Source organism: Panthera uncia, unplaced genomic scaffold, assembly GCF_023721935.1.
Source record: "Panthera uncia isolate 11264 unplaced genomic scaffold, Puncia_PCG_1.0 HiC_scaffold_1273, whole genome shotgun sequence".
In the NCBI taxonomy this organism is placed as follows: domain Eukaryota; kingdom Metazoa; phylum Chordata; class Mammalia; order Carnivora; family Felidae; genus Panthera; species Panthera uncia.
In genome coordinates, this window is record NW_026057891.1 from 8225 (window position 1) to 152403 (window position 144179).

General features: G+C 41.5%; 1 protein-coding gene across 1 annotated transcript; it reads left to right on the plus strand.

Moving 5' to 3' along the window:
* The first annotated feature begins 26734 nt into the window (after positions 1-26734).
* Positions 26735-109541, plus strand: LOC125916866 (chromodomain Y-like protein). Its single transcript, XM_049623124.1, is given in 8 exon segments — positions 26735-27055; positions 31006-31302; positions 31304-31673; positions 91381-91637; positions 92851-93023; positions 99122-99332; positions 106541-106684; positions 107885-109541. Coding segments are annotated over 8 exon segments (1623 nt in total). The 5' UTR covers positions 26735-27043; the 3' UTR covers positions 108044-109541.
* Positions 109542-144179: the final 34638 nt, after the last annotated feature.

The window sequence follows — 144179 nt, forward strand, 5'->3', positions numbered from 1 at the left end:
GGTAAGAAGGAACATCTTGCTTTTAGTTCCTAGGATATTTAAGGGAATGTCTCTAGCCTTACACTTTAAGTGTGGTATTAGCTGTAGGGTTTTTGTAGACTGCCTTAGCAAGTTGAGAAAGTTCCTTTCTACTTCTTCTTTGTTGAGAGTTTAGTCATAAATTTGGTCATAAATTTGTATTTTGTCAAATGCTTTACCTGTGGCCATTGAGACGATCATGTGTTCTTTTGTTCTATATTCCATTAGTTCTGTATTCCATTAGTATGGTGTATCACATTAGTTCATCTTCAGATTAGAACTGACCTACCTTGCATTTTGGGGGTAAAGTCTACATGGACATGGTGTATAATCCTATTTATATGTTGGTGAGTTTGGTGTGGGATTTTTGTGTCTGTTCTTATAAGAAATACTGTTCTGTACGGGGTGTTTTTAGTTTGTTTAGATTTGTTTTCATAACATCTTTGTTTGGCTTTACTGTTGGGTAGTACTGGCCTCACAGAATGAGGTGGGAAGTGGTCTTTCCTATTTTTGGGCAGTGTTTTTATAGGATTTTTTTTCTTTTTTTAAACATTTTATGCAATTCATAAGTCAAGCCATGTGAGCCTATACTTTTCTTTGTGGGAAGACCCTAAATTACTAAATATTTATTTAATTGTAAATCCATACAGATTTTCTCTTTCTTCTGGAGTCAGTTGTGATAATATATATTTTCCTGGAATTTCTCTATTTCATCTAAGTTGACTAATTTGTTGGCAGAGTTGTTCGTAACACCTAGTATCTCTTTTGTATTCCTTTATTTAATTTTTGCCAGGTAGTAGTGATGCCCCCTTTTTCGTTTCTGATACTAGTTTTGTTTTCACTCTTTTGGTTAGTCTAGTTAAAGGTTTATCAGTTTTTTTGATCCGTTTGAAGAACCAACTTTTGGGTTCATTGATTTTTCTGGCTTGTTCTTGTTTTTGCTGTTGCATTGATTTCTACTCAGATCTTTATTATTTACTACCTTGTGCTTGCCTTGGGCTTAATTTTCTTTTCTGTTCTTGTTTCCCAAGGTGGAAATCTTAGATTATTGATTTTTTTTTTAACTTTGTTAACTTCTTTTCTGAATAGGTGTTTAAAGCTATAAAATTTCCTCTGAGCACTACATCAGTTGTATCCCATAAGTTTTTATATGTTTCTCATGTTCTTTCAATTCCAAATACTTTCTGATTTCCTCTGTACTTTTTTCTTTGGCCAATTTTTAGAAGTGTGTTGTTTGATGTCAAGTTTTGGGAAATTTCCAAAATTGTTGACTTCTAATTTAATGTGGTCCATGAACAAGATTTTTTCTGTCTTTAGCTTTCAGTTAGTTTGACTATTATATGTCTTAGGTAAGGATATCTTTGTCCTGAATTGTTTCAAATCTATTAAAATTTGTTATGTGGCCTCAAACGTGTGTTGTGGTAAATGTTTTGTGTGCACTTGAAAAGGATATGTATCCCATTGTTCAAGGATGGAGTGTTCTGTAAATATCAGATAGTGTGAGTTGGTTGATAGTGTTAGGTTTCCTAGATCACTGCTGACTTTGTTTCATTCTATCAGTTATTGATAGTAGGATATTAAAATCTCCAACTATAAATGTCTTTCTCCATTTATATCCTTTTTGTTTCATATATTTCAAGACTTTTAGGTATATGCATACATTCATAGTTACTATATCTTCCTGAAATACTGACCCTTTTATAATTATGAAATATTCCTTTAAGTCTCTAGTAATATTTCTTGGCTAAAAGTCTGTTTTATCTACTATAAATACAGTCACTCTCATATGGTTACTGTAGTCTCTTTTTCTGCCCTTTCACTCGTGAGCTATTTTTTCTTTGAATCTAAAGTGAGTCTCTTCTAGATAACATATAGTTGCTTTTTAAAAAAACCTGATCTGACAATCTCTGTTCTTTGTTGGTAGTGTCTAATTCTTTCATATTTCATGTAATTATTAATATGGCTTGATTTAGTTTTATCAGTCTGCTAGTTGTTTTCTGTTTATCTCATTGTTTTCTTGTTGTTTCTGCTTTCCTGTTTTCTCTTATGTTAAACTCTTTTTTTTTTTTGCCTGTACCCACATTAATCTCTGTGATTTTTGTAAATTAATTTTTTGAGAGAGAGAGAGAGCACAAGCGAGCAAGGAGCAGAGAGAGAGGAAGAGTGAGTGCAGAGCCCAGAGCAGGGCTTGATTTCTCCCAAAGCAGGACTCGCGCTCACAAACCACGAGATTATGACGTGAGCTGAAGTCAGATGCTTTAACCGGCTGAGCCACCCAGGCACCCCTAATCTCTGTGATTTTTAAAACTTTGTCTTTGATTTATTTTCTTGGTGATTGTTCTAAGGATTGTAATGTGTATTTCAACTTATCACAATCCACTTCAGTTTAATGCGATCTTAGTTCCAATCTGTATATCAGCTGTATTCCAATATATCTCCATTTCCTCCCCCCCTTCCTTTGTGCTATTATAGTCATATATATTATATCTAATATATTTTAGGCTGATACAGTGTTACACTTTTTGTTTTATACAATCTTATTTAAAGAGATTAAGTAGAGAAAAGCAATTTTTTAAGTGATATATTTTTTTAAATATTTATTTGTTTTGAGAGAGAGCAAGAGAGCATGAATGGCATAGGGGCAGAGAGAGAATCCTAAGTAGGCTCCATGCTGTCAGTGCAGAGCCTGACACAAGGCTCAATCCCATGAACCATGAAATTGTGACCTGAGCTGAAATCAAGGATTGGATGCTCAATTAACTGAGCCACCCAGGCACCCCAAGAAAAGAAACAAGTTTTGACCAGTCTTTTATATTTACCCACGTATTTTCTATTTCCAGTATTCTTCCTTTCTTTTCTTGGTTTTGCATTTCTGTCTGGAGTCTTCTTTCTTTTAACATGTGGGACTTTTTGTAGTGTTTTTTTGTTTTGTTTTGTTTTCAGGCAGCTCTGCCAGCAGTGGATTTTCTCAGTATCATTTATTTGGAAACATCTTTATTTTGCTTTCTTTTTTGGAAGATAATTTAGCTGGATATAGAATTCTTGGTTTCCTTATGATGCTTTCAATGTGTCATTCCCCTGTTTTCTGCTTTCCATTGTTTCTGATGAAAAGCCAGCCATTAATTGTGTTGTTGTACCCCTATACATGTTAACTTGTTATTTTCTTTGTTATTTTTCCAACTGGTTTCAAGATTTTTTCTGTCTTTAGTGTCCACTGTTTTATTATATCTCTAAAGAGCTCTGATATTAATTGGACTTTGTTGAGCTTGAATCTGTAAATAATTGCTTTTCATCATATTTGGAACGTTTTCAGCCATTGTTTTTAAAAAAAAAAATTCTGCACCATCTCTTTTTCCTTAATATTTTTTTTTCTCTCCCTTCTTCAGTTTGGATAAAGTCTGTTTGATCTCTTATTCTTCCCCCATCTCAAATCTGCTGTTGAACCCATCTAGTGAATTTTTCGTTTCAATTATTATGTTTTTCAGCTCTAGAATTTTTGTTTTATTTGATAGACTTTTTTCCTTATTTCCTACTTAAATCATTGTCATCATGTGTTCTTTAAAGATGGGTTTTTTTTTTTCCAACTTTCTAAATGTATTTATAGTACTTAAAGTATTTTTCTGCTAAATCCAAATTATGGGTAAACTGAGAGATAGTTTCTATTGGCAGTTTTTACATGAGTGTGACTACTATTTTCCTGGTGTTTTATGTTTGTTCCAGGTTTTAATTTTTTTCTGGGAAATTTTGTTTTCATTTTTGCTGTGTGTGTGTGCGCGTGTGCACACACGTGCTTTAAGCCATTTGCCTCAATGTAATCTGAGCAGTCTTGTCAATTCTACATTGTGTGGCCACTGATTTCTCTGCTCAGCCATCTCCATCCCAGTTCTTTATTTTTTTAGACTTTCTAGGGATCACTCCTGTCTGCGTAGTTTAACTATGAACCAAGTTTTGGTCAGATGTTGTGGTCAGACACCTTGAGCCCATAAGGCTTTCACCCTCTGCAGTAGATTTATGTTTGGTTTGGGAGTACATTCAAAGTTCAGACAGCTTTAAGGACTGCCCTAGGTTTTACTCTGTGCCAGCCCTCTTGAGTGTCCAGTGTCTGTGGGGAGTGTGGAATGTTCATCAAACCCCTCAGTGGAGGTATCTCGTTTCCAGAATTTCCCTTTAAATTTCCATCAATTCCTCCATTCTGTCTATCATCATAGCCAGGACCTCAGCCTCTGATGGTGAGAGCTACAGTCTTTTCCAGGCATGAGTTTTCTGCCCTTTGCTTCAAATCAAGTCAGCCCCCTTGACAGTCAAGCTGCAGGCTTTCAAGGCCGGCCCCACAGTGGTAGGACTACAACACTGTTGGAACTGGCCAGGAGCAGCCCCAGCAGCAAGGCCACCAACTTCCACTATTCTTCCCCCAAATTCAGTTCTTTGTGGGTGTATGCTTCTCAATCTGTTGTTTGCTTTGGTTGAATTTCCAGAGGCCTTAATGTTTTGTTTTGTTTTGTTTTGTTTTGTTTTGTTTTGTTTTGTTTTGTTTTGACACCTTTCAAGTTTAATAGTTGGGGTTTTTTTTCAGTGGAAAGGGTTTGTCAACCTTTTCTTTCCTCTAGAGCTAGAAGTGCCACTCTTCCAGGTCTAATTTGATTTACTAAGATCATTGGATGTGCTCAGTTGACTCCTCTTTAAAATACTTGGCTTCTGGGCACCACTTTATGAGTCCTTCTCCAATACCAATCCTTTGCTCTTTCTTTGTAATCTCTGCTGGATTCTCTTTGTTCTGTCTTCTGAATGTCTGAGTGTCTCAGGGCCCACTCCTCAAACTCCTTCCTTTTTTATTTATCCATTCTTTATTTCCTTCTTGATCTCTTAGATTTAATGACTTTTAATGCCTACAGATGCCAAATTTATGTCTTTAGTGTGCATTCCAGATTTGTAAATCAAATGGCCTATTCTGCATCTCCTCTGAATGTCTTTAAAATGAACTCTTCTGTCCTCTCACATCCCAGTGAATGTGAACTCTACCTTTTCATTCACTCAGGCCAGATATCTTGGTTAGCCTTCATTCTTTGTTTTCTTTCATATCTTGCATGCAGTTCATCAGGAAATCTTATAGCACTCCTTTAAAATAGACCCCAGGGGCACCTACCTGGATGGCTCAGTCAGTTAAGCATTTGACTCAATTTTGGCACAGGCCATGATCTCACAGGTTTGTAAGTTCAAGCCCCGCATCAAGCTCTGTGCTGACACTGTAGAGCCTGCTTGGGATCTTCTCTCTCCTTCTCTCTCTGCCCCTCCCCTGCTCACATGGTCACTCACTCTCTTGTAATACATACATAAATATTTTTAAAAAATAAAATAGACTCCAAATCCAACTGCTTCTCACCAGCTCTACTGTATCACTACTCCAGTCCAAGTGACACCTTCTCTCACTAAGATTATTATAGTTAGCCTACCAGTTGTTCTTCCTAATTCCACAGAGTTACTTGAGTCGTAATTCTGAAATGTAAAACAGATAACCATTTTTCTGCTCAAAACCCTGCCATGGCTTCCATCTTACTAAGCGTAAACCCCAAATATACGATGGCTGCAAGACCCCAAATAGTCCACTCCTCACCCTGCACCCACCTCTAGCCTTCCTGATCTAGTCTTTTCCATTCATCCCTTGTTGACTCCATTCGAGCCTCACTGGCCGTCTTGCTGCTCCTCACTCACACTGCAATGGCTCACCTCCTTCTGAGCAACCTCTCTGCCATCACCCTGTCCTCTAACTGTGGCTTTTCTCTTCTTAGTACTTACATACATTTAGTATATTGGATATCTATTTATTTAGTCTGACTTCTTCTCTTGAATGTAACTTCCAGGATAATAGGGAGAAATAATGCTTTTGTTTCCTCCTGTATCCTCAGCAAAAGAAGCAGCCAGTTGTGTTGTTGGGTCTCCATATGTATCCAAGGCATTGGTTGGATTGACTATGAGTAGCAAAACTGGATTTTAGAATCCATTTGGTTCAGGGGCCTCTAGCCAGAATGTCAGGGTCTCAAGATCAGAACCTTTTACTTGGCAGATCTCAAAGCTAGTTTGTCAGACTTGGAATCTATAAATATTGACTGCTGCTTCTATGAGAGTGTAGCTTGTTAAAGATTTTGTGTAAAAATTATATTTGGCATTGTTGCCTCTACCCTTAAATAGTCTACCTAGATGGACTTTGGATGAAATATAAAGAGGTACTTTCTCACAAAAAAGCACTCGACAACCAGTCTAGTTCATGCTGTCTCATGCTAATGGAAAAACTAAAGTTCCCATTACCCTTCAGCACTGACCCTGAGTATTCCTCATTGGCATTATGACAGAAGCTGTTCAGAGCCTGCATCGTGGCATTGGAATATGACTTCCATAACAGCACCTGGGATCTCTGTGCAGGAGTTAAGTTAAGGGTTTTGGCCAACACAGTTATATTCTGGTTCCTGAATGCTTTTATTCATTTTTCATTGGTCTGAGTATATGTGTGCAACTGTATTTGTGTGTAGTTTTAATAGTCTTTTGTGGGCTGTAGGACAATTTTGCTGCATTTCATCCCAACAGAGTGGGCTTTATTCCTGTGGTGGATGTACTCATTCTTGTTAGCAGAGGACTCAGAAGGTTTTCAGTATACAGGTGCCCTCTTTATGAGTCAGCCTGTAATTATTGAGAAAGATTTTCATCAAACTGCATCAGTGAAGTCTGTCACAAATGTTACTTTTACTCAGTACTTACTGTGTGCCTGGTATATTCCAAACGTATTTAACTTAATTTTGGCATGTCTTGGCACTTAAGTTTGGTGGAGATTTTTTGTTTGTTTGTTTGTTTGTTTTGTTTTGTAGAACATTTAGGTTTAAAAGTGCATACTTTGGCGAGGTTTTCATAATTTAAAATATGTGGAGGCTTGCCTTGTAGCAGTAGTTTCTAACTTGGCTGTTTTGTCATGAAAATAGGAACAGATAGAAAATTCCCAACCTCAGAATCCTGGCTTATCTATTTTCTGTTCCTGAACAGTTTCATCTTTGTCTCTGTTCATATTTAATAAAGCCAGACAGTAAAGCACAGCAGCAAACATTCTGACTCAGAACAGAAATTTCTTTATTATTTCTTCAAGCTCCCTCTTTTAGCATTTTTGGTTTGTGTTGTCAGTGAAAAACAACAAATGCTTTATTCTATTTTGAGGTATCTGAAGAATAATACAGTTGTTATGAATATGTTGTTATAGTTTTCCAGTTGTAGCAGCTGTGCAGGAGAAGTTCTGATTCACCCTTGTTTATACAATGCACACATATAGATTTGATTCAGTCTGTGATTTGTTTGTCAAATATGCAACAGGCAAGAAGCAAGTGGTTTTATTTGTACCAGATACCATCCTACTCTTATTCAGAACAAACACTAGGAATGTGACTTATTGGTATGATTTCTAAATGGCTTAACCTTCACAAAAATTTTTATGTATTTTTACTTGGGGAAGTCACGTAAGAAAAAATAGGTAGATATGGTGAGTGTTATGACTTTTAGCAAAGGAATCTCGTTAATCTGTATGCAGAAAGAATTCTGAATTGTGCATTGGGGAGGGAGAGGATAACAATATTCAGTATCCGGACTCCACATACCTTGTTATGTATATACTGAGGGGCATTACGTTGCTCGAGGATCTAGTGGGATACTAGATATGGGAGGGGGAAATGTGGATGATGATGATACAGTTCTGTGCATTTTTCATGGGGCAGGTGGAAATCCACATTTGCTAATAACGTAAATCACAGCATTTCTCCTTTGTTCTGGGTCAGAAAACTAACTTACCATTTAACCCTTTGGAAAACATGGCCACTGGAAATTCCTGTACCTTAATTCTACCAACCTACTTCAAGAATCAATTGATGACCTAATAAGACAGGATTCTGTCAGTCATTACTGAAAGAATTCAGAGCTAAAGTTCAGTGTGCCTGTGGGTACCCGTCTTCCTGTGAGCAGGGCTATGAGAGCCTGGTTTGAAGCAGGGGGCGCGGTCACAGGCTCCACAGCCTGCAGATTTCACTTTATCCGCTCTCCTGTGTGTGCCCGGGAGCATCTTTGAGCATTTGTTAGTTATTTCCTTGAGTTTTTTCCTAGCTAAATTCTCATGTATAGTCTACAGTTGTTTTAAACCCTTCTTGATGTTCACTGTTAAATTGCCCTCCATAAAATAAGGTGCACACACCTTCAGCAGTTAAGAAGGTAGTTTCTTCACACCCTCATAAGCCTTACAGACAGAAGTGACATCTCACTTTGGTGAGGTTAAACGTTGTCATAGGCTTATTACCATTTGTATTTTCTTTTATGAATTGCTTACTCACATTTCTTCACCTGCTCTATCATGGTGTTGACCTTACCGATTTGAAAGGGCTTTTTCTGCAATAAGATTAATAGCCTCTTAATCAATGCTTTCTGTTGCTTGTCAGTTTTATTTTATGGTGGTTCTTGAATATCCAGTCACATGTTTTCAGTGCTCTGTTCAAACCTGCCACTGCCAGCTTTGGGATTATGGGCGGCAAGCCTTACCAACGCTTTTGCTGTAGGAACCAGCAGGCTCTGCACAGGGCAGGAAATCTGCCTGCAAGGAGCTGCAGGTCTCTGAAAGCCCAGCAGCAGTTTTAGATGCTATCTGCCAGAAGCATCTCTTCATTCCTTGAGTCATTCCAGTCTGAGAGCTGCCTAGGTTTGTTCAATGATGTATGACTCCCATACAGTAAGTGCATAAATGTAGAGTTAGATGAGTTTTAACAAATGTGTACATCTGTGGAACCACTGTCTTGCTAGACATAGAACATTTTGACCCTGTAGTTTCCTTGTGCTCATCCGCCTTCTCCCACCCTCACTTAGCACTGCCCCCCGCCCCCACCCCAGACACAAATCACCCCTGATCCAATCTCTCTCGCTACAGCTTGGTTTTGCTTCTCCTAGGACCTCATACAAGTGGAATCATACAGGACAGATTCCATTGTATCTCGTGTCCTTTGCTCAGCTTGATGGTTTTTGGATTCATCCATGTTGTTGCACGAATCAGTAGTAGTACTTTTTTATTGGGAGCAGCAGCCTGTGGTGTGAATGTACCTCCTTTTGTTAATCCCCACTTTCCTGTGGATGGATACCTGGGCTGATACATTTCCTGGATGTGACGGTGAAGCTGCTGTGAACATCCTTGTGTAAGCCATTTTGTGGACATACATTCTCGTTTCTCTTGGGTAAATACCTAAGAAGACCATTGCTGAGGTAGGAATTGCCAAACGGGTTTCCAGAGTGGATGTGACATTTTCCACACTCACCAGCGGAGTATGAGAGTTCCAGGTGTCCTGTATCCTCATCTGCCTTTACTCCTGTTTTAACGTTAGCCATCAGAGTCAGTCTTGAATTTAGATGATGTAAGCCGTCCAACGTTGTGCTTCTCTTTCAAGATGGTTCTGGCTATTCCAGATGTAAAATTTTAGAGTCAGCTTTTCAATTTCTATTAAAAAAAAGCTTTGGGGATTTTTTTTTTTTATTGGGATTGTGTTGCATCTCTGTCAGTTTTGGAAAAATTGGCAATAACATTGAGTCTGCCAAATTATAAACATGATATGTGTCTCAGTTTATAGGTATTCTTTAATTTTCTCTCGGCCATGTTTTATCATTTTCAGTGTAAACGTTTTAGACATTTTTATGAAATTTATTCCTAATATTTTGCTTTTTGGTTGTATTATAAATGTAGATGTAAATTGTTTTCATTTTCTAATTGTTTACTACTACTATGTAAAAATTCATCTGATTTTTTTAAAAGTTTCTGACATACACTTGATTTTTTTTAAGTTTAATCCTGTGACTATTAAATTCACTTATTTTCTAGTAGTTGTTTGTAGATTCCTTTATTTCTAAGTTTTTAAAATCAAGAATAAACAGTGACTTTTCCTTACCCTTTTTTGATTATGAAAAATTTTAAACCTTCAAGTTGATGGGGCATCTGGGTGGCTCAGTCAGTGTCCGACTCTTGATGTCAGGTCATGATCTCACAGTTTGTGAGTTTGAGGCCCACATCAGGCTCTGCGCTGATAGTGCGGAACCTGCCTTGGATTCTCTTTCTCTCTCTCTCTCTCTCTCTCTCTCTCTGCCACTCCCACTCACGTGCACTCTCTCTCAAAATAAATAAATAAACATTTTTTAAAAAGTAAACAAATCTCTAAGTTGAAAGAATTTCAGTGAACGTTCATATGCCCAGTACATGTTCTTCAGTGAACATTTAACTTTTCATCCCAGTCTCCATCAATTGTCTCAACTGTTGACACATTTTTATCTATGCACTTCTCCATAAAAAAAAACTTCTTTTAGCGTGCATTTCGTTTACTAGAATTCTTCATTTGTTGATAGCTTTTTTCTTTTGATATAAAAATTTCTAACAACATGATGCGTAGGTCTTAACGAGGATACCAGTTGCTGAGCTTAACAAAGGCATACACCTGTGCACTCCAGAATTGTTTATTAACCTAGAAAACTGTCACCCTAGAAAGTTCACTGATGCTCTTCCCATTAAGTTCCCTATAATCTTTGGTTTTGTTCTCATTTTTTTGTTTAACAGGGTGTGGCGTTTTTTGGCTTGTTCAAGAATTTCCATTTAAGTGGAATCATACAATGAGTATTCTTTTGAGTAAGATTTTGTCATTGACCATGTTTTTGAGACTCAGCCATGTTCTTGCATGTATCACTAGTTAATTGCTTTCTGTCCTTAGGTGATATTGTATGTACTTACCACATTGTATCCAGTCATTTGTTGGAATTTTGGACTGTCTCTGGTTTGGGGCCATTATGAACAAAACTGCTATAAATAGCTTTGTGCAATCTTTCTTGTAGACCTGTTTTCATTCCTTTTGAATTAGGATTGGAATTGCTGGATCATAGGGTAGGTATTTGTTTAGTTTTATAAAATGCTTTCAGACCTTTTATCAAAACGGCTGTACCATTTCAAAATCCTACCAACAACGTGTGAATATCTCACTTGTTCATCTATGGTGTGTGTTTTCATTTTAGCCATTCTAATGGGTGTGTAGTAGTATCTCGTTGTATTTTTAATTTGTATTTTCCTCAAGAATGATTTTCATCACTTCTTAATGTGCTTAATGGCCATTCATACTTTTGGGAATGTGTGCCCAAGTATTTTGCCTACTTTTTCATTCTATTTTGGCCTTGTCATTAGTGAATTCTAGGACTTCTTTTTCTATTTTTACTTATTTTTTGATGTTTTTATGTTTATTTTTGAGACAGAGAAACGAGCTGTGGAGGGGCAGAGAGAGAGGGAGACAGAAACCTAAGTGGGCTCCAAACTGATAGCAGAGAGCCCAATGCAGGGCTTGAACTCCCAAGTCATGAGATCATGATCTGAGCTGAAGTCGGACACTTTAGCCGACTGAACCACCCAGGCTCCTATATTCTAGGAATTCTTTATTAGACATAGGGACCAGCCCTTGAATATATCTTTATGGATGTTATCTCCCAATATATGGCTTGTTTTATACATTTTGTCAACATTGTGTTTTGAAGTCTGGTTTATCAGTTTTCTTTCTTTAATGTTAGTGCTTTTTTGTGACCTAAGGAAACTTTGCCCACCCCCTAAGTCGTAAAGTTGGCGTCCTATATAGCTTTTATAATTAAGCCTCTAATACATCTTGAATTAATTTCTGTGTATAAAGTTTGTGACAATGGTTGTGATTCACTTTCTTTTACATATGGATAGCCAGTATTCCAGCACAGATTTTTGAAACGACTCAACCAAATGGATGTCTTTGGAAGCCTTTGTCACTAAAAGTAAATGAATGAATGAATCAGATGACAGTTTCAGTCAGAGTCTACTTTGGACTCCATTGCTGTCTCTTTTCATTGATCTGTCTGTGGACCCAATATCAGGACCATGCTGTTTGAAATCTGTTGCTTTATGGTAGTAGGTCTTGAAGTAAGTCTATACAGCTACCTGGGTTTTTTTCCCCAAGATTTCTTAAGGTTTCATTTCGGTTTGTTGCCTTTCCATGTGAATGTTACAATCTTCTTGGCAGTTTACACTCAAAAGTTTGCTGGGGTTAATTTTGGGATTGTTTGAATATGTAGATAGATGCATTTGAGAAAATTTTTTAACAATATTCTTTTAATTCATGAACATTTTTTTCCATTTCTATTGAGATATAAATGACATACTGCACTGTATAAGTTTAAAGCACACAGCATAATGATGTGACTTACATATTTTGTTAAACGATTGCCACAGTAAGTTTAGTTTAACACCCACCATCTCATATAGACACAAAAAAAGAGAAGAAAATTATTTTCCTTGTGATGAGAACTTTTAGGATCTACTCTCCTAGCAGTGTTAACTATAGTCCTCATGCTCTACATTACTTTACCAGTACTTATAATGGGAAGTTTATACCTTCCTTCTTCCAGTTCCTGCACCTCCCTCGCCCCTGTCTTGCCTATCATTTAAGGACGTTTATGTAAAGGACAGCAGTCGTTCCTCCCTCCAGAGGTTGGGGAGCACAGTCACTGTCTGTCATAAAAAATTCAGCTTCCGGAGCTCAGTATTCCTCTCCTGTAACATAACCCATTATGTGGCCCTCGTGTGTCATCGTGGGAACTGGGGCTCAGGGAAGTGTAAAAGAAGACGCTGGTACTCTGTTTCGCTGCTATGAGGAGCACAAGTCCTTTTGTCTATGACTGGAGTCTCGTGCCTTCTGCCACATCCATGAAACTGTCAGGCTCTCCTGTTAGCTTGCAAATAGGATAAAATCACACACTGGTCAGAGTGCTTAATGGTTTCAGTTATGATGACAGGAAGCTGACAAGGGTATGCTTTTCTCAGAGGGGAAGATGAAAGCCTCATGGAGTGATTGATGGGATTTGAGGAAAATCCATGCAGATCAGTAGCTTGACATCTTGACCAAATCTTCAACCTGGCAATAAATGGTCGCCTTTCTATCGTGTGCTAATGAGGAGAAACTGGGAGATGACTAGACTGGCTCCTAACTATGTGTTTGTGTTTGAACACCGCTGCCAGACCCTGCTCTGGTGGTTCTGACTCCTCCCTGGGCAGGAGGACGTGCTCACTGGTTTGGTGGGCGTGTGGTTCTGGCACTTCTCAAACAGTTAAAAGGATGGAAAGTCACAACCACGATGGGCAGAAAGCAGGCAGATTATTAGGACTTTGGCTGGTTCTCTTGGGAGATGAGGGGTTGGGACTCGTTAAAGCAGAAACAGCTGGGCAACCTTACTTCTCAGTTTCTCCCAACACTGTGTCACACAACCTCAGGTCCGTCGGGAGATGCCAGTAAAAGACTCAGGGTTTTTGCAGTGGGGCCTGGCTGCCATGAGGGAGGTCTGGCTCTCTCAGGGAGATTTCCCAGAGGCAGACAAACACCAGTGGGAAGACATTGGTGACACATTGACTAGTACTCGGACCTTTACTGCCCCAGAGTGGATTTCCAATGCTGATGAAGGTGACCCACCAGAGAATAAGAAACCCTAAAAGTCTGAGATAAATTGATGCCATTAGCCCCACTGCCTGGAAAATTCTCCCCTGGTCTTTCTGTTAAAACCACGTGAGATGTCATGACAGTGGAGCATCGAATACCCATAGTTAAGTCACACGCCGTGAAGTTGCTGCTGAGCAAGTCAGGCCTGAATCAGCCAGAATCTGCTAACGCCACGGTCCCAGCTGGAAAACAGTGTGGCTGAGACTGCTGAAATCAGTGATGTCAGTAACGGCCTTGCCACCTGATAAAGGGCTTCGTTACAGTGGACTGAAAACACTGGAAATGTAGTTAAGCCAGGAGCAGCCCCTGTGCCATTTGAATGGAAGGTGAATGTGCTTGTTTACTGGTGCAACACCTCTCCCTCTCTCTCTCTGCCCTTGACCCTCTCTCCTCTACTTTGACCCCAGTTGCTTTATGGAAAAATGTTTAGGGGTCTGTCTGTGCCCTCCCTGACTGCAGGCCATACACAGCCATCCCAGCATTCTGAGGAACTTTGGACAGGGGAGGACCTCAAACATTTTTGGTTCTCTTGGGTACAGCCAACTGAAGTCACCATCCTGTTCAGTCTTGCAGGAGTAGATGGTATCTGAGTTCAGCTGATAGGCTTTAGCCAAGCTTTGTGTAGTGGGGAAAGAAGTTAATGTGACTTCGTGAGTGGACCCCATTGGGTCAGTTCCGTGTACTCTTACTATATATCTGGATGTGTAGTAGGAATCCATGTGTTATCACATGCCTCAAACTTCCCTATCTGTAAGTTTCAAGGAGGATTCTCCCAATCAGAAAGAACTGTGTGTAGATTGTAGTACATCTTTGGGGGTATGTAAGCTCCTCTGTAATTTGCCAGTAGTGGATGACTTAGTATTTAGAGTACCCCTGCCCTCTGAAATCACAGCTTTCACTCCCTAGGTGGCATCCTGTTGGTAGGCATGTCAGAAGCCTCAGTCTCATGAGCCCTGTCTGTAATACCATCACCAGCAGGAGTGGTTGATTTACCCCCAACAAAATTGAGAGGTCTCCTTGCTGTGTAAAGGTTTTTAAGACTGTACACACAGATTCATGGTCCAGAATCCCTTATGCATTCAATAGTAACTTTTATCTCTTTAGCCCCCACATGAAAAAGGAAGTCCAGGACTTTATTGGGCTTTGGTTGTTGGAGACTATGTGCCTCCCTTGGGCATTATTCTACTTGGCCCTTTATATAGGCCAGCTTGCAAATCAGCATCCTCAGAGGCCAGGTCTAACAGGTTGTGTTGGAAGCTGCCCAGCCGTCTGCAGCTGTCTTGGCTGCAGGTGCACCCCTTTGGAAAAGCAGCTAGCTATTATTAGCTTGTTCTTACCTTGCTACCAAGCTCTTGTCGAAATTGAATGCCTGTCCCATGGAGGTCTTGTGACTCCCAGACCTGATACTCTCATTTTGGAGTGGTGAATTTAGAATCAGAGACTAACCTGACGGGAAGGGCCCAACAGGCCTCAGCTGTTAAATGGAAATGCCGTATTGAAGAACTAGACGCCTGCCCAGTGGTGTGTTAGCTTTATGTGAAAAGTGGGTGGAATCTGTATCCCCACTCCTTTACCTTAAGCAGACCCCCTGGCTCAATGGGACCCTTGATTCAGAGTTGCTGAGATGCCAGGCCTGGTTCACTACTGGTTCAGTTGAGCTGAAAACTGGTGGTGTGTACTAAGGCCCTGCTGCTGTAGATCACCCTCGTCACCAGCTGTTCAGATCAGAAAGTGGCTGCTCTGCTCATGAGGCGTAATTCAAGGCAGTGCGCAGGCTCTGCTCAGTACTTTCTTGGTGAACCTCTTGAGATTTGGACTGACTTCTGGGCTGTGGCTTGGCTTCCAGTCTGCCACTTGGGAAACTATGGGCTCTTGTGAGTCACTCATGTAGACAGACCCCCGCCCTGGTAAGTGCCTGCTCTCTGATGAGACCAACTGGAATCAAGCTGCTGGTTGAACCTGCACGATCCAGGTGTCATTGTACCAGACGAGACACATATCCGCCATCACAGACTGGACTCACAGTAAAGGCTTTCATGTTTCTGGCTCACATGTGACCACTGCATGCCCAACTTATGATCCCTGCCAAAAGTTTACCTAGTTGCCTGACAGAGGGAAGCCCCATCACATGGGCCTTTGTCCCACCAACCCCCCTGGCAGGCTGATTATATGGGACCTTTGGGCCTTACTCAGAGCCAATGGGTGCCTCCCCACTGTTGACACTTTCAGGTTACGGTGTTGCTATTCTAGTCTGACCAGGTAACTCTGGCCATACCATAGTGACCTCTGAAATTAATCTGTGCATTCGTGTTCTCAGCTTCCCAGGCCGTTTGCAGTCTGACAGTGGTGCACTTTTATCACAGATGCTGTTTAGTAACAGACCTACAGTTAAGGTATTCAGTGGGCCTTCCATGCTCCCTGCCTTCCACAGATGGCATATGGCACCATGGAGCATTAGAGTAGCCTCCTCAGAAATCCATGCAAAAAGGTTTCTGACTCTGCCTCCTTCATCTCATCACCTCCTAGTCTACACATAGTGAAACAGTTTGGTCACTGAACCCAGCTTTCCCTGGGAAGGGATCATTTCCTCTTAGCTGCTTCCTGGGCTGTGAATAGGACAAAAGTTGTGAGACATTTTATATACACCTATTTTGAAAATTCTGGACTCTGCCCTGATCATTCCTGGGTATCTTTTTTCCCATAACAGCACCCCCAGACTTCTCTGGGTGACAGCCCAGCCAATGGGGACTTAGGAAATTTGAAATTCATTCTGCTCTAGCCACTGAATGGTCTTGCTGGACTGATAGGAGGAGCCTAAATTATTAGGATAATGACCACTTAGTTTAGTCCTCCTGCTTACTGAGTTCCCAATAGGGCCCACATTGGCCAACATGGAAGACGTAAAGAATCTGTGTAAGCTGCATAAAAATGCTCTCACTTCTCTTGCACCTGCCCCTTCCTTGCAAAGGTCTAGGTGTGGGTAAGGTATGATTGGCAAACAGGTGAAAATAGCTGCTGTAGTGGGAACATGTGGTGGTGGAGAGAAGGCACCATGCCAGCCCCTGAGAAGAGAACGCTTTGCATGTCTGGAGGTACTGGGAAGGGAGGGACATTAATGATCCTTGTCTTTCAGAACCACCCCTGCAGTCTTCCTTAATAATGGAAAAGCCTTGGTGTGGTTCTCCTAAATTTTTGTAAGGGACTTAAGTGTAACTTTTGGATCTGCCATCCCTGCCCAAAACATTCCAATGATGAATTGGTGTATTCCTTGTAACTGTACTAAGTCCCATCAGAAGCAGCGTAGGATGGCTCCAGGTCCTGCACCTGCTACATAAAACACCTGTTAACACCTCCACTCTTAATAGCCATCACTGCGGTTCCATGGGGCAGATGAATGTCACCTGGCTGGTTCATTAGACTGGATAAAGTTGGAGTGACTGCTCTTAGGCAGTCCCTCCAAAAACAAGGACAAGTCAATTATTTGAACTAAGCTGTATGGCTTAACCAGCTGGAAAGCTATGTTGTAGGCACTTTCAACCTATGCCCCCATGATAGAAGGGCTACTTGGGAGACCCTTATCATCGTAAACAGCACTTTCCAGACCAACATGCACACCATTGGGACTGTATTTGTATGAAATCTAGAAGCATGTTTCCATCCCACAACTTGGCGACTTGCACCCTTGAGGGTGGTCCTTGAAGACCTTGAGGTATTTAAGGAAAATCAACCAGTAGGTTGTAGAGCCCTCTTAAGGCTGTGGAGATGTCCAGAATGAGGCTACTCTTTTTTATAATATTATTATTATTTTAGAGTGAGCACGGGCAGGGGAGAGGGGTGGAGGGGACAGAGAGAATCTTAAGCAGGCTCCATGCTCAGCACAGAGCCCGATACGAGGCTTGATCCCACAACCCTGGGCCAAAATCAAGGATGCTCAACTGACTGAGCCACCCAGGGCCCCCAAGGCTACCATTGGTTACTCAGAGCAGGTTACTGAAGGGATAATTGGCTTACTCTCTATATACATCCTGCAGACCATTAGCCCTACTATTAGAGCCATAGAAAGGGCAGTAGGAAATTTGTCCCTGACTTTCTTTGAAGTGAGCAGTAAAAACGCCTTGGCCCTGGGAGATATTCAAGCCAGCCTCAACTCACTGGCCAGGGTTGTGTATATGCTAGAATTGCTCTGGATTTCCTCCTTGTAGGCTAAGACAGAGCTCATGCAATTACTGTGCATTCTGTTATACCTGTATTAATGCCCCAGAGCAAGAGGAAAAATCAATTCAGAAACTTAAGGAAAAAGCCATCTGGCTTTCTGAGATAGATCCTGATAGTTTATGGGATTTGTTCAGCTAGCTGGGTCCAGGACACTGAAGGCATGGTTAAAGACAGGACTGCAGGGTAACTCATTTTGATTCTTAGAGTCCTGTGGATAATAGCTTTAATTAAATGTTGTATAAGACAAATTGAATGGATTTGGTCCTGGCCTCTAATGGTCAGATTGATCACAGCAGCTGATGGAGTGGTATACTCAGGAAAATTTTCCAGAAGCCACGACACCCTGAATGTACAGGGTGATACTGTTGGGGGACAATTCTCTAGGGTGTCTTATATTTCCATATGTCTTGGGAACAGAGACCGTGCATTTGTTCTGGATGATCTTTTCAATAATGTTGGTATAGCAAACAGTCTTGGAGACAAAGATAGTGTCTCCCTTCATACATTAGGGTAGATTTGCTTACAGCTTGGGATGATCAAGATAGGCCAGGCATTCCAACTGACTATTAGAAAGATTTTGGTTCCCCAAGCTGAGAATTGCTCTCTCCTGTCTTGCAGCCCACTGGATGAGCATTTGTCACCTGGCCCTCTTTATGTTGTCCTGTAGGAATTGGGACTCAGGTAACTGGTGCAAGCAAATGCTGATATTCTGACAGTTGCTGCTGCTCTGACTAATAATGTACTTATTTCTTCTCTGATGAATCTTGTGTTATACCAGCATCCATGAAAATGTCAAAAGCTAACTTGGCAGGTTGCAGATAGGTAAAATTTCAGGTAAAAATTCTTCTTGGTTATTGGAGATCTGTTGCAAAAAATTCCTCCAGCTCTTGTTTCTCTGAAATTATCTTAAAATGTCTGCCTTTCTTTAAGCGGCTTTTACGAGTTTAATTCATGTACCAAACAGTTCACCTATTTAAATTGTACAGTGTGGTGGCTTCTTGTTTATACAGTGTTGCATCCATCACCAGAGTCAATTTTAGAAATGTTCATCTCTTCAGAAAGAAACCCATGTCTGTTAGCTATCGCCTGCTTCTATCCCCACCTCCGTGGCTTCTCTGTCCACCGTTGCCCCCACCCCACCCCCTGCCATCCACTCCTGTCCTAAGCAATCACAATTTGTTTTCTGTCTCTATAAAGTCATCTGTTCTGGACACTTCTTAGGTATGGAATCATATACGGTCTTTTGTGACTGGCTTCTTTGACTTAATGTTTTCAAGGTTCATCCATATTGTAGTATGTGATAAGTACTTTATTTATTTTTATACCTGAGTAATATTCCCTCATATAAACATATATATATATACTATTTGGTTTATCCACTAATGAGTTAATGAACTTTTGGGTTGTTTATGCTATAAACATTTACATACAAGTTTTGTTGGGGACAAAAGTTGTCTTTCTCTTGGGTAGACACCTAAAAGTGGAATTGGTGGGTCATGTGGTAACTCTGTATTTAGCTTTTGTAGGATCTGACACATTGTTTTTACAAAATGGCTGCAACGTTTTATATCCCCACATGCAGCATATGAGTTTCATTTCCTCTACATACTTGATAACACTTACCTTTTTTATGTAGCCACCCTTAGTGGGTATGAAGTGGTATCTTATTGTGGTTATGACACGCATTTCCCTGATGGCTAATGGTGTTGAACATCTTTTCATGTGCTTATTGGCCATTTGTATATCTTCTTTGGAGAAATATCTATTCAGGTCCTTTGCCATTGTTAAACAAGCTTATCTTTTTATTGTACTGAGCTATAAGACCTTTTGTATTCTCGATACAAGTCTCTTACCAGGTATAGTTTGCAAAACTTTTCTTCCATTCTGTGGGTTTTCTTTTTACTTACTTGGTGGTATCCTTTGAAATACACAAGTGTTTCATTTTCATGTCCAGTTTATTCTTTCATTTCTTTTGCCTTTAGTGTCCTCAGAAACCATTGCCTAATCTAGGAGCACAATGATTTACACCAATGTAAATCTACATTTACTTACACCAAGTAAACTCTTAGAATAAGCGTTTAATAATTGTAACTCCTATATAGATCTTTGATCCATTTGAATTAAATTTTTTATATGATGTGAGGTAGGAGTCCAACTTGATCTTTTGCATGTGGATATCTAGTTACCCAGCATTATTTGTTGAAGATCCACAAAGTTCTTTCCCTTCATTGAATAGTCTTGGCATCCTTGTAGGAAACCATTTAATCCTACATATAAGAGTTCATTTCTGGTTCTTTTCTGTTCCACTGGTCTCGATGTCTGTCTGTATGCAAGTTTCACACTATTTTGATTATTATAAATTTGTAATAAGTTTTGACATCCAGAAGTGTGAGTCTAACTTTGTTGTTGTTGTTTAATTTCTTTAATGTCTATTTATTTTTGAAGGAAAGAGACAGAGCATGAGTGGGGGAGGGGCAGAGAGAGAGAGAGACACAGAATCCAAAGCAGGCTCCAGGCTCCAAGCTGTCAGCACAGAGCCCGACGTGGGGCTTCAACTCACGAACCGCGAGATCATGACCTGAGCTGAAGTCTGTCACTTAACCAACTGAGCCACCCAGACACCCCCTGTTGTTCTTGTTTTAAGATTGTTGTTCTTCCTTTTGAAGGGCTATTCTAAGTCTCTTGCAATTCCATATAGATTTTAGGATTAGCATGCCAATTTCTGCACAGAAATCAGCTGGAATTTTAGTAGAGGTTGCATTGAATCGTTAGGTCACTTTGGGAAATACAGTAATAATACTGTTGTCATGTATCCTGATCCATGAACATGCAATTTCTTGCCATTCAGTTAGGTCTTTAATTTCTTTCAACAGTGTTTTCTAAACTGAATATTTCTGTGTAATAGCCTTGGATCTTTTTTGTTAAATTTATTCCTAAGTATTTTTACTTTTTGATGCTATGGTAAATGGACCTGTTTTCTTTATCATATTTGGTTTGATCGTTGCTGCTATATACAGTGGACTCAAAGTACTGTATACAATTTATATTTGTATATTGATTTTGTATCCTGTGATCTTGCTGAACTCGTTTGTTCTAATAGTTTTTATTGGACTCCTTAACATTATTCCATATAGACCACATCATTTGCAAATAGAGATAATTTTACTTCTTCCTTTTAAGTCTGGGTGCTTTTTTATTTCTTGCCTAATTAACTAGCTAGAACCCTAGTACAGTGTCACATAGAAGTGGCAAGAACAGACCTTCTTGTCTTGTTTTTGATCTTCATGGGGAAGGCACTCAGCCTTCTACTACCACTGTATGTGATGTTAGCTGTGATGTTAGATGTTAGCTGTGTGTATTTTGTGGTTTTTGTAGATGCCTTTTATCAGGTGAAGGAAGTTTCTGCTGTTTCTGGTTTCTTGAGTGTTTGTTGTGAGGAGGTATTGAATTTTCTCAAGTGCTTTTTCTGCATCTATTGAAGTGAGATGTGATTTTTTTCCTCTTTATTGTGTTGATATGTATTATCAATACATTGATACAATAATACATAATACAATATTTACATTAATTAACTGATTTTCAGATGGTAAATCAAGCTTACATTTCTGGGATAAATCCTTCTTTACCATGATCTTTTGTAACATATTACTGGATTCAACTCTCCAATATTTTACTGAGGATTTTTGTGTCTACATTTATAAACCAATATCTCTAGCTTTCTTTTCTCATTATGTCTTGGCTTTGGTATCAAGGTAATACTGGACTCATAGAATGAGTTGTGAAGTGTTCTCTCTTCTGATTATTGGAAGATTGGTCTTGATCTTTTCTTTAAAACTTGGTGGAATTCACCAGAGAAGTCATCTGGTCCTGTGCTTTTCTTTGTGGGGAGTTTTTTGTTTGTTTTTGTTTTTTATTGCAAACTATTATACAAATTCAATCTTTTTATTTGTTATAAATCTATTCAGATTTTTAAAGTCAGTTTCAGGAGCTTCTGTCTTTCCTGGAATTTGCTCCTTTCATCCTGTTATCCAAATTGTTGGCATACCATTGTTCATGATATTATAATTATCTTGATTTCTGTACCTATTGGTAGTTCCTTCTTTCATTCCTGATTTTAGTAATTTGAGCATTCTCTTTTTCTTGATTAGTATAACTTAAGTTTGGTCAGTTTTGTTGATCTTTTCAAGGAAACTTGGTTTTGTTGGGTTTTTTTAATATTGCCTTTCTGTTCTTTGTTCCATGAACTTGCACTTCAGTACTTATTTCCTTCCTTTTGCATGCTTCGGGTTTGGTTTGCTCTGCTCTTTTTCCAGTGTCTAAAGGTGGATGGCTAGGTTATTGATTTGAAATTTTTCTTCGTTTTCAGTGTAGGCATTTACAACTGTAAATTTTCCTCTTATCACTGTATGTTGTGTTTTTGTCTTAATTTATCTTGAGGTATTTTCTGATTTCCCTTGTGATTTCTTTGTTGTCCCACAGTGGTGAATTTCTCAAATGTTTCTGTTAATTTTCATTTTCACTCCATTTTATTGACCATAATACTTTGTATGTTTTCTTTCCCTTCTAATTTACTGAGGCTCATGGTATGAGCTAGCATATGGTCCATGCTGGGGTATGTTCCATGTGTGCTTGAGAAGAATTGTATGCTGTTGTTGGGTAGAGCATTCCCTGGATGTCTGCTAGATGTAGTTTATATATGGTAGTGTTTAGGACTTCTGTTTCCTTGTTGATCTTCTATTTACCCATTATTTAATGTGGGAATTGAAGTCTTTCCAACTCTTATTATTAAATTGTCATTTCTTGTTTCACTCTTGTCAGTTTAACTTCGGGTATTTTGTTGGCTTTGTTATTAGGTATGCTTGTAACTGTTGTATATTTCTATATGTTAACATATCCAACAATACAACTGCATGTGTATTGTCTTATACAATTGCTTTTTAAGTCAGAAGAATGAAGAAAGACATTCCTTTTAAACTTTTAGAATTATATAATTATCTTTACCAGCCCTCTTCAGTTTTTTTGTGTTTGAATTCTGGTTTATCTGCTTACAGCCTGAAGAACTTCCTTAGGTATTTTTTTGTAAAGCAGGTCTGCTAGTGACAAATTTTGTTTTTATTTATCTGGAAGTATCTTTATTTTGTTTTCATTTTGTGGGGAGGAGGTGGTTTATAGACTTATTTTTTAGAGCGGTTTTAAGATTCACAGCAAAATTGAGCAGGAAGAGAACAGAGTGTTCCCATCTACTTCCTGCCCCTAGCAGGAACAACCTCCCCCACCATCATGGACATCCTGGAGCACAGTGGCGCATTTGTTACAATTGATGAACCTACAGCAACAATTCATATCACACAAAGTCCATAGTTTACATTAGGGTTCACTCTTGGTATCATACATTCTGTGGGTTTTGACAAATCTGTAATGACATTTCACCCACCATTAAAGTATGATAGAGAATAATTTCAGTGCTCTAAAAGTCCTCTGTGACCTGTTCATCCCTTCTTCCACACTAACTCTGACAAACCCTGATCTTTTTATAATCTGTGTAGTTTTACCTTTTCCAGAATGTGGTATGTCAGAATCACACAGTATGTACCCTTTTCTGTTTTCATTTTTGAAAGATAGTGTTGCTGGATATAGGTTTCTTGACCTTGTTTTCTTTTTAGTACCTTGAATGTTTTCCCACTGCCTTTTGCCTCCATTATTTCTGATAAGTTAATCTTGTTACAATTCCCTTGTAACTGAGGAGTTATTTTCCTCTTGCTGCTTCCAGATTTTCTCTTTGCTTGACTTGGGTATTTTGACCATGCTATGTATTTATGGATCTCTGCTTTTATCCTCCTTGGAGTTTGTTGAGGTTCCTGGTTGTGTAGGTTAGTGTTTTTCAATAAACTTGAGAAGTTCTCAGCCATTTTTTCAAGTATTTTTCTGCTCCTCTCCTTGTATCCCATTGCACATATATTGGTGTACATATGCGTGTCTCACATTTCTCTGTGGTTCTGTTTTCTTCATTCTATTTTCTCTCTGGTCTTTGTATCGCGTAATGTCTATCCGTCTTTTTTTCCCACTTGATTGATTCTTCTGCCAATTCAAAGCTGTTGAGCACCCATAATTAAAAAGTTTTTCCTTTTAGTTGTTGTACAGTGCAACTCCAGAATTTCCCTTTGGTTCTTTTTGCAGTTCTGGTTCATTAATGATACTCTTTGAGGTAATATTGTCTTCATTTGACTTCCTTAAGCATGGTGCCTTTATTTGAAGTCTTTGTTCACTATACCTGCCATCCCTCCCTCTCATGAGTAGTTCCTGTTGTCTGTTTTCCCCCTATGTATGCCTCACTGGTGCTTTTGTCTTTTCATGTTTTGTAATTTTTTTTTTTTTTTGAAAAATGGACATTTTAGGTTATATAATGGCAGTTCTGAATGCTGGTTCCTCTCCCCCCTCGCCCCGAGACTTCTTGTTGTTGCTATTTGCTTGGTTGTTTTGTGACTTGACTAGACTGTTTTAGTGAAATCTGTTACCCCTACTCTGAAGTCTTCAATAGGACTCCCCAGCAGGTACAGTCTTGGGCAAGTGCATAGTTGTCCTGGGATAACATGGGTTTAGTGGGGCTCTCTGGCTGTCTCCTTCCCTGATTCTCCAAGCTGCTAGCTTTATTTGGTATTAGACCTAGCATGATAGACTCCACTGATTACTGGCTGGTCTGTCTATTGTTTTTTTACAGTGCCTGGTGCATTAATTGTTCAGTAGTCTGATCCAATTAAATTTGGCAGGTATAGTTTTTGAGGCCAGTCTTTGAGATTTGTTCTTCTCCTGGGAGGGCTCTTAGCTGGATTTCTCTGGTGACTAGGGGAGTTATAGTTTAGCTTGTTGCTTTGCATTATCATTTTCAAGAGCATCCTTGGGTTCAAATGTACCCATACTCTGTTTCAAACAAAGTCAGTTGTTTTGGGGAACAGCTCTCCTATGGATCACCTCTCCCCTCAGGGCAAAGTCTCTGAACCACCTGTCTGGCTGCTGGGTAGAGTGGTAGCCTCTGGTCTTCTCAGGTTGCTTCTCCCAATATAGAGCCTCTCCCCTCAGAGTGACTTGGGGCAAAATTGGTCAAAGTCCCCAGTAGTTTTGCCCTGTTACTCCTGGGGTAGAGCCTCCTTATGAATAGGGGGTAAGGTAGAGGAAATGAGTCCCTGACCTGTCAGTCATACTCAGTCATACTCATCAGGGGTCTTTACCCCTTCTCCTTCGGGAGAGGAGAAATGCTGGTGGCCTGTCTCTCCTAGTGACATGATAAGCCTTGACTGGGAGCTAAGAGGGAGAGAGAGCCTGTATTCTTGGTCTCCCAGAGCTCCCAGTGAGCTCCTGTCACACTGAACTGGAAGGTAGATGGGGAAGGAGGTGGGTCATGTCTCACATGTCATAAACTTTCTCTGTTCTTATTAGTTAGTAGATTTAGTTGAATAAGTGTTCCTCCATTTGCTCCATGGCTTTAGGACAATTTCCAGAGACTTTAGGATTTTGTGATTTTTTTTTCTTTCTTTTTTCTTTTTTTATAGTAGTGTTCACGAGCTTTGCTTATTTGGTTGGAGAGGGTGTTTACAGAGCTACTTATTTATTCTGCTATCCCAGAAAGGGAACTCTACGTTTGCTTTTGAAGCATATTTTTTTAGATCTAGAATTCTAAGTTAACAGGATTTTCCCTTCAGTGCTTTGCCTCCTGGCCCCCATTGTTGTGGTCCTGTCTGTAATGTCTCCTGTCCTCTACTCACTGGCTGGCTGGTGGTGTCCTTATCTTGGTTCGTTTAGGTTTGACTATGGTGTTCATTGGTATGGTTTATGCTGAACACTGCTTTCCTTCAAGAATCTGGAATTTTGATACATGCTAGGCAGAGGATGCCTCTGTGGCCAGCCCCCAATGAAAAATCCCAGGCAGGAAGTCCTTAATGAGCTTCTCTGGTAGACAGCATTTTGCATGTGCTATGACATCTTGTGGCTGGAGGAACGGAGCTCATCCTGTCAGAGTCCCCTGGGAGAGGACCTTGCAGGCTTGTGTTTGGTTTCTCTCAGACTTGCCTGCACACACTTTTCCCTTTGCTCATTGTGCTTAGTGTCCTCCCGCTGTATTAAGCCACAGCCGTGAGAGAGACTGCACGCTGAGTCCTGGGAGTTCTCCCAGTGAATCCCCAAACCCAGCGCCTCCAACACACCAATTGTTGCTCTCCACGAGCCTGGTATGGTAGTCCAGGAGCACGCCTGGGATTTGAGGGGGGTTATAAAGTTGTTTGGGGGGCTCCCCCTTCTGTGGGGCCCTCCTGTCTGTGATCTCTCTGTCAATCCCTGACTCTGCCCTCTGACGTCAAAGCCTGGAAGACTGCACTTTCTGCCTGAGGCCTGCCAGCCGCCTGGGGAGTGCAGAAGCCCTTGGCTTCTCTTGTTTGAAGGGTCCCATCCCCTCAGTTTCTACCGGCTTTTGGTTTCTTTACAGTGTTTTTCAAATATTTATGTTTATATTATTCCTTTATTTCTGGCAGTGGAACTGTCTGCTTGTGTTTTTAATAGTTAGCAAATGTTCTTAGTAATTCAGGCAACTTTTCCTATTCTTAATAGTAAACACAACTTTTCAAATGGCTGCTGAGACACTCCTCTCCCTCATTTAAAGAGCTGTTGCTAATATTGCACTGTATGTCAACTAACTAGAACTTAAATTTAAATAAAAATGTGAAGAGAAGAAAAAATAAAAAGCCGTTGCTTTTCAAAGGCCCACTAGAACTCTTTGATAAAAGCAGGGGTTTTGTTTATTCATTTTTTCCATAGTGATGCTGTTGTTTCGAATTTCCCAGCCTTTGGTGTAAGACCCAAGCCTGAGAAAAGCTCTCAGCATCTCTTGTGGTGTCAGAGTTATCCTGGCAGCCTGTTCCACTGTTCTGGGAGGAATCACGGCAAGTATCAGCAAGCAACAGCATCTTGCTGACAGGGTTGTCGACGATGATACAATGTGCCAAATTTTTCCTACTGTGATTGTTTTGCAACTTAGGTCTTTTCTTGTAAGCTGATATATTTGCATGCCTTGCCCTGATACATTTTCTAGGCCATTTGGCATTTAAATGTAACAGCAGCAGTTACTCTTTCTTCCTACTCTTCCTGAGCTCTTTAACCAGTTTGGACTTCTCTGTGGGTTTTTGTTTCCTGTGTTGGTGAACCTTTTGTCCATCCTTTTCTGGCTTCTGCAACCTGGTAGCACATTTCAGCTCATTCCTGGAGCCACAGCTATCAGGATGTGCTCTGAGGTAGGTAAAGTGTGTTCAGTGTTTGGAATGATCCTTTTTGGTTAATTTCACTGCTCTGCAAACCATCAGGGGACATTGTAATGTTAAGGAAAGCCTTGCTCTACTTGTGTCACATCTTGGCTTTTTAGGTTGAGTTTTAGAAGGAAATCCTAACAGAAAGAACTTTGGTGAGTTTACTATGACACAGGTAGTCAAAGAAGGCTATTGTGATTTGGATTTGCCAGAATTTTGCTGCACATGTGATTGTGGGTAACATAGCAAAACAATCTAAGTAATTTGGATGCGATTTTCATGCCTTTCTTCATTTTGTCTTGGTTTTTAAGAATCTATAATAGAACTTCTATACTGATGTAATGTTTGTTTTACATAAAATTCTTTGCACTGAAATTCTGTAACTAGAAGTGGATACTTGAGCATATACTGTGAGAAACACTGTTCATTGATAATAGTTTTCAGAAACAGTTATGTTTGCAGGGAGGGGAAGGACTCACACAGAAGGGACTGAAAATCTGAAGGAAGGTTTATTTATGTGTTTCTCTTGTGATCAAGGTTTTCCTCCCTTGCCACCATAAAAGCACTCTGGAAATTATCTTAGGCTTAATATTACAGTAAGTTTTTTTCATATCCAGGCAATGCCTTTTTGTGGGAGACTATTTTAGCCACTCAGATTAGGAATCAGCAGGACTTTACCTTTCAAAGGGGGAAGAAGGACATCTGTCCCTGAATGAAGAGGAGAAGGTGTCACATACCCAGTTTAGTGTGAGATTGGTATTAGAAGACTGTGGTGGTCACTGGCCCAAACCTCCCTCTCCTGAGTCTAGTGCCCGGAGTGACGCTTCTAGACCTGCCACTTAAAAGGCATGGTTGCCGGCCCCTTGTCAGCCACACGTCTTGTCAGTTTGCAAACCATGTTCCCCTGTGAGAATTAGTAGGACTGCAAGTCTGCAACCTGAATGTCCTATGTCCTGTGGCTTTCTCACAGTCTAACATAAGGGTCAGCAAACTATGACTTGGCAGGTTAACTTGAAGAATCATTTTTACATGTATCAATGGTTGAAAAAAACCAAAAGTTTAATATTTCATGACACATGAAAATTACAAAATTCTAACTTTAGTGTCCGTAAATAGAATTGTTTTGTTTTTAATGTCTCCTCATTTACATGCTGCTTGTGGCTGTTTTTGTGCTGCGGCAGCAGAGTTCAGTGGTTGGGAGCCCATATGGTCTGTGTGGGCCTGAAGTTTGCCATCCCCCAGTCTAACGTGCCCCCTCTTACTGCCTCCCTTCAGTGTCTAAACAAAGTCCGGCCACTGAGTATACTTGAAACAGCACATTCAGCACTGCAGCCACTGGGAGGGGGGCAGGCCGGTGGGGGACTGGCAAGCACAGGCTCGATTGCGGCCCTAGAGAGGAAACACCAGGGATGCAAGGAGAGGAGGGGCAGGAGTCTCATCCTGCATCACTACCCCCCCCCCCCCCGCCCCTTCAGCTTTAAGGAAAAGGGGCTGCTCTGGTGTAATGGACACTTGACCCTTGAACGACATGGCTTTGAACTGCGTGCAGATTTTTCCCAATAAATACAGAACTGTAGTGTATTTTCTTGTTCTTAGGACTTTCTTAACACTCTCTTTTCTTAACTCTCTTCTTAACTTTCTTAACTCTTCTCTGGTTTATTGTAAGAATAGGGTGCAGAATGCACACACAGAGTATGTGTTAATCGGCAGTATATGTTACTGGTAAGCCTGCCAATCATCAGTAGGCTATGAGTAGTTAACTTTCTGAAGAGCCAAACATTATATGCAGATTTTTTGCTGCCTTAGAGACGGGGGGTCAGTGCCCCTAACTCCTGTGTTGTTCAAGGGTCAGCTGTACTTCATGCTTCTGGGACGGAAATTGACTTAAAGAAAATAAGTATTAAAATGTAGTTTTCTCTTAAGAGACAATCTCTTTACCCCTTGTCTTAAAAACTTTTAAGCTATTTCTGCTGTGAAATTGATTTGTGTAGAATTTTCCAGAAATGTGTCTTTTACTTATATGGAAGTACTTAAGCCTTTATACATAACTTTCGGCAAGCAAAGGAGCAGGAAGAGAATTACTTTCAAAGCTTTCCATGCTATCTTGTGGACTGTGTGGACTTACATATGCAGATCGGACATTAGTTATTAGTTAATAATCTACAGAGATGATTAGTTATCTCTGAGGAGATTTGTTAGGCATGAAATCTGCCACCTGCTGAAACAAGTCCTTTCTTTTTTAATCCTTTTTTCACAGAAGCAATAATGTGTATTTAATTTTAGGCTTTTCTGTAGTTAGGTGTTTTAATTCCGTATATCCCAGGTAGACATTGGAGAGTTCTTTGGGGGGGGGGGGGGAGTTTAAGAGTAGGGGGAATGATGGGTAAGGTACTCTCCCATTCTCCAAAAGTGTCTATAGTGGTACTCCAAATTAGCCTCTGTTATTTTGGAATGTTGGAGAACTAAATATACCTTTGAGTCATCTGACCTGACCTGTAACTTTGCCAGAAATTTATTGATGTTCTTGGTAATTGATGGGCTTAGATTTTGCATCCTTAATTAAAGAGCTGCTCTATGGCTGTAGGCCTCTCCCTACAAGGTACAAAGATGTGTGCTGCCACTGGGGAAGCAGGCTGATGGTTTTTATGCTAACTAGAGAGATTACAACATATTCTCAGTGTTTCCTCAATAACATGGGAGATATTATGTCAAATATATTCATTTATGCAAGTCATAGAAGATCACCCATTTATACTTAAGAATGTTAAGGTACTGAGGCACCTGGGTGGCTCAGTCACTTGAGCGTTCAGCTCAAGTCATGATACCAGGGTTGTGAAATCAAGCCCCGCAGTGAGGTCCATGCTGAGTGGAGCCTGCTTAAAATTCTCTCTAATTCCCTCTACCCCTTCCCCACTTGCTCACACATGCTGTCTTTCTAAAACAAATCAAAACAAAATTAATTAAATTAAAATAAAGAATGTTAAGGTAGTAGAATTGGTTACAATAATAATAACTGTCTTTCAAGGCAGATTCATAAATTTGTGTGAATTCATAAGCTAGATATGGATGTATTGGGGTGCTGAGTGGCTTGGTCGGTTGAGCGTCCAACTCAATTTCGGCTCAGGTCATGATCCCAGGGTCATGAGATCGAGCCCCACATTGGGCTCCATGCTGAGTGTGGAGCCTGCTTAAGATTCTCTATCTCCCTCTCCCTCATTCATGCTTGTGTGCTACCAACCCCCCCCCAAAAAAAATAAAAAATATAAATAAAAGAAAAAAAGATATGAGATGTATTGACCATCAAATTCCAGGATTAACAGCATTTTCCTTTGAAGGTGTTAGCATAAAATTAGTTCAAACCAAAATTTGAAAGTAAATAACTGACTGTTCCAGACCGTTTTGTTACTGATAGAGCATCACATTGTCTGTTGACCTTTTTTTCAGTTTTAACCAAGTGCTTCTAATGCTGCTTCCAATGCTGACTGTGTTTCCTCAGCCCTGGGCCCTTGGTAGCTACCTGCATTTAGCACAGCCAAGCTAGTGTGTGAGTGTCTGCCATCGGTACCCTAAGGATGACCAGGCAGAAGGCTGTAGGTGACAAATCCTGTGCCAGTTATAACTGAAAACCAACTCAGGTGGTCCAGGTTTCATGTAAAAATTTTTAAAAGAGCCCCCTTTGAATCACAGAAAAATAAGCTACCTAATGTACCTCAATATATTCTGGGCATAAAGTTTTAGCATTTTGTCTGACTCGATTTTAGCAAAACTGCTAAAATCCCAAATGTTCTGTTCCTGATTTTCAGATGGTTCGGCATGGGGAAGAGAAGGTTGTTTTCCTTATCTGTTGTGTTTTTTATTGTTTTTGATGCTTCCTTATTAACTCTGTGCTTTTTTTCAGATGTTATGTTTACACTTCTTTCTTTTCTATTGACAAACAGGTTGAAAGGATTGTTGACAAAAGGAAAAATAAAAAAGGGAAGACAGAATATCTGGTTCGGTGGAAAGGCTATGACAGTGAGGATGACACCTGGGAACCAGAGCAGCACCTTGTGAACTGTGAGGAGTACATCCACGATTTTAACAGACGCCACACTGAAAAGCAGAAAGAAAGCACACTACCCAGAACAAACAGGACCTCTCCAAACAATGCCAGGAAACAGATCTCCAGATCCACCAACAGCAACTTTTCCAAGACCTCTCCTAAGTCACTAGTGATTGGCAAAGACCACGAGTCCAAAAAACAGTCAGCTGTTTGCTGCCAGTCAGAAGTTCAGGAGAAACACAGCTCCATCTCTCTCAAACCGGAAGAATATGGACCTGGCAAAATCAGGTATAAAGATACTTGTGCCTAAGAGCCCCATTAAGAGCAGGACCGCAGTGGACGGCTTTCAGAATGAGAGCCCTGAGAAACTGGACCCCGTCGAACAGGGTCAGGAGGACACAGTAGCACCAGAAGTGGCCGCCGAAAAGCCAGTCGGAGCTTTACTGGGCCCTGGTGCAGAGCGAGCTAGAATGGGGAGCAGGCCACGAATACATCCATTAGTGCCTCAGGTGTCTGGCCCTGTGACTGCGGCCATGGCCACGGGATTAGCTGTTAACGGAAAAGGTGAGTGTCCAGGTGAGCTGCTCAGTGGGCAGCGTCCCTGTCGATGGCCACGGGCTGTTACTCAGCATGCTGGTGACTTTTTCAAGGTGTGTAGGTGCTCCTTCCATACATGCTGGTCCTGGTCCGGAGAGCAGGCCGATGAAAATCTGGGGAACCTGCAGTCTGTTTCTAACAGACATGCACTGGAACTGTGAGAGGTGCCACAGCCTCTTTCCTCACTTGAAGCCTTTAGCATTTATGTTTTAAATCAGCTCTCGCTATGCGTTCAGTGTGCATCCACAAACCGTACCACCATTTAAAAGGCGTCTTGCTCTAAATCGGTTATGCTCGGTAGTTTTCCTTTATAACAAGTTTGTTTGTGAACATTTATGCATCTCAGACACTGAGTCTCATGTTCAGGGTCCGTCTGAATTTTCTGAGTGTGACCTGTATTGGGTCATGATCCTTAGATGTCATGATCCTTATTTTGCTAACCCATCTACATAACCAGCAATTTCTTTCAGTGGAAGTACAATGTACCTTCAGGATTTGGGCTTTTGTTCTCTGTAATGGTCAACTGTTCGGATCCCACTGTCCCTTTTACAGAATAGGAGTCTGTTCAATTGGGGTGGTATTTCCTGTTTTGTTTCCACTCCTGCTCTTGGATTCTGCAGCTTAGTTGGTTGAACCATGGCCTCCCCAGCTTCTCAGATAGTGCAGGTGGGATTATCACGGACAGCTTCCATCCCCTTTGCTTCCCCCATGCCTCATCTAGCCACCCATCATTATAGAATTCTGTTACGGATTTCTCTACTGTAAGCCCCACTAGCTTTCCCTTACTTGGGGCCCTGGTCACTTCTTACCTGCCGTAGCTTTCTCACAGGTCTCCCTGCTTCCTGCCTTTTGACAGTTCCCATCCATTTTCTATAATTATTGGATGGGAGGAGCATCCCCGCCACCAGTCTGACCGTACCACCGTTGCTGTAGTTCGCAAGCATGCTCCTGAGTCTCTGCTTGGCCCGCACTGCCCTCTCAGCTCCCTCTCTCCACGTCGGCACTCCTGCTGTCCTCTGCCAGGAGCATCATGCCTCCCCTGCTCCTCAGTCACCCCGGGACCTCCCACTACGCCTCTGATGCAGGGCCCACCTGCTTTTGTGTCCTCTGGTCTCCTATGCTGCCCGCACCCTCTGTGTAGCAGAACTGTGATCATGTCTATCTGCCTGTCTCCCCCAACTCACCCTTAGTAGAATGAAAGAAAGCGAGAGGGAAGCTTATTTCCCTCCAAAGAGAAATGCTCACCTGAGATGGCACTCTAACCATCTTGCTGTGGTGCATCAAAAAGTTTTGGCTTAGACGTTTGTGTAGCAATGAGGAAACGGAAATCCAGGGGTTCCCTTGGGGCAGTAAATTGCCATCTTGCTAGTGTCTTTCAGATAACACACTTTACCCAAATGCTGCTTTTCTTCCTTACTCCAGGAGTTTTGCCCTCGCCTGGAACTTGTATGAGCTTATTTACCGAGCTGACTTCCTGAACTGTTGGCCTTGCTCGTAGACCCAGTTTTCTTTTACGTTGTTGTAAATGAAGGATCGTAGAGGTTCAGAAGCAGAAGAGACTTTATCAGCCATCTGATTGCATGCTGCTTGTCACAGAGAGGGGAGCTGAGTCCAAGGAGATTGTGATGTTCAGAGAGAACTGAAGGCAGAGATAGAATCAGAACATGTTTCTTAATTCCTACTCCTGTGTTCTCTCCATTTCTTGCTGCCTCCACTAGACCGGGAACATAGACTTCTCTATTGATTACTCAGGGCCAAGCACTCTGCTGGGCTCTTATCTAGCAGATAAGGGCAGGGCTTGGCAACCAGCCCACTTGCCTTTTCCATATGGCCTGCAAGCTAAGAATGGTTTTTACACTTTCTAATGTTTGGGAAAATCAAGAGGAATAATATTTAATGCCATGTGAAAACATAAGAAATCAAAATTTTTGTGTCCATAAATAAAGTTTTATTGGAACACAGCCACATTTCATTCATTCACTTATGGTCTGTGGCACTTATGGTCAAGGACAGAGTTGAATCGTTATGACAGAGACTGTATGGCCTGCAAAGCTGAAAAAATTGACAGTCTGGCTCTTTACAGAAAAAGTTTGCTAAGTCTTGCTCTAGGAAGTCACAGTCCTAGGGCAGTATTTTTGGAAAGTAAAGGGATACAAAAGACTTTAGAAGATCTGTGGTTCCCCTTTATCCACAAAAGTTGTGTGTACATTCATTTTTATGGGTGATGGGGCGTGATTTTCAAAACTTTTTTGACCCTTTAAGTTTCCACGTTCTGTTTTTACCACAGTTACGCAAGCTTGGCTCCCCTCAGCAAAGCCTTCAGTTTTGTATAAAACGAGGATATTGGGTTCAGTTTAAATAAGGAGTTAGTGACTTCCTTTTTTATTACTATTCCCATGTCAAAAAATTTTTAAATGTCCATAAAGGTGGCTTTGGTTAAAACCACCACGGATATGTAAGCATAAAATCTCAAATTATTTTATCTTGTTCTGTGAAGGTAGGCAGGTTGATTGGGACGGGAGTAACACTGTATTTCCAAGGCCCTCATGACCTCCTTTCTCTCCTGACCCTGAGTCCTATATACTGTTGAGAACACTTAGACCAGAGAAAGAATAGAAGCCGCTCGGGAATGTTTTTAGAACAGTGGTAAATGACATCCCCAATGGCCATGATCTAAATCAGGCTTGAAGATTTAAAGGGAAAAGAACCATCTCCTCCTCCCTCCACAGCCTACTGTGGGAGTGTCCTTTCTGAGCGAAGCATGATGGCAAAAAGCAAGTGGTGTCCTAGACAGCATGGCCACCTACAGACAGGTGCTCGGGTGGATGAGTGCCTCTGCTTCTCTTCACCCTTCTCCTTTGCAGAAAGATGCTTTTGTTCCCTCCTCTGGCGAGTAGGCTCCAAGAAGGGATCTGGTTTTGCCAGGGCTGAATCCTCCCGTGTCCTGAGCAGTGCCTGTTCGTAGCACATGCTGCCGGTGTTTGTCAGGGAACGAGTCCAGTAGAAGGGGTACTCATGGAAGACAAAGATGGTATAGTGAGTTCTTGGCAGCCCTGTCGCCAGATCACACTAGATGTGAGGGAAGAAATGCTATTGAAATGACAGGGTACAGAGGCCAGAAGCACAGAAACGTCCCAGAAAACCTCTTACTCGCCCTTGGGGCGTTTCTTTCCTGAGAGAGCAGTACTGAAGCCGCATCAGCTTGCTGGTCTACACTCATAATCTCTTAAAGTCGTTGTTTGTTTTTACTTTCCACATTAATTTTAGAGCTACATGAGAAAACTGATTTGTTTTTTTAAAACTAATTGAAGCAGATACTCATGGAGTCACTGGGGAATGAATCATCTCTTATTCAAAACATTAATCATGTGTGTATGAGGGATATTTTTTGCCACCAAACACAACAGATATTTAAATATCTGTTAACCAAAAGAGTAAATGTTTCTGGAGAATTTTAACACACACGATTACTTTTACAGAATAACCATATGTATATGTGGCTTGTAACTGTTTTAAGTGTGAAACAGGTTTAAAAGATGACTATATTGCTTCACTCAGAGATATGAAAAAATCTTAAATTTAGGTGATGTGGCTGCCTTCTTTCTACTCTTTGTTAATGATAGTATTTTCTTGGTCTTTTAATTGCCTAACGAATTAATCCTACGAAAGAAGCAATTGCTTTTATAAACTGGATTATTGTTACTTTGTTCTTTTGTGAATTCAAATGTATAACTGATCATCATTGTACATTTGAGAAGATACTGTTAGCACACATTTTAAAAAATGAGGTCTAAACCTGATCAGTGTAATTGCTTAGAAGTTGATGGATATGAAGTCAGAGCCAACAGATTCAGGAGGAAAGCGGGGAAGTACCTTAACATGCCTCAAGTCTTTTATTCTGTGAGCATTTCTATTGAAGGAGGCTCCCAGGAGCAGTTGTTTAGGAAAATATGGCTTCTTCTGAGGAGCTGGAGTGTAAGTTCCTCTCAATAAGAATATGAAGCCTGATGATCTATCTCCCTTCTCTGTTATTATCAGGGAAGATGTTGTACCAAATCAATAGCTCCACCCTTGGAAGAGGCCCCCGGTCCCCCAGGGCCATTTGCAATTTCTGTGCCGAGATTGGAATTTAAGTCAGAGAAAGGGAAGAAATCAGGAGACCGGTGGCAGAAAACCGCTCAGCAGGGCCTCAATAGGACATGTCTACTCCGAAAACAAAGGCTAAACATTAAAAATGTGCAACCATTTGCGATCGACATAGAGCCAAGGCCTTTCAATGAACGGGTACTTTCGTTTGCCAGTTGTCTGGTGAGTCAGGCCCTTTCCATGGGTCCATGGAAAGGGCCTGACTTTGGAGATCGGTTGATTGATCAGAGTTCGGTTTTGTGTGAAGTACATCCAGACACATCATCTACTATTGCCAATTTGGATTTCATTGAAATGGGGCAGACACTTTGGGACTTACAAATCTGAGTGCACAGTCCTGGAATTTTTTCATTTTTTCCCATTTTCTCACTTACACCTAATTTGACCGCTGTTTTCACATAGAGCCTCACAACGTTAGACATAGACATCAGCTCACCTTTTGTAATCCTGTCTCCTATCTTACGTAAAAATGAATTGAATATGCCAAGTTCACCTGGACTAAGAAGTTTCAGGGATCAACCCAGCCAGCTCTGGACCAGCACACATCCCAGCAAGAACAGCCGAGACCCACCTGCCCAGCGTCTGTGCTGCTGGGGAGACTTCCCCTCCCCCTGCACTTGCAGGGTTTTATGGTATGTTCAAGGACAGTTAGGACTTGGGGCAAGGGTGACCCAGCAAACCTACTTCAGAGCCCTTGTGACTGTTTAGTGTTTGCTCTTCATTTCCACTTTCTTATGTTTTCCCATACCAGTGATTCTCAAAGTGTGGTGCCCAGCATCTGGGTGACCTGTTAGAAATGCTCATCCCTGCGCCCCCGCCACACCTCCCGAACTAGAATCTCGGCTGGGTCCAGCAGTCTGTTTCCCGAGCCCTCCAGGTGGCTTTGGTGCTTGCCAAAGTTCCACAACTACCTTCCCTGTACCGTGCTTTCTTTTAAGTTTGGTTTTTATGGAGGAAGATGGGAAATAAATAAAAATACACAACTAATTTCTTCTGTTTATATTTTAGATTCTTTATAGTTAGATTCCTGTTCTCTCGTGAGGCTGCTTATTAGCCTTATATATCTTGATTTGAAATTGTCTTTAGACTTTTGTTACTCTTTCAATAAATATTTCTAATTAGAAATTTTAAATGACAGAAAAACATTATAAAATAATTAAAATGTTTCAAAGAAAAAAAGAAAAGTAGAAAGCCCCACCTCCTGCTCCTACTCTCCAGAGATAACTGCTGTTAACAGTTTTTTCCTTCCAGAAATTATATAAACATGCACATCTTTTAAATACATCAATGGGCTCATACCTGACATATGGCTCTACAACTTAGGGTTTTATTTTTAATTTTGATACATTTAGATATATTTTCATATCTGTGCAAATAGCCCTTCTTCATTCTTCTAAATTGATTTGTGGCTATTTATTGTGTGACGATATCATACATACCTCCTAGTGGTGATTCAGTGTCTGTATTACTCAGCAGGGGGCACTTTGGCATTTGGGCCTGGACACTTACTGGATTAGCATCCCAGGGCCTGCCCTTAATAAGGATCCTAGTAAAGGCCTCAGGCATCGTGACAGAGCACTGTGTCTGTTATTTCCATCTGCCTGCGCAGGGCCCTGTGTCTGGGTGCATCCACGAAGTGAGAACCTTAGCGGTAGACATTGGGCGTGTTTTCCACATAAATGAATACATTTCATTGACACTGCAACAGCAGAAATGTTAATGCACCTCCTGCCTTAAACCTGAGTCATACATAGATATTATGAATTCTTACACAAGTTGTTAGAAGTACGTTGAGCAAAAGAGGACAGTTTACCATTACCTCCTCCCCTCAGAATACCATTTACTTCAGAGGGAACATTAATAGTTTGACATGTGTCATTTCAGACCTTCTCCATATTCACATCCTTTGGTATGGAATCCTATAAGTTCTGGTATTTGCCTCTTTCATTTAACATCATGTTGTGGAGAGCTCTCTATTTTAAGACTCTGACTCTACCTCACTTGCTTTGAAGTTTTAAACTTGATTGTTTTGTCTTTTTTTTTATATGATTTCAAATTTATGGAAAAGTTGCAAAACCAGTAAAGAAGAACCCATACACTTCATCCACATTCACCAGTTGTTTTCAGTTTGTCTCACTGACTTTCTCCCTCCCCTGGGTGTGAGTGGATGTTTATACACTCACATATCTGTATGTGCATATACATTTTTTCCTGAGCCATTTGCATGTTAGCTGGAGACTCACTGTTGTAAACACTAGTAAAGTACAAGACTGTAATTAAAGATTTTGCTAGATGTTGCCAAATTGCTCTCTAAACAAGCTATAAAGATTGTGAGTGCCTATTTACCTATTGTTCTTAATCAGCTTTTCAATATCTGACAGATATTTAAGGTAGAAAACTGTTATCTCATGGTTTTCATTTTAAAGCATGAAAATTCTGATTTCACAGGTTGTAATTGTTTGTACTTACTTTTCTGTTAATTCCCTTTACATTTTCTCTTGCCTATTGAAGTGGGGGGAGGTGCACAGTTCCAACTTTTCAAAACGTGAAGACTTTGTGAATGTGTGTGTCATCTCTGCCAGGGACCACATTAATCTCCACGTGTTTGAGCTGGAGAGTTCACACTTCTAATGGGAGCATTTCAGAAGAGGTCACTGACTTTTGGTTCCCCCAGCACCCACTCAAGGACTGAGAACTTCCATGCCAGGGGTTAGGATGAATAGTGCCATCTGGTCTCTGCCTTAAGATACTTACAAAAGTTTAATAAGAAAACTTCAAATTAATTCCCATTAATTTTATCGTTCCTGCTCAGTTTCTAATATACCAAAGTGTATTTTATTAACTTAGAGTTTTACAATTTAAATGAAATCTGGATCCCTTAGGTCATATGTCAGAAAAGAATCTGACTCCAGTTCCTGCAATCCTGCTCCTCCTCCTGAACTTTGTAACTGACTGGCACAAGGACAGAATAAAAAAGTCACCCAATTCAAGTGAAATTCCTATTTTTGAAAATACTTGTTCTTGTTGATACTTGTTAAAAGAGGATTGAACACCTGATACAAATCCCGCTTGTCTTCTGCATTCCCATTTTTATTGCTGTTGTCTTTAGCAGGGTACTAGCCTTCTGGAATATTCCTCTAATGACATCCTGTATTGTAGGGGCAAGAGCAGCTATGGATACACAGTGTACTGGCTGTCTGGTCTTCTTTCCAAACATGCTGTTCTGTTGCCTTTGCTCTGTCTTCTATGTCCCTCTAACATTATTCTCCCTCTTTCAGAGAATGCTTATTTTATAGATGAGCCTGGTTGTGAAAGAAAAAGGAATTTGGTAAAAAACAAAATCACTCAGCAAGTTGGTGGGACAGAAGGTCCATATTATAACCCACTCCTGACTTCAGTTCTTCTGTGTCACAGTGGCAAAAGGGATTTTTTTATAAGCCTAATTCACCCTGTTGCCAGAACTACATCACAGGACTTGTTCTCTGTCAAGTGAAGCTGAACTCAAATTGGCTTAAACAGGCAAACAAAAATGCCATATATTGGCTCAGGTGAGCAAGTCCCAGGCACAGCTGGACCCATTGCCTGAATGGATCCATGCCCTCTCCCCCTGTGGGCTCTCTTGGCTGCATTCATGCAAACCCTCCCCACAGGGAAGGCACGTGCCATCCACAGTTCTAGCTGGCATCCTAACCCTCTCAGCAAACCAGGCAGAAAATTCTTCTCTTTCCCGAAGTTCCAGGAGAGATCAGCTTCATCCACACTCTGGTTGCCCAAGGGAAACCCAGGGCTATTAACAGTAAGGGTGAAAGTAGAGACTGAGCTTTTGACAATCACAACACAATTAAGATTACTGAGTACCCTTAAAATATAACAGCGCTTCCCTAGGTTACAGAATATCATGGCTGTTAAATATTGAATAGTAAATGAATAGTGATCATTTCAGTCCATGTTGTAGCTTTTGGGCAGTCCTCTCAAACTGAACATGGTGTCGTCTCCCAATACACCTAGGTGTTGCTTACAAGAATGAACTGTGTTTGCCTTTTCATTTTCTATTTTTGTGTGTAACTGTGTGCTCTTCTTCCTTTGTAGTTGTTAGGGCCCTGTGTTTGGGGGCACTAGGCACTGTGTGTATGTCCTCCTAATTTGGTAGGTCACCGTTTACAAGGCATATTTCTTAATTACAAATGAGGAAAGGCTGTGTTTGTCAGTTTATTAGGGGCCTCTTGAAAGAAGACACTAAGGAGTCCTATTCCCCAAGGTGCTTTTGCTTTGGGTGAAGTCTTATCTCAAGTGGCTTGGACACCTACCAAGGCTGGGTAGAGGAGAGCTGATTCCTCAGAGGAATCTCTGAGAAAGTAAAATCTGGCAGAAGAAATCCAGAGAAAGATCCAGAACAGAAAGACAAACTCAATAAAACTTCAGATAGTAGAATGGGAAAGCATTGTAGCAAACATTTTAATCTCCTTTAAAATTTCCTACATTGTCTACTCCCATTGTTTACATTCAATAGGTGCTTAATTAACATTTGTATGGGAGTGAATGAGTTGTTTGAGCAATTTTTTTCACTTCTACTTTCATCAGTAGCGTCTGTCTTCTAAAAAGGATTTGTGTGAAGAGGAAACAAGGTCTGTGAGGGTGGTTGGGAGAAACTGCCAAGGAATTAAGGGCCAAGGCAAGTTTTGAGCTTGCTTGCAAATAGAGAATGATATGTGATTCTTGGAGCTGGGAAAACCGAAGAAAACATCTGTAGGTTAATGGTGCAGAACATCTTTTAAAACTACCAGTGAATAATTTTGCTCTATATAACAATATCCAGGAGGCGACTTTACGCCCAATAAGTAGGGCCCTGCACCCAAATTTATTCACTTCTGGGGCTCAGTGTCACTAGAATGAGCTTCAGACCAGTGGAGCCTTTCCGGTGCCTTAGGTTCTTGGTCATTTTGAGATGCAAACAAGCTCGCTGTGTGATTCTGTGCAATTCTTCATTGTCCTTCCCAAGCTACAGCCTCTGAGGAAGCCCTACAGCCTTTTCCTGTCCTTTTTCCTAGTCGAACTGCCTTCTGCCCCCTTGTCCGCTGCCCCCAACTTAGTAGCACACCTGCAGCATTTCATAGCTCTGTCTTTGTCAAGTTCTCAACCTCCTCAAAGAGGATTTCCCATTCGCCTCCCTGAAACCAGAAGCCTGCCCTGCTCGCTGGTCCTCTGCCTTCCCTTGTGGCCTCAGGAGCAGAGAGAGCTCATCCCCAGTGCTGCCAGGCTTGGGGAGGGGGGGCCGGTCATCCTCCTCCAGACTCCGATGAAGAAGATTCTGTGCTGAGGCCTGTGTTTTCTGACTCCTTCTCCTTCCTCCTCACTGATTCACCAGCCTCTTGGTCCTATGTCAGCATTCCCCAGAGACCCAGGCTTCAGGGTCACAGCCCTTCCTTCTCACCCCAGCATGGCCATCACCCCCAGAGGACCAGGCTCCACATGAAAGCCTCCTCACTCATCATAGTCATGGCTGCCATTTACCGAATTTTCACAGTGTGGTGGGTTCACTCCACCCATGTGTTACTAGGACTGTTAAGTCATGTCCGTTTTATGGGGAATGCCAGGCAGAAAGAAGTGAAGGGACTAGAATTCATGAACACCTTTTCTTCAGGGCTATGCTTGTTTCCACCCTGATTCTCATTTTCCTTTTAGGTCATGCTTCTGGAGCATCTCATCCATGATTGCTTGCTCTTTTCCTTTCCCAGCCACCCCCAGCGTGGCTCCTGCTCTGTGAACAGGTGTTCTTAGCCTCTGGGCCACAGCCACCTCCACTTACTGGATCTGGTGTTTGTCTTCATCAGAACAGGCCACTCCCAGCCACATTTTTTTTTAAGTTTATTTATTTATTTTGAAAGAGCAAACGGGGAGCAGCAGAGAGAGAGGAAGAGAGAATCCCAAACAGGCTCTGTACTGTCAGCGCAGAGCCCAACGCAGGGCTGGAGCTCATGAACGGTGAGATCACAACCTGAGCCAAAATCGAGAGTTGGATGCTTAACCCACTAAGCCAGCCAGGCACCCCAGTCCCAGCCACAGTTAATACGATCACCACGTCTTTGTTTTGTTTTCATTTTAATTGTGGCAACAAACACACAAACCTTAAGGTTACAGTCTTAAATGTTTTTTAAATGTGTAGACCCGGAACGCTAAGTGTATTCACATTGCTGTGCTGCAGAGCTCTAGAACGTTTTCACTTACTAGGCTGAAACTCTGTACCCTGTAAACACTAATGCTCCCTCACCTATTCCCCCATAGCCCTTGGCAAACACCATTTTACTTTCTACTTTTGTGATTTTGACTACTTTAGATACCTCATATGAGTGGGAATCGTACAATGTTTGTCCTTTTTGATTGGCTTATTTCACTTAACATAATGCCCTGGGGCTTCATCCATGTTGCAGCCTATTACAGGATTTTCTTTATGTGTTCACCTGTCCGCAGACATTTGGGTTGCTGCTACCTCTTGGCTATTGTGAATAATGCTGCAGCTTATAAATATCTCTTCAGGATCCTGCTTTGAATTATTTTGGATAAATACACACAAGTGGGATTGCTGAATCATATGGTAATTCTATTTTTGATTTTGAGGAGCCTCCATACTGCTGCACCATTTTGCTCTCCTACCAACACTTGACCTCCTCAACCCAACACTCCTTGCTTCATCTTTGTTTTTAAAATACCTGTTTCTGGAGCACTACTGTTTTTGTTCCCCTTTGACCTTTCTGCCTGTTTCTTTTCAATTACCTTTGTGGCTGTTCTTCTCCCAGCCTTTACGTGGCACAGCCCCTAAGACCACCTGCCATGCCACCCATATGCAGAAGGATATTTGTCTGATGCACCAGGCCATCAGGAGAGTGCTGACAGAGCAGCAGCTGGGGCCGGAGGCCATCCTTCAGGGATTGCAGCTGCGCTGGGCCATCCCCTGCTGCCTGGGCACTTGGAGTCCTTCTTCCAAATCAGTCAAGGTCAGCAGGCTGCCCCGTTCCCCTGCCCTGCTCTACTTGCACATGTCCTTTTAAGCAGAGTCAACACGCTCCTCTTATATTTTTTTTATTTTTGTTTAATCTCTACCCCATCATGGGGCTAAAACTCATGACCCCAAGATCAAGGCACATGCTCTACTCACTGAGCCAGCCAGGTGCTCCAACACGCTCCTGTTTACAGCTATGTCCCCAGCATACAGGCAGCTTCCTGAGAATAAGAATCAAGACTTTCATCCCAGGGTTTCTGTTCCCTGCCTCATGATAGGTGGCCGCCAGAAGTGGGAAGTGGATAAAAGGCTTTTCCTCCTTTGTGGCTCATCCTAACATGTCTCTTCATAATTACTGTTTCATTGATATTATTGAATTTCAAAGTTACCATCTTAATTATGTAATAAAATTAATACAATATTGTTTTATCAGGGCAAAATCTAGTAAAGAGTTCATTCAACTTCACCAGACAAATGCAATGATAAAAGAGCACACCATCTATTGCAAAATGTGTACAACTGCTTGCCATTTCCTGGGTGCTCAGGGAACAAGAAAGCTGCTAATTCACTTTCTCCAAGGAGTTTGAGTCCACTAGGGCTCCCAGATCACCTCACGTCTCCCACTGTCCATGGCTCTGGCCCCTACGACTGGAACTGGCTGTACTTGTTTCATGTTATTTGGCTCTAAGCATGGTTACTGGCTCCTGATTAACTATCTTTGGTGACTTCTGAGTTCCTGAAATAGTTTTTCCTCTGGTTTTAAGGCGTGTTTTAAACTTGCTTTTAACTTCTGTTTGAATACGTTCCAACTGTTCTCTTACAAGCAGCCACCTGTGCACAGGGGAGTTTCTGGAAGCTCCATGCCTCCTTATCATGCACTTAGTGAACATTCACTGTGTGCCAGGCACTGTGCTGCATTGATCATTCGGAGCTCAATAAAATACAGCCGCTGACTTCTAGTCCTGCTAGGATCAGTGTTCACCAAGGAGCCTTGTTCCCGACTCTAGGGATTATTTGAATGGCACTGTAGTTGACGAGAGAAAGTAGCTACATTGGTAAAACTGCCTCCCTACCAGAGTCATGGGTGAAATGGTCCAAGAATGGATGGAGTCATACTGTGCTCTTGGTCCAGGCCACGGTGTTGAGTTCAGCCCCAGGGTTATGGGCAGATTCCTCAAGGCCAGAGAAGTACACCAGACTATTAGAATGAACTAATCCTTGTGCAGACCTATTCTTTCTGAAATGATGACATCTAATGAGATAAACTATCTCTATAAAAAAAGTAATTACCCTCCTGTAGTAAATACCCATCTCTCCTAGTGATAAGGATCTAATGTAATTGCCTCTCAGTCTAGGGCCATAAATAGGCTGTGCCGAAGCATTCAAAATATGAAATATTAAGAAAACACTTTAAATCCTAACCTAAAGTATTTTTTCCTCCAGGTTATTTTCTGAACTGTGTATTTGCTCTTCGGTTCTCCATGCCACTGCCCTCCCCACCTTTGAGAAGATGACACTTTAGCATCAAGTTTATTTATGATAACATCTGGTCTGCCCTTCGTACTTCATTAATTAAGAGTTTCTTGTGCTTAAAAATATTTTTTTAATGGGAGCACATTTGGTTCTCAAGATACCTGAAGACATCTTCCTCTGTGCCCAGTTATCTCAGTCATAGCCCTCTCTCCTTTCTGTCTGCAGTTTACCTTCTTAGTTATGTATATACAGCAAGGGGAGGCAAAATACGTAAATTTATTCCCTGTCGCACAACTGCACCTTGTACTTAACCACTGTGTAAGCCACTTAGAGTGAGGCTGTGCACTGTAGATAGTCCTCCTCCACCTCCGAGCTGAGGAATGTTTGCCACACCTCCTGCACACTGAGATAGGGACGTTAGTTACTGGCAGATCTCCTCAACCCCTGGGTCTTCAGCTGTGCCCCTGTGAGCTGCGCCCCATCCTCAGTTATAACTGCAGGAAGTTAACAGCTCTGTAGCCAGCCTGAGATGCACCACCACCCAGCATTACCTGAATTTCAGAAGTAAAAGTTGGATAAGCACATAGCTGACCCATTAGCATGGGTATAAAAATGATGGTGTCTTATCGAAGTCGGTATGAATGATTGGGATACTAAAACATGAGTTTCTGTCCTCACCAATCCCCTCATGACTTGATTAAGAATATTAAGCCACCTGGAGTCTTTTGTGACCTTACAGGACTGTCTTAATCTTTGACAGCTCGGTGTTCCACATGTCAGGGCAGGTCATGAGTCTGAGTACTTGGGATGTGTGATGCGCCTGTGGATGCTGGGCTCTCCTCTTGTGAGACAGACCTAGGTTGTCCCCTGAAGTGCTCAGCTAGTTTTGAAAAGCATGCTCTGTCACCAAGGAGGGCAGTATTTCAGTACCTTTTTGGCAGTGACATACTGAATTCTGAGGGGGTTGGGTTTAGAAGCAATCTGTGGGGAAGAATGAATCCCTAGATTATTTTGGGTTTTGGTGGGTTCTTTTTAAAGTTCATTTATTTATTTTGAGCGAGAAAGAGAGAGCGAGCAAGAGAGCATGAGCAGGGGAGGGGCAGAGAGAGAGGGAGAGAGAAAATCCCAAGCAGGCCCCAAGCTATCAGAGCAAGCCCAAGGCGGGGCTCAAACACATGAACCATGAGATCATGACCTGAGCCAAAACCAAGAGTCAGATGTTCAACCTACTGAGCCACCCAGGCACCCCTCCCTGGATTATTTTGAAGTCATAAAGGGAAGGCCAGGACATTTTGTATTGTTTTGTTTTTTCCTTTTTTTTAAATTTATTTTTTAATTTACATCCAAGTTAGCATATAGTGCAACAATGATTTCAGTAGATTCCTTAATGTCCCTTACGCATTTAGCCCATCCACCCTCCCACAACCCCTCCAGCAACCCTCTGATTGTTCTCTGTATTTAAGAGTCTCTTATGTTTTGTCCCCCCCCCGTTTTTATATTATTTTTGCTTCCCTTCCCTTATGTTTATCTTTTTTGTATCTTAAAGTCCTCATATGAGTGAAGTCATATGATATTTGTCTTTTTCTGACTAATTTTGCTTAGCATAATACCCTCTGGTTCCATCCACATAGTTGCAAATGGCAAGATTTCATTCTTTTTGATTGCTGAGTAATACTCCACTCTATGTATGAATGTGTGTGTGTGTGTGTGTGTGTGTGTGTGTGTGTGTGTATACACACATACACACCACATCTTCTTTATGCATTCATCCATCGATGGACATTTGGGCTTTTTCCATACTTTGGCTATTGTTGATAGCACTGCTATAAACATTGGGGTGCATGTGCCCCTTCGAAACAGCACACCTGTATCCCTTGGATAAAATACCTAGTAGTGCAATTACTGGGTGATAGGGTAGTTGTATTTTTAATTTTTTGAGGAACCTCCATACTGTTTTCCAGAGTGGCTGCACTAGTTTGCATTCCCACCAGCAGTGCAAAAGTGATGGTCTTTCTCTACATCCTCGCCAGCATGTTGTTGCCTGAGTTGTTAATGTTATCCATTCTGACAGGTGTGAGGTGGTATCTCATTGAGGTTTTGATTTGTGTTTCTCTGATGAGTGATGTTGAGCATTTTTATCATGTGTTGGTTGGCCATGTGGATGTCTTCTTTGGAGAAGTGACTATTCATGTCTTTTGCCCATTTCTTCACTGGATTATTTGTTTTTGGAGTGTGAAGTTTGATAAGTTCTTTATAGATTTTAGATATTAACGCTTTATCTGATAGGTCATTTGCAAATATCTTCTCCCATTCTGTCAGTTGCCTTTTAGTTTTACCGATTGTTTGCTTCGCTGTGCAGAAACTTTTTATTTTGATGAGGTCCCAGTAGTTCATTTTTGGTTTTTGTTTCCCTTGCCTCTGGGGACGTGTTGAGTAAGAAGTTGCTGCAGCCAAAATCAAAGAGGTTTTTGCCTGCTTTCTCCCCGAGGATTTTGATGGTTTCCTATCTTATGTTTAGGTCTTTCATCCATTTTGAGTTTATTTTTGTGTATGGTGTAAGAAAGTGGTCCAGGTTCATTTTTCTGCATGTCATTGTCCAGTTTTCCCGGCACCACTTGCTGAAGAGACTGTCTTTATTCCAATGGATATTCTTTCCTGCTTTGTCAAAGATTAGTTGGCCATATGTTTGTGGGTCCATTTCTGGGTTCTCTATTCTGTTCCATTGATCTGAGTGTCTGTTTTTGTGCCAGTACGTGACATTTGTTTTTGATGAATAAACCAGAGAGGGCTTGGGCCCCAGTGGGGTTACAACTGCAGGACGTGGAGACCTAAAACTTGCTTCATGCTGAGGAGCCCCCACTTCCCCAGTTCTGGCTTCTACATGTCGGACACCTTACATTGAAGACCGTTGTCCTCAGTCTCAAAGGACCACTTCTTTTTTTTCTTTTTTTTTTTTTTTGCACCCCAAAACAGATTTTTTTTCATCAAGACTTCCTGCTGTTTCACCATCCACATCAAACCAGTCATTACACACCTAATTGATCCTACCTTCTAAGAATTTGTGGGTGCCTTCTCTTCAATTCCACTGTTACCGTCTGGGTTCTTGCAGCGGAAGTTGCTGAATCTGGTGTGTTGGCAATTATTAAAATCTTAGTAAATAGTACCTAGCTAATTTCCTCCCTTCCTTTTTCTCTCCGTCTCTTCCTTCATTTTTCTCTTTCCATCCAATCCATTGTCATGCTGCCACCAAAGTTATCTTTTTTCTTTCTTTCTTTTTAATGATTGTTTTAAATTTAAATTCAGGGTGGTTAACAGTGTAGTCTTGGCTTCAGGAGTAGAACCCAGTGATTCATCTCTTACATATAACACCCAGTGCTCATCCTGAAAAGTACCTTCCTTAATGCCCATCATCCGTTTAACCCCCCCACCTACCCCGCACTGAGCTCCCCTCCAGCAACCCTCAGTTTGTTCTCTGTATTTAAGAGTCTCTTATGGTTAGCCTCCCTCTCTGTTTTTATCTTATTTTTTCCTTTTCTTCCCTTATGTTTATCTGTTGAGTTTCTTAAATTCTACATATGAGTGAAGTCATATGTATCTGTCTTTCTCTGACTGACTTATCTCACTTAGCATAATACATTCTAGTTCCATCCACGTTGTTCCAAATGGCAAGGTTTCATTCTTTTTTATTGTCAAGTAGTATTCCATTGTATATATATAGCACATCTTTATCCATTCATCAGATGATGGACATTTGGGTTCTTTTTATAATTTGGCTGTTGTTGATAGCGCTGCTGTAAACATTGGGTTGCATGTTGCCCCTTTGAATCAGCATTTTTGTATCTTTTGGATAAATTCCTTGTAGTGCAATTGCTGGGTCATAGGGTAGTTCTGTTTTTAATCTAGTGTTAACTGTCATAATCATGGGAATCCTGTGTCTCTACCGTGGTTGGAGCCTTAAAAAAAATTCATTGGTTCTAATTAAATTTTAAAGTCGAATAGTAACATGACCTGGAATATGAGAAGGTGACCCCTCAATTTTAATTGTTTTATATCTCTAATAGAGGGAGGGTTCTGCATTTTGTCCAGTAAATAACACTCCACTTGTCACATGGATATGTGTTGTGACTTTTATTAAATGCAACACGCATTGTTAACTGAAGCTCTTCAACTGGACAGAGATTATTTTTCATCTTGCTGATATAGTTTTAAATTATATATTCTGTGCTGGGATTATAATTGTAGTATTTTCTTCTTTGGATGGTACTCTTCAGCAAAGCATGGTAGCTGTTTCCTATAACTTGGCATTACCTCTAAAGGTTAAATGACATTTTGGTTTTGTAGGAACACTATGAAAATGTAATGTGAACATTAGCAACGTGATTACAGAGGCTCACGCTGTTTAATTGCTGTGTTGCCAGAGAGCTGAGTGAGCGCTGCCCAGCGTCGCCACCTCCTGTGTCTTCCTAGCAGCGGCTCAAGTGTAGGGGCCGAGGAGAAGGGACAGGGCCACCTGGCCCGCACCAGCCTTAGAACATGTGACATCTCAACAGAGCGTGGCTGTGGGTACAAGATTTCGGATTCCTGGAATTCAAAGTTTTATGGACTTTGAAGGGAAAGTGGAACAACACGTGTTGCCTTTTCCTATCACAAATTTGTGCTTCGGTTTTTCCAGTGAAGCTCCCTTGATGGGACAAAAGCACCACAGCTTTATAATCACAGATGAGGTGGAGGGGTGTGAGAATAGCCTCAGTCGGGTTCTTGTTTTGTTTGGGGTAAGAAGGGTTGCCCTAGTAAATTTTCCACTTGCAGAGTTATCCAGTTTTCACAAGGGATTTTCTAATGTGCATTTATTTAATGAGCAGTTACACCCTGGGTTTTCTTGCTGCTTTCATCTGTGAGATCCAGTGACCGCCCAGGGTGGCACATTGCCACAGTCTTCAGAGTTGCACACATCACTGAGTAGAATACGTTCACATTGGAAACGGGGGCTCCAGTAAGTCAGGTGGTGGCCCCTGAGAGCTGGATTACTGGAGAGACAGGGTATCACCAAGATGCTCTGTACAGAAAGCACAGGCTGTCAGAAAATGTAGAAAAAGCCATGGCAGTTTTGATGTCTGTTTCCTTGATTTCTGGAAGAACTGACAGAAAAACTGACTACTGGAATTTGGCTCGAGTATAGTTTTGAAGTAGTCCTAGATGCTCAAAACTGGGTTTTAAAATTACTGTCTTGTTTTTTATGCTGTATTTATGTAACCTCGCAAGTTCTGGCTTTCAGGTTTTGCTTTATATTTTGAGTCTATTGTGTCAAGGTCAGTTTTCTGTCTTGCCCTTTGAGTAGCTTTTGTCCTCATCTATAAAATGCGTTAAACGTTCTCTCTTGATCTCTTGCTTTTTGACATGTGATTCTAATGTTAAGCCAAAACGTCTTTGTAAAGTGAATAGTCAGTTCTGTAGTGTCGCTCTGTCTTGAGCTCTGAGTTCCCTGCCACCCTGGTAGGTGTCCACAATTGAAAACACACATAAACGCCCCTGCCTGTTGTCATGGGGTTCAGGGGCCATCACTCTTCAATGGGCACAGTGTGGGGACCTCTCTAAAGGCCAAATGCTTGGAGCACCCTTGAGAAAATACCTCTACCCCAGTTGGAGGAATATTTTGTTACAAGTCCCCACAGTTCTTCATCCTGGCTACACGTTATGAATACCTGAGCTCACTGGCAGAGACGGATGTGGTCCCTCCTCAGTGATTGTCATGGAAGGCCAGTTCAGAATCACAGCTGAAGAATGCCATCGTTGGCAACAGCCGGATTACACCTGGTGGGAAAGGAGCATGGAAGCCACATGGCAGGCCATCAGCCCTTATAGGTGATCAGTAGGGTGAAAGTGTAGGACTTAAAAATTGTTGTTCATGGCATAGACTCGTAGCATGTCCTAGGACCCTAGTTTGAGAATGCTAATCTGGACTAAAGCCAGATATTTGTCTTAGAAATTTGCTTTAGGAGATATTTAATTTCAGTCTAGTTTGCTTAGGCTTTTAACTTTGCAGATGAAGCTAGCTACTTAGTGACAGCACTCAGCGAGAACCCCGGGGGCAGCTCTTGATGACTGTCTTTTACTGCGGTCCAGGATTCTGTAACTTCAGAGCCTTGTTTTCCTGCAGTGGTGGTGGCTGGTGTGAGTGGCACACCCTGGAATTGTGGACCAGCTGGCCTTCATCCTTGGCTCTCCAAGATTGCAGCTCTGTTTGCTGAAGCATAAAATCCTCTGCTACTCTTAAGTGTTACTTAAAAAACAGTGTCTGACCTGTGAGCCTACCACAGTCTTTCCTCATTTTTCCCCTCCATCCATAATGAAACGAAACTTTACTTCTGGCAGGGCCATCAGTAGCCCACACATAGCCCTGTGCCAAATCCTCCAACCTGCATCTTTTTCCATCCACATGGAAATGTGCACTGTGCGTCTTTAATCACTGCTGTGATACTTATGTTAGGAGTTCTACTCTCAGGACATGTGGTCACGTCCTGTGTCTGTCTGGATGCTCCATTCTTTACTGGGCTCTGCTTACCTGGTTAATCCACAAAAGGTTCTATGCTTCATGGAGAGATACGGGCTCAAATGTCCACACCCATGCACCAGAGGTGGAGTGTTAAAGTATGCACGGGCCAATGGTTACCATCCCAGACACACCCCACTCCTCATGACCCCCACCCATGAGACCGGTTTCTCAGTCATCGGAAAACGTTTGTCTTGTTGTTCTATGAGAAAATCTTGTAAAGGAACCCATCAAGAAAGGGAGGAGAAGCAAGTATGTAAAATGGAGAAGAAGATGTATTTATCATGTCATTACTTCTATCATTGTAATAGACTTCTTAAAGTGATGAGTTTCTTCTTGAGCATGGCAAAGTGTGAGTGTGTTTACCATGAGCATTGTAAACAATTGAGTTAATTCTTGGCCTCCTGGGAGGCCTCCCTGAGAACAGGGAACTCGTCTGTCCCATCTCAGTGAGTGCTGCCTGCATCTATTAATAGCTCAAACCGGAGGCCACAGATTGTCCATGCCTGCCCCTTTTGCCTCATCCTCACCACCCAGCCTGTCACCATACCACCCTGTTCCTTACCAAGTATGCCAGCATCCGTCTCTTTCCCTGGCCTCTGGCCATTGTCGCCACCTAGTCTGGATGACAGGTGTCTTTCTAATTGTCTTTTTTCAATCCATTTTTCACTTAGTCACCGGAAGGATTTTTGGAGATATAATTCGTATATTAAATATCCTGTTTAAATATCTTTCTTGTACTTTAGATCATATTCAGACTTCTTACTGTGATCTACAGAATGCCCCAAGGTTTGCTTCTTCATTGTATCGGCTTCAAGTGCACTAGGCTTCCTCCAGTTTCTGGAATTTACCAAGTTCTCTCCTTCCTCAGGATTTTGCACGTATACTTCTGTTTCAGTGTCTGGTGAATTCCTTACCCTCCTGGCCTCGGCTGCTGGCACTTGCCCCAAGAAGCCTTCCCTGATCTCCAACACTCCTTCCCCCATGTCTAAAGTAGACCGTCTATGTTCTATGACTTTCTAACATCATCCAGAGTTCTACTTGCATACTCACTGTGTTTATTAGTGTAAGCTGCTGGAGATCAGACACTGTAAATACTTATTCACCCCCATATAGTGGCTATCTGCTCAAGTTTGTTCAGTGGTCATTCTGATTTCCTTGTCTTTTTTCCACCAGATTATCTCTGTCCTGGCCAGAGGAGGTGCTCGTTAACGAATGAATGCTCCGTATTTAGTGACCATTTACCTTTATACTTTCTGCTTTCTTCCCTCAACTTGATTTATTAAGCACCCTGCACACTGTGTGCCATGTATTACAAGGCTCAGCAGGTGACGTAAATGTGACTAGTCTCTATCTCCCAAGAGCTGGTGTTTGCTGGGATGAAGAGAATCCAGTTACAGAAGAAGCTGTGACATAAGGCAGTGTGCAGATGCCTGTAAGTGATTTGAGAGTGTGTCTGCTTGAGATCAACAGAAGCTTGGTGAAGGAGGGAAAAGGTGTCTCCATAGACCTGGAAGGATTAGTAGGGTTTTGTTAAGCAGCAGCTGTATTGGGAGAGGTGGTGTAGGTAGAAAAGCATGAGCAAAAAATAAATAAATAAATAAATAAATAAATAAATTAAATAAATAAATAAATAAATAAATAAATAAATAAAAGAAAAGCATGAGCAAAGGTCTAAGAGGTTATAGTGGAGTGATTCTGGTGATTTATACACAACTTGAAAAGGCGGTTTACAGCTTGGAACTACAGGGTTGTTGTTTTTTTTTTTTCTTCCCAGTAAAGACATCAGGACAAATGGAAACTAAAACATGATGAAGCCAAGAGTAGGGTAATGCAGAGAACATGCGCCATGACACTGAACATTGCCAGTGGGCCACAAATGTGGCCTCAAGCTGCTCGCTAGCATATCCTGAGAGTGAGACGGTCAATCAGATTCACATAGAGCGCATGCACACTTGTATGCATGCACGCACACACACGTGTCACTCAGTACAAGTACAATCAGGCAGCTGTAAGACCCAAAGCAGAGCTTTGCCTGGTTTAGTGAACACCACTGTCTTCACGATAAATATAAAGTTCATGAGGTTGTTTCTTAAAGGGCAGTCTTTGTGACTGAAGGCATCTACCCAAGCAATTTGGGTATCTGGTCTAGAGAAAAATGACAGCTTGTGGCCTCAGCATTCCATGTCAGAGAGGATGGTGTTTCTAAAAACTCACCTTAGGCAAAAATAAAATCCATAATTTTTAAAATCCATTTAAATTTAAGTAACTTCTTAAGTAACTTACCAATTGTGTTACCTTTCTGTATATAGTGTTGTTAGTTTTAAACCTATAGCTGTTATGAGACATCTGTCAAATTAAGATTTTAAAAAAGTGCCCCACATCACGCTCTGTGCTGACAGTGAGATGCCTGCTTAAGATTCTCTTTCTCTGTCCATCCCCTGCTTGCACATTGCTAGATAGGTAGGTAGATTGATTGATTGATTGATTTTCAAAAAGTAAACATCTGATTCATAAATATAGAATGAATGTATGTCAAATATTTGTTTCAGGAATCAAAATGATGGTAAAGTTGGTTTGAAGAAAATTCAAGACACTGACTGTGGTCACTGAAGGAATGCTAGAATAGTCACAAGGTTAAGTGCAAAACCCGTTAATGTCCTACAGGGCCATAAAGCTAACCTTTTCTCCTAAGTGGTTGTCATTTGTATCTCTAAGCAGTGCTATTCATTGTACATCACTATCGAGTTTTCAGAAATTAACATCTAGCCTTCCTTACAGAGTTATAGAATATCCTGATCAATGCTAAATTCATAAGTCAAAAGAAAGTACCATAGCCCTAGAGAAGGACATAATCTTTGATGGGCACATCTCATAGTGCCTCCAGCATGACATTGAAGTAATATGTGGGCATCCTATTGGAGCCTTCAGCCTGTTTCCAATATGGAGATTTTTTTTTCCCCTCTGACCATTAGGAAAAATGTTGGCTTTGGTTTTGGAGAATTTGATCTGATCCATTATTTCCGGGAATAAATGGATAACAGGGCCACCTCTCATTGATTCAGCCAACTCCAGGCCATTATCATTTGTATGTGGCCTTGAGGGTCATCTGTTTTCTGCAGGGGATGCTTATGAGAGGAGTAGCATCCTGTTCATCAAAGGAAGAGACCAAAAGTGCTGGTTGAAAGAGCTGATAGGGGCTGAATCATGCAGGGCTTTATAGGGCAGGGTAAGGAGGTTGAATTTTTTTCAGTATGGTGAATGGGGGTGAAGTAGAAACATGATGTGAACCATTTGACATTTTGACATTGATCGCTGACTATAAATGAAAGAAAATCTCTGCAGTGTGGTTATAGTCTTTGACACTATTCCTTATTACTTAAGAATTATCTCAGGGTTTTTAAATGCCATTTTTTAAAGCTTTCTATTTAGCAGAGTGGCATATGCAAAGTATAGCGCTTATCATGCAAATAATATAAAAAGACAGGAACATTTCCCTATCATCAGAAGACCCTGAAGAGTTAGTTATGCTATTGTGTGGAGAGAGTAATGGTGGAAGGATGAGGCTTTTTTGTTCAGCGCTGACCTTTTGAGGTGATGCGCCACTCACACATCCAACTCCACAAAGAGGGAACCAGCCCCCTGAGGGGTGTCTGTACTTAACACCTCTTGGTACCTGAATTAAAGGGCAGGTGTGCTGGGCTAGTCTGTCCTCGGAGGAGCTCCTGATACGATGTAATGGCCAGCCACGATACAGAGGGCACTTGCCTAGCAGTAGCAGCACAGGAAGTGCACATTGGGCAAGTGGACTTGCCATCCTCAGTGCCGTGCCTTTGGCGCAAGGTTCAGAGAACACTTCCCAGACTGGCCTGAATCCTGAGGAAGGGCTCACAGGGCCGAGGCTGTGTCCATCCTGGCCTTTTGTGTGTGTAATGACACATGTGCTTCCAGGTTCCATTGCTCTATGTCATAAAATATGAAATCACTCTGGTGGAAAGAAACCAATCCTAAATCCCAACTAGGGTAGCCTCCCTAGATAACAAAACAAGTATCTGAGCTTGTGCTGAGAATTTAGTCCTTCCCCCTCCCCCCATCACTGACCTCACCTGAAGATTGGTAGATGTCAGGTTTGCTTTTATTCATTGGTTGATGGTTGTTTTTCAAGAGGACCAATTATGTCTTTCAGCTGATGGCTTTGTTCATATGTGCATAAGTACTTGGTTTTAAGGAGCTTCGAGAAACCCTTTAGTTTCCTTTGCATTGAACAGAGAAAGCGGTACGGACCAGAAATAATACCCATGAATATCAGAAACGTACTGGGGCGCCTTTGTGGCTCAGTTGGTTACGTGTCCAACTTCGACTCAGGTCATGATCTCATGGTTCTTGAGTTCGAGCCCCACATTGGGTTCTGTGCAGACAGCTCAGAGCCTGGAGCCTGCTTTGGATTCTGTCTCCCTCTCTCTCTGCTTCCTCCTCTCACGCTGTCTGTCTCTCTGTCTGTCTGTCTCTCTCTCTCTCTCTCTCAAAAATAAATAAACGTTAAAAAAAGAAAAGAAAGAAATGTACAGAGCATTATCAGGGCCCAGTTGTGCTGATGCAGACATGTGACAAGTTAACTGTTCCCAGGGCCGTCTCCAGTCAGGGCATCAAGTCCCCTTCCTTTGCCTTGTTCTGTAGAAGAGCAAATTTATCCATAGTATTAGTAATAATAGTATCTGACATTTGTATGGTTTGAATCACTTTTGAGTATTTTGAGTTACCCTAAGAAGCAAATGTTATAAGTATTACTGCCCCTTGTTTTCCAGTAAGATACAACAGATTGCTTAAGGTCGCAGAGCTAGTAAATGACAGAACAAGGTCTTAAATCCAGGTCCTCTGACACCTCAGCCAGAATGCTCTGAGCAAGAAGGAAGGGGACACCAGCTGTGGGGGATCCAGATTCACAACTTCTTGCAGGAGCCTCCCTCTATCTCAATGTGAGCACGAATAATAATTTTTTTAAAAAGTGTGTTTCAGAGCAGCCCCTATCCCTGGGAATAGAGAATAGGGACCACTGACCTGCCCCGTCTCGTCTCTGCACAGGAACCCAGAAGGATGAGACAGCCTGTCTATAGGGAAAGGCTACTTTGTTACTTGGAAATGGGGTTAGGTGGTAATCAAACCAAGATGGCATCAAACATTTGTTTTAAATGTATTTTGGGGGAGTGGGGAAGAGCTGCATGGAGCTCTTTCTCTAATTAAAAGGCTGTTCTCAGCTGCACCCTTGGGAAGGAAAGCAGTGTTGAAAGGGAGAAGCTGCCTTCTGCCCCTGGTCGTCCAGACCAAGTGAAGGTGACCCAGCCATCTGCCTGCCCACCCTCAGGTGAAGAGGGAGAGAAGGTTCTCTCCAAATTAGTAAGAGGCCAAATATTCGAAGTCTGCAACGAAGTGGGAAGGGCAGAGTGATGGGTGGAGGTCAGCGACAGAGACTGAAGTTCTTAAAAGAGGAGGCAGTCTCCTTAGCGGTCACCCTGCTGGTCCCTATAATTTTTCAGGATCATATGCTGTGGAGAGGCAAGAAGCTCACATTCGCATTTTATCTCAGGGTAAGTGGGACTAGGAGGCTGGAAACGGGACTTCGCAGGGTCATTGTGATGGCACAGCCTTTAAAGAGATGATGGAATGTAAGAAATATAAGAAATGGAAGTGTATCAGACTTGAATGGCCAAAGTGAAACAACCAAAATCATTTTTAAAAAACACACTGGCACCACAAGGGATAGTCTGCCGGCACACCTTGGAGATACTGCAGGTTCCGTCCCAGACCGCCATGGCAAAGTGGGTGTCACAGTAACACAAATCTATTGAAGTTTTTTGCTTCCTGGTGCATATAAAACTTATGTTCACACCGTACTATAGTCTGTTAAGTGAGCAGTAGCGATATGTCTAAAAACTCAAAGAACCTTAATTTAAAAAAGACTTTATTGCTGAAAAATGCTAACCATCATCTGAGCTTTCAGTGATTTGTGATCCCTGATCACAGATTATCAACAAATATAACAATAATGAAATCATTTGAAATATTAGAATTACCAAAATGTGACACAGAGACACAAAGTGAGCAAATGCTGTTGCAAAAATGGCACCAATAGGTTTGCTTACCCAGGGTTATCACAAACCTTCAATTTGTACAAAAAAACCACAGTAGCTGCAAAGCATGATAAAACGAGGTGTGCCTGAATGTTACCGAAATCCTTGCATTGGCCTTCACAGAACCAATGAGTGAGTAATGAGAAGGCTCAACTTTATTTTCTTGTTCTCAAGCTCTTAGCATTTATACATAACACTCCTATTGCCACAGGGAATTGAAAGTTAACTATACTGCTCTGTTTTATGAATGAAAAGTTGGTTTAACTATAAGTGATGAGTTTTGGAAACTATCAAGTAGAATTGGCATTAATTATCCTTTTCAAAAATATGACGTAGCTTAAAATAAGGGGAGAATGAATGTATAGGGGCAGAGGCTCTGAGACGAGGGGAGAGCCTTGGGAATCTAGTAACAAATGCCTGGTGGCCGCCTCTTGCCTCTCAGCTTAAAGTTGGCATAGTTCTAAAATATTTAGGTCGTGTGTTCGTAATGTAAAAATGTAAACTTAAATCAGCTTTTAAAATCTTACACAACAGATAAAAACATGTATCAAAAAACTGTTGATTTCAAACTTTACCATCAAAAGACCCAGCCCTGGTGGACTTTAGAGCCACCTCAAAGAATTCTGCTGACGTGTGCCAAATTTCTTCCACGTCCTTGTTAATAATCAGTTTCTAATCAAGAGTGGGAGAGCCTCTTTGAAACATCAGACTCTTTGTTTCAGTTTTCAGGCAGTGGATTCTTCAAAGAGGACGTGTAGGTAGGTAGAGATAAACAATTACTGATTTGATTTCTCATATCTGTGTATACAGAAAGGAATCCCACCTCTTCAAAGTATGCTTTGGGAAAGGCACAATATATCATAAGATTGTTGGAGTGGACATCTAGGTGGTGAAAGCTCTGACAATAGCTGTAATTTGGAAAACATCTTGAGATAGGAGGAAAAAAGCTTCTGAAAAGGTTTCTGGGAAAATCTTGAAGAGCATGAAGTTAGTCTTCATTTTACTGAGAGCATGGAAGTTATTCCACTTCCAGGAAACATCAGAATCTTGTTGGGAGTAGAGTGGGGAGAGGCAGCAAAAACACATTTGATTTTAGGCCAATTTTTTTTTCTTTTTTAAGTTTGTGGAAAATAAGCAGACCCAGTATTCACACTGACATCATGATCAAAGTCAAAATTACATGATTTTCAGATACTCTCCTAAAATTAATTTCAGTTGTTTTTAATCATGGAAATGGTTTTTAAGTACATTGAAGTTTCAAATATAATTAAGAAGACAACTGAGAGGGAACCTGGCTTGTTTTAAAAAGTAGGGGGTGGGGGGCGCCTGGGTGTCTCAGTTGTTTAAACGTCCAACTTAGGCTCAGGTCATGATCTCGTGGTCCATGAGTTCGAGCCCCATGTCGGGCTCTGTGTTGACAGCTCAGAGCCTGGAGACTGCTTCGGATTCTGTGTCTCCCTCTCTCTCTACCCCTCCCCTGCTCATGCTCTGTCTCTCTCTGTCTTAAAAATAAATAAACGTTAAAAAAAAAAAAATTAAAAACTAGGGAGGGATGAGAAACCTGGGTGGAGTATGTAAAAAGGAGTAACTTCATTGCCCTGGGACTGAAGGAGACAGGGAATTGTTTTGAACACAAACTTTACCTGCCTCTCAGATGGGCCTGAGTTCCAAGTACAGACAGTATCATGTCAAAGTATATTTTACTGATTTACCCGTTGACTTGAAGGTGGTTCATCCCTCAGTCACATTACTAGCACCTTATGTGTTTTGCTGTGTTTGCTTGCTTTGATTAAGAGATCAATTACAGATATCTATTTTCGGAGCAGCTGTGGTTTCCTTAAACTGGTCCCATAATCCCTTTTTAAGTTAATAGTTTTTAAATACAAGCCATAATTCTAAGTCTAAATTGTTACCTTTGGTGATTCTATGACATTGCCACACCTTCTGCTTTTTCTTTCTCTTTTTTTCTTTCTTTTTTTTTTTTTTTTATTTTTTTGAGAGAGAGAGATGGAGCGGGGGGAGAGGGGCAGAGAAAGGGGGTCAGAGGATCTGAAGCAGGCTCTGCACTGACAGCAGAGAGCCTGACACAGGGCTCAAACTCACAAACTGCAAGATCATGACCTGAGTCGAAGTCAGATGCTTAACCATCTGAGCCTACCAGGCTTCCCACACCTTCTGCTTTTAACGGAGAACAGAAAGTCTTAGTTGCACATTGGCAAAACACATTCAGACTTTAAAAATAATCTTGGCTTTAAAATGCTAATAGTTAAACCATTGTCTCCTTCTGGTCTTCCAGGGAACTCTCTCTCCCATTCCTTGTTATGATGATTACACTGGACATAAAAGGACAGTCTAGCCTAGGGATCAGCACACTTTTTGTGTGAAGAGCCAGATAGTGAATATTTTAGACTTTTAGGCCATATAGTCTCTGTTACAACTACTCATCTCTACCCTTGAGGCATAGGAAAGTTGCCATAGACAGCATGTGAACAAATGAGTGTAATTGTGTTCCAGTAAGACTTTGTTTACAAAGACAGAAGATGGGCCGGATTTGGACCATGCACCTGCATTTGCCAGTCCCCGATCTGGCCCACTGGCTGGTCTCCCAAGTTCTTTCCCAGCACCTCCCCCACCATCACTTGCAGAAGTATCATTTGATATCTTAGAACAAGGGCACTCCCCCCTAACAATCTTGAAAATACCCTAGACTCACTTCTATATTTTCACTGCAGTCTCTCATCTACATGAACAGGATGCATGTTGCCACTTCTGTGGCTTATTCTTGCCAATCTGTAAACGTTCGATTTGTAAACGTCCTCTGCATATTCCAAATACAAGCCCTGTGTCCGCTACACAGTCTTTGATACAATCTTTGTCAGAAGTGTTGCAAAGGTCTCTTTCCAGTCTTTCCTTAAGAGTTTTTTAATTCTCTGGTGGTCTTTTGATGAACAGAGTTCTTAATTTAATGTACTCCAATGTCTGTCTTATCTTTCTTTTACTTTTCCTGCTGTTTAACCAATCTTCCCTAATCCCCCCAAACCCATTCTTTCAAATTGTCTTCTCTAGAAGCTTTCAGTTAGATCTGTAATTTTCTATGGTGTATGTGTAGGAGTCCAGTTTTACACAACTTTCACCATTCCTTCATTACCACCTTTGGCATAAACCCAGGGACTGTATACAGGTCAGTCTGTCTGGGATTCTGTTATCTATCCTTACGCCAATTCCACGTTGTCTTAATTGCAGTATCTTTAAGTCTTACAGACATCTGGTAGAGAAACCCCTACTACTTGGTTTTCTTCCAGTGCCTTGGTTACTCTTGGCCCTTTGCAAGTTGCTATACAGTGTAGAGTTAGCTTTTCATTTTCCACTCCCTAGGGAGAAACCTACTGGAATTTTGATTGAGATTTCATTCAGTCAGATCAGTTAGGGGAATTGGCATCTTTACAATAAATGAATGTGTCTTATCATTTTTTGTTAGAGACCTTACATGTCTTTCATTAGATGGAGTCCTTGGATTTTTTTAAATATATTTTTGGTGTTATTATAAATGGTGTCTTTTAAATTTTGTTTTCACATTACGTTTATTTTGTCCCGGTCTCTGAAAGAAAATTGCAAGATTAAAAAAAAGACGAAGAAGAAAATTGCAAGATTTCATCATTAAGAATAACATTTGCTGTAGAGATTTTAAATACTGTGTATCAGGCTTTCAATTATCCATTGTCATAATACTGCTGTGTAACAAACTATCTCAAAACCTAAGTGACATGTAACATTTATTATTTATACATCTGGGGTTGTTGGATGGGCAGCTCTGATCTTGACTGGGCTTCCTTCCAGTTCTGGGTTTGGCTGTCTGAGGTCAACAAGACAATGAGGTACTGAAAATTTCCATTGGACCTGTTCTCTTACACCCTCCATTTTTACATAGGGACATATTAGTATTGAATTTGACTCATTTCTAAAGGTACAATCTGAGATAAAAATACAGTAGTAGTCTCTTGAAAATAATTCTTTTTTCTGGGGCACCTGAGTGGCTCTGTCGGTTAAGCATCTGAGTTCTGGTTTTGGCTCAGGTCATGATCTTATGGTTGATGAGTTCAAGCCTGACATCAGGCTCTGCACTGAGGGTATGGAGCCTGCTTGGGATTCTGTCTCTCTCCTTCTCTCTCTCTGCTCCTCCCACACTCTCTTTCTCAAAATAAATAAATAAACTTTTAAAAAATTCTTTTTTCTAATTCTAGAGTTATAAAAGATGAGCATATTTGTTACTGAAAAATAGTCTAGAAGATGAGAAATAACATCAGTTCCAAAGGATATTTGAAACGAGCAAACTAAAATATTGTGCATGTAAAAATTGTAGCATGCATCCATTGACTGTTTAAAGCATGTCAGGGATGGTTGTAAGTACTTTACATACATCACTGATTTGATTGTGTAATAGCCCTGGGAGGTAGCTGTTAATATCATACCCATATGTTGACAAGCAAAGTTAAGCAACTTGCTCAAGGACACGTAGCTGGTGAGTGGCAGAGCCAGGAAATGACTTGAGACTGTCTCAGGACCCTAAGCTATATGGCTTCAGATGAGGGGTAAATATTTAAAATCTTCATCTGATCTTGAATGGCCTAACAGCTGGGGTGGTTCAGATTGGTTCTTTCCTCCTCCAACAGGCCAGACTAATCATATTCTCACAGCAGTATCAAAGATACAAGAGAGCAAACTCCTGTCCAAAGCCCATTTCAAACCTCTATTTCCAGATTCACCGACTGTGACAGTCAGCCACTCCACAATGGGAGAAAAACATAAAGTTACATGGCAAAGGGTGTGGATAAAAAGAAGAGTTAACAGTTGGGGCCATCACAAATCAAAGCAGTTCCACTCTATTTCTCATTTGTTAAAAAATATTTTTCATGAATGGATATTGAATTACCTGTATCTATTGAGATTCTGTTTTTCTCATTTATTCCATTAAGCAGGAGAATTTACATTGGGTTCTCTTCCTTCCCCCACCCAAAACACCAGGTCAACCTTGTATTCCTGGAATGAACCAATTTAGTCATGATATTTTATGCTTTTTATATATGGCTGGATTTGCTTTACTAAAATTGTGTTACAGACACAGGATTCTGGTTTATTGTTGACATTGACCTATAATATTTCCAATCTTGGAATACCTTGTGTAAGTGAGATGTAAACATTTGTATTAATTATATCAACAAGTATTTATTGAGGTTCTGCTATTTGATAGGTGCTTTTTGTTGCTTTTGCAAAAAATAAGAAAGTTATACAACCATCGACATTTTAAATTCCAGAACATTTTCATCACTCCAAAAAAGAAACCCCATACTGGGTAGTAGTCACTTCCTTTCCACCTTCCTCCCAGATACTAGGAACTAGTGATTTCTGCCTCCATGAGTTTGCCTATTCTAGACAATTCATATAAATGAAAGCAGATATGTGGATTTAGTGTCTGTGTTTTTGGCAGCATAATGTTTTCAAAGTCCATCCGTGTAGCATGAATGAGCATGTGATCCCTTTTTATGACTGAATAATATTCCATTGTATGGACATACCACACTTTATTTATATCCTTCAGTTGATGGACATTTGGGTTACTTCCACATTTTAACTACTGTGAATAACGCTACTACTGAACATTTAGATACATGCTTTTGTGTGGACCTTTGTTTTCAGTTCTCTTGGGTATATATGGAGGAGTTTCACTTGGTGATATAGTAACTCTAATATTGAGGAGGTGCAAAATTTATCCAAAGCATCTGTACCATTTTACATCTCCAGCAGCAGTGTAGGAGGGTCCCGATTTCTCCACTTTCTTCCCAACACTTGTTATTATAGGTGTTCTGTTTAGTATCGCCATCCCAGCAGGTGTGAACTGGTATCTCATTGTGGGTTTGGGAGGTGTTTCCCCAGATGACTAATGATATTGAGCATCTTTTCATGTGCTTATTTCCAATTTGCATATATTTGGAGATATGTCTATTTAGATCCTTTGCCCACTTTCAAGTTGGGTTTTTTGTATTTTAATTGTTGAGTTGTACAAGCTCATTATATATTCTGCATATGTTTTCTGGATATTACAAGACATTGTGAGACATGTGATTTGCAAACATTTCTCACATTCTCTTGGTTGTCTTTTCACTTTCTTGATAGTATGCTTTGAAGCAAAAACATTTTTAATGATGATGTCTCATGTATTTATTTTACCCTTGGCTTCTTGTGCTTTTAGTGTCATAGCTAAGAAAAATCCATCCACCTTGCCCTTTCATTTATGTTGTTGATCCATTTTGTGTGAATTTTTATATATTGTATACAGTACAGATCCAGCTTCATTCTTTTGCATATGCCTATCCTGTTGTTCCAACACCAGTAAATGAAAAGAGTATTCTCTCCTACATTGAATGGCCTTGATACCCTTGTCAGATATCAGTTAACACAGATATATGAGTTTATTTCTGGACTCTTAATTCTGTTCCAGTGATCTGTATGTCTTTTCACATACTAATACCACATTGCCTTGATTTCTGCAGCTTGGTAGTAAATTTTGAAATGAGGAAGTATTAGTCCTGTTTTGTTCTTTTTCAAGGTCACTCTGCTATTCTGGATTCTTTGCAATTCCATATGAATTTTAGAACCAGCTTCTCCATTTCAGTTAAAAGTCAGCTGGGATTTGCATTGATCGATTTTGGGAGAACTGCCACCTTAACAGTGTTAAATCTTGTAATATGTGAACGTGGAATGTCTTTCCATTTATTTAGATCTTTAATTTCTTCAGTGAGCTTTTATTATTGTCAGTATACAGGTCTTGCACTTTTTTGGTTAAACTTATCCCTACATATTTTATTCTTTTTTTGATGCTATTATAAATGTAAATTCTTTTTTATTTTCATTTTGTCATTGCTACTTTATGAGAATAGTTGATTTCTATATATTGATCTTGTATCCTGCCACCTTGCTCAACTTATTCATAGTTCTAATAATTATGTATATGTATGTGAATTCCTTAGGGTTTTCTATATTTACAGTTATGTTTCCTCTGCAGATAAATAGTTTACTTCTTCCTTTCTGATATTTTATTTCATTTTCTTCCCTAATTGCCCTGGCTAGGACCTCCAATTCAGTGTTGAATAGAAGTGACTAGAATGGACATCTTTGTCTTGTTCCTGATCTTACAGGGAAAGTTTTCACTCTTATTAAGTATGATGTTTTCTGTGAATTTTTCACAGATACCCATTATCAGGGTAGAGGAAATTCCCTTCTATTCCTAGTTGTTTAGTGTTTTTATCATGAAAGGGTTTTGAATTTTATCATATGCTTTTTCTGTATTTTTTGAAATGATCATATGGTTTTTTTCCTCTATTTTCATGTGGTTTATTACATTGATTTGATTTTTATGTATTGACCCAACCTTGTCTTCCTGAGATGAATCCCACTTGGTCATGGTGTATAAATCAATTGTGTATGCTTCTGGATTCAGCTTGCTAATATTGTGTTGGGGATTTGTGAATCTGTATTCATAAGGGCTATTGGTCTGTAGTTTTCTTGTATTACCCTTGTGTGGTTTTGGTGTCAGGGTAATAGTGGCTTCATAGAATAAGTGTATAGAAGTGTTACTCCTCTTCTGTTTTTTGGAAAAGTTTGTGAAGGATTGGTTTTAATACTTCTTTATGTGTTTGGTAGACTTCACCAGTGAACCTTTCCTTTGTAGGAAGCTTTTTGATTACTCATTTAATCTTTTGTTACAAGGCTATTCAAATTTTGTTTCTTCTTAAGTAAGTTTCAGTAATTTATATTGTTCTAGGATTTGTCCATTTCATCTAGGTTATCTAATTTGTTGACATACAGCTGTTCATAAGATTCCCTTGTAATCCTTCTTATTTCTTTAAGGCCATTGGTGCTGTTTCCTCTTTCATTCCTGATTAATTTGAATATTCTTTTTTTTTTTTTTCCCCTGGTCAGTCTAAAAGGTTTGTTGAATTTGTTGCCTTTTTCAAAGACTAACTTTTGGTTTCTTTTATTTTTGTTCTTGTTTTTCTAGTGTATATTTCATTAATTTTTACTCTTAATCTTATTGTTTCCTACTTTCTGCTTGCTTTGGGTGTAATACTTTTTAACTTTTAGTTTCTTAGAGCAGATCTTTGAGATCTTTTTTGATGTAAGGGTTTACCAAATTTCCTTCTGATTTCTAATTTCATTCAGTATGTTCACAGGTCATACCATTTGTTGAGTAGGTTGTTCTATAGATGTCTATTAGGTCTAGTTGATTTATAGTGGTGGTAAGTCTCCTCACTGATCTTCTGCCTAGTTCTGTCAGTATCCATTTTGAAAGTGGGATATTAAAGTCTTCCATGATTATTGCTGAATTGTCTGTTTCTCCCTTCAGTTCTGTCATATTTGCTTCATTTTTGGGCTCTCCTGTTAGATACACGTAAGTTTATAATTGTTATGATGGTTTAACACTATTATTATTTCAAAATAGCCTTCATTTTTTTTAGTAACTATTTGTTTTAAGATCTGTGTGTCTCATGTGGTATAGGTATTCCAGGTCTTTCTTGGTTATTATTTGTGCGCCATATATCTTTCCCAGACTTTAACTTGTTTGTGTCTTTTTATATAGGGTTTCTTATAGACAGCAGAGAGTTGAACCAGGTCTTTTTATTCCTTCTGCCAATCTCTGCCTTTTAAATTGAGTGTTTGTAATTACTGATATCACACACCTTTTTTTCTCCTTGTTACTCCATTACTGCCTTCCAGTTTTCCTATTAAATAGGTATTGTCTCATGTACTATTTCAATTCCTTTATTGTTTTTTACTATACTTTTTTAGCTTTTTTCTTAGTTGTTGCCCAGAAGATTACAATTTATAGTTTAATCTATGAAAATGTTAAATTCAGTAGTATATAAAAACTTTACTCTTAATATTATTCTCTCTTCTCTCCTTTGTGCTGTTATTGTCATACAAAATCCATCATTTTATTCTATATGCCCATCAGTACAGACATATAATTATTACTTTATTTACTTGTCTTTTAAATCAGATAAGAGAATTGTGAACTAAAATACATTTACCTTGTCTTTTATAATTACCTTTCTAGTTACCATTGCCAGTGTCTTTTATTTCTTTGTGTGGATTTCGATTATTCTCTGGTGTTTTTAGCCTGAAAGACTCTCTTTAATATTTATCGTAAAATAGGTCAGCTAGCCACTCAATCTGTTTTTGTTTATCTGGAAATGCCTTAGTTTCTCCTTCATTATCAAGCATTAGTTATGTTACATATAGAATTCTTGGTTGACAGTCTTTTTCTTTCAGTACTTTAAATATTTCAACCCACTACCTTCTGACCTCCATAATTTCCACTGAAAAATAAGGTATTGATCTCATCAGAAGTCTTGGATTTTTACATTTTTTAGATTTTATTTTAGAGAAAGAGAGCATGAGTGGGAAAGAGGGGCAAAGGGGGGGGGGGATGAGTAGAAATCTTAAGCAGGGAATACAGGGATCAATCACACAATCCTGGGATCATGACCCGAGCCAAAACCAAGAGTCAGACATTTAACCAACTGAGCTACCTAGGTACCCCTATCTTATCAAGAGTCTTTGAACAACATGTTGGTTCTCTCTTCCTACTTTCAAGATTCTCTCTTTACCTTTCAACATTTTGATTATGATTTGTCTAGGTGAGGATCTCTTTAAATTTATTTTATTTGGAATTCTTTGAGCCTCTTGGGTATACAGGTTAATATTTTCTATGAAATTTTGGAAGGTTTTGGATATTATTTCTTCAAATATTTTTTTCCACCTCTGTCCTTTCCTTTTGAGACTCCCATAATGTGTGTATTGGTATACTTAATAATGTCCCAGAGGCCTCTGAGGTTCTGTTCTTTTTCTTCATTGTTTTTTTTTTTTTTCCCTCAGACTAGATAATTTCAGCTGACCTATCTTCAGGTTTGGTGATTATTTCTTCTGTCAGTCCAAATCTGCTGCTCTGATGATTTTTTTTTTTCTTCATTTTAGTAATTGTACTTTTCGACTCAAGGATTTCTGTTTTTTAAAATAGCCTGTCTTTGTTGATACTATTTGGTGAGGTATTTTCCTCATACTTCCCCTTTTAATCCTTTGACACTATTTCCTTTAGTTCTTGAACATATTTGAAATAGCTGATTAAAGTCTTTGTTAAGTCCAATATCTGGACTTGCTCAATGTTGAGAAACATCAAAAAAGTGTTGATTGCTCTTTTCCCTATGGAATAGATCATGCCTTCTCATATCTTTGCATGTCTTGTGATTTATGCAAAAGCAGGACTTTTAAAATAATATGGCAACTCTGGAAATCAGATTCTTCCCTTCTCCAGGCTTTGTTGTTATTTCTATCTTTAAAATTTGACTCTTTCTTATAATTTCTGTGTCTTTGCTGAAATGCCCCATTTGTTCATGCAAGTTGTCTACCTTTTCCAATGGATTCTTTTACATGTATCTTAGTTATTTTAATGTCCCTATATAATAGTACCATAATCTGGGTTATTTCTGAGTCTGTTTCTGTTGATTGCTTTGTTCCTTAACTATGAGTTGTATTTTTTTCTTGGTCTTTGTGTCTTTTATAATTTTTTATTGAATGCTGGATGTCTTGTAAAAACAGGAGAAACTGAGATAAATAATATGTATGCCTAGAAATGAGTATGGCTTTTCTCAGGCAGGTAATGTGGGGGGTTGAGTCATTCTAGTAAGAGTTCAGCTGGGTTTGGGTTTTGCCTTGCTGTGGTTGCTGGAAGGTTTTTCTCAGTGTGCTCTTCCATAAACTTTCAGCTATCTATGTATGCCTGATTCATAGAGAACTACTCTTTCCATGCTTTTGCTTTTAGAGGAAGACACCAGTTGATTTTTTACTCCGTTCTTGCTGGGCTATTGTAGGAAGGTGGAGTAGGGGCAGGACAGTTCTTTTATTTGGAGTAGAAGTTTGGTTCTACTCTACATGTATCTAACCAAGATTGTATCTTCCTTTAATATCTAGGACTTGAAATTAATGGCCATGTACCGTTAAGTGAAATAGAGAAATTAGATTATAATTAATTCATTATCTTACTAAAGCATTAGTTGCAGAAACTAGTTGGTCCTAAAAGTCACAGTATGAAGAGAAGTATTAAAAGAATTCAGTCCTATGTCAGATAAGGCAGAATCATTTTTGCAGAAAATAAAATTCTTGTAGATGTGGTAAATTATAAGATTCCATTGCTGGAGAATTAAACCTTGTAGATAGTTGTTATTCTTCTATTTTGTTTGTTTTTCCTATCAGTCCTTTTTTATTCTTGCTACTGAAGAGGAAGGTGGGTCTCATTATTTTCTGTTCCTTTTTTGGTACTTTAAGGTGACATTATAGTGGACAAATTTCAAGTAGTTATTTTCTTTCCAGTATTTGTCTTATTTTCAAAGCTGTTAATGAGGAAATAAAATATACTAAATTTGAAGTATCACCTGTCTTACTATATTTATTTTAGAACTTACCCTGATATGCTTAGTTAGAATAATAGGATTTATATTGCTAGTAATTTTTCATTTTTTTGTTTTGGTTTGTCATAGTAAAACTAAACCTAAGAGCTTGAATTTGCATTTTTAATTAAAGATTGATCATGCTTGAATAAAGTTTTCCATTAACCTCTTCAAATAATACACTTCAATTTTAAGGATTTCAGTTTCCTCAGTATTCTTAACTTTGATTCTAAAACGTCGGTTGCTAATAGCTTTGTGACTATGTTATTGCCATACTGTTAAGAGCTGGGTAAAGATGGATGCTTAAATTTTCTTTGGTCTATTAAGGACTTCATTGCTTTTCTAGATTTAGGAATCCAAATCCCCTTAGAGATTAATGCTCTCTGAGGAGCTCAGCACAACTCAAAATGAAGATTAAAACTGACAGAGAGTTCTTCTACATATAATAATGCTGTAGAATACTGACCTTTATACCACAAAACTTTAAAACATGGACAAGGACACTCAATTGTCTGTAGTTGTAGTCTGAACTGATTGTAGATGCTTGCATAGCTTACAGTGACATTGCTTATTGGAGTGTTTCTGTTCTAAAAAACAAAAATCCCTAAATTCTTTTTATTTTTCTCCTGTCAAAATGTCATTCAGCAAATTCTGAGTGACCATAATAGCAAGGCTAGTGCTCAGAATCACAGGTACAAGCTTGATGAGGCCTGGATCCTACCCCAAGGAAGTATGTGACCCGTATTAAAACTGCAATATTGGCTAGCAGAAAACAATTCCTGGCCGTAAAAAGAGAAACAAATGATGTGTTTTATGAGGGTTTTGTCTCTAAACTAAGCCTCAGAATTGGCTATGGATCCTTGCACAATTTATCATTGATTATATTAATCCCTCTTCAACATTGTCTTCTGTGGTTTCTGATCGCAGAAAAAAAAAAATTAGTACTGAAGTGGAAGTAATCCTCATCAGTCCATGATGTAGATCCTCTCCAAGAGTTTGATTTTAATTACTAATTAAACACCTTCTAGCTAATTTAGGAAAATATTAAATGTAATTTCAGAAAAGCAAACATGAAATTATCAAATAATCCATTTTCTGTATCAACAGATACAGATATTTCTGTATACTGCATAGAATTACCAATTCCACCTCTAGGTGGACTGTCCAAAAATCAAAAGTAGGGTCTCAGATATTTGTACATTGTTCATAGCAGCATTATTCACAGTAGCCAAAAGGTTGGAAACAACTCAAAAATGCCTTTTGATGGATGATAGGATAAGCAAAATACGGCTTTGGGGCACCTGGCTGGCTCAGTCAGTGGAGCATACGACTCTTGATCTCAGGGCTATGAGTTTGAGCCCCATGTTGGGTGTAGAGATTACTTAAAAAAATTAAAATCTTTTTTAAAATGTGGTTTATATATACAGTAGAGTGTCATTCAGTCCTAGAAATGATGTTCTAACACATGCTACAGTGTGTATGAACCTTGAAGACATTATGCTCAGTGAAATAAGCCAGGCACAAAGGACAAATTCATAGCATTCCACTTTTGAGGTATCTAGAATAGTCAAATTCATTGACACAAAAAGTAGAATGATGGTTGTTGGGGAATGGAGAGTTTTTGTTTAATGAGTTCAGAGTTTTGGTTTGGGAAGATGAAAAGAGTTCTGGAGATAGTAGTAAAGATTGCACAAACTGTGTCCATATACTTAATGGCCTTAAAAATGGTTAAAATGATAAATTTTGACTATATCCACAATAAAAAATTACATTCTAAATTCAATTTGCTAATATTTTATTTAAGATTTTTGCAAAAGACATATAGTGAGAGATAAAAGCAAAGTGAAGATCAGGCTATTTCTGAGGTATTAGAATGTCCCTTCCCCGTGCCTGGCTAGGTAGTAAGAGGTTTGTTTTTATTAGGAGTTCCTCCTCTCTTCTTATGACAGACGGTGGTAGGAGTGGAGGGGATTTGAGGGCGGGCCTCTGGTCTGCTGGATTGGGGGCTCCACGTGGGACTCTGTTGAGTCTGTCTGCACGAGCCCCAGAGAGTCAGTGTGGCATGGAGACCTGGGACCAGGCTGACCTGATGCCACTGGACTGTAATTTTCCGAAGCACAAAATCCACAGGTGCCCACAGAGGCCGAACTGCTTCCCAGTCCCACAGGCGAGCCCTGTGAGCAGTCGACAGTCTTTCATGGCACTGCCGATGCCCCGACAGCTCTGACAGCTCCAGGTGGCACTCGGGGTGAAAGCAGGAGAAGTTAACGTGATCTTCACCAGATTCTAGGTCACTTCTTAGATCATGTACATTGTTGTTTGTTTTTTTTTTTTTCTTTCAATCATAGCACTACCATGATACATCCATCCCAGAACCATTCCTCTGAAAAGTGATGGCCTTCAGTCCTGTTTTAGGCAAAGTTAGTAGATAAGGGAAGTTCCAGCTTTGAGGTGGACAGAAGTATACACTTCGAGATGGGTGTGTTGTAGACACAGTGAGGAAGCGGTGACCCACGCACGTGGGGTATCCTTCCTAAGCGTTCTCTCTGTGGGACGAAGAATTTACTAGTGGTGACAGTACTGGCTCATCTCTCCGCCCACATAACCAGACTCACAGTGTGCTGACCCAGCAGTGATTTTCTCCCCGTTTGTGAGGAAGCAGTTCCTCCTACCCTTCCTCAGGTGGATGCCACAAGTAACCTGAGGACTCTAGTTCGGAGCCCTTACAGCTGAATAAGCAGTTGATTAGACGTTGGGAGTTGTAACAACCCTTGATTTTTTTTTTTTTTTTTAATGGCTTAGAATACATTTTCTGGCCCCTAGAAGATCTTTTACATTCCTCTTTCCCTAGGCTGAATGTTTAAGTGTTCCAGCAGGTGGCTGAGCTGTTGACTCCCTGTAATCCTTCTCCATTGCCTCCAGCATTAAATCCATTTCCTCTTTAACTCTTTATTTTTAATTTGGTAAAACCCTTTAAAGGCTGATTTCAGCCTGTTCTTTTCCATCTTGGTTTCGATGGCAAACCTTCATCAGAGTCCTTTAAATTTATATCCGACCATCTCCATTTCTTTGCTGATGGCATGGTACCCTGATATGCCATATTCTTTTTTTCTTTTCTTTTTTTTTTTTTCTACCAGTTAGCTTCAACACCTATTTATTGAGCACTTAACTATATGCCAAAGTACTTGAGCCAGTTAAAATCTAACTCTGTAAAGTGTTAAACAACATTACTGGAAATGTTTCTCGTCTTCTTGAAGACATTAAGGCAGTCATTGTCACTAATCACTCATTTCCATCATTTACCTTTCGCCCTTTAGCTTTCCATGTGTATGTCTTTCTGCATGGTGCATCGAGCAGGCCTGAGCGTGAACTGAGCTTTGCACTTCCTCACCGCTCCGTGACCTCAGGCAAGACAGTTAAGCTCTCTGGATCTTGTGTTTTCGTCTAGTAAAGGGCGGATTTAGTGAGATGCCCCGTACTGCACTCCACAAGTATGGATGAGCCTGTGGGTGTTAGTTGTGGTCCCTCTGCCTCCATTTATTTCTCTGACTTCTGCTTACCTCCTCTGATAGACTAGTATGATTGATCACAGGGTTTCCCCTCTTGCTTTTGGTGAAGACAAAGAAGAAAGTTAGAAAACAGTTGTCAATGAATGGAAAATCCATTCTGAGGGAAAGTGATCAATCAGAATGTGGATGTGTTCACTTTTCCTAAATGATGTTAACTGAAAAATTATGAATACAAGTAATACAAGAACCATTAGACTGTTTGAGGCTCTTTAACAGTGAAATTGTGAACGTGTCTCCTAAAATGCAGTCTTTAAAGGGGAAAGTAGTGTGATCTTGTCAATACTGACCAGCACTGAAAACTCCCTGTTGGTTTCCAGATCTGAGTTTTTACTGTCTCCTTTAACTTGCTCACTGAATTCATTATTGGAGAAAAACCAGTCGTGCTGAATATTGTAGAATAGTTCAAGTGTCTCTACATTCCTAATGCCCTTCCTCACCTGTTTTAGCATCTCCCTATATTCCTTCCAGTGTGCTTTGCTTCTTCTAAGTATCATATATTCTTTTCCTTTTTTTCCATTTCCTTATTTGTTTCTGTTGTTTGGACTTTAGTGACCCTTCCTCCAAGTTGGAGGAAATGTTACTGCTAATCTAGTCTCCATCTTCTGACTTAGGCTTTTCCCTTTAGGTTACCCTGAATATTCTGTTTCAGGCCACAAGAATGCTACATCATTGGAGGACACCAAGCCCATTTACCCTACATCTATGGTTTTCCACCCTCAGCGTGCATCAGCATTTCATGGGAACGGTGCCAGTGCTCCACTCCTGGATGCCCCCACCAGAAAGTTGGGAATGTGGGCCCAAGGAGCATTTTTAAAGACCTGCCCCATGATGCTCCTGCACAGATTGAGAACCCCTGCTACTGATGGCAAAATATAGTAATTCCCACATCTAATACTATATTGTCCTGTATCTCCTGGTTCATAATTCTTTGGTTTAATCAGGCTGATCTGACATAGGTTTTAGGAAATTATCATTGACTGGAGTTTAGTTAAAGTTACATAGTTTCATCAGTTGCTACTTTTTATCTCAAAATAGTATTTTTCTTTTTAAGTCTCCTCATTCCTTTTTCATACCTAGTATTTTTAGGTTGGTTCTTTCTGAAAGTTAATTATTACACAGGGTGATTTTAATTGAAGAAACCACCACTTATGGTCCTTTTTCTGTTGACTTTCAAAATGCTTCCTAATTTTGTGTACTCTGTTTTTTAACTAGTTCATTTCACAGTTTGTCATTCATCTGCCTTGAGTACATTTCTAGCATTCATGAGTTATTTAGTGGTTTCAGGGAAATAATTTGAATGCTTCATGGACTAAAATGGCTTTTATACAGCCTCCATTCTTAAGTATACTTTTGCTCTTTAAAGAATGAGTAGTTTGGAGTATGGTTTTCTCAGTGCTAATACTGTGCCAGTAGCTACTTGGTACAAAGTTTTGGAGCCCGCTCAGCCAGCGAGCATGGCTCCAGCTCATATTAAATAGCTTGGATGCAACTGGTCATGCCTGGAATGGGAGGAGAGTGCCTGATTCATTCTTAGGAGAGAATGTCGGAGATGCAAAAGAAACCCAACTTATGGAAAACCTTAATTATTCACCTGATAAGTTTTTTATTTAAGTTGGGTTTTTGTTTTTTGATTTTTGGGGGTTTTTTGTTCTTGTTTTATCAGGAAAATAGTTGAATGAAGAGGGTTGAGGAAAGCTATTGTGACCATAGAGTTGGCCATGGCCAGTGTGCGGTAGCAAAACTAGGAGCCAGAGGGGCAGTGAGGCGGATGGAGTAGTCAAGATCTAGAATAATCATTGTGAAAATCAGGCGAATCGAGAGAACAATGCAGAGACCAGGAGGAGGAGGCATTAATAAACTAGATGTGAGTGTGCAGGGTGGTGGTGCATCTGTCCCTTCCCATTGCCAAGTGATGGAAGACATGACCCCCAGAGGCCTGTGACCCTGTGGATCTCTACCCGTAGTCAGTGTCCTGCCACACACAGTGGCAGCAGGCCAGGGAGGGGATACCTTAATGACACTGTTGAGAAAGCAGAAGACCTGCAGACCAGGTTTATTCATTTATCAGATGCTACCCATGAGTCACAAACCCAAGGGCCATGCTGGGGCCTAGGCACAGAGGCGTCCTCCTCCTCAGGGCAGTCCGCTCCTTACAGTCCAATGTGACAAGTGCTGGAGAGCTCCACAAGAGATACCACCTCCAGGTTGGGGTGATCAGGGAGACCCCATGTCAAGGCCATGGCTGGAAGCACTGCTCAGGCCCTCTCACAGGATGCTACATGCACAGGTGCTGGGTAATCTGAGCCGCGCTCTCAAACTCCCCCAGTGCAGCCCACAATAAGAGACACGTTTTACCTGGCGGCCCAGGGTGCTGGTGTGCAGTGGTCTCCAGTTTCTCCTGTCTTGTCTAAATAAATGAATACTGATTGGTATCCACAAAATTGATTTTGTATCCCAGAGCTTGAAAAGCACTGTTGTGTAGACAGGGAAGGGTAACACAGCACCCACCCGGCTGGCCACCCCTACACAAAGAACCCCAGAGCTTATGAGGTGCAGAGTAGCCATAGTGAAATGGTTAGAAGAAAGGGGCCTTCTAATCTAGACCCCACGTGGACAACATTTGCTGCAGCAGCTGGAATGGGAAAGAGCCTGCCTCAGGCTTTAGGATTTGGGAATAACTGGCAGGTTTGCCTGGCTTGAGCAAGTGGCTAATCTTTGCAGCACATTGCTGTGGTTTCCAGCACATTTATGGAAAGTGTGGTGCTGGTCACCAGGGATAGTCTGGCCTTCCCTCCCATTTGCTGTGCTACTTGTATTGCCTTTGGGCTCCAAAGGCTGGGCCGGCAGAACCTAATGACTAGAATTTATGGTCGGGCACTGGGGCAGGGGATAGCCAGTGTATCCACAACATAGCTGAGCACTGGGGATGGGCAGGACAGGGAAGATGTGCTTGTGCAGCAGAAATTATTCTTAATGATAGCAGTTCTAATATTTCAGTTTGATTACATCGAATGTGCATGACGAAGAGGCTCAGTGTCTTAAATGGCTATTTACTGGGTCTGTCCTAATACAGTGTACAAAAATAAAGCACCCCCAAGCACAGCATTCAAGGGTCTCAGTGGTGAGTAAAAATGAGCTTGCACATGATCTCTGAATCCCAAAGCCGGAGCAGCAGGTGGTGCCTGGGCACATCTTACCAGCAGTGGGGGGCCTGACCTGTGTGCTGATCCTCAGGGACCTGACTGGAAGAATCTAGGTGGGCTGGGAGTCACGGGGCAACAAGTGTTGATAGATTCTAAAGATCATTTGCACCCTCCTGCAGGGTACCAGGCAGGACAAGATTCCCCCTGACTGATGTGGAGCGAGAAAGATGCGGCTGTGGTCTGCAGGGGAGGGGAGGAACTCTTTTGGTACATGGAGGTCGGCTGGAATTGGGAGTTGAGGTACCATTGCCCTTAAACACGGGTCTCCTAAGGAGGATTGTGTGATGGGTTGCTCTTTGAAACAGTGGGGTATAATTAGCTTGAAAGTAAGTACGAAGCTCTAAAGACAGATTTGTGGGTAGAGAGATTTGGGAGCAGCCTGCCATGGAAGACAAAGGAAGGCATCCGGCAGAGAAAGCAGAGCCCACTTCAGCACTTCAGAACACAACGTGCAACACCTGGCCCTCTCCAGTTGGAGAGTGTTCCTTCACCTTGAGAAGCCACGGGGGCCTTTGCCGTGGAAGCCCACTCTGTTGGGGTGGGGATGGCAGTGTCCAGGCACTTTTCAGTGGCATTTGGGTGGAGCCCCTGCCTGGCAAGTTCCTCCTGGAGGGGTTGGGCTGATGAATACCAGAGCTCTGTCTGAATGTGGCGATTGATTATAAGCATTTTCATCCTAATTCCCCACTGAGCAGTTGCTTGTTGGTTTATGTATGGCCTCTTGAAGCTAATCGTTAGTTAGGTGATTTTATTTTTAGGGCCAGGTCTAAAACGTGGCTGTGAATAAATTCTTTCTTGATCTCAGGCAAAAAGAATGACTTTGATACTGAGCAATGGGAAGAAAACTTGCAGCCAGTTCTGCTATAATGCAACATACGCATCCCTAAAAATTGCCACACTATGCAAAATCATGCACTAAACAGCACCAGGCTTATGTGGGAAATGGAGAAGGAAACTTTGTCATTGGCATATTTAACAATAAGATAGGACCCTAATAAAAGTGGTGCTACAATTTGACATATTAAATGGTTAAGAAAGCCATAAATACTGCAATAGATGTAGCACTGTATCATGAAGAAGGTGCGTAGTCTTATGCTGGAAGTGGGTGTGGGAAGGGTCAGCGCATCGGTTACTGTAAAGCAGTGAAAGGGGGATCTGAAAGCACATGGAAGGCAGCGGTGGCTATTGGAGGCACGGGTTTTGTGTATTCCTGCCCACCCAGAGTCCCCGGCGTGCGGTTGTGCATGCACCAGCCTTCTCCAGACAAAATCAGGCATGATACACGAAATCTGCAGTGTGCTCGAAACTGTTCCTAATCTACCCATCCTGTTGAAGCAGAACTTTATAGCAGCACTGACCATATTTTACTGTCTTTTATGAAGACAGCTAAGAATAAGCATACATAGCCTTAAATCCAGAGATCCCTACGGACAGGGACCTGTATTTGAAGGAGTTTGGGCAGACACTTTTATAATTATTTACAAAGAATTGATTCATTTAACATGTTATGGGAGGAAAAGGATATAATGTTTAAAGCCTCCCTTCCACGTTCATTTGAAAAGTTTTCTGTTAATTCAGTTTGCAGATTATATAATCTGAATAAAGTGGTAGGCTTCTGTATGGTTAAATAGGATTAGGTTCAGTAGGTATGGGGGACAATGTGTTGAAATGTTAAACTCTGTAAAGGTGTGTTAATGATTCTATAGACACTGGGGCACCGAGGTGGCTCAGTCACTTGACCCTTTATTTCGGCTCAGGTCATGTTCTCATGGTTCATGGATTGAGCCCCAAATCAGGCTCTGTGCTGAACAGCACAGAGTCTGTTTGGGATTCTCTCTCCCCCTCTCTCTCTGCCCTTGCCCCTTTCCCTTTCATTCTCCCTCCCTCCCTCTTTCTCCCTCTCCCTCTCTCTCTGTCTCCCTCCCTCCCTCCCTCACCCCCCAAAATAAATAAACTTTGAAAAGTAATAATTCTGAGGCACCTGGGTGGCTCAGTGGTTAAGCATCTGCTTCAGCTCAGGTCATGATCTCGTGGTTCGTGAGTTCAAGCCCCACATTAGGCTCTATGCTGACAGCTCAGAGCCTGAAGCCTGCTTTGGATTTTGTGTCTCCCTCTCTCTCTGCCTCTCCCCTGCACACACTCTCTTTCTCAAAAATAAAAAAAAAATTCAAAAAACATTTTTTAAAAAGTAATAATTCTGTAGATACTGTAGTATTTGTTCTCTAACTTTAGACTAAAGTAACAGTCAGCAGGTTTTGAACTTTTCTTGCACCTGAACCCATACTTCCTTGAATTTGCCAACTTTTGATTAAACAACCATAAACTAAAATACACTTAGGGAAATACCAATAAATCTTTACCTATTTAAAAATAATATCCCAGAAGTTTTTTGTCTGGATTTTGGTTGCTGTAGTCTGTTTTCAAGTGGTTTTTACCCTGATATCAGTAAATTGTAAAAATTTACAAAATACCAAGAATATAAAAATTACCCATATCTCTATCACTAAGAGCCATTATTGACTTTTTTATGTATTTACATTTTTAGTAAACTCACATGTAAGCATTGTTGATTACACTATAATACCTTTTGATACGTTTAATTTTCATTTCTGTGCTGTGTAATTTTGGTTGTAACAAAGTAATAGAACACAAGCTTGAGAACAGATCTGCAGATACAACCCAACTTTCAGATGTCATGTGGTTTTTTTTTTGTTGTTTTTTTTTTATTATTTTTTTTTTATTTTTTAATATATGAAATTTACTGTCAAATTGGTTTCCATACAACACCCAGTGCTCATCCCAAAAGGTGCCCTCCTCAATACCCATCACCCACCCTGCCCTCCCTCCCACCCCCCATCAACCCTCAGTTTGTTCTCAGTTTTTAACAGTCTCTTATGCTTTGGCTCTCTCCCACTCTAACCTCTTTTTTTTTTTTCTTTCCTTCCTTCCCCTCCCCCATGGGTTTCTGTTATGTTTCTCAGGATCCACATAAGAGTGAAACCATATGGTATCTGTCTTTCTCTGTATGGCTTATTTCACTTAGCATCACACTCTCCAGTTCCATCCATGTTGCTACAAAAGGCCATATTTCATTTTTTCTCATTGCCACATAGTATTCCATTGTGTATATAAACCACAATTTCTTTATCCACTCATCAGTTGATGGACATTTAGGCTCTTTCCATAATTTGGCTATTGTTGAGAGTGCCGCTATAAACATTGGGGTACAGGTGCCCCTATGCATCAGTACTCCTGTATCCCTTGGATAAATTCCTAGCAGTGCTATTGCTGGGTCATAGGGTAGGTCTATTTTTAATTTTCTGAGAAACCTCCACACTGCTTTCCAGAGCGGCTGCACCAATTTGCATTCCCACCAACAGTGCAAGAGGGTTCCTGTTTCTCCACATCCTCTCCATCATCTATAGTCTCCTGATTTCTTCATTTTGGCCACTCTGACTGGCGTGAGGTGGTATCTGAGTGTGGTTTTGATTTGTATTTCCCTGATAAGGAGCGACGTTGAGCATCTTTTCATGTGCCTGTTGGCCATCCGGATGTCTTCTTTAGAGAAGTGTCTATTCATGTTTTCTGCCCATTTCTTCACTGGGTTATTTGTTTTTCGGGTGTGGAGTTTGATGAGCTCTTTATAGATTTTGGATACTAGCCCTTTGTCCGATGTGTCATTTGCAAATATCTTTTCCCATTCCGTTGGCTGCCTTTTAGTTTTGTTGGTTGTTTCCTTTGCTGTGCAGAAGCTTTTTATCTTCATAAGGTCCCAGTAATTCACTTTTGCTTTTAATTCCCTTGCCTTTGGGGATGTGCCGAGTAAGAGATTGCTACGGCTGAGGTCAGAGAGGTCTTTTCCTGCTTTCTCCTCTAAGGTTTTGATGGTTTCCTGTCTTACATGCAGGTCCTTTATCCATTTTGAGTTTATTTTTGTGAATGGTGTGAGAAAGTGGTCTAGTTTCAGCCTTCTGCATGTTGCTGTCCAGTTCTCCCAGCACCATTTGTTAAAGAGACTGTCTTTTTTCCATTGGATGTTCTTTCCTGCTTTGTCAAAGATGAGTTGGCCATACGTTTGTGGGTGTAGTTCTGGGGTTTCTATTCTATTCCATTGGTCTATGTGTCTGTTTTTATGCCAATACCATGCTGTCTTGATGATGACAGCTTTGTAGTAGAGGCTAAATTCTGGGATTGTGATGCCTCCTGCTTTGGTCTTCTTCTTCAAAATTACTTTGGCTATTCTGGGCCTTTTGTGGTTCCATATGAATTTTAGGATTGCTTGTTCTAGTTTCGAGAAGAATGCTGGTGCAATTTTGATTGGGATTGCATTGAATGTGTAGATAGCTTTGGGTAGTATTGACATTTTGACAATATTTATTCTTCCAATCCATGAGCATGGAATGTCTTTCCATTTCTTTATATCTTCTTCAATTACCTGCATAAGCTTTCTATAGTTTTCAGCATACAGATCTTTTACATCTTTGGTTAGATTTATTCCTAGGTATTTTATGCTTCTTGGTGCAATTGTGAATGGGATCAGTTTCTTCATTTGTCTTTCTGTTGCTTCATTGTTAGTGTATAAGAATGCAACTGATTTCTGCACATTGATTTTGTATCCTGCAACTTTGCTGAATTCATGTATCAGTTCTAGCAGACTTTTGGTGGAGTCTATCGGATTTTCCATGTATAATATCATGTCATCTGCAAAAAGCGAAAGCTTGACTTCATCTTTGCCAATTTTGATGCCTTTGATTTCCTTTTGTTGTCTGATTGCTGATGCTAGAACTTCCAGCACTATATTGAACAACAGCGGTGACAGTGGGCATCCGTGTCGTGTTCCTGATCTCAGGGAAAAAGCTCTCAGTTTTTCCCCGTTGAGGATGATGTTAGCTGTGGGCTTTTCATAAATGGCCTTTATGATCTTTAAGTATGTTCCTTCTATCCCGACTTTCTCAAGGGTTTTTATTAAGAAAGGGTGCTGGATTTTGTCAAAGGCCTTTTCTGCATCGATTGACAGGATCATATGGTTCTTCTCTTTTTTTTTTGTTAATGTGATGTATCACGTTGATCGATTTGCGAATGTTGAACCAGCCCTGCATCCCAGGAATGAATCCCACTTGATCATGGTGAATAATTCTTTTTATATGCTGTTGAATTCGATTTGCTAGTATCTTATTAAGAATATTTGCATCCATATTCATCAGGGATATTGGCCTGTAGTTCTCTTTTTTTACTGGGTCTCTGTCTGGTTTAGGAATCAAAGTAATACTGGCTTCATAGAATGAGTCTGGAAGTTTTCCTTCCCTTTCTATTTCTTGGAATAGCTTGAGAAGGATAGGTATTATCTCTGCTTTAAATGTCTGGTAGAACTCCCCTGGGAAGCCATCTGGTCCTGGACTCTTATTTGTTGGGAGATTTTTGATAACCGATTCAATTTCTTCGCTGGTTATGGGTCTGTTCAAGCTTTCTATTTCCTCCTGATTGAGTTTTGGAAGAGTGTGGGTGTTTAGAAATTTGTCCATTTCTTCCAGGTTGTCCAATTTGCTGGCATATAATTTTTCATAGTATTCCCTGATAATTGTTTGTATCTCTGAGGGATTGGTTGTAATCATTCCATTTTCATTCATGATTTTATCTATTTGGGTCATCTCCCTTTTCTTTTTGAGAAGCCTGGCTAGAGGTTTGTCAATTTTGTTTATTTTTTCAAAAAACCAACTCTTGGTTTCGTTGATCTGCTCTACAGTTTTTTTAGATTCTATATTGTTTATTTCTGCTCTGATCTTTATTATTTCTCTTCTTCTGCTGGGTTTAGGCTGCCTTTGCTGTTCTGCTTCTATTTCCTTTAGGTGTGCTGTTAGGTTTTGTATTTGGGATTTTTCTTGTTTCTTGAGATGGGCCTGGATTGCAATGTATTTTCCTCTCAGGACTGCCTTCGCTGCATCCCAAAGCGTTTGGATTGTTGTATTTTCATTTTCGTTTGTTTCCATATATATTTTAATTTCTTCTCTAATTGCCTGGTTGACCCACTCATTCGTTAGTAGGGTGTTCTTTAACCTCCATGCTTTTGGAGGTTTTCCAGACTTTTTCCTGTGGTTGATTTCAAGCTTCATAGCATTGTGGTCTGAAAGTATGCATGGTATAATTTCAATTCTTGTAAACTTATGAAGGGCTGTTTTGTGACCCAGTATATGATCTATCTTGGAGAATGTTCCATGTGCACTCGAGAAGAAAGTATATTCTGTTGCTTTGGGATGCAGAGTTCTAAATATATCTGTCAAGTCCATCTGATCCAATGTATCATTCAGGGCCCTTGTTTCTTTATTGACTGTGTGTCTAGATGATCTATCCATTTCTGTAAGTGGGGTGTTAAAGTCCCCTGCAATGACCACATTCTTATCAATAAGGTTGCTTATGTTTATGAGTAATTGTTTTATATATCTGGGGGCTCGGGTATTTGGCGCATAGACATTTATAATAGTTAGCTCTTCCTGGTGGATAGACCCTGTGATTATTATATAATGCCCTTCTTCATCTCTTGTTACAGCCTTTAATTTAAAGTCTAGTTTGTCTGATATAAGTATGGCTACTCCAGCTTTCTTTTGGCTTCCAGGAGCATGATAAATAGTTCTCCATCCCCTCACTCTCAATCTAAAGGTGTCCTCAGATCTAAAATGAGTCTCTTGTAGACAGCAAATAGATGGGTCTTGTTTTTTTATCCATTCTGATACCCTATGTCTTTTAGTTGGCGCATTTAATCCATTTACATTCAGTGTTATTATAGAAAGATATGGGTTTAGAGTCATTGTGATGTCTGTATGTTTTATGTTTGTAGTGATGTCTCTGGTACTTTGTCTCACAGGATCCCCCTTAGGATCTCTTGTAGGGCTGGTTTCGTGGTGACAAATTCCTTCAGTTTTTGTTTGTTTGGGAAGACCTTTATCTCTCCTTCTATTCTAAATGACAGACTTGCTGGATAAAGGATTCTCGGCTGCATATTTTTTCTGTTTAGCACACTGTAGATATCGTGCCAAGCCTTTCTGGCCTGCCAAGTTTCAAAGGAGAGATCAGTCACGAGTCTTATAGGTCTCCCTTTATATGTGAGGGCACGTTTATCCCTTGCTGCTTTCAGAATTTTCTCTTTATCCTTGTATTTTGCCAGTTTCACTATGATATGTCGTGCAGAAGATCGATTCAAGTTACGTCTGAAGGGAGTTCTCTGTGCCTCTTGGATTTCAGTGCCTTTTTCCTTCCCCAGTTCAGGGAAGTTCTCAGCTATAATTTGTTCAAGTACCCCTTCAGCACCTTTCCCTCTCTCTTCCTCCTCTGGGATACCAATTATGCGTATATTATTTTTTTTTAGTGTATCACTTAGTTCTCTAATTTTCCCCTCATACTCCTGGATTTTTTTATCTCTCTTTCTTTCAGCTTCCTCTTTCTCCATAACTTTATCTTCTAGTTCACCTATTCTCTCCTCTGCCTCTTCAAGCCGAGCCATTGTGGTTTCCATTTTGTTTTGCATTTCGTTTAAAGCGTTTTTCAGCTCCTCGTGACTGTTCCTTAGTCCCTCGATCTTTATGGCAAGAGATTCTCTGCTGTCCTGTATACTGTTTTCAAGCCCAGCGATTAATTTTATGACTATTATTCTAAATTCACTTTCTGTTATATTATTTAAATCCTTTTTGATCAGTTCATTAGCTGTTGTTATTTCCTGGAGATTCTTCTGAGGGGAATTCTTCCGTTTGGTCATTTTGGAGAGTCCCTGGCGTGGTGAGGACCTGCAGGGCACTTCCCCTGTGCTGTGGTGTATAACTGGAGTTAGTGGGCGGGGCCGCAGTCCGACCCGATGTCTGCCCCCAGCCCACTGCTGGGGCCACAGTCAGACTGGTGTGTGCCTTCTCTTCCCCTCTCCTAGGGGCGGGATTCACTGTGGGGTGGCGTGTCCCGTCTGGGCTACTTGCACACTGCCAGGCTTGTGTTGCTGGGGATCTGGCGTATTAGCTGGGGTGGGTAGGCAAGGTGCACGGGGGGTGGAGGGGCAGGCTTAGCTCACTTCTCCTTAGGTGATCCACTCCAGGAGGAGCCCTGTGGCAGCGGGAGGGAGTCAGATCCGCTGCCGGAGGTTTGGCTCCGCAGAAGCACAGAGTTGGGTGTTTGCGCGGAGCGAGCAAGTTCCCTGGCAGGAACTGGTTGCCTTTGGGATTTTGGCTGGGGGATGGGCGGGGGAGATGGCGCTGGCGCCTTTGTTCCCCGCCAAGCTGAGCTCTGCCGTCCGGGGGCTCAGCAGCTCTCCCTCCCTTTGTCCTCCAGCCTTCCCGCTTTCCGAGCAGAGCTGTTAACTTATGACCTCCCAGACGCTAAGTCGCGCTTGCTGTCGGAACACAGTCTGTCCGGCCCCTCCGCTTTCGCCAGCCAGACTCAGGGGCTCTGCTTGGCCGGCGAGCCGCCCCTCCGCCCCGGCTCCCTCCCGCCAGTCCGTGGAGCGCGCACCGCCTCGCCGCCCTTCCTACCTTCTTCCGTGGGCCTCTAGTCTGCGCTTGACTCCTGAGACTCCCTTCTGCTAATCCTCTGGCGGTTTTCTGGGTTCTTTAGGCAGGTGTAGGTGGAATCTAAGTGATCGGCCGGACGCGCTGTGAGCCCCGCGTCCTCCTACGCCGCCATCTTCCGCCAGATGTCATGTGGTTTTAATTAGAGTTAGGTTAAAAGCTTGGCATATGTAACATATAATGTAAACAGTAGCTGCTGTGAAACACTTACTGACCTGTATGTTAACAGTCTTCATAAACATCCTGATAGTGGCTGCTTTCTATGTGTCAGGTGCACATGTCCCATTGGTCATTTAACCATTTCCTTACTCTTACAATTACGGCTCTTTCCAGTTTCTCCATTTTAAAGATAAAATTATTTGAATACCTTTTATATGTGAAAATATCCCATATAATTTCTTTTCTGTTAGAGTGTAATTCTAAAAATGGAATTACAAGGACAAAGGTTGATGGACACATCTTACAGAATTGCTCTCTAGAAAGGTATCCATATATGTATGTGTGCTCTTCACCAGCCCTGATTTAATTGCCATATTTTAAGATTCCTAATTTATAGGTAGAAAAGATTATTTCATTTTTTATTTGGGAGATCAGTTTTTCATGTTTTGGTGTTTTCATTCCATTGAAAGCATTTTTCTGTGCTCATCTTGTGTGTGTGTATGTATCTGTGTTTCATTTTCAGTAAAGACATAAAATGACTGTTCCAAGAAAATTACTCGGTTTTTGATTACCACTTATTGAATGATCTTTACCAATCCTGTTTATTTGTAATACACAGATTGTCATCCTAGGAGCTAGTCCTTGGTTAATTCTAGTTGGTCATTTTCCCCTAGAGTAGAATCATGCCCTTAATAGTTATGAATATACAACTAGCAAGGTACGTATCGCTCATTATTCTCTTCCAAAATTTCTTAGCTTGTCTTCCCGCCAAATCTTAGTCACCGGGGTTGCAATTGGAAGTCTATTAGAATTGAAATTGAGAAAGATAGCTTTGCAGTATTTAATGTTAATAAAATGGGACCATGGTGTCCCAAGAAATAAGTAAAATTGGTGTGTGGTTTTGTGTCATCATGTCAAGTTCTGACATCAGAGTTAAATTATCCTCTTTGCAAAATGAACTTGGTAGATTTCCTTCTTTCCTCGGAACTTTGAAACTGTTTTCTTTTGTACTCAGCTGCTCCTACCTTGCCTAGCCCCAAATAACTTTACTTGTATCTTTCCTTCCTTATTTTTTCTCTTTGTTTCTGTTGTAGCTGAGCTCAGTCTTGAGAATTCATATTTTTCCAGAAAGATGTCAATTTCTTGAAGATACTCTAATGTATTTATGTAGTGTATACACAGTGGTTTTTATTCATTCTGGTTAGGTTGATGTGAACTCAGGGGAGAGTTGGGGGGGGGTGGGATTAGCCAATTACTACCTCCTTTTAGTTAATTAAACTTGATATATAGTCTGTGTAGGTTCACTTTTACCCACATGTTTATCAGTTCTTTTGTGTATATATCCAAGCTTCTTTCTGCTAGCATTTTCCCTGAAGAACTTCCTTTAGCATTTCTTATAGTGTGGGTCGGCTGGCTACAGATTTTCTCAGCTTTTGTCTAGAAAAGTTTTTATTTCTCCTGTTTCTGAAAGACAGATATGGTGCATGTGTGCTGTAAGCTTTTTATTTCTTACTTCATGCACTTTAAAGATGCCATCCCTTTCCTGCTTTTTTCTTTCTGTCTGCTTTGAAGATTTTCTTTTATCACTAGCATTTGCAGATTGATTATTATGTGCCTTACTGTGGTTTTCTGTTTATCTTGATTGGTATTTGTTAAGCTTCTTGGGTCTGTAAGCTTCTGGTTTTCATCGAATATGGAAAACTTTGAGCCATTATTTCTGCAAATGTTTTTACACACTTGCACACACCCTTTCTTGGACTCAAATTATGCATATGCTAGATGCTCTGATAGCCCACACCCAGGCTCTACTCTGTTTTTTCTTTTCTCTCTGTGTTTCATTTTGGATAGAATCTGTTGGTCTTCAAGTTCTCTGATCTTTCTTTTTTTCCCCCTCTGATCTTATCTTGCACAGCATCTAATCTGTTAAACATACCTAATGAAATTCATATGTTTGTGTTATCTTTTAAATTTTTAAAAAATATTTTTTAATGTTTATTTTTGAGAGAGAGAGAGAGTGTGAGTGGGGGGAGGGGTAGAGAGAGGGGTGACACAGAATCCGAAGCAGGCTCCAGGCTCCAAGCTGTTGTCAGCACAGAGCCCGATGCAGGACTTGAACTCATGAACTGTGAGATCATGACCTGAGCTGAAGTTGGTTGCTTAACCGAGTGAACCACCCAGGCACTCCTGTCTTTTAAATTCTTGAGCACACTGAGGTTGTTTATAAGTTTTGGAAATGTCCTTTTCTCTTATTTCATCATCTTTTATTTTTAGATCTCTTTCTATTAACTGATTTAGTCTTGGTCATCGGTCCGATTTTTCTATTTCTTAGCATATCTAGTAATTTTTTTGGCTGTTACACACTGGGACTTCTACATTTTGGGGCGCTGGATTTTCTTGTCCACTTTTTTAAGTGTTAGGTTTGTTCTGACAGCCAATTTTTACTTGCAAATCTGATCCTTCGAAGGCTTATTTTTAAGTGTTGTTAGTGCAGTTCTAGAGCTAGAGTACTTCCACTACTAACATGTGCCTGTTCCAGGGTCTCGACCCAGTGTCCCTCTCCACTCTGGCTGGGGATTACACCAGCCCTGTGTGTGCTCTGGCAGTTACATGTTCATAGGTAATTTTTTCCTCAAAAGTTGTTGGTCTGCCAACCTTGTGGAGTTTCACCTCATGCATACTGAGATTGGTGTTCAGCAAGGACTCAAGAGGATCCATAAGCAGTTCTGGAACTTTCTGTGTAGCTCCCTCCTTTAAAGTACCCTGCCCCACAAATTAAAGCCTTCTGGGCTCCTCCTGATTTTAGCACTTTTGCTGAGCTGCACGCAGTGTCCCTGTACCTACCGTGTGGAAATAGCCTCCAGGCAGAAAGTCTGGTTCCCAGCTTTCACACTGGGAACGTGGTCCTGCACTGTCTGTTGTCCAGCTTCTGAAATAGTTGTTTGGTAGATTTTGTTCAGTTTTCTACTCCTCGCTGGCAAGTAACGAAATGCAGCTACTGTTTCTCTCTTAAGTTTAGAAGCAGAAGGCACATTTCGTTTTTAGAGAGACATGCTTTTTGAAGCAGTGAATTCTAACAGGTTAACAAATACATGTTTGAGGGTATTCTTTTTACTCTCGAGCATGTTAAAAGAAAACCATTTATTAGGAGAGGCACTAAAGTGGGTTTTTTCCTGGCTTTTATGCCAATAAATCCTAGGAAGGCATTTAGTAGTCTCTGAATCCAAATCCTTAAGGAACTGTCCACTCAGAACATTTGCTCTGCTTTTTCGTCAGAGCTGTGGGTCCAGGGAGTCACAGAGAATTTTCACACAGTTTATGTGTGGAGGATATTTTTTCCTGAATCTCGGTGTTTACCTTTTTTAGATTGGTCATTAGCAGTTGATTTTGCTCTAAAGGATAGCACCTGCTGTCCCGAGGTTGGCACCAGGTGATCAGCTAGCTGTGTGACGCTGGACAGGCCACTTACTTTCTCGTCCCTGAGTGAAGGGCACTGGACTGGTGGGACTTGAAGGTCCCTTACCTTCATTTATTCAGTAAATATGAAGTGTTCCAAACCCTGGGATTACATTAGTGAATGAGACACATAGAGACCCTGCTCTCACAGAGCTTAGTGGAGTACAGTGACAATATATACAATAAATAAAAAATCAAATGAGGAAGAAATACCTTTGGTGAGGAGGGCTATGGGAAAAACAAGCCAGGGTGAAGTGAATTGTGATGGGAGGGCCCGCATTAGGGGGAGGGGCTTCTCCACAAAGGCTTGTCGGCAGAGATGACATTTTGAGCTGCCGTTCAGATGAGCAGAAGGAACCAGCCATTTGAAGCTCTAGGGCAAGAACATTCTAGGCAGAGGGAAGAGCAAGTACAAAGGCCCTGGCCAGTGAAAGAATGCCATGGCTAGCTTGTCATGAGTGAGGGGCTAAGGGTTATAAATGACAGATGGGGGTGAGGTAGGGGTCAGGACCTAGCTCAGTGCTGGCAGCCTGTGATTCTGAGATGCAGTCCCACTGTGAACACTTCTCTACCCAAATACAGCACAGTCACATGGCCCTGTAGGTAGATAAGAATGGGTCCCAGGAGTCTTACTGGGTGGGCGTGATACTTGAGGCCCTAGCAGGATCACAGAGTCTGAAATCAGCATGGACTGTAAAGTGAGCCAATGCAGTTTTAACAGGGAGATGAAGGCCAAGTTCAACAATCCTGGTCAGCATGAGCCAACATGAATCCATTTCCACATTTGCAGAACCACGGATAGCTCCATAAGACTTACTGCTTCAAAGAAAGGAAAATGGGCTTTTTGTGAAGCTCACATATAAAGGCTACATAGACCCCATAGCCTAGAAATCCTGCTTCTGTGGGAAGAAGCCACCAGGAAATCTGCCTATAGAGGTAAGGAATACGTGTCTTTTAAATAGGGAAAGAAAAGAGACTGAGAGAGCAGTTCAGGGGTGGAGGGGGCTGATCCAAAGTCAGCAGGCTTTGTCCTGGCGGAAGGCAGCTAGCCAGCCTTCAACAGGCCTTCCCCTGTGTTGTTGGGTCTTTCTTGTTGTGTTCTGATACAGCACCAATTAATTCAGCTCAGGTTAGTAATTCTCAAAGATCCAGACAGCTCTCACCTGTTGTTACTAGCACACTGGCATGTGTATTCTGCAAGAACGCTGTCCTCCTGGGCAGGCTGGAGCCTCCACTCATTTCGATTTTGTCAGATCACCCTTCACCCTGAGTCAGGTGGCCTCCAGCTTTCCTCTCTGCAAAGTATTGCTTCTCATGTGCTCTCTGTTTAGGCAGGGAGAGCATTGTCAGCCATCACATCCACATCAGGGCCCTCTCACCTGCAGCTGTATCTCTGTGTTCCTGAAAACAGCATTTTAACAAATGCATGTTTTCTATTTAACAACTTTGATCTGTCTCTCATTGTATCCTACAGTCTTTTTTTTTTTTTTTTTTACCCTTCATGCTCTAGTGACACAACTTGCCTGAGTTTATTAATGGCTTCTTATCTCCCCTCCATTGCCTCTTCTCTGTTCTCCTCCACCTCTCTGAGGCACATGCCACTGTTGACATGTCCTCATGGCCACGGCAGCCTCTCCTTCCTTTGAAGGAAGCCTCTTACAGCCTCCCTGCTTCCCTGCTGCCTCCTGGCCCTACATGTGTCTCCCCAGCAAGTTCGCTCCTCTCTCCTCCCTTTGGAGCTCCTACTTCTCTATCCAACCATCCTCTCTGGGCACCAGTTCCCAAGTACTTATCTCCACCCCGACTTTTTCTGCCCCCATTCCTGGACTCTGGAGCATCTGTACCCGAATAGTAACCATGGATAAAGCCAAGTTTCTCCCCTGTCCTCATCCCCCAGCTATGTCAGACTACCCTGTGGGTGCCCCATCTCCTACACACCCAGGCTTAATGGTTCAGAGTCACCTGTGATCCAGTTCCCTGTTACTCAGAAGTTATCTGGTCATGTGGCCTCTAGCTGCAGTGGAGTCTATAGAGGATGGAGGGGACAAGGAGGCAGCAAGTGTAGACCTGGTGAGACCATGATGGGCGTGAGGAGAGAGGGCAGTGCTGAGAAGAGCAGATTAGAGGGGTATCTGAGAGCACAAGAGATTGAAGAAGGTGTTTAAACACAGATGGGGAGGGTTCTGATAGAAGAGAGATTGAAAATTAAAACAAAGAGAAAGGATCCTTGCTAGCTTCCTCAGAAGGATTCAGCAACACCCAGTGCTGCTGGTAACAACAGCTAATCCAGTGATCTTTCAGTTGGAGATACTGGCCAGCATTGGAATGAGAGAGGCCAAGGTTTGCGTTGCAGCATTGTTTGTAATACCAAACAACCATTAAATATTTGTGTTTATTGCAGTGTGGATTGGTAAAAGTAGATTATAGAACATCCATTCAGTAGACTGTTGTGCAGCCTTAGAAAAGAACAAAACATCACCTGATGATAAGACAAGTTCTAAGATACTGTCGAATGAATAAACAAGATGTGACAAAATACTGTGTCTACTAAACTATCATTTGTGTCTTTTAATGGGGGTAGAAATATTTATATTCTTATTTGCCTGTGTATATATCAAGACACAGTGGAAGGAGACTGGGAAACCAAACATGGTAGCTAACCGGGGGGGGGGGGAGGGGGGGAGGGGGGGGGGGGGGGGGGGCGGTCCTGGGCAAATGGAGAGCATGAGTGGTGGGAGACCGTTTACGGTATATCTTTTTACAGTTGTAGATTCTTGAACCATGTGCATTTATTATAACCTCTTCCAAAATTTCAAAAAATTGAATTTTTTTTAAACACCTCAAAAGCATTTCAACCAATGAAAGTCCTGTTGTTTTACCAAGGGAGATTATTTGATTTCTCTAAATGTCCATTCCCAAGTCTTTTCTGGTAGTCCTGGCTTATTTTCTTTCATTGTGGAAGAAGTATTTCTGACCTATAATTCATGTTCTTCCCCTCAGAGAACTTCTGCCAGTGCTAATTTTATTAGTAAAGCTTGATACAGTTTTCCTACATTTCTTTCCCTTTCTCCACACCCTCCCCAAAGGCTCTATATATTCCTTACCAGGTGAGATAATATTCAGAAAATTCATATGAATAATTATTTACCTTTAATACTTGAATTCTTACCCTGACATAACTTGATAATTGTAGGAAAGCATTAAATGGAACTCTTGCCTTTGTTATAAGAAATATTAGGTTCAGGAGACCATATCTTTAAGACAGCAACGAAGTTGACGCTGAGAAGCTGACACAGGAGGAAAAATTAGCAGAACATTTTATGTGGCAGGAAAGAGAACTGTCTTGAAGTTCTATTTGGAAGGCTGTTTGGAAATGTAGAACTGGGGGCAGTGGGCAGATACTCACCTCCCAGGGCATCAGAAGAAAGACCTGAGAGTCTCAAGTGCCCCACAAGGGGGCGCTGGTCTGCAGTGGTGGCCACTGCAGCAGCCCTTGGTAGACCAGCTGAAACAGGTGGTCGCCTCGCGTTTCGTTTCAGTACAAGTCATCTTGCATTCAGAAAAAAGAAACTTCAACGGAATGGCAGGTAGCTTTGGCTGGAATAGTAAGATATTTTCTTTTTTCATCCCAACTTCTCAAGCCTGGAATAGGTACTCTTCATGAGACCCCCTTCTCTTTTAATCCCATTCTCCAGTAGTCTCAAATTCTGTAGCCTGTTTTCAGCAAGTACCTTTCCATCTGTATTTTTTAGGCAAGATAAGCAAGAGGGTGATTTCCTTGTCAGACTTGGAAGGAAAACAAATGCCTTTCAAAGTAGACTTTTTAACAGCCTTGCTTTGATACATTAAATCCTGGGTTCATAATGAGCATTTTTACCCAATTCAGAGACGACACTGGGGAGGGACTCGTAGCTGGACATCACAGACCACTGTGATTTCAAACTCTCGGCAGGTACATCTCCGTTTATGGACGCGCTAACAGCCAATGGAACAACCAACATACAGACATCTGTTACAGGAGTGACAGCCGGGAAAAGGAAATTTATTGATGACAGAAGAGACCAGCCTTTTGACAAGCGGTTGCGTTTCAGTGTGAGGCAAACAGAAAGTGCCTACAGATACAGAGATATTGTCGTCAGGAAGCAGGATGGCTTCACCCACATCTTGTTGTCAACAAAATCATCAGAGAATAACTCACTAAACCCAGAGGTGAGAGACGTCCCTTGGGCTGCTTTGTGCTTCATGTTTCTCCACGCCCTTGTTTCCCGGCCAGGCTGGACGGAATCGGTGCTCTTTGTGCCCTAACTCTCCTTGTGCCCTGCCAGAGGTAGGCACGAGAAGGAAGGTGTGGCAGTCTTGCCCCGGACAACACTGTGCCTCTGGTGCAGCCGGGCAAGTGCGAATGTGCATGCCCGCCTTGTTCTCCAGGGGGCGCAGGCCTCCCCCCAAGACTCGCATATGAAACTCCTGTGTGCGCGTGCTCGTCTTTAGTCATCAGACTCTCGAAGGGCTCTTTGTTCGGACGAGATTAAAATGGCCCCGGGCCCCCAGTTATATCTTTCCTGTGCATCTTCAGCATTGTGGTGGAACTTCGTTCCCACTGCAGTGACTTGGACCCCTGTCCCTTGTGGGTAGTAGCTGGTAAAGTTGGCTTTCAAAATCCAGGGAGACTGCTGTTTGCTTGCAGAGGTTCAAAAACGAACTCAGAAATATCTAAAACACGAAGTTTTGGAAATTTATGCCCTCATATTTGTTTGTTTTCCACTTGTGAAAAGCTAGGTCAGGCTTTCTCCAGACAAGAAAACCAAACTCCACAAAGCTTGTAAGTCTGGCCAGGGTCACAGGACAAACCAGTTCAGGGTTGGTCCCCAGTACAGTTTTAGACCACAGAGTCCTTCATTGGTTATTTGCGCGTGCTTCATAGAGATCATTTTCAATGGTTTTGTGCCCTTCTAAAACAACTTGTGCTTAATATATTTGCACACCAAACTACTGGGGTTTCTGTCCCAAGTGTGGTAGGCTGGTGTTTTAAAAAAAAAAAAAAAAAAAAGGGCACGGAACCCTAGTTTCTTTCAACTGGTTGAATGTGCCACCTGCTGTCCAAACTGTAGAAATGCCAAGTGGATATCCTCTGTAACTTGCCTCATCTACTGAGAGTCACAATGACCAGAATATTAAGATAACTTAGTTTTACATGTCTTTCTAATTATATTCTGTTCATAATTAGACATGTAACTTACTCTATCCCCAGCATTCCAAATCTCAGGTTATAGGAAATACATTTGTGAATTAGTTTAAATTGTGGTAGATACAGGGAACAATATCAGTACTTTCTCTGGGTCCAGATTATCCAGTAGTGAAATTTTTCTGGGATTCTGTATCAGAAATACTCTTTGCCACTTTAACTTCTGGTGACTTCCAGGTAATGAAAGAAGTCCAGAGTGCCCTGAGCACAGCTGCTGCCGACGATAGCAAGCTTGTGCTGCTCAGCGCGGTGGGCAGCGTCTTCTGCTGCGGTCTCGACTTTATTTATTTTATACGGCGTTTAACAGATGACAGAAAAAGAGAAAGCACTAAAATGGCGGAAGCTATCAGGTATGCATAAGTGGTGTTTTCTAATGGTTGGTTTGAGTGTCTCCCTCCTTGTGTACCAATCCCTGGTAGTAGGTAGTACAGGCTCCAACAAGCCTTGTGAGTAAAATGCGTGTCTCCCTTCACTGAGAGACACTGGTATCAAAATTAATTAAATCATCTGTCTTTTCTGTGGGCCTGGCATAAATTACTGCTTGCCTTGAGCAAATAACTGATTTCAAGGCTGGCTCAAACCCAGTGAGTGCTCAGGGAATGTTCTAATGATTAGCATGTACAATAGCATATAGCCAGAGTTTCCATTATTGTACTATGAGCACGTTCTGTCTTCAGCCCTTAAATAAAGATACATTCTCTTTCACATAATAATTTACCATTTGCTTACTCTGAAATAAATTGGCTAGGCTTTATGACAAGCTGGTTCCATAACATCACCTGAAAAGTTTGTTTTAGTACAAGTAGTACTCATTCTTGTTCAAGTTCATCCTGAGTTCCAGCTGCCCATAAAACTAGATCTTACAGAGTGAAAAGTAAGAGTTCCTTTTCTCTCACATGCTCCCCCCTCCCAGAAGCCCACCTTCATTTATGTCTTCCCAGCCTTTTTCTAAACGCTGTCAAATATGCATCACATACATATTATAGATAATACAAACTTATTTTTAGTTCTGTTAAATAAATGGAATTATACTGTGTGTTATTTTGCAACTTGCTTTTAGATATTTCCATCTCTTCCGTTTGGAGATTTTCCCCTACTATCTCCTAACATTACAAAAAAGCTTCCTTAGGATCACCTAGTTCTGTTAAGCATATACAGGTACATATTCTGTTTCCATATCCCTCACTTCTCATGCTAATCACTGGAAGTATAATCAAATGTATCTAATTATTTAGAAATTAATTTTATTTATGGAACCCAGTCACCAACCAGGAAGACCATTGGACTGCCCTACCCACCTCACTAAAATGACCTATCCCTGAATAACCCCTAAGAATGCTTTCCATATGCTTTTGCTTTGATAATGTACAGGGGGATGGAAACTTAGACACACAGACGTGCAAAGAAAACTTGGTTGGATCCTCTCCAAATCTCCAGGTACTTGGTTGAGTTGAAGTTGAGCTTCTTTGGGTGATTATTGGGCTCCACATGGCTGAGACCCTACACCAGGACTTTGGGAGCACAGGGCTTCCTGGTCCCCCAGGTCCCCCAGACCATCCTGGAAGTGCACGTCAGTATTGGTGGGAGTGCTTTATTCTATCTTGGTGGGTGTGGGGTGGACCAGGGAAGCTGGCAGACTTCCCAAGATGGCTCTGACAGGTGCTGTCCTAATTGGCCCATCAGAGGAGCTCTGGAACCCCGTAAGTTAGGGTGTCAGGGCATTAACTTGGCCTTTTATAACATTTTTAATAATTTTCAAAGTTGATCTGTTTTCTCACTGTGTACAGATAGATGTATGTATGCATACAAGAGGTTCCTTCATCTTTTTGCACATTACTAGTTTTTAGGTTATCATATGGTAATTGTTTTTCCAAAAATGGTTTGAAATTTTACCATCTGTTTTAATTAAGTATTGTCTCTGATCTAAGTAATTTCAAACTTGTTGTATCCTAGATAGGACCATCGTGTTACTCAGTTTCAAATTAAACTGCTTGATCAATACGCGTAATTCCGTAATTCCGTGACAGACTGTCAGTACTTCTAAGACAGCTTGTAGATTTCCTGATGACTAACCCATCCCAGCCTTTCAGGATGAATTACTTGGGTTTAATTTTCAATTTTTAAATACAAACTACTATGCCTCGGGCCTTGACTTTGTAGATTTTCTGTAAGCGCACACTGACTTTACACATAATACTATGATTTGGGGAGCTCTGCTCTAATAAGAAAATCAGACTTGTCGGTCAGTGCCTCCTGCGTTCTGGCTTGTTTCTCCCTGTAGATGCTCCCTGAGCTCCACTTCTTTTTTTTTTCTTTTTCTTTTTTTTTATTTTTAAGTTTATTTTGAGAGATAAAAAGAAAACACAAGTGGGGTAGGGGCAGAGAGAGGGGAAGAGAGAATTCCAAGCAGGCTCCGTGCTATCAGCAGAGCCCAACTCAGGGCTCGAACTCTTGAACCATGAGATCATGACCTGAGCAGAGATCAAAAGTCAAATGCTTAATCACCTGAGCCACCCAGTAGCCCCCTGAACTCCACTTCTAAATCTCAAGTGACTCAACCCTAGTCCAGCGACTCCTCCCATGTTGAATTGCCCTTGACAGTGGCTGAGGTTTGCACTGTTGGGATTAGAAAATGCAGAGGAAAGATGGATCAAGAGATCTCATTTGTAGAATCTTTCGGTAACCTCAGGTATTTATTTCAGGTAGTTGCCCACTCCCATTTCTTCTCCAGACCCTCCCTCTCTCCTGTCACTTTCCTCTCCCCCAACAAAAAGCTTTTCTATGCAAAGGCCAAATCCCGCTTTAGGGAAACCCACTTGGTTCTTCTTTAAATGAATATATTTTTGTCAATGTGAATTTTCCTTTATGTACTCTGGCAGGACCCAAAAATAATTAGTTATACCAGATTCACTTAACCTTTGCTCTTGCTCATTTACATTTAAATTAATTTTTATATGTATGAGATAGGCTTTACACATAAAGCTGTATATTTGTTACTTCTGTATGTCTGGTCTTGAATTCCTTAAAACTTTGGAGCAAAGAACATCACTATAGCAAGATTCCCCTATAAGAAGTGGGAAGTAGAAAGGTTAGGTTTGAACATTAGATTGTCAGGTATCTACTACACCTAATTCCTTTCTTGGGGCTGCTGGTCATAACCAGTTTGCAGATCCATTATAATAAAAATATTCAGCACATTAGTGATAAAAACAAAATTATTTTGAGTCAGTTTATAATATTAGGCTTCTGAGTCTGTGGGAACCACTAGCTGCCGCTTAGTGTCTGAAGCACCAGGAGCTGCCTGGCCCCAGAAAGCAGGCACCTTCCTCCAGCATGGAGTGAGAAGAGCAGAAATGTGGGGAGACATAAAGCAGACCAGCAAATGTCCCCCAGAACCTGACCTCTCCCCACTTTAGTTCTATCCAGATATTCACAGTGAAGAGAGGGCTCCCTTGAAAAATGACCATGAACTTGCTGTTGAAACTTAATAATTTCTGCATGCTTCATTTTCCATTTTCCCCAGTTTCTAGACTATTGTTCTTGGGTGATTATCTGACTTTTTTGGTGATATCTGTGAAGTAGTAAATGCTCTTCAAAGAAATGGATAGAAGTTTGCTTTTGTTTAATCATAAGTCTTTTTAAATTCATTTTATGACAAATACAATCTCCTTCCTTCCCTGCTATACCCAACACAGCCTTTATAGCTCAGTTCACAGATAATTCACAGGAAGCTGAAATTCAAATTTGGTATGTTGCATTGCACACATTTTGGACATTCATGCATTTTAAGTTCCAAAACATACGTGCTTTCCGCTCCCCTCCCCCCAGAAGCAGTGGACAGTCCTTCCTTGAATGCCAGCTCCTGAGAGCTTGGTCCCCAGGCCCGAAAGCTGCCCCCACCTTCCTGTCTCTGGTTTGATATGTGGCTTACTGTGCAACCCCACATAGCCAAGGCTTTGTGGCTCTGGGAAGTTTCTACTAAACAGGAAAGCATTTCTAGGAAGTTTGTTGTTGTTCTAAACAGATTTCTCTGTGGATCATGCTAGTTTCTGACATGTCAGAGCTCACACGTCAGAATGGTCGGCTCTGTCCTCTGAAAGGGAAAGATGATCTTTGGTCGAGTGTACAAGTTAATTCATACCCCTCCCAGAAGCGGCCACCAGTGTTAGATTAAGTTATCGTTCCAGGCAAAAATAAAAATAACTGGGAGTGGGGAGGGGGAGATCAGTTCTAAACAATTTCTCCAGACTTTGATTTTGCAACATCTACTTTAGAAGCATTTTTTTTCTTTTATGCAAACAGAACGTGAGAAAGAATGCTGCTATGTCGAGGAATTAATTACTCTAATTATTAATTGTAGAGAATTTGACCATTTCTCTATAAAGTCACTTTCTTGTGGCAGTATTTGGTCATTTCTTTCATGTTACTCTGCCATCCCATCCATGGTTTCCAGATGTTGTTAGCATGGGAACAGTTCCTACTAGGCCCCTGTTGACATGAGGCAGATGAAAGCCGGGCGACTCCAGGGCACCAGGGGACATAATTTTGAAAACGTCTGCTCTGCATCATGGAGATCCTTTTGAGAATCATCAGTAACTAAGCTCAGAAGATGTATTTCCATCATGTCATTGACCCCAAATCTTCAAAAGGTGGCACAAGCGAAGTAGCTTCATGTAAATTGTATACATTATTCCAAGAACCTATTTAAAAGGTTTTCTGGCTCTCTTTGTATCATTAAAACCCAGTGTGATCTTTCTAACAGTGCCTCAGGCTCTCATTTAGAAAGTCTTACAGCAGCTCATTCATTTGAATGAGTCAATTCTCGTTCAGTGTGAAGATCCCACAAATCTTAGGGGACCTTGGGGGCTGGGCTGAGGTCTGCACTGGCCACAGGGTGCCTTTGAGAATAGTCCCTGGAGCTGGGCATGCAGGCTGCCAGATTCTGCAGCACATTGTCTCTCCTGTTCCTCACACATGCATGTCCCAAAACTCCCTCACCTGCCCTCCTCCAAAAAAAAAAAAAAAAAACATAACCTCTCATGTCAGTATCTGGGGAGATGGGAGACCATCTAAGATCTAAGTCAGCATTTTCAGAGATGACCTGAATAGATTTGCTCCAGCTTTTAAGTTACCGAATTACAGAGAGCAACCAGATTGTTCTCATACTGAAGACGGGGTCAGGTTTAGAATTCTGTAATTCTGATCTAGAACTCTGACTGCCCTAAAGGAATGACCTTCCATTTATGTTGGTGCATGTTTGTCCTTTTTTTCACCGTGTGAAATCATAGCAAGCAGCAACCTCTGAACATAAAATTAGTTTCTAGTGGTAGGAAGAAGATGCACATTACCAGTATGGTGTGGCACCAGCCTACCCTTAATTGAAGAGCAGCCTACTTTTCCAGTCTGATCCTAAAACAAATCCAGAAATAGCACTGGCTCAGTTCTGTCAAAATCCACGTCCTCTGTGAAGGCTGCCCAACCACTAGTCCTGCTCTCCTTTGAGATCCTGCTGTAATCGTAATCTCCACTGGGGTACACAGTGGTGTGCAGGCATGTGTCTGTGGTGCTTGCTGTTCTTTCTTGGGTCTCCTGTCTTAAACCAGCCTGGAAGTTTCTTGTATATACATCCCTCTCCCAGGTCATTCCATCTAATTCTTTTTTTTTTTTTTTAATGTTTATTCATTTTTGAGAGAAAGAGAGAAAGAGACAGAGCACAAGCTGGGGAAGGGCAGAGCGAGAGGGAGACACAGAATCTGAAGCAGGCTCCAGGCTCCAAGCTGTCAGCACAGAGCCCGATGTGGGGCTCGAACTCACAAACCATGAGATCATGACCTGAGCTGAAGTCAGATGCTTAACCAACTGAGCCACCCAGGCATCCCATCATCCCATCTAATTCTACATAAACTCAGGAAATATCTGTGGTTTCCAAGTAGTCAATGAGTTGTCTGAAATCACATACCAAGTCCAGACTCAGACCACATAGGTTCTAACCCCAACCCCCTAGTCTTCTCTTAACACTGCACTGTCTTGGTATGCCCCATGCCAGTTTTTCTTTGGGAGAGCGTCTAGATTGGTCATCTGAAGCCCACAGTGTTAATTGGACTCCTGTGTCTTAAAGGGAACAAAAGTTGAAGAGAAAGATGGATTGGCCTAGAGCCAGCTGCAAATCCAAGAGCAGCCTCTGGCTGTATGTCACCCATGATCTTCACATAGGTCCTGTAGCAACAGCCACTCTCACATAGTGTCCAGGGTATTGTGAAGCCTTTACAACACACAATACATAAGTCTCTGGGTCACTTCTGGAAGAGGGCCTTCCACGAATCTCAGTCAACTTGTACTGATTTCCAAAGAGTTTACATCTTGATATATTGAATTCTATAAAAGTAGATTTTTCTGTTGCTCAAATACACAATGTTTTGAGTAATTTCCCATTTATTTTTCATTTTAGAAACTTCGTGAATACTTTCATTCAGTTTAAGAAGCCTATTATTGTAGCAGTAAATGGCCCAGCCATTGGACTAGGAGCCTCCATATTGCCTCTTTGTGATGTGGTTTGGGCCAATGAAAAGGCTTGGTTTCAAACACCCTATACTACCTTCGGACAGAGTCCAGATGGCTGTTCCACCGTTATGTTTCCCAAGATTATGGGAGGAGCATCTGTGAGTACCTCTGTTTTTAAAAATTATTGTAGAAAACTTCCTAAAGAAATCTAATTTGGTTATTGTTTTTTCTAAATATATACAGGGTGTCATTCTGAGGAGACTTTCCATCAGATGCACTTGTAGTTCAATCCTGTTCATTAACTCATATTCTTAATTCATGAAATCATAGGAGGTTTTCATGTTTTGGTTCATAGAACGTTTATTGACACTGTGTTGCATTATTTCCTAGAGAAGGGCCTTATATGGTGAGGAATCTATCTCTCTGCATAATTGACACTGATATCTGCTATTAGTAAATACCCAATTTGTAACCCAAACAGCAGTGTGCATTCGAAAAGTTCTTAACCCAATAACCTGAAATCTGCACTTTTTAAAAAATTTTTTTAATGTTTATTTTTGAGAGAGAGACAGAGTATGAGTGGAGGAGGGGCAAAGAGAGAGGGAGACACAAAATCTAAAGCAGGCTCCAGGCTCCAAGTTGTCAGCACAGAGCCCGATGAGGGGCTCGAACTCAGGAACCATGACATCATGACCTGCGTCGAAGTCGGACACTTAACCAACTGAGCCATCCTAAAATCTGCACTTTTAAGGGAAAGCAATGAAAGGAGCAAAGTTGTTTAAGATAAGAGAAGTCTTCCCATCTGATTGTGGAGTTGTTTTTTTTTTTTAATTTTTAATCCATCCATAATAAGAGTTTGTGTTTGTAGCTTTTGATTTTTCAAGCAGCTACACACATTGCATTTCTTATTCCTTGAAGTAGGGCATGAGGTGGTGTCATGGGTTGGGGTCTCCACAGCAGACATGGAAGTGGAGTCTGGTGTGGTGGGGAAATATTAGTCTGTACCTGTGGGCAGGATGGCAGTGGTTGGGGGACTGGACAGAGGGAGGTTTGGGCCACCATGGGAAGCTCTGGGACATGTATGGCCTGTGATAGTTGACCCACAGTGGGCTGAAATGGCTAATTCCTTTATGTCCATCAGCACCGAGTGTGGGCTGCCCAGGAAGAGGGGTGTGACCATGGATGAGGTGGCTCTGCAGCAGAGAGAGTCCACTTCATGCAGCATGGGATCTCAGACACAGTTCTGGGTCAGAGGAAGGACTTTAATGGGAAAACCAGCAAACTTTGCAGAGGGTTTGTACTTTGGTTCATAGTACCATGTTGATGGTAATTTTCTGTTTTTGATCATTGTAAGAAGTCATGTAAGATGTTAACATTAGAGGGGTGAGGGGTTTACAGGAACTCTGTACATTGCTCTTATGATCTTTCCAGAAGTTTAAACCTATTCCCCAAATAAAGTTTAAAGGAAAGAGGAAGAAGCTTAGTGGGACCCATATGGCTCCCACTGCCACATCTGGTCTCAGGACCACCCCCATCCTTGTCCTTTCCCTTCCTGTTCTAGTCCCAAACCACCCACAGCTGGCACTGCCGCTGGCCTCGGTGGCCACGTTGGTGGTGGAACACGGGTCCCCCATCCCATGAGCCCTGAGTTGCTGCACTTGCACATTCGTGTCTGCAGCTGGGTGGGGGAGGACCCAGGGGCTCCCAGGAGGCACCAGGTGCCCAGGTAGCAGTCATACCCTTAAGTTCAGTAGGACCCTTGCTGTGTCCACTGGCCAATTGTGCCCCTTCCGGAACAAGCAGAGTCCAGTTTCGAGGGCCAGAGGCTCAATGGCCCTCAGATCATTGGTGGGGAGAGGGGGCCGCACCTGCTTCCTTTCTTACCCAATCCCAAGGATTTTTCCTGTCGGGCACCTGGTACTGTGTCAGGGTCTTTGATGCACTCTGTACACTGTAACTCAGAGGAAGGTGCCCATCTTCATGTACACACCTTCAAGATGGTACCCCGCCTGTACCTCACACCATTCTAGTGCTCCATCAGCAGTGGCTTCTGGAGATGACGAATATGACATAGCCAGAGGGTCCCCATGGTCACAGGCTGCTCCCACACCCTCTTTGCTGTGAGGGAGTTCTGGCCTGGCACACCCCATGGTAGACTGGGCACTTTATGCCCACTCAGAGAGAGGTGCTCATGAAGGCAGGAAAGCAAACCCAGACCAGAGTAAGTGTGTATCCTGTGACAACAGTCATCGTGCCACCAAGTAGCCGACCAGCTGGTCTCCTCAGGAGCGATGCCAGGCAGGTGGTCTGGCATCGGTGTCTTGCTGGAGGCCAGATGTTCAGCGGCCACAGTAGCTGAATCACCTTGATACATCAGACTCCATGCCCTTGAGCTCCATCTCTCCCACCACGGGCACTCTTGTCTGCATGTCTGTCATGCCAGCACTGGGGCGGCCAGCGACCAAGGCTGGTCTCACAGAGCTGTTTGCTTCCTCTCTGCAGTGGGTACTCTCTCCTGAACACCAGCATGACCCAGCCACATACACATCTCCCCAGTCATCTGCATGCCAGAGCCCCTTGTCCCCTGACCAGCCAGCCAGGCCATTGGACACCACCCTTGGTCACTGTGTGTTCTAACCTTGATCCACCTCTCCTTCCGCACCAGGTGGTTGACAGGCACACCCCCTATGTGTCGGTGTTTTCCTTCATCATTATCTTGTCCAACTACAGCCGGATGAGGCACTGGTGGACTTGCCGTCTGTTTCAGTTTGCACATCCGTACACTGGGCCAGCCCACCCACAAACCAGGCTTGCTCATAGAGAGTCCCCCATACGGCTGTAGGCGTGAGCTGAGGCAGGGCACTGGTGGCAGGTGACATGGGGGTCTAGGCTCCTCTGTGCCCTCTGGTGTTCTAGCGGGCCTGATGGAACTCAGCTCCTGGTGGACCTTTCCAATGTGTGGTTATTTGATGTCCCATGGCTGTGTGTTCTGCCTCAGCCAGCATTCAGTAAAAACTCCAGAATTGTTTTTTAAAAAACACATTCTTCTCTGCTGTGACCAGCACAGCCATACTCCCAGCACAGGGGCCTACATTGTGATCATGTCTCCGGCATGTGCCACAAGCTCCTTGAGCTGTCTTGTCACACCCCATCCAACAGCCACGGTGCTTCTGACATCTCAGCCACGCTTGGTCTGGGCTGCCACTTCCCCCATGCTTCTGGGAGCCATCCCAGGAGCAAGGTCACACTGTCTCATGGGGCACTTGCCAGGGTATTAAATCTTGTATCTCAGGAGAGCTCCCAAATCAGCAAGATCCCTGTCCCACCCTGTGATCTGGCTCCGTGTCAAGCACCCTTAGAATTCAGCCCCACATCTTCTTGCAGCTCCTCTGAGGGAGGAAACAAGTTACAGGCCTCGTGGCCAGGAGAGGAAAGAGGGCAGGACTTAAGGGAAGCGATACCATCTTGCAGAGCCACATAGAGCAGGAAGGCCAGACAAAATGAATGCCTGCTCTTCATCAGGTGCATTTCCCCCTCCCTGGACAAGTTTTGAAATGCGTCACTTTTTACTTCTCCTTGTGATCTACTGGTACCACATGCACAGTGATTCTCAGCCAGGGCGGTGTGCCCCATCCCCCTCCTCCTGGGGGACATGCCTCAGTGTCTGGAGACTTGATTGTCACAGCTGAGGCGATGCTGCCAGGTGGAGGGCTGGGTGCTGCTCAGTGTCCTCCGAATCACAGGACAGGCTCCTCTCCACAGAGCTGTCTGCTCTGAATGTTTTCAGTGCCCAGGCTGAGAAGCCTGCCTGTGAAGCAGGCACTCAAAAAGTGCAGAGCATTTGACTAAAACCTTTGTCCAGAAAGTAATAAATGCTGCTGGGGTGAGTCAGGCTGTGACGGCCCTCATTGAAAGTGACCACCCAGGGGCGCCTGAGTGGCTCAGTTGGTTAAGTGTCCAACTTTTGATTGTGGCTCAGGTTACAATCTCTTGGTTCGTTGGGCTCTGCGCTGAGCATGGAGCCTGCTTGGGAGTCTGTCTTTCTCCCTCTACTGCTCATGCTGTCTCCGTATATAAGAAAGAAAGGAGAGACAGGAGAGAAAGGCAGGGAAGGAAGGCAGGAAGGAAAGGAGAGAGGAAGAAAGAAGGTGACCACCCAGATGCCACGTCCCCTTCTTGAGCTTTTGGTGTATGCAAGCTTCCAGCTGCCTGAGGCAAAGCTACACAGGTTTGGTTTTTCACACGGGATGTGGTGCAAAACTCTGCACGCAGGATAAGCCAGAAAGGATCACGTTCCCTGGATGAAAAGAGCACGCAGCCAAAGCAAGCTGTGAGAGCTGTCCTTTCCTATAGGCACAGACTGACATCTGTGGAGCTAAGCTGCCGTCACAAGCTGTGCAGCAGGTTAGCTGAGGGCTGTATTCTTCCACATCTTAGCTCCCTTTGTCCCCAGGAAACATGCAGGGCATGCCTGCCTGGTGCCATGTGCCACAGTGAGTCCTGTGGCTTGGGTGCCATGAGTGACACCCAGCAGACCCTCACCGAAGAGCACACGGAGCTGGTGATAAAGCTGGCAGCTCTCGCTCCTGATGGGGCGATGCTGGAGAAATGCCCAGTGAATGGCTGAAGTCCTCACCCCGAGTTGACTGGGGAGGCTGCTGCTCTGGGGAGTTGAGAGCCTGACCTGACAGAGTGAGGGGCAGAGCCGTCACCTCCTTGAGGCTCAAAGCTCCCCAACCCATCCCATCCAAGCTGATCAAGTTTTCTCACCGCACCTCCTAATGTGTGTTTTTTTGGCTGGAAGAAAAGGGGTCCTTATTTCACTTTTCTCCAGCATTTCTCACTTGTCTGGGTAAACTATAACTTTTTTATTATATTATTTTTTAAAGATTTTTAGTTATCTCTACACCCAACATGGGGCTCGAACTCACAACCCTGAGATTAAGAGTTGGCATGCTCCACCAACTGAGCCAGCCGGGCGCCCTCACACTATAACTTTTTAAAAAACAGTTGGCCATTTTGGAACAAAACAGCAGCCAAGAAACTGCCAGTGACCTTGCAAATCTGTTTCTTGAGTAGAAGTTAGAAACCTGTCATGTTAAAACTACTGGAAATTGAGCATCTGAGAACAGTTGAGAACATGCTCCTTCACATTGAGTGTATTTAGTCTTACTAATCTTACGGTGTTCTTCATTGACTATAATTTAAACCAACTCACTGCCTGTACTTCCATGAGCATTAGAGTCAGTGCGACATCCATGTCTCGGGAAAAGTCAGAAATGCTCTCTGTTGTTCTGCACCTCCACCCATCTGAAATCGAGAAGACTAAGCAGGGAAAGACTCTTCAGGGACAGCAGCCATAGAGTCAGTCTGGCTCTGAAAGGAGGAAATGGTGGCAGTGACAGCTCAGCACATGGCAGGGGACTGTTCTGGCGGCCTAGCTGGCTGGCACAGACCCACAGGAACCGAGGAAAGGGATGGAAGAAAGGAGGAAGGGAACACTGGTAGGGATGTCACTCCAGGGGACAAAGCATAATATTCACAGAAGTGACGGTCACTCCTGACAGGCACACATTCGCATCCACTAGGCGAGCTAAGACCCTGTGGTTCCAACCTGGTCTTGAAGACATATTTCACACTTAAGTGATGTAGTTGTGGTGTTGTCTTCACTACAACTAAGTTGTAGTTGAGAGTAAAAGAAGCACAAACGAGGAAAACCACCAAGCACTTCCGACCAAGCCATTCCATCAGCACTCCTGTCACCCTTTCTCAGTGCTTTTGGCTCTGTCCTCAGAGAACTGTCTTAGCAGCTGACAGTAAGGTTAAGTCAGGTTTCTAAATGCATTGTTCTTTTTGGCCTTCTTTTCACTGAGAAGAGGTGCTCAGTACAGGGGTTTTCTAGAACATCTCCAAACTCTTCAAACATTCGTGACTTTGTCCAAGACTCGGCGCAAGTAACAGGTCTGCATTGGACCTCGTAGTCCTTGTAGGGACCCTGTTCTCCACCCTGTTCTCTATTCTCTGCCTGTGTGGAAAGGGTAGTGAGTCAACCAAGCATTAGCTTTGCCAGCTGTTACTTGTGTGCCTTGCACTCTGTGCATTTCACATGCAGTAAATGTCTCAATGCATCTATAGGAGGCATAGAGGTGCTGTCAACCTGGAGATACACTTAAATAACTTTACGGCCTTTTCATAACAATATTTTACCTCTTTTGGAAAAGGAAGGTCACCTCCCAAGAGTGTACTTTACCTGAGTCCCAGGAGATGATGGTCACGTCTTCATGACCATCAGTCTTCGGGAAGATTAGCAGTGCAAGATCAACTGCAGGCAGGAAATTGTCACATCAGAATAGTGTGAAGTTTCTTTGTCAGGTTTTCTCCCTATTTTGATATCTCTGTGCCTGTTATGTGAATGGGATAAAATCTGTGCACATGGTGTTGAGACCTTGAAAATGATGCAGAATCCAGGACAAAGTTAAAATCAATTTCAAAAAAAAAAATCAAAAAAAAAATTTTTTTTGTAAATTAAAAAATAAATAAAATAAATTTCATATATATATGTACACACACAGACACAAATATACTTTTTTTTTTTCTTAACAAATAACAAATGTTAATTTCCTCCTTTGAGTCATATGAAGTAACAATAGTCACACACTCCTGAGCAGACCACAGTCATGGTCATTTTGGATGCATTCAGGTCCTGAATAGTTTCTTACTTTAATGTCCAAGTGGTAAAATGTGGCCTTCCAAGTTATACTCTAGGAGAAACACTGCACATGGAGTATTGTCTGTGTATATGGAGAAGAAGCCACCATTGGCCTCTCAAAGATCTAGCAAATATTGGGTAGTGATTCTGTGACTGGTGTAGATCCCTGACACAGCAAATCGCCTAGCTTTGCTTATGCCTCCATTTCCCAGGAGACTGTTTTGTGTATTAAGTGTCTTCACGCGTGGGAATGGCTATCACTGGGCAAGAGGAAGCAGCAGGAGGGGCACATGCCAGTAACTTCAATTACCAACAAATAGACCTTCTCTAAGTTAGATTTCTTGGTTGTGCTCATGTTATTCTGTATTCCGTCATAAAAGAAACATTTTATGAAACATTTTACGTTTTTGTGTGTGTGAATTACCAGTCAGTATGTGACTTCTCATCTGCACAGTGGATTGTGCCTTGTTGGGTTTATTCTCTGCCCACAGGCTGCAGATGGAACCCCGAGGGCACGCAGTGAGTCCCCACCAGGGCCTGCGCCCATTCAGATGCCCACCCTTGGTTTGAATTCTTTTAGATGAATTTTCAGGTTGGGTCTTCTCTGCCTGCCTCCCCCTCACATCTCATATGAGTCTCAACTTCTCTTTGTTTTAGGCAAATGAAATGTTGCTCAGTGGACGGAAGCTGACGGCGCAGGAGGCTTGCGGCAAAGGCCTGGTCTCCCAGGTGTTTTGGCCCGGGACCTTCACCCAAGAAGTTATGGTTCGCATCAAGGAGCTTGCCTCCTGTAATCCAGTTGTACGTGGAACTCGTTCTCTTACATATGTTACTTTTTTTTTCTTTTTTTACCATGACCTTCCCTCCAGAGAGCTCGCACACATAATAACGGTGTCTCCTGAGTCCTCCACATGCGCCCCTGGCATGGCCCCCTGCACTCGAAATGCTGGAAGAGCTATAATTAGTGCCACTGCTCCAGACCCACTTGCCTGCCTCCTCCCCATCGCAGATGCCTAAGAGCAGAAGGAGTCCACATCAGTCAGGGACTTATCTCACAGTGTCCTATGAAACCCTACAAAAACCATTCATAGAGTTCTTTCCTGTCTCCCGAGCCCTTTCCTTTTTTTTTAATGTTTTATTTTGGGAGAGAACAAGTGGGGGAGGGGCAGAGAGACAGCGATACAGAGGAGCTGAAGAAGGCTCTGTGCTGACAGCACAGAGCCCGATGTAGGTCTCAAACTCATGAACCATGAGATCATGACCTGAACCAAAGTCGGCACTCAACCGACTGAGCCACCCAGGCGTGCCCTCCAAAGCCCTTTCCTATACCATGTTTCCTTCCCAACTGCCCACAGTGGATGTAAGCTTTTATTTAATAAATGTGCTGGATAGGGGCACCTGGCTGGCTCAGTTGGTACAGTATGTGACTCTTGATCTCAGGGTTGTGAGTTCAAGCCCCACATTGGGCATGGAGCCTACTGTGTTTAAAAAAAAAAAAAATGATCTTGGATAATATTCAATCTGGTAACAATTGCATTTAGCAAATTATAAGGTAAACATCATTTAACATTAACAGACATGACTCCCATCTAGGCTCTCCCTGACATGAACAACGCTCACTGTTAAGATTAAATTTTGGTTAGAAAACCCCCTCAGAGGGTATTCGTAGAGTTTTCACTGAGCATCACAAGAGCTGGTGTCTGGCTCAGGGGCCACGCCAGCCTGCAGCAGCAGTGTGGGCCCAGGCCAGGCTGGTCTCAGTGGGGAGGGGGCCGGAAGCGGGTAGCACAGCTCTCCTGAATTTGAGCATTTGCCTGATACCTAGAGTGAATAGACTTCAGATGTATCTCAGGCCCGGTGTGCGTTGTAAAAAGATGTCTGGTAGCCTTTTTGACAGGTAATTACTCAAGCTTGCTAACTGCCTCCATAGCTTTGGGGACAAGGAGAGCCAGTGCTTGTGGACATGCACCCTTGCTGACTCACTGCCTGTGTCTGGTCCAGGTGCTGGAAGAGTCCAAAGCCCTTGTGCGCTGTAACATGAAGGTGGAGCTAGAGCAGGCCAACGAGAGGGAGTGTGAAGTGCTGAAGAAAATCTGGGGCTCGGCTCAAGGGATGGACTCCATGCTGAAGTACCTGCAGAGGAAGATCGATGAGTTCTGACGGCCAGGTGCCTGCTGGTGACACTGGAATTCTAGAGCAGCACACCTGTGGCACCACGTTGCCCTCCTCCTCCCTCACAGCCTGAAAAAAGTTCACTCTTAGCTCACGCTTGGAAGCAGGACTTACAACATCCAAGCTATTTATTATCAAGGAGTTTTTAAGTACTGTAACTTTAAAATAAATAACTACAAAGCTCCTTTGTCCAAACGTCATTATTTTATACTTAATATACACACAAGTATAAAAGTATAATGGTGAGCTCTAGACTGCTCTTTGAAGCTCTAATTTTTGTTATCTTTAGCTAGTACTGTATAAAAAAGAAACGAAGCGTGTTTTGCTGGTTTCAGGTGGCAGAAAAGTCTGGAATAATGTTTGTTTCCCTTATTTTTTCTTTCTAGAACACAGAATCTAAAGGGTATTAGCCAGCCTCCTCTCTCCTGTCCCAAATAGAGATACAGAAAGATCTGAGGTGTGCCTTTGTCTCCAAAAAGGTACATGTATCTCAGAGGTGGAATGTCCTGAATCAAAAGTAAAACTTACCTTGTAGGATAAGTATTTCTGATGAAAAACCCACTGATGAACATACCGCCAAACTGAAGTACACTTAAGATTCATGCTGGAAAATCCAATGATTCTTCCTTTTTAATATATCCAGTTCTTACCCAGTTAACATGAGGAAACCACTGTCTCTCCAGAAGAAAGCTTGTTTTGCAGTATTAGTGAATCACTGAATAGCTTAAGTATGAGTATCTAAGTTATAAGTTAGTCTTAGTGGATTTTAAAGAGTTTTTCTGACCCTTTTGAAAAATAACTACATAAGTGCTTCTTGTTGCTGGGTGAGAAATACTACTTTATATGCAGTTTTGGTTTTCTATTTGCAGATATGATTGATGTATTACACCAAAAAAAAGTATTTTTATGTTTATAAAGTGTAATTTTTAGGTTCACTTAGAATATATTTTATTTAATAAGTTAAAATTCTTTTGGCACACTCTTAAATGCAGGAACTCCTTTAAAAAAAAAAAAAAAAAGAACTACCTTATATTCAACGTTTAATGTCCCAGGTCTCTGCTTTCATATCTACGCAATATGCGGAGTAGAGTGTGGCGTCCAAGAGTGCCCTGTGTAAATAGACATTCACATTCCTTTCAGGAGTGGGGACTGATTCCTGATTACAGACGCCTATTATTAGTTAGGCTTCTGAGCTTGCAATCATATTGAATGTATGAAGAATGAAATAAAATCAAAACCTTATTTTTGTACAGTTTGGAAGTTTATACTTAGAACCGACCACCTCCCGGCCATGTGGAGAGCTGTACAGCGTGTAAATCTGCCTTTACCTTGGATTGGTTGGTGCAGTATTTTTGCATCTGTGGGACCTACTTTTTCGTTCAGTAGTTTGAACTATATATAATAAACTGTACAATCTGTAAAGTTTTTATAGAATAAATATTCAGCTGTGAAAACTGGTTAAATAAAACTAATATTTCTTAACACATTGGAAATGTTTGTCTAATTCTTCACTCCTGAAGTTCCTCATGGGACTTTTTTTCCATGAAGTATGCATGTGGTCATAGCACTCGTGCAGTTTAAAGAATAAGGAACTCTGTAACTGCACCTGGGGAGGAGCTACAATCTGACCGATAGCATCCTCCCGAGTCCTGTCCACTTGACCCTTCCCCAGGTGACCATTTCCTGAACTTTGTGTCAGTCTTCTCCTTGCTTCTCTTTCAGAGATGCATATTCCTAAACATATTACCTAGTTCTTCCTACTTCTGAACTTTACATTGTTATTACACATAAGCTTTGGTGATTTAGTATTGAGTTGTTTATTTTAATCTGTGTATGTAGAGTTGTAACTTATTCCATTGCCCAGACCTACAATGTAGGTGTTTTCATTCCTGTTTCATAGATAGGGAACCTAAAGTATGAAATACATGCCATAGGGGCAGGACCAGGCTTCCAGCCCAGGTGGCAGAACCAGTATTCTGGCATCAACACCGTATTGTCTGTTTCCTAGAATTTAGAACTAGGGAACTAATTCAGTTCGGTTCTCCTCTGTGTCATCCTGGATTCTGCATTCTCTACACTGGCCACATTCCTTCCTCTCTCAGGCAAAACTTTCATGTTCCAACTTCTGGCTCATGAATCAAGCCCAACTAAGAGGAAGAACTGACAACCTTAAATCCTTATATTCTTGCCCAGTGTTAGGGAAGGTGACAGGAAATGCTCTCTAATTTGGTTCAACTTCAGAGGAGAATTTGACAGGATATAGCAATTCCGTTTATAAGGACTCATCATAAGGAATGAATTCTTGCACAAGATAAAGATACCACAGGTGACTAAATTCGTCTCCGTGAAAAGCTGGAAATGATGGGTTAAATAATTATGCCACACTGCACAATGGAATACACAACCATTAAAAGAATAAAATACTTCTAAACCTTAGGTGAAAACATATTACAGAATAACTTATGTCAAAACATTCACTATATGCTTCTAAGAGATTAAAAGGATATGCCCAAGAATTAGACTGTCTTCTTTTTATCATATCCTCTCCTCTAGTGCTTCCCCACTCTGGCAAGTGAAGGTGGAGAGCTGGACAGAGACAGGCATTCCCATGCATCTAGGCCCCTGACCAGGGCCATCCCCTTCTTGGGCTTGTTTTCCTCAGCTGTAGTAATGGTGAAACAGCACATAGCCTGCAGTATGCACCAGGCACTGTTGCAAACACTTCTGTGTATTAGGTCATGGGCTTTTTGAGGGAACTCCCAATTTCCAGAGAATATTTATTAACATAGTATATATTAATATATAATCACTATAAAATGAGAGCTCTCAAAAAAATCTTGTGGTTGGCTGACTTCGTTTCTGGCCACTCTGGCAAGAAGACCAAAGAAATCAAAAGAGGCCCGAACTTTGAGGATCTTTGAAGGAAATCATGCCCATGATGTAAGAAGAGAGGTGCCCAGAGAGCTGCTGGCTAGGCTGCTCCTGCCACCCTTTGGCCTCATTGCTTGGTCAGGAAGTAAATGAGGGGTAACCCAAGTATCTGGGCAAAGCAGGAGCCCAGTGAGCCAGAGACCAGCCTCCATGACCAACTGTCTCCTTCAGCCACAGCAGAGAAGCTCTAACCCACTCCTACATTACTTAGTCACTTACACTGATATGAACAAATGTTATTCTCCAAAGGGAGGAAAATGTGTATGTTGCAGGAGAATTGGCACTTCCCAAATAAAAACACATATCTTATGGATAGCCCAGGGATGTGGGGCTCTGTCAACCGAGTCTGTCCCTGCTCAAAGTTCAGTCTGCTTTCCCCAAATCCAACGAGCCCATCTGGTGGCCTTTCTGTTACTCACCTTTCTATCCTTCCATAACCAACTTTCCCCAGTCCATGCCTTTCCTGCCCTAGAGTGCACTCTAGTGACCTGCAGAACATGCCAGGGGGAGTCCTGGCCTTCACAGGAAGAGACTCAGGGCAGGTGAAAGTCCAAGGAACCTTAGCCCTGGAGTAAAGCCCAGAACTGGAGAGTGGGAGAGGATCTGTGATGTTGCATGCAACTGTTTCTACATGAGGAAACAGAACTAGAGAAGTCAAGGGACCTTCCCATCATCATACTGCCTGTAAGAGGCCTGGCATCCAGGAGTAGCTAGTGCTCTTCACAAAACCCCACTGCCATCTGTGCCTGCCTTCCCAGCACCTTAACTTGCCAAGATCAGATTGAGGTGAACACTGGCCACAGGGAGTGTAGAGTGGTGGTTATCAAACTTCATTGCACATTAGAATGATCTAGAAAGCATTAAAAATTCTTAATGCTTTGGCCATACATGAAAATAAATCACAATCTCTGAGCTGGGATCCATGCATCTGGAGTATTTGACCCAGGTAGCTTGACTTGTCTGTGCCTGGGGGATGCAATGAGTAGGAGAGTGGCCTGGAGAATTCAATACATCCTGACATCTCATGGGCCTAGGACTCTGTGGGTGGAAGTGGGGCAGTGGGGCAGAGTGGGTGGTTTGAGCAGCTTGGCAGCTTGGGATTTAGGGCTTTTTCAAGTGGAGGCTGGCCTTACCTACAGAGTTCTGATGGTCTACAAACTATTTCTACATCTGGAGGAGCTGGACCACTCCACAAAACCCTCAATACTAGCATCTAGAAATAAATATCTCACTGCTTAGCAACAGAGGAAAGACTGACTATATCCCAGGAAACTCCTCCCTGTTCTCTAGAGGACATTCCTGACAGTGTCTCTGAAGACACTCTGAAAATGGCATTGGATGTTAGAACATTGCTTTGAAAGTTACTTTTTTGGTGAGGTAGAAAACTTCAGTTAAAAGCCAACTTTATGATCTTAGAACCATATTATGCCCTCCGATGACTAATAAGTTGTTTAAAGCAAGCATTTTTAAAAATAAAAGCTAAGGTCTAATGAGTTTTAACATTAATTCCTATTTTCATAATTTTAGATTGTATTCTAAAATGGGAGGATATAAATTTTTATTAACATCCATACAGACTATATATGTAATCACCCACGTGAAACACCCTGGATAAAACAGCAAGACATAATATTACAAGGAAATAGAACACTTGAACATTATAAACCATAGAGGTAATTAGACTCATTATGGGGATCATTTCATAGTGTATAAAAATATTGAACCACTATGATGTACACCTGAAAATAATAGGATATTGCAGGTAAATTGTATTTCAATTTAAAAATGTAGACCTAATACACACACATCTGTAGAAACCTCCACCCGAGCAGAATACATATTCTTCTACAAGGGCACATGGAACATTTTCCGGAATAGACCATAAGTTAGGCAATAAAACAAGTCTCAATGAATTTAAAAGGATTCAAATCATGCAAAGTGTGTCCTTAACAGAAAGGAGTTAGATATCAGTAACAAAGAAATTTAGGAAATTGAAAAATATGTGGAAATTAAACCTCTTATAACCTTTACAAGAGAAATTAGAAAAGATCTGGAGATGGATGAAACTGAAAACACAATGTAACAAAACATAATAAATTATTCATAACAAGGGCACCTGGGTGGCTCAGTCAGTTAAGCGGCCGACTTCGGCTCAGGTCATGTTCTTGCGGTTCATGAGTTCAAGCCCCGTGTCAGGCTCTGTGCTGACAGCTCAGAGCCTGGAACCTGCTTTGGATTCTGTGTTTCCCTCTCTTTCTGCCCCTTCCCCACTCACACCGCCTCTCTCTCTCTCTCTGTCTTTCTCAAAAATAAACATTAAGAAAATTAAAAAATAAATTATTCATAACAAAATACCTATATTTAAAAAATAGAAAAGTAAATAGATGCCAAGTCAATAACCTAAACTTCTACCTTAAGAAACTGGAAAAAGAAGAGCAAACGAAACACACAGCAAACAGAATGAAGGAAATAAAAATTATTAGGGCAGATATAAATAAAATGGAAAATATAAAAGCAATAGGAAAAAAATCAAGGAAAGGTCTTTGAAGAGCTTAATGAGACTGACCAAGAAAAAAAGAATACTTAAATTACTAAAACCGGGAGTGAAGAGGGGACAGTACTACCAACCCTATAGAAATAAAAAGAATTATAAGGGAATGTTACAAACAATTGTATGCCCACAAATTAGGTAAGCTACATGAGATCAACTAATTCCTAGAAAGATGAAGACTACTGAAACTGACTTCAGAAGATACAGAAAATCTGAATACACACCTATAACAAATAAAGAGATTGATTTAGTAATCAAAAAGCTTCCCACCAAGAAAAGCACAGAAACAGATGGCTTCATTCATTAATTGTATCAAGTGTTTAAAAAGTAATCATTACCAATCTTTCACAAATGTTTGCAAAAAATAGAACAGGAAGGAATACTTTCTAACTTATTCTATGAGGTCAGTCTTAATACCAAAATCACACAAAGACATGACAAGATAACTATAGATCAATATCCCTTAATAATATAGATGCAAAAATTCTCAGCAAATAATCTGGCACAATATAAAAATTATATGCCATGACCAAGTGGGATTTATCCCAGGAATGCAAGGTTGGTTTGACATGTAAAAATCAATCAAAATAATATATTGATAAAATAAAGGATAAAATTACATAATCATCTAATTAAATGCAGGAAAGCATTTGAAAAATCCAACAACCATTACAATAAAAACAAGCTAGACAGAATGGAATTTCCTCTACTTGATAAAGGGCATCTATAAAAAACCCACAGTTAGCATCATATTTAATGATGCAGTTGAAAGCTTTTACCCTAAAATCAGGAACAAGACAAAGATGTTTGCCTTTGCCACTTATATTCAACATTGTACTGAAAGTTCTAGCCAGAGCAATTAGATAAGAAAAAAGAAATAAAAGACATACAGATGGTAGAGGAATAAGTAAAACCATCTATTTGCAAATAATATGATCTCATATGTAGAAAATACTAAGGAATCCAAACACACAAAAAAACCTATTAGAACATACACTCAGTAATGTTGCAGGATATGAGATAAATATACAAAAATCAGTTGTATTTCTATACACCAGCAATAAATCTGAAAATAAAATTAAGAAAATAATTTCAGGGGCACCTGGGTGGCTCAGTTGGTTAAGTGACTCTTGATTTCAGCTCAACTCATGATCTCACAGTTGTGAGATCAAGCCTGGTGTCAGGCTCCACACCCTAATTGAGATTCTCTTGAAAGAAAGAAAGAAGGAAGGAAGGAAAGAAAGAGAGAGAGAGAGAGAAAGAAAACAAAAGAATTTTATTTACAATAGAATAAAAAACAATAAAATACTTAGAAATAAATTAACCAAAGAAGTGCAAGACTTGTGCACTGGAAACTACAAAATACTGCTGAAAGAAATTAAAGAAGACCTGAATAAATAGCAAGATATTCATGGACTGGAATCCGTACGTTAAATGGCCAATAAGCACATGAAAAGATGTGCAATATCATTAACCGTTATTGAAATAAAAATCAAAACTACAATGAAATACAACTTTACAACACTAGGATAGCTCTAAAGGAAAATGACAAATATTGGTGAAAATATGGAAAAATTAGAATCCTCCTACACTGCTAGTTGGAATGTAAATTGGTACAGCCACAATGCAGAACAGGTTGGCTGTCCCGAAAAAAGTTAAACTTAGAGTTACCATGTAGCTTTGCAATTAAATCTACTCCTAGTTATATACCCAAAAGAACCGAAAACAAGTTCTCAACTAAATAGTGTACACAAATGTTCATAGCATCATTCATAATAGTCAATCAGTGGAAACAACCCAAATGTTCATCAACTGATGAAAGAATAAACAAAATATGGTATATCCAAATAATGAATTGTTATTTGGCAATAAAAAGGAATGAAGTATAGGTACATGCTACAATGTGGTTGAACCTTGAAAACATTATGCTAAGTGGAATAAAAAATCCAGAAACAAAAGGCTACATATTGTATGATTCCATTTATATGGAATGTCCAGAATAGAAAAATCCACAGAAACAGAAAGTAGATTAGTGGTTGCCAGGGAATGGAAGGGGGGCGGAGAGACAGAATGGGAAGTGACTGCTAACAAGTACAGGGTTTTCTTTGGGGTTGATGAAATTGTTCTGGAATTAGTGGTGATGTTTGCACAACTTCAGGAATCTAATAATCATGTACCTGATTTTGACTGATTCTATTTTGACAAGTTCCTGAGTGTGAATGTGGTAGGTGGCTTCTAAATTGGCTCCCAATGATCCCCAGTTCCCAGTATGCACACTCTTGTGTAATCCCCTCCTCTTCTGTGTGGGATGGACAAAGTGCCTTGTTTTTAACAGAGTATGGCAAATGTGATGGGGGTGTCACTTCTGAAATATGGCTATGAAGGATTGTGACTTCCATCTTGCACACACTTGTTCTCTTTCTGCCTCATCTTGTTCATTCTGGGGAAGCCAACTGCCATGTTGTGAGGTGCTGTGAGGCCCATGAGCCAAGAAACTGAGGGGGATTCCCACCAGCCAGTGAGGATCTGAGGTGCTTGGGCTAACAACCCAAGAGGAGCAAATCCTTCCAGTGCTCACATGACTGAGCTTGGAAGAAATCCTGCCTCAGTCCAGCCATGAAAAGACTACACCTGGCCAACACGTTAACTGTAGCCAGAGACCCCTAGTCAGAGGCCTAAGCTAAGCCATACCTGGATTTATGTTCCAGAAACTACGAGATGATAAATTTTGGTATTTTAAGCCACTAGGTTTTGGAGTAATTTATTATGCAACAGAAGATAATTAGTATACTCAAGATGATCAGTCTCACAGCTTACTTTAGTATTTGATAAATATATAGGTAACAAATATATATCTACATTTAAATATAGAGATAGATAGGATAGAGTGTTAGAAAAAATTTTCATTTTAACATCTTGTTTATTCTCTGCATTTAAATATCCCTTTATGAGGGATTGGGTGCGTACATGTCTTTATGCTCATCCAATGGAATTCTCTGCAACTCTAAATGAATATATTGCTGCTGATGATGATGTAGTAGTAGTTGTAGTAGTAAATATTTATATGATGATAAATATTCACTAATCTCTTAGGGTAGTAATTATTAATTATATTAATCTCTAATTATATTAGAATTATAACCTATTACATTTTTCAGACGAGAATACTGAGTTTTAGAAACGTTATATAATTTCCCTAAGGTCATCCCATAGTAAATGTTGGTCAGGTGTTTGACAACCAAACTTCACCCAAGAACAGCTTTCTCAGGGTGCCTGACTGGCTCAGTTGGTGAAACATGCTACTCTTGATCTCAGGGCTATGGGTTCAAGCCCCACATTGGGTGTAGAGTTTACTTAAAAACATAAAATCCTTGGGAGGGAGGGGAGGATGGGTGATGGGTATTGAGGAGGGCACCTGTTGGGATGAGCACTGGGTGTTGTATGGAAACCAATTTGACAATAAATTTCATATTTATTAATTTTTTTTCAACGTTTTTTATTTATTTTTGGGACAGAGAGAGACAGAGCATGAACGGGGGAGGGGCAGAGAGAGAGGGAGACACAGAATCGGAAACAGGCTCCAGGCTCCAAGCCATCAGCCCAGAGCCCGATGCGGGGCTCGAACTCACGGACCGCGAGATCGTGACCTGGCTGAAGTCGGACGCTTAACCGACTGCACCACCCAGGCGCCCCAATAAATTTCATATTTAAAAAAAAAAACAGGACACTTCTGGGACAAGGATAAAAGATTGGAAGCAAGGAAACTACTAGTTCATTTATTAAGCAAATATTTATTTAAAACCTAAAAAGAAAAAAAAAAAACATAAAATCTTGGGACACCTGGGTGGCTCAGTCAGTTAAGCATCTAACTTTGGCTCAGGTCATGATCTCACAGTCCGTGAGTTCAAGCCTTGCGTCGGCTCTGTGCTGATAGCTCAGAGCCTGGAGCCTGTTTCAGATTCTGTGTCTCCCTCTCTCTGATCCTCCCCTGTTCATGCTCTTTCTCTGTCTCAAAAATAAATAAATATTTAAAAAAAATTTTTTTAAACATAAAATCTTAAAAAAAAATAAAAAAGAACAGCTTTACCTCCCTCGTTGTCCCCCTGAGCTCTATAGACCCTTGGGTCCTGGTATACATAACCCAAGAAAGGGGAAGGGAGCCATGAGCACTTGGACTTGCTCATTCTCTCATTTCTCATGAGCAACTAAGAACCAGAACTTGATTTTATCTAGAAATAGAAGTGAATGTGACATTTATGGCCTCTTGAATTTTAGAAGCAATCTGTATACTTGTTACATGTATACCATTATAGATATCTTCGTTATCCAAACTTTTGGTATCAAGCTTAAGAGTCAAAGTCGTATGATTTTTTTTTTTACATCTGAATTTTATGGTTCAGTTTTTTAAAGTAATATCTACACCCAACATGGGGCTCGAACTCATGACCCTGAGATCAAGAGTTGCATACTCTACTGACTGAGCCACCCGGGCTCCCCAAATAAAGTCAGATAACTCTAAAAAGTTAGATAAACCCTTTGTTATATAAACTCTTGCTATTGACTGTCTTCAACTCAAGAACCAAATTCATTTGGAATATGTGCTATCTCTCCTGACTCAAGCTTCGTATTTGACTTTCATTATCCAAATCAGGAAGCAAGTAGATTTGGATGGTGAGAGACAGTTTCACATGCACAGAAAATACACCAAATTTTGGTTTGGCTCTCACTGGTTATCTCTATTGCTAATTTACTTTTCAAATAAATTGGTGTAATGTTTTTATTTTTATGAGCGTGTTTACATAACTCATTTTTATAAAATACACCAGTTGGTGAAAAGTCCTTGTCTCTATCACGGGAACGATAACCCAGATTCCCCAAGGCAGCCTTCCCCAAATATTTGGAAACTGATGCCCTCAGAGAGAGGAGCAATAGACCTGTCCCCCTGCTTCCACTTACAGATCTAGGCTCCAGTAGGTCTTTCCTTAGCGTCACCTCTAGTTAGCTGGGCTAGATGCCTCTGAGTTGAAGAGGCAACCACTCACATACACTTTGAACTTTTTAGATTTTACTCTGAAGCCAACAATTCGCTCCTCAGACCCTTGGTGACCCAGGGTCCATTGCTGGGTGTTTTGGGGGGTGGTGTGGAGGGCCTCTCCAACATATTGCTTTGGGGCTCAGCGTTACTGGTTCTTTTTCCTTTAACTCTGGAGCTAGTGCTTAGATGGTTAGAACACTGTGCTAATGAGGCACTGGTCCTGCCGTGGGGACTCGTTTGCCAGCCTCTGATCCCTTGCCAAAGACCTTGGCTGGCTGCCTGGCAGCAACTGTTGATCACCAGAGAGACCAAGAGAGCAGCTGGAATGGACCGGGGCCACTTCAGAGCTCTTGGAGAAGGCTGTACACCCCTGCAGGTAGCAGGCCAACATGTCCATAACCCTCCAAAGCACCTCTTCCAAGGCCAGAGACACCATTTTAATAAAAGGAAAAACAATCTGTTGGTTTTTACACTTTGCTGTAAATTTTTGCTCGTAGCAATCTGTTTGTTGTGACAGTTACCACTGGGATTTTTCTCCCCTCTATTACTAGAAAGCTTTATTATCTGGAGCTTTAAAGCCTCATGCAGTGAAAAACTATTGCATCAACACACAGTTTGGAGAGAAGAGAATGACCTATAATTCTTGTTCTCTAAAGATGGGCGATCATCACCACAGCACCAGCCCTCAGGCATGGGGACTCAGCTTGGCCTCATTCCCTGGCTGTTCTAATACCACCCCCCACCCCTGCCCCAATTCTCAATTTCCAGTTTTCCCAGGAAGGAGAGAAGAATATCCCATCAGCTATGAGGAGAAGGGGGACTCCCGTTGTAGGCCTGCAGATTCTGAAGTTCAAGTCACCAGCTCCAGTAACTGTGTGTTGTGGGATAGTTGTGGGGACAAGGTAGACATGGGATTAAGAGCTTTTCCCATTCTGTACTGCTGACAAGTTCTCTCGTCAACTTGGACCTTCACAGAATCCTGGAATGTTCGAAGTGGTGGCCAGGACACTTAGAAGAATCATAGTTCCTGCCAAGCAGGCAAGTTTGGAGACAGAAATGCTCATAGTTGAGTGATTAAAGTGTAACTTGAGGTGCACATAGGTGGCTCAGTCAGTTAAGCATCCGACTCCTGATTTTGGCTCAGGTCATCAACTAATGATATTTTGAGAGATCAAACCCTGCATCGGGCTCTGCACTGACAGTGTGGAGCCTGCTTGGGATTCTGTCACTCCTTCACTCTCTGCCTCTCTCTCTCTCAAAAATAAATAAATAAATAAATAAACTTTAAAGTATAACTTGAAATACTTCATTGCAAACCACGTGTGTTGCATGTATGCAAATGTATGTGTGTTTGTGTTGGGAGGATGTTTTTCTAACAGCTTCATTGAGGGATAATTGAAATACAATAAAGTTTACATATTAAAAGTGCCCAACTTGAGGGAGGGGCCAAGATGGCAGAACAGCATGTAAGTTTTTTTGCATCTCTCATCCACGATATACAGCCATATATCAACACTAAACCATCCTGCACACCTAGAAAACTGATTTGAGGATTAACACAACAATCTGCACAACCTGAACCACAGAACTCAGCAGGTATGTGGCACAGAAGTGAACTGGGGGAAAGAGAAGCCACGGAGGGCAGGGAGCTGTTTTTACTTGTGGAGAGAGGAAGGAGATGGGGGGAGAGTATGGGAAAAGCATCCTCCCCCCAAAAGCAGCTGAAGAGAAAGTGGAAAAGTGGAAACAGCCACAGGGACTGAACAAAAAAGGAAGAAGGGAGAAGGGAGAAAAGAGAGGGTTTAAATTTCATTAATACTCTATAAACAGGGGGATACCTGCAGATAACTGTGCAGATACCTCCACAGCTTGATAACTGGTGGTGCTCTGGTGGGAAGGGTGAATCACTAGGAGCAGAGAGTGAGGTCCGAGGGGTCCAAGGGCCATATGGGGAGATGCAGTTCCCCTGCTGGCAGGACATTTGGTAGAGGCTGTGCGGCCACTCCACAGGCAAAGGTCCCAGCAGACCCTGGAGAACAACCACATTCACTGGTGCCGGAACAAGGTCGTTAAGTGTGAAGCCTCGTGCCAGATGAGTGTTGTGATTCTCCATAATTCCTGAAATGCTGCTACATGATCACGTGAACTTTTTGGGGGCGGGCTTGCACCCAGCTGCAGTCTCTGGGCATCAGCAGCACCATGGTCTCGTGAATGTTCCTGGGGGCCAGTGGGCACCTGGCCATCCTTTGGTGAAACTCTCACTCAGAGGGTCAGAACAGGTCAAAACTACAGTCCCTCAGAAGTGAGGGGTTGGGAAACATGGCCACATCTGAAATAAAACTCAGGAGGGAGGTGCCACCTGGCAACCTGACTGCTTGGTCACGGACTGTAGAAGTGGGGAGTCGACAGAAGCCAGAGACAAAGGGCAGGGTGCACGAATGCTGGTTGGGGAGAACAGAGTTCTGATAGTAGAGACTGGGTAGCTGGGTGACGCCATTTTCACCCCTCCTGTTCATGCGCATACACGCCTACAAGCGCCACAACAATCCACCCCAGTAAGCTAAGCAGTGCCATCTAGTGGAGAATGGAGCCTTTACACTAAGCCCCGCCCAACTGGGCCAACCTCGCTCTTCAGGAGCACCACAAGTCTTTCCACCTGCTTAGTTTATGGATTATAAAGTCCTTCATAGTTTGACTTCTAGGGGAAACTGATGTAATTTCAAATGCATTTCAGTCTGTTCGCTGTCCATCTATTCAATTTTTTTTCTTTTCTTACTCTCAAATACAGAAAGAGAAAAAAATGTATTTTTATTTTCAATTTTTATTAAAAATAATTTTTAAATTTTTTTCTACTATATTTTTTACTTTTTTGTGAATTTTTCAAATTCTATCTTTACTTTCATCATTTCATTTTATTCTATTTCATTGTATTCATTTGTATTCTGGAGGATAATAAAGCAGAAAAAAAGAGGGAGACTAAGGCAAAAGAGCATGATTTAAGAATTAGAGAAATCACTGACTCATTAAAAAGGAACAACATCAGAATCATAGGGGTCCCATAAGATGAAGAGAGAGAAAAAGGGGTAGAAGGCTTATGTGAGGAAATCATAGCAGAAAACTTTCCTAACTTGGGGAAAGACACAGACATCAAAATCCAGGAAGCACAGAAGACTCCCAACAGATTCAACAAAAACTGGCCATCAACAAGGCATATCATAGTCAAATTTACAAAATGCTCAGGCAAGGAGAGAATCGTGAAAGCAGCAAGGGGGTGGGGGGAAAGTCCTTAACCTACAAGGGAAGACAGATCAGGTTTGCCACAAATCTATCCACAGAAACTTGGCAGGCCAGAAAGGAGTGGCAGGATATATTCAATGTGCTGAATTGGAAAAATATGCAGCCAAGATTTTTTTATCCAGCAAGGCTGTCATTCAAAATAGAAGGGGAGATTAAAAATTTCCCAGACAAACAGAAATTAAAGGAGTTCATGACCATTAAACCATCTCTGCAAGAAATTTTAAGAGGGAATCTCTGAGGGGAGAAAAGACAAAACAAACAAACAGGGGTGCCTGGGTGGCGCAGTCGGTTGAGCGTCCGACTTCAGCCAGGTCACGATCTCACGGTCCGTGAGTTCGAGCCCCGCGTCGGGCTCTGGGCTGATGGCTCGGAGCCTGGAGCCTGTTTCCGATTCTGTGTCTCCCTCTCTCTCTGTCCCTCCCCCGTTCATGCTCTGTCTCTCTCTGTCCCAAAAAATGAAATAAACGTTGAAAAAAAAATTAAAAAACAAACAAACAAACAAACAACAACAAAGAAGACCAAAAGCAGCAAAGACTAGAAAGGACTGGAGAACACCACCAGAAACTCCAACTCTACAGGCAACATAATGGAAATAAATTCATATCTTTCAGTACTCACTCTAAACATCAATGGACTAAATGCTCCAATCAAAAGACATAGGGTAACAGAATAGATAAGAAAACAAGATCCGTCTATATGCTGTTTACAAGAGACCCACTTTAGACCTAAAGACACCTTCAGATTGAAAGTAAGGGGATGGAGAACCATCTATCATGCTAATGGTTGACAAAAGAAAGCCAGAGTAGCCGTCCTTAGATAATCTAGACTTGAAAATAAAGACTGTAACAAGAGATGAAGAAGGGCATTATATCATAATTAAAGGGCCTATACACCAAGAAGACCTAACAATTGTAAACATTTATGCTCCAAAGGTGGAACACCAAAAAATATAAATGAATTAATCATAAGCATAAAGAAACTCATTGATAATAATACCATAATCATAGGGTACTTCAACACCCCACTTACAACAATGGACAGATCATCTAAACAGAAAATCAACAAGGAAACAATGGCTTCGAATTACACACTGACCAGATGGACTTAACAGATATATTCAGAACATTTCATCCTAAAGCAGTGGAATACACATTCTTCTCCAGTGCACATGGAATGTTCTCCAGAATACATCACATACAGGGACACAAATCAGCCCTCAACAAGTACAAAAAGATCAGGATCATACCGTGCATATTTTCAGATCACAACACTATGAAACTTGAAATCAACCACAAGAAAAAATGTGGAAAGATAAAAAAATACTTGGAGACTAAAGTCCATCCTACTAAAGAATGAATGGGCTAACCAAAAAATTAAAGAGGAAATTAAAAAGTGCATGGAAGCCAATAAAAATGATAACACCATAACCTCAAACCTCTGGGACATAGCAAAAGCGGTCATAAGAGGGAAGTATACAGCAATCCAGGCCTTACTAAAGAAGGAAGAAATGTCTCAGATACACAACCTAACCTTATACCCTAAAGATCTGGGAAAAGAACAGCAAATAAAACCCAAAAACAGCAGAATATGGGAAATAATAAAGATTAGAGCAGAAATCAATGCTATCAAAAACAAAAAAACAAAACAAAACAAAACAAAAAAACATTAGAACAGATCAATGAAACCAGAAGCTGGTTCTTCAAAAGAATTAACGAAATTGATAAATCCTTAGCCAGTTTGATCAAAAAGAAAAAGGAAAGGACCCAAATAAATAAAATCAAGAATGAAAGAGGAGAGATCACAACGAACACAGCAGAAATGCAAACAATAACAAGAGAATATTACAAGCAATTATATGCCAATAACATGGGCAATCTGGAAGAAATGGACAAATTCCTTGAAACATATAAACTACCAAAACTGAAACAGGAAGAAATAGAAAATTTGAACAGACCCATAACCAGTAAAGAAATTGAATTAATAATCAAAACCCTCCCAAAAAACAAGAGTCCAGGGCCAGATAACTTTCCAGGGGAATTCTACCAATCATTTAAAGAAGAGTTAACACCTAATCTTTCGAAGCTGTTCCAAAAAATAGAAATGGAAGGAAAACTTCCAAACTCTTCCTATGAAACCAGCATTACCTTGATTCCAAAACCAAAGACCCCACTAAAAAGGAGAACTATAGACCAATTTCCCTGATGAATATGAATGCAAAAATCCTCAACAAGATATTAGTCAACTGGATCCAACCACGACCAAGTGGGATTTATACCTGGGATGCAGGGCTGGTTCAATATCCACAAAACAATCACTGTTATTCATCACATCAATAAAAGAAAGGACAAGAACCACATGATCCTCTCAATAGATGCAGAGAAATCATTTGATGAAATATAGCATCCTTTCTTGATAAAAACCATCAAGAAAGTAGAGATTAGAAGGATCATACCTCAAGATCATAAAAGCCATATATGAAAGACCAAATGCTAATATCCTCAGTGGGGAAAAACTGAGAGCTTCCCCCCTAAGGTCAGGAACAAGACAGGGATGTCCACTCTCACCACTGTTATTCAGAATAGTATTGGAAGTCTTAGCCTCAGCAATCAGACAACACAAAGAAATAAAAGGCATCCAAATTGGCCAGGAGGAGGTCAAATTTTCACTCTTCATAGATGACATGATACTCTATATGGAAAACCCAAAAGATTCCACCAAAAGGCTGCTAGAACTGTTTCATGAATTCAGCTAAGTCGCAGGATATAAAATCAATGCCACAGATATCAGTTTCATTCCTATACACCAAAAATGAAGCAACAGAAAGAGAAATCAAGGAATTGATCCCATTTACAATTGCACCAAAAACCATAAAATACCCAGGGATAAATCTAACCAAAGAGGTGAAAAATCTATACACTGAAAACTATAGAAAGCTTATGAATGAAATTGAAGATGACATAGAAAAATGGAAAAATATTCCATGCTCCTGAATAGGAAGAACAAATATTGTTAAAATGTCAATACTACCCAAAGCAATCTACATATTCAATGCAATCCCTATCAAAGTAACACCAGCATTCTTCACAGAGCTAGAACAAATAATCCTAAAATTTGTATGGAACCAGAAAAGACCCCGAATAGCCAAAACAGTCTTGAAAAAGAAAACCAAAGCTGGAAGCATCACAATCCCGGACTTCAAGCTGTATTACAAAGCTGTAATCATCAAGACAGTATGGTACTGGCACAAAAACAGACACTCAGATCAATGGAATAGAATAGAGAACCCAGAAATGGGCCCACAAACATATGGCCAACTACTCTTTGACAAAGCAGAAGAGAATATCCAATGGAATAAAAACAGTCTCTTCAGCAAATGGTGTTGGGAAAACTGGACAGCGACATGCAGAAGAATAAACCTTCTTATACCACTTTCTTACACCATACACAAAAATAAACTCATGGATGAAAGACCTAACCATAAGACAGGAAGCCATCAAAATGCTAGAGGAGAAAGCAGGCAAAAACCTCTTTGACCTCCCAGCAACTTCTTACTCAACATGTCTCTGGAGGCAAAGGACACAAAAGCCAAAATGAACTATTGGAACCTCACTGAGATAAAGCCTTCTGCACAGCAAAGGAAACAATCAGAAAAACCAAAAGGCAACTGACAGAATGGGAGAAGATATTTGCAAATTATAAAGCTGATAAATTAGTATCCAAAATGTATAAAGAACCTACCAAACTCAACACCCAAAAACCAAATAATCCAGTGAAGAAATGGGAAGAGGCCATAAATCGACACTTTTCCAAAGAAGACATCCAGATGGCTAACAGATACATGAAAAATGCTCAACATCACTCATCATCAGGAAAATACAAATTAAAACCACAATGAGATACAACTTCACACCTGTCAAAATGGCTAATATTAACAACTCAGGCAACAACCAATGTTGGCAAGGATGGGGAGAAAGAGGAACCCTTTTGCACTGCTGGTGGGAATGTAAACTGGTGCAGCCACTCTGGAAAACAGTATGGAGGTTCCTTAAAAAGTTAAAAATAGAACTACCCTACCCAGCAATTGCACTACTAGGTATTTATCCAAAGGATACAAAAATGCTGATTCAAAGGGCCCATGCATCCCAATGTTTATAGCAGCGCTATCAACAATAATAGCCAAAGTATGGAAAGAGCCTGTATGTCCATTGACTGATGAATGGATAAAGAAGTTGTGGTGTATATATACAGTGGAGTATTACTCGGCAATCAAAAAGAATGAAATCTTGCCATTTGCAACAATGTGGATGGAGTGTATTATTCTAAGTGAAATTAGACAAAGACAAACATCATATGATTTCACTCATATGTGGAATTTGAGATACAAAACAGACGAACATAAGGGAAGGAAGCAAAAATAATATAAAAGACTCTTAAATACTCCATAAAACACTCTTAAATACAGATAACAAACTGAGGGTTGTTGGCAGGTGTTGGGTGGGGGTAAGGGCTAAAGGGGTGGAGGCATTAAGAAGGACACTTGTTGGGATGAGCACTGGGTGTTATATGTAAATGATGAATCACTAACTTCTAGTCCTGAAATTATTATTACACTATATGTTAACTAACTTGGATTTAAATTCAAAAATAAATAATAAAAAAATTTTTCAGAAAGCAAAAAAAAAAAAAAAAGAAAAGAAAAGAAATGGATGGTGGTCATGGCTGTACAACACTGTCAATATACTGATACCATGGGATTGTATGCTTTAAAATGGTAAATTTTGGGGCGCCTGGGTGGCTCAGTTGGTTGGGCGTCCGACTTCAGCTCAGGTCATGATCTCGCAGTCCATGAGTTCAAGCCTCGCGTCAGCCTCTGTGCTGACAGCTCAGAGCCTGGAGCCTGCTTCAGATTCTGTGTCTCCCTCTCTCTCTGCCCCTCCCCTGCTCATGCTCTGTCTCTCTCTGTCTCAAAAATAAATAAAAACATTAAAAAAAATTTTTAATGGTAAATTTCATGTTATGTATACATCACCATAAATAAAAGGCAGTATAATTGGTTGATTGATTAAAGAAATGAACAGATGCTTCACCAAAAGAAGGAAGGAAGAAGGACATCCAAATGTCCAAAAAGCATATGGGAACCTGGGTGGCTCAATCAAGTGAGCCTCCAGCTCTTGATTTTGGTTCAGGTCATGGGATCTAGCCCCACATAGTACTCCGTGCTCAGCATGGAGCCTGCTTGAGATTCTCTCTCTCCCTCTGCCCCTTCCCAACTCGTGTGTGCACATTCCCTCTCTCTATATATATAATAAAAATAAAAAATAAAAACAATAAAAACAAAAAGCGTATAAAAAATAACCTCATGAGCTCTCTGACAAACAACCCACTGGTTAAGAAACCAGTATACACCTACCAGAGTGGCTAACATGGAAAAGACTGTTAATACCAAGTGTTGGGTAGAATATGAAGTAACTGAAACATCTACTCATCCCCACTCATTCCACAGTGAGAATATAAAATAGCACAACCACCTTGGGAAACTCTGGGAGTATCCACTAATGCTGAGTATACCCATTATCCAGAAATTCCACTCCCAGGCAGACTCCAAAGAAATGTGTATATATTGTTGCCAGTGATGTGTGCTAGAATGTTCATAGCAGCAATATTCATAATAGCACCAAATGTGCATCAACAGGAGAATGGATAAACACACCTTAATATATCTACAAAAGGAATTCTTATAGAAGTGAAAATGGATTAACAGGTGGATTGCTATTCATAGTTGATAAACCCCACCAACATAATGTTGAGCAAAAGAAGCTATATGCAAAATAATGTATACTACGTGATTCCATTCATCGGAAGTTCAAAAGCAGGTAAAACTAACCCATGGCATTAGAAGTCAGTATAGCAATTACCTTAGTGCTTGGAGAAGGTTCTTTGGCAGGGAAGGTGATTCTGGTAATAATCTGTCTCTCTCTCTCTCTCTCTCTCTCTTTTTTTTTTAATGGTTTTTAAAAATCTTTTTTAAATTTTATTTTAGAGAGAGAGAGAGAGCGAGCACATGAGCAGGGCAGAGGGGGGTGAGAGAGAATCCTAAGCAGGCTCCATGCTCAGCACACAGCCCATCATGGGGGCTTGATCCCATGACCCTGGGATCATGACCTGAGCCAAAAATCAAGAGTTGGATGCTCAACCAACTAAGCCACCCAGGTGCCCCAGGTAATATTCTGTCTCTTGATCTAGGGGCTAGTGATACAGTTATGTTCATTTTGTAATAACTCACCAGGCTATATTCTTAGGATTGGTGGCTTTTTATGTATATTATATGTATATCATACATGTATACATACATATATAATATGTATATTGTACTTCCATTTTTTAATTTTATTTAAAAAATTTGTTTTAATGTTTATTCTTTTGTTTTATTTTTTTTTTTTTTTTATAGACAGAGAGACAGAGAGAACAAGCAGGGGAGGGTCAGAGAGAGGAGACACAGAATCCAAAGGAGGCTCCAGGCTCTGAGCTGTCAGCACAGAGCCCAACGTGGGGTTTGAATTCATGAACTGCGAGATCATGATCTAAGATGAAGTGTGACGCTTAACTGACTGAGCCACCCAGGTGCCACTATACTTCCATTTTTTTAAGTTTATTTTAAAAAGCTCCTACTGATAAAGAAGCATTATATTTTCTTTAAACAAATTCTTCTAATTATCATTTGCACTTGGTCTTCATGCCCCATATAAAATAATAAAAAGCTGGAAAGCTTTTATTAGACCGGTTGCCATGTAATAACTATATTTATGCATAAATTCTTTGTGACAATAAAAAAAAAGAGCACTATGGATTCTGGAATTAATGGATAAAGGGGAAGGGTTAATCTCTAAATTAACAAACTGAACAATGGGTAAAATTGGGAAATGCCAAACAGAAAAGTGGACTGGCTGTATTTTCTTTGGAATCTTTACTTATACTTATGGAATGAAGGTCTTCATTCAGTTAAAGAGATTAGACGCTTGGTAGAGAAGATAGGAAAGATACTTTTTAGGGTGGGAGGGTTTCTTTCTTAGAGCCAGAACTGATCCCTACGGACCCACATACTGAGCACACCCTAAAGCCAGCCTCGGGTAGGGCAGGGGCTGAATTCAAGCCAGGCACCTCGAGGTATCTTGCCTTTGCTGGGCCAGATGACCTAGTAAGATGTTCTGTTCTTTTTTCCTCAGTTCCATATAGCAACTACTCCTTATCAGAAGTTATGCTAAGCCTTAGGGATTCAAAAATAAATTAGATATGGCTCTTATTCTCAAGAGCAAGAAGCTATATAAGCAGATTGCAATTCAAGGTGATGATATGAATGTTATGAATGATGCCATCCATAGATTATGACCCCGAACAAGTTGCTTAACCTCTCTGTTCCTCAGTTTCCTCATCTGTGAACTGGGGGATAAAGATAGTACCCACCTCACAGGGTTGTTGTAAGGATGAAGTGAGATCATGCAGGTAGAGCAGTTAGCCAGGTGCCCAACACACAGTAATTTGACTTTGCTCCATGACTGTGATGATGACGACTAGGCCGTGGTTATATTGATGATGAGGGAACCCAGGATGTGATCGAAGCATCAAGACCCAGACTAGAAATTCAGGGATGCCTTCCTAAAGCACGAAGAGTTTGAGAGGGTATGGTGGGGAAGGGAGAATTGCAGATGGATGGGATGGCCTAGAAAGTCTCAGAGCCATGAGACGGCGTGGTGATTGCGGCAGCCTGTGGTGTTGAGGAGGGGCTGGAGTGAGGCACACGCAGTGGAAGAGAAGGGTCTGGAATGGGGTCTGGGAGGGCCCAAACTAGTGAGATAGCATTTCATCCTGTGACAGGAAACCACAGGAAGGGATTTGAAAAATACCTTCCAAATAAAATAGCAGGACTTGGTGTGTGATTGGTTAGGTTTGAGGGAAAGAGGAGTTTCTGGTTTGCAAAAGGGGAATGGATGCCCCCAGGAATGGAGAACTTCAGGGGGAAACCAGTAAGGGGTGGGGGGAACGTGCATTCTGTTTCTAACAGGTGGAGTTTGAGGTGCCCACGGAGCATCTGTAGCAGGTGCCGGAGCGCCCATCTGGGGCTCAGGGACACTGGACAGGTGTGAGTGCGTGCGGCCAGTGCCAGGACAGCAGGACATCCCAGAGAGGTCCCAGGAATATGATGGGGGACGGTCGCTCAGAGCAGCAGCACCTCAGGGTGAGCAGAGGAAGAGGAACCACTTGGGGGCTTTGGGAGGACACGTGGACACTGGGGACCCACAGCAGGTGGAGTCCAGGGGAGGGCAGACAAGGTTAGTACCATAGAGAGCCTGGCATCCGTCAGCTCCAGTGGCCATAACAAGTACCACAGCCTTGATACTTAAATAACAGGCATTGACTTCTCACAGTTTTGGAGGCTGGAAGTCTGAGATCAAGGTGATAGCAGCATTGGCGTCTCCTGCGGCCTCTCTCCTTGGTTTGCAGATGCCGCCTCTCTCTGTGTCCTCACGCGATCTTCCCTCTGTGTGTGTCTGTATCCTGATCTCCTCTTCTTTTTTTAATTTAAAAAAAATTTTTTTTAACGTTTATTTATTTTTGAGACAGAGAGAGACAGAGCATGAACGGGGGAGGGTCAGAGAGAGGGAGACACAGAATCCGAAGCAGGCTCCAGGCTCTGAACTGTCAGCACAGAGCCAGACACAGGGCTCAAACTCACAAACTGTGACCTCATGACCTGAGCCAAAGTTGGATGCTTAACTGACTGAGCTGCCCAGGCACCCCTTTTGTTGTTGTTTTTCTGTGTAGAAGCTTTTTAGTTGTAAAATTAAAAAAAAACTTTTTCATCAGCACACCTGGGTGGCTCAGTCGATTTAGTAGTGCCCAACTCTTTTTTTTTTTTAATTTTTTAAAAAATTTTTTTCAACGTTTTTTATTTATTTTTGGGACAGAGAGAGACAGAGCATGAACGGGGGAGGGGCAGAGAGAGAGGGAGACACAGAATTGGAAACAGGCTCCAGGCTCCGAGCCATCAGCCCAGAGCCCGACACGGGGCTCGAACTCACGGACCGCGAGATCGTGACCTGGCTGAAGTCGGACGCTTAACCGACTGCGCCACCCAGGCGTCCCAGTAGTGTCCAACTCTTGATCCCGGCTCAGGTCATGATAACTCTTTGTGAGTTTGAGCCCCACCTTGGACTCTGTGCTGACATTCCAGCGCGGAGCCTGCTTGGGATTCTGTCTCTCCTTCTCTCCACCCTGCCCTCACATGTGCATGTGTGTGTTCTCTCTCTCTCCCAAAATAAATTTTAAAAAACTTTAAAAAGTTTTTCATCAGTAAGAGAGTGAAAAAGTCACCAGGCGCCCCTGATCTCCTCTTCTTATAAGGACACCAGCACCCTGGACCAGGGCCCACCCCTACCACTCCATTTTATCTTGACAACCTCTTCACCTCTGTGTCTCTGAACAGTGCTGATCTGAGGGACTCAGGGTTAGGACTCCAGCAGATGAACTTTGAGGGACACAGCTCAGCCCATAGCAGACTTATTGTGTTGGCGAGAGGGACATGGTAGATGAGCTCACAAGAGCCCTGGAATGCAGGGGAAGTCAGGCTGCAGAGACTGGATGCAGTGAAGTGAGAGGCAGGGGATGGGGCAGCCTGGGGCTGGAGGGGCAGGAGCGGGAGGGGCCACCAGGGTGGAGACTCAGGAGATACCTGAGCATGACAAAGGCTAAATAGAAGCATCCACAGTGGGTGGGAGGCACTGAAAGGTCAGGATCACAGCGTCCCTCAGTGGGTGTGGAGCGGTGGGGGCACTCCAGCTGTGGAACACCTCAATCAGGGCTGGCCCACAGTGAGCACCCTGAGTCACAGCCCCCTGAGAGGAGGGCATGGGGCCCACTCAGACCTTCAAACCCTGATTCGTCCTGACTCTGGCCCCCTCAGGAATGGTGACCTGCCCCAGATGACCAAAAGAAAAGCTGGTCACCTGGGGAGAGCCCCAGGAGACTGTCCAGTGATTTAACAGGACAGAAATGTTTTGATTTTGTGAATGAGAAGATTATTTTCTCCTTAGACTCAAGATATTTTCTAAGTTAAAAAAATTTTCTTGTGCACTTATCCTGATGAGCACTGAGTAATGTATAGAATTGTTGAATCACTAGATTGTACACCTGACACCAATATAACACTGTATGTTAACTATGATGGAATTAAAATTAGAAACAAAAAAAAATTTTAATATATGAAATTTATTGTCAAATTGGTTTCCATACAACACCCAGTGCTCATCCCAAAAGATGCCCTCTTCAATACCCATCACCCACCCTTCCCTCCCTCCCAACCCCATCAACCCTCAGTTTGTTCTCAGGTTTTAAGAGTCTCTTATGCTTTGGCTCTCTCCCACTCTAACCTCTTTTTCAAAAAAAATTTTTTTAATTTTCTTCTTGGGGGCACCTGGGTGTCTGAGTCAGTTAAGCATCAGACTCTTGGTTTTGGCTCAGGTCATGATCTTGCTGTTTGTGAGTTCAAGCCCAAAGCTGGGTTCTACGCCAACAGCGAGGAGCTTACCTGGGGTTCTCTCACTCCTTTTCTCTCTGCCCCTCCCCCGGTTGCACTCATGCTCACTCTCTCTCTCTCTCTCTCTCAAAATAATAATAATAACTTAAAAAAAGATTTAAAAAATTTCCTTTCCACTTACATGAGATTGCTGGAGTCATCAGAATCACAGAGACAGAGGGGCGCCTGGGTGGCGCAGTCGGTTAAGCGTCCGACTTCAGCCAGGTCATGATCTCGCGGTTCGTGAGTTCGAGCCCCGCGTCAGGCTCTGGGCTGATGGCTCGGAGCCTGGAGCCTGTTTCCGATTCTGTGTCTCCCTCTCTCTCTGCCCCTCCCCCGTTCATGCTCTGTCTCTCTTTGTCCCAAAAATAAATAAATAAATAAATAAATAAATAAATAAATAAATAAATAAAAGAATCACAGAGACAGAAAGTAGAATGGGGGCTGCCAGGCACTGGGGGAGGGGAGAATGAGGAGTCAGTGTTCAATGGGTACAGGAGTTTCAGCTCAGGAAGATGGCAAAGTTCTAGAAATGGATGGTGGTGGTGTTGGCACAGCAGTGTGAATGCCCTTAATCCTACTCAACTGTACACTCAAAAATGGCTAAGATGGTAAGTTTTTTTATTTTAAGTCCAAGTTGTTAACATATAGTGTAATAATGATTTCAGGAATAGAATTTAGTGGTTCATCACTTACATGTAACACCCAACGCTTATCCCAACAAGTGCCCTCCTTAATGCCCATCAACCATTTTCCAAACCCCTGCCCCATCCACCCCCATCAACCCTCAGTGTGTTCTCTGCATTTAAGTCTTATGGTTTGCCTCCCTCCCTGTTTTTACAGATGGCATGTGTATTTTACCACAATTTAAATAAATAAGATTTTTAAAACATTTTCTATACAGTTTTTTTCCTCCTTGATGTGGATATTTAAACATTGGAGGCAAAATGTCTCTAATGCTCTTGACTAGCAAAAGGTTGTTTTTTCTATAGCATCAGGCAGGAGACTTGCTGGGCACTGAGTCTACCAGGAACAAGTACCAGCCTTTCCAATACATGAAAGGAGAGTTAAGGAGTTTGTACATCAGCAAACCCTCCTTTTCGCCAAGCAGTTCAAGGCAACCACCACTCATTGGGCACCAATTATGTGTTTGTATGATTTGCATCTTTTTGTGCTTTGCTTTTCCATGAATGGCATCTTGTGTGTAGAACAGACAGCTGGGTGTCAGGGAGTGACACAACTTGGGTGCCACCCTGCCCTCTGAGGCACAGGCCCCTTCCCCTGAAGAAGCTGGAAAGGCTCTCCCTGTGGCTCACTGTGTCTGGGGTCTCTTTCCAGTCTGGGAAGCAGATCCGAGTTCCTCCCATGTCCCCACTGCAGAGGGCCAAGTGCCTTGCAAGTCTGAAGACAAAAAAAACCCCAAAAAACAAAAAACCTGCTGTGGCTGGCCACTGGAATTCCAGAAAATTCTGAATGAAAACAGCAGTTGCAAAATGGAATGGGTTTACAAATTGCAGCTGATTATTCACTGGCTGTCTTGGGTTTTGGCAGGAGCACGGGAAAATCTGCTGCTCAAGGACCCGAAGGCAGCAGAGGAGCAGTGGGGAGGAGCCGGGGTGGGCGGCTGGCTCCCAGCCCATCCCCCACACAACCTCGGGCCCCATTTTGGCTGAGACTGAGGACAGTCAGGCCCCGAAGGCACAGCATGAAGCAGCGGCTGAGGGCAGCCCGGTGTCTGCTGGTTTTGAATCCACGTTATCCTGGGACTCGGGTAAGCTGTCCCATACTCTGAGCCGGAGGTCCTGGGGAGCTCAGGCTGTTTTACAGGCACACCAGAAACGTCTGCGTTATTTCTCAAACAGGTCAGCAGACGGCTGCGGGTGCCAGATCTTTGATGGAATGAATTTTGGATGCAAATCAAATATTTAAATTGATGTTTTCCCTCTCTGGCAGGACCATTCCAACTGGTCCCTTCGTCTTGTTTTTACATAAAATTCAGGCTTCATAAATATGCATTTTTCTTCTGGAAGATGCTTGAGGCAGGACAGTGGCTGCATTTGAAAGCCCAGAGGCTACTGGTCTCCCTAGAGAAGGGGAGCAGGTCCCCTCAGCTAATCCCCCTGCTTGGCTGAAAATGTTCTTGTCAGAAAACCGATTCTTTCGCCTGTTGGTTCCACGTGGTTATATATTGTTTAATCACAGAGGCCTTGGGTTTATCAAGCAGCCACTTGCTGTCTATCTTTCAGGAAAGAAGAAGGAAGACAAATTCATTCACTTCTGTCTCTTTTTCAGTTTCCTGGGCTGCACAAAAGCAAACGGTGTTTATGAACATCCCAAAGTGATGTAAAATATCCATCTTGGTGAAAATATCATGCTTCCTTTTGAAAAACATCTTTCTGAAGAAAGAAAAAATGAAAAACAGCATTTTGTGAAAGGAATCTTTACCTATAAATCTACCTCAGATAATTCTAGATATTTCAAGTGGCTCCCCTTCCTGCCTCCACTACATATAGAGAGAGAGAGAGACTCAAGAAATGTGAAGGTGCTTTCTCCAAAACTTACTCTGGGAGCTAGGATCTGGGTCTGGACCCTGAGTCTCCACATTGGCCAGTTAAAGTGGACAACGAGGGGCGCCTGGGTGGCTCAGTTGGTTAAGCATACAACTTCGACTCAGGTCACGATCTCATGGTCCGTGAGTTCGAGCCCCGCGTTGGGCTCTGGGCTGACGGCTCAGAGCCTGGAGCCTGCTTCCGATTCTGTGTCTCCCTCTCTCTCTGCCCCTCCCCCGTTCATGCTCTGTCTCTCTCTGTCTCAAAAATAAATAAAAACTTTAAAAAAAAATTTAAAGTGGACAACGAGGGCACAGTGGCTGATGGAAGAGAGGCGCGGGTAACCTTGCTCCCAAGGAATCCAAGGAACCCCAGGGCCAGAACCTGTGGCAGCTCTTGGAAAGAGTGGGTGGGTATTTTCCTTCAGCGATGGGATCCAGAAGGGGGCGAGTGCCCCACCACCACCGCCCAGGATGCTCCTCTATTGCCCTGCTGGAGGGCTGGAGCCTTTCCCAAGTAGGACCCAGCCTGCCAGCCCCTCGAGGGACCCTAATCCAAGGGCTCTGACCCCCAACACCTTCCTTAATCCTTCCATCTTCCCACCCATTTTGCAGTCTGGAAGAGTTGAAATTTCCTACTGCCTGCTTTGTTTTTCTTTGCTTCATTCATCCAATGTAGAAGAATACAAAAGCCCGGGGTCCTCTTGATGCACACTCTGCCATTGGAATATCAGTTGCTAAGTGTGCATGCTTACTATCAGCTAAAGACCAAGCCCTGCTTATGTCCAGAGTGAAGGCTCTGTCTCAGCACAGCCCATCCACATTTCACACACTGAGTCAGGCTCCTCGGAGCACAGTGCACAAAGTGCACCCACCATCCCAGGAAAGAAAAATGATGGAAACCTATGGCCATGAGAATAAAAGTTAAGAGAAGCTCAATGCACAGACTTGCTGATAAGGGATATAGAGCCACTGGGAGAATCAAGGGGGTACAATGCCCACAGGTGCTCAGCACCGCCTGTCACAAGGTGTATTGTTATTTTAATCTCTTTGTCCTTTAGGCACTGGTCAGAATTCAGTCCTTAGGCATCACACGTGGATCTGCACAAGGTACTGATGAAAAACTCCAAGAAGATGTGTCACCTGGGTGAATTCTCAGGTCACCAGTTTCTCCCTTTGAAATCTGAGAAGGAGGGGAAACTGAAAACTGTTCAATGGGTCTAGGGTTTCAGTTTTGCAAGAAGAAAAAGTTCTGGAGATCCATTGCACAACAATGGGAACGTAGTTAACTGCATGGTTCACCTAAAAGTGGTTAAGGTGGTATATTTTATGTTACAGGCAGACCTCGTTTTATTGCACTTCATGGGATTATGCTTTGCAGATATTGTTTGTTTGTTTTTTTTTTAATTAAAGGTTTGTCAAGCAAGTCTACTGGCACCATTTTTTCTCAACAGCATTTGCTCACTTCTTGTCTCTGGGTCACATTTTGGTAATTCTCACAATAATTCAAACTTATCCGTGATTACTATATTTTTTATGGTACTCTGTGACCTGTGATCTTTGATATTACTACTGTGATTATTTGGGGTCACCACGAATTGAGTCCACATAACAAGCAAACTTAATAAACGTTGGGTGTGTTCTGTTCTGCCAACCAGGTGTTCTAGTCTGTCTCCCTCTTCTTGGGCTTCCCTATTCTCTGTGACACAGCAGTATTGAAATCAGGCCAATTAATCACCCTACAACAGCCCCTACATTTTCAAGTGAAAGGAAGAGTCACACGTCTCTCACTTTAAATCAAAAGATTGGGGTGCTTGGGTGGCTCAAGCAGTTGAGCCTCTGACTCTTTTTTTTTTTTTTAATGTTTATTTATTTTTGAGAGAGAGAGAGAGAGAGAGCCAGAGAGCAAGGGAGGGGCAGAGAAGGAGGGAGACACAGAATCCGAAGCAGGTTCCAGGCTCCAAGCTGTCAGCACAGAGCCCGATGCAGCGCTGGAACTCAGGAACTGAGATCATGACCTGAGCCAAAGTCAGACACTTAACGGACTGAGCCACCCAGGCGCCCCGAGCCTCTGACTCGATTTCAGCTTAGGTCATGATCTCACGGTTCCTATTCAGTACGGACACTGACAGCATGGAGCCTACTTGGGATTCTCTGTCTCAGACTCTGCCCCTCCCCTGACCTCATGCGCGTGCACATTCTCTCAAAAATAAACTTATATGTATATATATATGTGTGTGTGTGTGAGTGTGTGAGTGTGTGTGTGTGTGTGTGTGTGTGCTATAGATGAAGAAAGGTTAAGACCAGGCCCACTAGTTTAACACATCAGCACAATATGAAACAAAGCCTCCAGACTTTTCCTCCTGTGAGCTTCCTCTTCTACTTGATTGCAATTGCTTTTAAAAAATCTTCACCCAGGGCACCTGGCTGGCTCAGTAGGTAGAGCATGTAACTCAATCTCAGGATCATGAGTTCAAGCCCTGCGTTGGACATGGAGCTTACTTTTAAAAAAAAGAAAGAAAGAAAAAGAAACAGCACCCTTCCTTACAAACGTTCAAGTGTCCTGTGTTGCTTACTCCTCAGCTCTCCAGATTTGCATTCAGCACCAGAGGTGGATTGGAGAAGAGGAAGGAGCATGGCTTTGGAGTCCAGTAGTGCCTCAAAACTAGATCTGCTGAGAATCAGGCATGTGACCCAGGCCAAGTTACTTCCACTTCTCATCTGTAAAGTAGAGATCATAAAATAATTGGGGTTTTGTGAATATCAAACAAGGTAATGACTGTGTTAACCAGCTAACTCTCCTTGAAAGCAGACAATATTGGGGCACCTGGGTGGCTCAGTCAGTTAAGCATCCAGCTTTAGCTCAGGTCACAATCTCACGGCTTGTGGGTTCAAGTCCCGCATCAGGCTCTGTGAGCCTGGAGCCTGCTTCAGATTCTCTCTCTCTCTCTCTCTCTCTCTCTCTCTTCCCCTCCCCTGTTTGCACTCCATCTCTCTCTCTCTCAAAAATAAAACATTAAAAAAGATTTTTTTTAAAAAAGAGAATATTAAACTAGTAAATGAACTTGCAATTATTGATTCATTTAACAGCCTGAATACCACCATTACCACCATTCAAAATTTCAAAATTTATATGTAAATGGATATATATGTAATTTGAAACCCTAATGGGTGAACTTTGGTATTATTAGCCTGAGAGGAAGAGAATAATGCTTCTCAAGTAAATAAAATATTATCACCTAATGTCTGTTACCATTATTTTGGTGGCCCTCAGTGAACCACACCTTAAATTCATGATCTTGTATAGTCTCCCACATTGACTCAGGGTTTGGCCATGAGCCTAACTTTGGCCAATGGGCCATTGGCAAGGATACTAAAAGTGGAACCTTGATAAGCACTTTCACAGGGGTTTGTCTTCTTAGAATGTTCCTTCTTAGAGCACAGTCACCATGCTGTGAGGAAACCCAAGCAGCCACACAGAAGGGCCCTTGTAGGAGACAACTGAGGCCTCTGGCCAACAGCCCCAGTTGATATCTAAGTCAGTAACCACATAACTGTCAGCCATGGGAGTAAGGCCATTTTGGACTGTCCAGCCAACCCACCATCAGGTAAAATGGAAGACCTTCTAGTCAACTGGCAGTGTCATGAGAAATAATAGATTGTTGTTATTTTAAGCCGTTCAATTGTAAGGCTGATTTGTTACCTAACAATGGATAGCTGACACAATTCCTTTTCATCTTCCCAATCTCATTTTTGTAATCACAGAGAAATAAGGAAATTTGTGAGAAGTAGCATGTCTTAATGTTTGAAACTTACAGCTATGCAATCAAGCTTAATTTGTACTCTTGGTTTCGCTGCTTACTTAGCCATGTCGCCTTGGGAAGATTACTTAATTTCTCTAACCTTATCTGCAAAATGTGAGTAACACCTGCTTCAAGTGTCCTTAGTGGGCATTCACCGAAGGAATGTATATAAAATGCTTAGCTTGCCTGAACACACAGTAAGTGGTCAGTAAATGTCAGCTATTATCATGAAATCAAATACACTGGCTTGTACTTTTATTATGAAAACTTTAGAATGAATCCAAAATGAAACAGGGGCAAAGTTTACCAGTTGAGAAACAGACAAGCATTGGAAGTTCAGAAGGCATTATCTGCCCACAACTTTCCCTCAGGAACAAAGATATTGAGACATATTAGAGGCCTATGAGAAACATCATAAATTCTGTCTGCTTATAGACCCAAGAGACTGCCCTACATTCTCAAGCCCTCCAAATCTTATCTGGGTCTCTCACCCAGAAGAGTATCAGGCAGCCTGGCCTAAAAGCCAAGAGACTTACTAAGATTTACAGAATGCACTGCCTTGAAGCTGCCAATTGTTATCTGAAATAAGAACCAGATGTGAGTTCTTCATAAATGAAAGGGCTCCAACTTACCTCATTAATTGAGGGAAACAACGGAAGTCTGCAGGAATATACTTTTTTGTGTGTGCCTGTTTTTCCCTCAGAAAGGGCTCACAGATGCTAATAGAATGATAGCCCCGATTTCCAGTCCCTGAATTTCTTTACATTTCCACCTTTCTCACTGAGGATTTCCCTGCTAATGGTGCTCAAGTGATTGTGATGGATTGCGGCAGCAACTTCCTACACTGACACCCCTAATACGGATGTTAAAAGAGAAAGTAAAAAAATCAATCCTACCCCAAGCCCAATTGTCTTTTCCAGGAGTTTTTCCTGTCCTAAAACAAGGGTAGTCACTCTGTAGAAGCAATGCATGAACAGCTATCCCATGAAAGGGGCACCAGGCTGTATTTAAGAAAATGGTTTTTTCTATAAAATAATGCATTCTTCTGATGTGGCTCCTACCAACCTCTAGCCAAAGAAAGCTGGTGTCCTTTTGAGCGATATCTTCCCAAACTGGCAAGTTGGGGCCCAGGGGGTGAAGGGGTGGGGCTAAAAGAGAGTAGCTCCAAGACCAGGGAGTTCCCAAGTGGATTTCCTCCCCAGGGGAAGAGTCCTAGCTGACCTGAAACTTCATCCCTTCCAGAATGTTGATTCAGCTCCTTCAGCGGTAATAGTCCACCATGTTAGCTTGAGTCAAGAGCTAATGAGGTCAAGGTAGAGACAACACTCCTCCTGAATAGCTTTTCTTCAAAAGGAGAAGGAAGGCACACCAACAATTTGACTAACACTACAACAGACTAAAGTAATTCATGAAGGAGTGTGATGGTTAATTTTGTGTCAACTTGACTAGACCATTGCAGTATCTAGATATTTGGCTAAACATTTTTTCTGGGTGTGTCTGGGAGGAAGGTGTCTAAATGAGAGTAGCATTTGAATCAGTGGACTCTGTAAAGCAGATTGCCCTTCTCAATGTGGGTGGTCCTCATCCAATCCCTTGAGAGCCTGAATTGAACAACAAGGCTGAGAAAGGGAGAATTTGCACTCTCTCTGCCTGACTGCTGGGCAAGGACACCTGTCTTTTTCCCCTGGTCTGGGACTTACACCATTGTCTCTCCTAGTACTCAGGCATTTGAGCTGGAGTGAACCATGCCTTCAGCTTGCCTAGGTTTCCAGCTTGCAGATAGCAGATATGGTGGGACCACTCAGCCTCCATAATTGTAAGTAAATTCATCATAATAAATATTTGTAATATATAACAATATATTTATTTTATAAATATAAATATATATATCCCATTGGTTTCATGTCTCCAAAGAAGCCAGGGAGCTTTGTGGTCAAAATGGCACATGAGTTTAGAGGCAACATGCCAGAAGAAGGAGGAAAATCCCAACTTTGGGCAGTAGGAAAACAAGGCAAATATTTCTTCAATTACAAGAGATGAAAATAATCATCTTCAACCTCTGGTCATTTCCCCAGAAATGGGTGGGTCACACTTGGCTTTCTGCCAAATAATTTAATTTTATTTATTAAGATGAATACAGCAGTAACTTTGCATCCAAAGGGTAACCTTTTCCCCTGATCTGGATTCCTAGGAATATGCTTGCAATAGTCCCTCTGGTCCCCAAGTCCCAGCAAATGACACTAAAAGAATTTGAACATGATCTTAGCTCCTTAAAAGGGATGCTTCTGGCATAGGTTTTTTGGTCGGTTGCTGTGTTACCATGTCCCTGCTCTAAATTTAAGAAAACTGCCTTGGTAATCTGTAGGTCTTTCTTTCCTCCTCTCTTTCTCTCTTCCTTTCTTACAGAAACCTCTTGACACTTGTTCCTTGGAGATCTACAAGTCTATTTTCCTATGCATATAAATTCATCAACTCAGTCTTTAGAAAATCCTTTTATATCAGATTCATTTTAATCTTATATGGAAAGTAGATGATAATGGTATCAACTGGCAGGTACAGTTTGAAAACACTAACCAACCCCAGATTATTCCAAAGAATTAACAGCAATAAATCTTATTTCCAACTTCAATTGACACTTCCTAAATTAACTTCCTTATTACAACACTTCCTCTCAGTTGGCATGCACTCTTACAGATAATAAGAGGGACATACTGAAACAAAAACACCTTCTGACTTCCTGCTTGGGCTGAGGTTTTACATCATGTGGGGGCAGGGAATGGAGCAGCTGGAAACTTTTGGTGATAATATTGTCAAGTTCTAAAGCAGCCCTGGAGGCTATTCTAAGTCCACTGCAGTACAGAGATTTTAGAATCTGCTAGTCAATTTATATATATACACACCCAAAATAGTCTGCTGGGATTTGGATTGGGATTGGGATTATACTGAGTTATACTGAATCTGTATTTTGGAAATATATTTTAACAATACAGAATCTCCTAATCTACAGACAAGGTATATATTATTATTTATTTATGTCTTATTATAGCAATATTTTGTAGTTTTCAATATACAGGTCTATCACATATTTTGTCACATTTATCCCTAAATACATTTTTAAGCTGTTGTAAATGTGGATCTTTAATTTCAATTTCTAATTGTTGCTACATACACAAACATGATTTAAAAAAATTTTTTTTAACATTTATTTTTGAGAGAAAGAGAGCACGAGGGGGAGAGGGACAGAGAGAGAGGGAGACACAGAATTGGAAGCAGGCTCTAGGCTCTGAGCTGTCAGCACAGAGCCCGATGCGGGGCTCAAACTCACCAACTGTGAGATCACGACCTGAGCTGAAGTCAGATGCTCAACCGACTGAGCCACCCAGGCACCCCAAACATGATTTTTGTACATTGCTTTGTATCTTACAACCTTGATGAAGTCACTTATTGGTTCTAATGCATAGTTTGTGGACTCCATTGTGCATTCTCTACATGACTGAAAATCATGTCCTCTTTTATGTTTTCCAATCTGGATGCCCTTTGTTTCTTGCCCAGTTGTACAGTCTAGAATCTCCTGTATAATGTTGGATAGAGACATCCCAAATTTGTTCCTGATGTTAGGGGGAAATTATTCAGTCTTTCACAATTAAACATGTTAGCTCTATGGTTTCTGTAGATGCCCTTTATCAAATGGGGTAAGTGCCCTTTATTCCTAGTTTGCCTGAGTTTTTCTCAGAAATAGATGATGGTATTTTGTCAGGTGCTTTTTCTGTACTGATTGAGAGGATTGTGTGAACGCTGTATCAGCCCTGCATTCTTAGGATAAATCCTATGAATGTGATATATTATCTTTTTATTACAGAAGATTCAATTTACTAAACTTTTCCTTAGAACTTTTGAATTTATGCTTATGTGGAATATCGCTTTGTAGCTTTTCTTGTAGTATTTCTTGTAGCTTTGTCTGGCTAGGGTATCAGGATAATTTTGGTACTAGAGTTATGTTCATCTCATAGAATGAGTTGGGAAGCATTCTGTCCTTGATTTTTTGGAAGTTTGTGCAGATTTAGTATTATTTCTTCCCTAAGTGTTTGGTAAAACCCATCACTAAAGCCACCTGGACCTGGATTTTTGTTACAGGAAGGTCTTAAAACTGTAATTTTAATTTCTTCTGTAGGGCTGTTCAGGTTATCTGCTCCTTTTTTGGTGAGGTCTGTGAATTTGTGTCTTTCAAGGGATTTGTTGGTTTCATCTAGGATTTTGAATTTATTGGCATAAAGGTGCTCCTAATATTCCTTTTAATATCTGTAGAATCTGTAGGGATGTTACTTCTCTCTTTCCTTATATTGGTAATTTCTCTTCTTTCTTTTTCCCCTCACCAATCTGGCTGGATTTTTTATTGGTCTTTTTTTCCCAAAGAAGAAGCTTTTAAAAATTTTTTTTTTTCAACGTTTTTTATTTATTTTTGGGACAGAGAGAGACAAAGCATGAACGGGGGAGGGGCAGTGAGAGAGGGAGACACAGAATCGGAAACAGGCTCCAGGCTCCGAGCCATCAGCTCAGAGCCCGACGCGAGGCTCGAACTCACGGACCGCGAGATCGTGACCTGGCTGAAGTCGGACGCTCAACCGACTGCGCCACCCAGGCGCCCCCCAAAGAAGAAGCTTTTAGATTCACTGATTGTTCTCTACTGTTCTTTTTGTTTTTTAATGTTTACTTATTTTTGAGAGAGACAGAGTGTAAGCAGGGAAGGGGCAGAAAGAGGGGGAGACACAGAATCTGAAGCAGGCTCCAGGCTCTGGGCTGTCAGCACAGACCCTGACTGGGGGGCCTAAACTCACAAACCACGAGATCATGACCTGAGCCAAGGTTGCTGGATGCCCAACCGATTGAGCCACCCAGGTACCCCATGATTGTTCTATTGTTTTTGTCTTTTATTTCATTGATTTCCACTTTGATCTTTATTATTCCTCTTCTGCTTACTTTGTATTGAATTTGCTCTTATTTTTCTAGTTTCTTAAAGTGGAAATTCAGGTCACTGATTTGAGACCTCTCTAATACAGGTATATACTACTACAAGTTTCCCTAGTAAGTACTGCTTTAATGGCAACCTACAATTTTTTTCATTCACTTCAAGTTACTAATTCCCCTTTAGATTTCTTTGACTTGTGAGTTAATTTCCAAATATTTGAGGATTTTCAAGGCTCTCTTTTTGATTTTTTTCCTTTTATTGGTTTCTAACATAACTCCTCTATGACCAAATAACATAATTTGTTATGATGAATACTTTCAAATTTATGATTTTTTAATGGGCTACAATGTGGTCTATCTTCATAAATATTCTATGTGCACTTTTGTATTCTGCAGTGTTAGTGTGGAATGTTCTACAAATATC